This window comes from Nannobrachium achirus (genome assembly GCF_963921795.1).
Source record: "Nannobrachium achirus genome assembly, chromosome: 3".
In the NCBI taxonomy this organism is placed as follows: domain Eukaryota; kingdom Metazoa; phylum Chordata; class Actinopteri; order Myctophiformes; family Myctophidae; genus Nannobrachium; species Nannobrachium achirus.
In genome coordinates, this window is record NC_137812.1 from 30,347,657 (window position 1) to 30,491,835 (window position 144,179).

Here is a 144,179-nt window from a genome sequence, read left to right on the forward strand (position 1 = left end):
TTTCACAAAGCCCTGCTTCATCATACAAGGCCGTCGCACAAAAGTAGAGAAAACAGCAGATCTACAAGCACACAACGCCTCGCGATGCGAGGAGTTGTGTGCTTGTAGATCGGCTGTTTTCACTAGTTTAAATCATTTTTTTAAATGATAAATACAAAACAAACGGTTTTGGACATACAAGGTTTCCACCCGACAACGACGAAATATAACTCATGTAATTGGCCCACTGGCTTGTCACTTGTCATGATCTGAAATGGCAAATCTTTGAGTAGCAGAAGCACTATGGAGAGAGATCTCTCTCTATAGCGCGCAATGAGGGCCTCTCCAACTCTTTTTCCCGGGCTGAATCAGGGGCCCAGCACGTCCCTGTTGAGTTGCTATCAGATTCTTCACTGCAGTTGAGGCTGAGAGTGACTTCCAGATTAAGGATGTGTGAGAGAATGAATGGGATGTGAGGTGAGGTGAGGTGCTGGTGGGGTTGCAGTATTTGTAGAGCTTCATTAACTGCTGTGCTGCTGGTGCTGGAGTTGTAGTATTTATGGAGCTTCATTAAGTGAGGGCGGCTCCGGCTTTTGGCCCAAAATTCTCCTGATTCAGCTAATACCAACTATGTGCTGCCTTGCCTTTTCGCTTGTTCTTTTTCTATCGCGCAGGCACACACGCATACACACACGCACACACACACACACACACACACACACACACATAAACACACATGCACGCACATAATGCACACATAGTTCGAGAGGAAGAGAGAGAGCGGGGGGGGGGGGAGATACAACAACATCATCTGTCTTCAGACTATCAGCTTACAGCACACAATAAGGTTCAATGGGTATGTGCCAGACTGGAGCCTCAAACTCACAACTCCTGCTCCTAATGAGCATGCAGAAGGAAATACCTACACAACAGTGACGCCTGCTGGCCGTAAACAACATCTGGGAGAGTTTGGAGAATGTGAGACAGAAACTGCTGAGCTGCTTGGACAACTGGGGATGACTGTCTGGCTATCACCAAATATCACCGCTTGATGTGAAGATGAAGGATGCACAGGACATCAATTCGTGATTTAAAAAGGCTGGAATTTACAGTGTGACATCTGTAGACAACTACACATGTGGTGGAAGGACAAGGGGCATTATTTGGGATCCCAGGGGATAGCAATTGCCACACCCTATAGCATTCACATTTAACCTACATTTCAGTTATTGTAATTTTCTCTAACTCTGGAACAAACATTTGCAGATGAATGTGACTTTAAATTGGCAGTTCATCTCAATCCACACCCCAATACGGTTAGACATGTTTTGTTGTCTGCAATCATTCATTAACCACTTTCAACCTGGCATCTCTAATATTTTGGGCATGTCATTATAGCAAACTTTTACCTAATTTGTCATGCCATAAAAAGGTGCCAGTCAGACGTGCTGCTAAACAAATCTTCAGATCCACTGCCCACAACAATACGCCGAACTGGGAAATAAAACGGCAGCAGTCAGTCAGTCCAACAGCAGTTGGTCTAGCCCTTCAACGCGACGCATTCTGAGCTTGTAGATCTGCTATTTTCAGAGCACAACACCCAAGCACAACTGGGTTGATCTCTTTTCCACTAGTCCCTCCCTGTCTTTCTTGAAGTTCAAAAAGCAATTAAATTGCTCTTTTTCTTCATTAAGGAGTACAGTACAGTATTATCAAAGCTCATACTATCATAGTGGTATACATATAATGAAGGGGGGAAAATAGACAATATATTCGTCAATCGCGATTATGTTGTATGACAATTAATCGTCTCCAGAAATTCCTAATCCCGACAGCCCTATATGACATGGAAAAGGGGCATTTGCATTTCTTTCACCATAGTAAAAACTGCATTCATGGTCTGGAGAGGGCACTTTTTACAGGCGGGTAAAAGGGCAGGGGCTCAAGCCCCTTTTGATGTCTATGCGTGCACGTGCACTGGTTTGAGAACCACTGCAGTAGAGAAAGGATGTGGGCACAACGTACTGTAACCTTGCAGGTAACCTTGGTTTCATAAAGCTCGCCAAAAGCTTATGGTGAATAAAAAATCACAGAAACCCTGTGTCTTCCATGCTTGCTTCCTTTGTGTCCTTGACGGAGTGAATGTGACTCCCACTAGCTTTTGTGCTGAGCGGCTCATTTCACCAGCCCTCATCCCTTTTATCAGCCCTTCCACCTAAATCAGCAAATTTAGTTGTATCGACTGATGCAACAGACCGGCTTACCATTAAAGGAAATACCTCCATGGGATTTAAAGGCCTCAACATCTTCCCTTTATTGTCATACAAAAAAGGAAAACGTGTATTAGTAGGCTACAAAGTAAGTACTCGCGACTGACTGTTTTCGAACCAAATCTGTGACCGTTCCTGAGACCAAATCAAGATCAAATACTATGTGAACTTCCAGTCAAAGTAAAAAACTGCTATAATGCAAGGATAGAAAGGTCTATTTTTCATACTTTCATGCTACTTCCAAGAGAAATTTCACAAAGAAGACCAAAAGATCTTTACATACTAGCCGATCAGCAAGTATCTAATTCCTGGGAGCTTGCCAACATGACATATCCCATCTGTATCCTCAGGGAAGCACACACCTAGACTGGAAGAAAAATATCTTAAAGGTTTTGGGTTCATCTTCTGACTTCAGGTGAATCACATCACATTCACTATGTCAGTGCAGTCCTGTGAACAATTCTCTTTTCTCCTGCCCATTGTTGTGTCTTTCTCTCTTGCTTTGCTTCAATGTTCTTTCATGCTGGCTGGCCTCTGCCAGCATGGCACCCTGCCTGCCTGCCTGTGTTTTGTCTGTCATTGTGTCTGTTAGCCTGCGTAGCCTTTGTGATTTCTCCAGCCTATTTCCTTCCAGCTCTATTCCTCAACAGGTTCTTTAAATCGCAACCCCGCGAGTAAAGTACACGGCTGCAGTGGGATACACTGTGCCAGGGGTGAATGGAGGTTCCTATTGTTACAATTCACGCACATGCACACAAACGTCAGCGTGCATGACAATGGGACCATGTCAACAATGACTGCAGGAGCGTAAATGCCAGGTCCCCTGTGTGGGATTTGTATACTGGGTATTCCTGTTAAAGGAAGCCCACAGCTGCCTTACACTATGAAGCCTCTCGGCGTAAACACATTCTCTCGATCGATATGTCTAAGAGACAGAGACTGCTTGCGCACGTGCAAGCTTCAGTGCTTGGCCCAGGGGTCAGAAAACAAAATGCTATCACAACGCTGTAACATTCACAGCGTTTCTCAAGCCTATGTTTTGATGTATGCTTGTGGGTGCATGGCATGACATTTGTGCATGTATTGTGCATGCATGACCTAATGACCTATACCTTTTAAATATGTTTATTGTTAAATGTCAAGGAGCCATACATGTGAACATGTGTTAAATCCATTAGTTACACATGCTTTCCATTGCTTTCTCCTTAGTTGTTTGGATTGATATTGATTTCCTGATGGAGTGGCTACTCACTATAAACAATGCAGGGATGAAAGAGGAAGTACACATTCGTAACATATGGTAAACATATATACATAGCAGTACTGTTGTCTTACTACAATCCTTTTCAAATCTTTTTTATTGAAATACAGTGAGGCAGGTATACATAGTGATAACACCCCAAATCTCATTCCGATCACAGTAATTATTGGCACAGAATAGCATGAGATCTGAGGGCTATCATATAGTACATAGAAGTCTAGTATAGAAAGAAGAAAAAACCTGCCCATAAAAGGTAATAAAAGAAAATCATTTTTCTCCCCTCCATATTCCCAATTTTGTGTTAAGCCAATTCCCCATGCCCTAGTACTCTACGCTAGATCTATCCCTGCTAATCCCCATAGTAGTCTTTGGGAGAGTGAAGACAGCAACAGGTCTCCTCCGGTACCCGAGCCACCATGCCACCATCTTCTACAAAGTGCAATCCTGATTGTTTATTTAATTCTGAGACTGCACATAATGTAACCAAATGGACTCATAAGGGTCAGGAACTGTTGATTGTAATGATTCGTTTTTGTAAGCGCCCCCCGGAATACTTTTTTGAATGGCGGAGCACCAAACTATATCCACGCAGTGTGATATTATCTGTGATGCTAACATGGTGGAGCTTGTCAGCCTTTCATTTCAAAATCCTTTTTTAAAGCCATATGAAAAGATGCAATCACTGTTTCAATAACAACATTTTGTGCTTCACAAAATGATCACTGGTTATGTATAGAGGAATCCAACTATTCATCTACTTTACGTTCAGGATGAATGAGTAGCGCTTCTTATTCAATTCATGACTAAAATGGTCTTCAAATGCAAAAGAAAAAAAGAAGAAAAGTTGAAAAGGTGAACAATTTACAACATGAAAAGCAAGGAAGCTGGCAAGAGACGTCATGAAGTCAAATGTCAGAGGTAGAGAGGAATGCAGAGAGTGAAAGACAGTGAGAGAGATAGAGAGAAGAGAGAGAGAGAAGAGAGTCAGAGAGAGAGCTGTTCTGTCCAATTTGAAGGTGCAGAGGACCGCAGGTAGACATGAATATTGGATGAACGCTGACATTCTGGGCACCGAAATCCTTTACAGACAGGAAGCAGGGACCGCGCCGTCACTGCAGGTCATATATAATAGGTCCTGTCTCTAGGGATGACCGCACAGGAAGCCATATGCAGAGGGAGAGGAGAGGATGTGGCCTTCACTTTTCATGAGGTAGGGTCATCATGGCAACCTGACAAGATCTACACAGCCTCAGTCCATCAACTACCCCAGTAAAGTCTTAGGATTCAACATGGATGGGCGACCAACATTGTTGTGGAAAAGTTTTGAGGTACTTTACTGGATTATTTACAATTTCCAATATTTTTACTTCTACTCCACTACATCTCAATTAAAAGGCAAATATTGTATTTATACTCCACTATAATGTTTATTTGAACATTTTAGTTACTAGTTACTTTGTATATTTTTATTATTATTACAAAATATACATAAACCACTTCAGCCCTATATCTTTCAGCCATTTGAAAATAGACGATCTACAAGCTCACAAAGTGTCGCGATGTGACGTATTGTGAGCTTATAGATCTGCTATTTTCAAAAGATTGTTATACATATGAAAATTTGTGAATTGGGACTTTCTGCATAACAAGCACTTTTACTTTTGGTGCTTGAAGTACATTTTGATGCCAATACTTTCGTACTTTTACTCAAGTACATTCTGAATTCTGGACTTTTTACAGAGTATTTCTACATTGCAGTATTGATACTTGTACTTAAAGATGCAGTGCCATGATTTATTTCCCCCCTAAAACATGATTATCAGGTATTATGATTATACCAGGAGGAGGATTTGTTCCAAAAGAGTGTACAGAAAGAGTTAAAATTAGGTTTTTATGTAGCCACACCCACCAGTTCATCAAGGTGCTTATTAGGAATGACAATAAAGACAAAGGATAAAGTGTTCTAGTCCATCCTAGTACTTAAAAAGAAAACATTAAGATCAGTTAAACAGACTAAGCCCGGAGCTGTGGTTAATACTAGAAATTTGCATTGACTTGTACTTCTGCGCAGGCCCCTCCTCATAACTATCCTCGCGTAGCCAGGCTTACTCATCTGCGAAGAGAAAAGCCTGGTTACGACCATAGGCTGATACGGCATTGAACGGTGCTACTTCTGCTGGGAGAATTTCACCGGATGTTATTGTTTTTTCACAGTGTGTTGTATTCCCCGCTGGTGGAAAAAAATGTTCTACTTCTCCCGACCCTTCGGTTGCACTCGTAATAAACACTATTCAAACAAAAACATGGATTCTGACAAAGGACACCTATTAAGAGCTACAATGTATTTAGGTTTGTTTCGCTGGCGTATGTAAACAGACTGCAACGCATGACGTAACTTCCGTTAACCGCAGCACTTCCGCCACTTCCGGTGTCTACAGGTTCATTCACATCGCATATTGTGCCTCATAACAAAGCAAAAATCTAAATCTCTTTCAATGGAGCAATTTAATTAGCTTATTGGCGAGCAGTTGAGACGAGAAAAGCTAAGAATGACCCAGAGGAGCATCACTACTGCTTTATCGCCCTTGACAATGATGCAGTGTTATATGTGTAGAGTTGCTCTATTAACTGTAAGAGATAAATGAAATGCTTAATCTTTCTCTCTGGGATGCGGTGAGAGAGGACATGCAGGTGGCAGGAGTCACCGAAGAAGATGCAGAAAACGGAACCAGATGGAAACTGATGATCCGCTGTGACGACCCTGACAGAAATTGTGTTTGCAAGTTACACAGAATGATACATGATGTACAATATGAAGTGTGAAGTTTTTTCAGCAAAGAAGTATGATATTCTGGGGCGCCCGCTGGCCTAGTGGTCAAGGCGCATACCACATACTAGGCTATAATGCCTGCTGGCGTCGCCGGATCGATTCCCGATCCGGAAGACCTTTGCCACATGTCATTCCCCATCTCTCTCCCCATTTCCTGTCACTACTATCCTATCAAAATAAAGGCAAAAATTCACCTCTTCTGCCGCTCGTGGAGTTCGACTTTGGTGAACTTTGACCGGGCTTCAACCAAAAGCAAAGTTGTTGTGTTTTGTTGACCCCGCTTGGTTGTCACTGGCTGTGGTCTTCTTGGTGAGCGCTCATGTGTGACAAACAACCACATCCACTCTAACAGACTACAAACCAGCAAACTGATTTGCATGTGTGTCACATCCAAAATATGAATTTGTCCTCAGCAGGCGTCGCGCATGTGCGCACAAATACACACACACAAACACACACACACAAACACACACACGCGCGCGCGCACACACACACACACACACACACACACACACACACACACACACACACACACACACACACACGCACACACGCACACACGCACACATGCACACCCACACACGTTACATTTGTATGTTAAAGAGAGCTCAATAAATCAAACACAGTCTAGTGAATACAGAATTGTTATTAGTGTGGTTGCCCAACAGGGCAACACATTATAGTCCTGGGGAAACTTTATTTATTACTAGGGTAACTTTTCCGCTGACATTGGTAATTGACAGACAGACAGACTTCTGTCCAGGATAGGGAATCAATAGGCTCTATGCATATACGCCATTTTGTTCTACTTCCGGGTGTCTTTCGACTTCCTTCACAAGTGTTACTGATGATACTAATGAAGGGTCTGTTTGATTTATTGTACAGTGGTTCTTTAATTTCAAGGACCTCCATAACTCTGTACAAATGGAATCAACAAATGGAGGCAAATGGACCCTTGCGCCATTTGTACTGTCAGAGTTACACACCTGTATGGGGACATTTGGAATCTACTCAAGGACACTTTGAGACCCACTGGTGTAGCAGAGTGTTTCCAGTGAGCCAACATACACAATATCAGCACCCTGACTCTGTTTGACCAGAATGGAACAGACCCTTCATTAGTATCATTGGTAACACCTGTGAAGGAAGTGGAAAGACACCCGGAAGTAGAACAAAATTGGTCGAGCTTCACATGACAGTTAGCTTACTGTAGAATATAGTCACGTCAGCAACCATCAGCAACCACACTTCTAGTTTTACTTTACCATAGAGAATTCACACACTTACAGGCTACTTCTGTTGCAGGGCATGTACAGAATGTATTAGCTATCATCCTGAGACTTAAAAGTAATTGTTAATTCAGTTCACATGCAACCAGTGGAAGGAAGCAGCAGAATGTGATTCAAACAAAATGCCTCCTCCTGTCTCTGACTCTGTTAAGCCACAAGGGGACCTACACGAACGCGTCAATGGAAACGTTACACAGTTCATTTGGTGTTGATCACATGGTTGGTACTTGGTCTGACAATAAAAGACATTCCAGACCCGATTTCCTAGATGAAGAGCTCACTGAGTACGAGAGCACACCACATGAATAAGGCAATCAGTCCTTCTCGCAGCTGAGCCCCCGGTTCCAGTCTGATCCAACCTAGACTGAGGCGCTTTACTACATGTCATCTGCTCTCTCTCCCAACCAGGGTTCATTTTGTTGACTAAGAATAAGACAAAAATACTATGTTTTTTGAAGCGGTGAAAGCCGCTTCCAATGAGTGGCTTTGTGTGTCCCACGCCCATATATGGTCATTTCAGAATGAACAGGTTTTTTCAAAAATAAAATGTGTGTTTCATTTCCATGTATGGTCATCCCAGTCCAGAATGAACAGGTTTTATCAAAAACAAAATGTCTTTCACCTCATGTCCATATATGGTCATTCCAGTCCAGAATGAACAGGTTTTATCTGTCCCGTACGTCCAGAATATCAGTCCAGAACATAGAGTTATAATAAGAATAGGGAGGACACAGGATATCCCCCCCGTCCACTTGCATTGAGTTGCTCACTCAGCGCATGAAGCGTACTTCCGCGTTTGAAACGCCTCTGAAACGTGACGTAGTGGGGCTTCTATTTTGCTTCTGTGACGCGTTTTGCGTATAGTTTGTGTTCATGGACGCGCTGGGGCTCTAATTCATGAACGAGCACTTCCGGTATGAACGCGCGTCAACACAAAGAAGCCTAGATGCACGTTCATGATTAGAAGGCAATAGAAGCCCCAACTGTAGAACCTCAAACGGCCACCATGTCCATTTTGCTTCAAAGCTCCCCCTCGGTCCTGGGGGCTTGGTCCAGAATGAATAGGGTTTTTTTTAAAACAAAATGTGTGTCCCATGTCCATATATGGTCATATCAGTCCAGAATGAACAGGTATTATCTGTCCCGTCCGTCCGTACGTCCGTACGTCCGTACGTACGTACGTACGTACGTACGTACGTATGTGTGTAGTGTCCGTCCCGGTCTGATGATTGGATACTTTGAGGATTGGTCAAGCTTCACATGACAATTCGGCCCTCCAGATAAAATCATTAATTCATTCAGAATATAAAGAATGTATAGATCACAGAGTTCATAACTCTAGAACACATAGAATAAAAGTTCACCGCTTCACTTCGAACCGAGGTTTGATTTTTTATATTTAGTTTAAGATTAAACTGTATTAAACTGTATTTTGATTGTCTTAAAGGAGCTATAGTCAACTTTTTCTTGAAAAACGGACGCTAAATAAAGATATTTCAAAAATATTTTATAAAAAAGATTAAGCTTCATATATGTGTTTCTATTAAAAAATGACCACAAAAAATGCATATAAAAGAATAGAATAGCTCCTTTAAGTACCAGCCAGCTCTTATGCCTTAACTTAAAGGCCTGTCCATACTGTCTCCGACCACCAAACTTTTCGTCTGAGAGTTCTGACTTTCTGACGTGCAGCTTTCCGAACTCTAATTCGGGGTAATGCTTTTCAGAAGATGAGCGCAACGTCATTTTGTAGTTGAACCGCACCTTTCCGACGAAAGGTTTGGTGGTCGGAGACAGTATGGACAGGCCTTTAAGTTAAGGCATAAGGCTGGTACATAAGACAATCAAAATAGAGCCCTAAGACTAAATATTTGACACTGCATTAAGACTAAGACTAAAGGGCTAAGCTTTTGATATTTAGTCCTAAGACTAAATCAGAATGTGCTGTCAAAATTAACACTGCTCCCACCTTTCCTGTCTCTGTTTACTGTCCTGTGGAAACTAAAAATCGCACCAGTGCGTAGTGAGCAGTGCTCACTTCGCATGCATGGCATGAGATAGATAGATAGATAGATACCTTTATTATCCCAAGGGGGAAATTCAGTTGTCCAGTTGTAGCATAGTAGTATACAGTTATTTACAAAGTTACAGAGAAGTAAGAAAAAAGATAGATAAGAGGAAAAAAAAGAGCAGTACAGTACCAATAAAGAGAAGGTGCATCAATAGAGGGGGCGAATAATATATAAGTATATATACATAAAGTGTCTTACAAAAAGAGACCGTAACAGTCAATGCTAGTTACTGACCTTGTTAAACAAACTACCAACACAATTACCTAATAGTGCAAAGTCAAAAATCAGTGCGAAAAAACAAACAAAAAAAGCAGCTCAGAGAAGAAGAAACTAGGGAGCGTGTCACCGCAAGACACACATGAGCACTCTCCCTGGAAGGTCCTTAGGGGTCAAAGTCAATACAGCAATAGTTCCGTCAGTCTAGGTTAGTATGGCTGTTAGTATGGGCTGTGACGTTAGTTATCTCCATACATGGAGTTCCGCGCTCATATGGACACTCATACAGACACACAAAGCAAGTCATATAGGAGCGGTTAGTACCGCTCAAAAATAATGTGTGTGTATATAGGTGTAAAGCTCATTTGGCTCTGTTGGACCCAGATGATGGGTCGAGGGATTAAGTGAGAAGTGGAGGCAAGACAGTAGGTTGGTGGAATAAGGCATATGAATAGGTGGATGAATGTAAATATGACAGAGACAAATTACAGTATTTTCCGGACTATAAGGCGCACCGGACTATAAGGCGCACTGTCAATGAATGGTCTATTTTCGAACTGTTTTCATATATAAGGCGCACCGGACTATAAGGCGCACATAATAGACGCTACCATTGTGTTATGCATCCAACAGATGGAGCTGTGCTAAAGGGAATGTCAATGTCAATGAATGATCCATATATAAGGCGCACTGGACTATAAGGCGCACTGTAGTTTTTTGAGAAAATTAAAGGCTTTTAAGTGCGCCTTATAATCCGGAAAATACGGTAAATACAAATGGGTGAATTACACTAATGGGGATTAATTGTGGTTTTCTTCTGTTCACTGATAATTTTCGGAGGGGAGGAGTGACACCCCATTTCCCGTTATGCATTAAAACAGGCACGCCCGCACTTTTTACAGGAAACAAGATAAAAATGTTAAGCAGCAAGCACAGCGGAAGTTTTGAACACCCAGGAGTACATGTTTATCTAAGGGTTCTGGCCACAGGTCAATAATATACAGTACATGTGACGTGAAGGAAAGCCAAGAAATGGCTTGGAGGTTGATATCTTTATTCTCACAGTAAGACCTTAATCTCCACCACTTCCCCCTGCCGTCAGGCTGCTAGCGTAGAGCAGCTCTATCTCCGGCTCCACCTGTCAAAATGCCCTTGAGCAAGACACTGATCCCTCTAAACCACATGTCAAACTCAAGGCCCACGGGCCAAATCAGGCCTGTGAATGAATTATCTTTGGCCCGCGGGATGATATATAATTACTATTAGAACTGGCCCCCTCTCTCTAAAAATGGCTAAATGAAAGGTGGACTCTGAAAACAGGGGTTTTCAAGCCAGGTGGGATGCAGAGTACATGTTCACGGATGTAAAGGGCATAGAAATTAATGGAACTGATTTGATTTAGGCTACTTTCTCATTTTACTATATGAAAGCAGTGATTGGTGAGGATTATAGAGCATCAAACTGAGCTTTAATAATGCTGTTTCATTTTTGCATTTATCTTGTAATTAAGGGACATTTGATTTTTGAAGGAAAATAACGTTTTTGCTGTTTGCCTGTTAAAAAAACATTTTCACTTGAAATTACTGACAAGGCCTTAAGAAAATATTGCAACTGATTTTATTTATGCTTTACTTAATTAATTTAATGAGTTCATTATGTGCAATCATTTCAATACGTTTTTAATAAACCAGTTGAACCAGTTCGGCCAGTTTGACATTCCTACTCTAAACTGCTAAGTGCTAGCCCTAAGAACATCTAAAGAGCAGGTTGGTGCCAAACACACCGTCTCGTCGGTGTATGGACTACTGTAAATATATAAAGACAATTTACCAAAACGTCCATTTCCATGTAAGCATTTCACATGGACACATTCTATTTACCTGCTACATCCTAGTAGATAATTGATGACCATGCTACATTTCTAATATTGAGTTGTAGCCTTATTGCTTTAACAACACAATTCTGTTCCAGGGGAGGAGTTGAAAAATCTCTTCGATTTCCTTCTGGCTAACAGCAGGGAGTGTATTTTCTTCATCCTCTCCAAGCCACCGGCACTGCCTGTCTGCCACCTAATTGGTGTTTTTCTGAATAATGGTGTGAACTTTATCTTTACTGCCACCAGGCCAAAGGCCTCCAGAAAGCGCTAGTGTGTATGGTCAGAGATAAACAAGCGACGCCAAAGCCAAAACGTGAATATCATGGGTAGTAATGAGTAATGACCAAGGGCCAGAGGTGTGGGTGTGCATGAGCAGGCAGGTGTATGCCCTTATATCTGTAAGTGAACACACATGCACGCACGCACACACACACACACAGACGTGCAGCTACTGTATATGCTCACGTAAGCAAAGCATGTACTCAGGGTTCAGGAAAGCAAGAATCAAAATAGCCTATACTACATGCATGATAACACACTGCCGTAGGTTTGATTATTAAACATTTCTGGATGTACTGTTATAGAGGTTAAGAACCACATGCTTACACATGGCTTAGGAACAAATCCACCTCTCCTTTCATTTCCCCTAGTCTGTCTCACGTTTAGCTTTACTTTGTCAGAGAGGGAAACTTATGTAGTGAACTGACTTTGTGGAATATATATATACTGTATATATAGCCTGGAATTAGCCAGACTGATAATGTGGATTCACTCACACGTTCCTCCACGGTATCCACAATGTCTGGACTTTGGCCCATAGGCAGAGAGTATGAGAAATCAGAAAATGACCGGTCCAATCAGTGACTGCATTTCTACTAAACAGTGTAACCCAGTAAACTCGTGTAGCCAGGCTTACTCATCTGTGAAGAGAAATGCCTACCACGACATAAGGCAGAGCGTGTTTAGAAAGGTGGGACTTCCGCTGTGTGAATGTCCCAGAAGTTGTCTTTTTTCACAGTGCGGTGTTCCTGTAAATGTATTCCCCGCTGGAAAAAAAATATGTTCTACTTCTCCAGCTCCTTCGTTTGTGCACGTGATAAACAATATTCAAACAAAACATGGATTCTGACAAAGTTACACCTATTAAGAGCGAGTTAAAAGGGGCGCCCGCTGGCCTACTGGTCCAGGCGCATACCACTTAGGCATTGCCACATAGGCATGGATGCCTGGCACAGCTGCCGGGTCGATTCCCGATCTGGATGACCTTTACAGCGTGTCACTCCCCATCTCTCACCCCATTTCCTGTCAGTCTACTGTCCGTGACCGCGGTTTTCCCGGTGAACCTGAGCGCAACGGTGGGGGCGCGGGAGTGTGGGGATTTGGGGAACACACAACTGACTATTGCCGATGATGGAGAGGTTATATAGCTTCATGTATTGAGAGGAACTCTTTCCAATTTCGTAAGAGACTCGTCGCCAATTGTAAGATATTTAAAAGTTATTTGGGGCCATGATGATTGATAACCCCTTCTTCCCACTACTAGACTAATAAGGATTTACTGTATATTGTCTGTGTTATTGTTTACAACCACAATTAGTCACGTGTGGCAATATTGCAATTCTAGTTTTATATCGTCATCTTGCGCTAATGTACGCAACTGTTTTCGCCAGGTTTTAAGGTCGTATTTTTGTTGTTTCTCATAAGCTTGCGACCCTCCTTGCCCATCGGCCCCCACCGTTGCGCTTAAGTTCACCGGAAAAACCGCGGTCGCCTACTGTCCTATCAATAAAGACCAAAAACAAATCATTAAAAAAAAAATACAATCTATTTTTGATTGTTTCACTGGGGGCACCACGTAACTTCCATTAAATGCAGAACTTCCGTCAAATTCGAGCACTTCCGTTAAGACAACCCACAACGCAGGGTGGTAACGCTGGCCCAGTCATTTCTGATTTCTCATACTCGCTCCAGACTGATACCATGGAGGAACGTGTGAGTGAATCCAGGCTTAATTATACTGTACTGTATATCCATCAACTCTGGAGATGCCCATCTGCCAGGCGCATGTCAGGTTCTACAGCCCACCTTGGGACAAGGATATTTATCAAACAATTTGTTACATGATTCTGGGCCTTTATTTTTGTCTGGTCCACTTCCAGAGTGAGTTTGTGGTCCAGTGTGCGTACCTTAGAGAGAATTCTTGTTTGTTGTGAACTTGTAGATCTGCTATTTGACGCAGCCACACGATCAGACTTAGGTTGGATGTGGACATATTGGGGAGTAGCTCAAGTTAAAGGACAACTTTGTTTTTTTACAACAAGGGTTCATATTTTAGATTGCAATTAGAGAAAAGAAAAAGTGAGTGTTAAAATGTTTTCATTTGCTTCGTTCTATTGTTTTATCACGTTTACCATGCTAAAATGTGGGGCATGCGTACGCATGGGGGCATGTGTACAAGTGGCTAAAATAATATAGTCTTTTTAGACACAATAAGCCTGCAATTTCTTTGTTGCTATTTACAGTAACGCTTCTAGCCTCCTTAAGTCACATCCAACCATGAAAGGTTGCATTGTATCTTGGGAATGGGCTTATTCTGTGTAAAATGACATATTTAGCCACTTGTATGCATGCCCCCAACCACTGAAATAAGACTCTCTAAAACAATAGAAAGAAGTAAATTCTTTAATTACAATCTAAAATATGAACCCTTGTTGTAAAAAACTAAAGTTGTCCTTTAAGTGAGGACATGGAAATTGCTGACAGTGCAAACCGGGTTTGACAAGAGTTGGATTGCGTTGATACACTGAATCAATCTGAGGGCTATCACTGTCCTTAAAACAGATATAATAAAATCTCTTTTTGTCACACTTGAGGGAACATAGAGGCTGACATATTTTTACTGCTATCTGGCTTATTCACTCCATCCAGTGCAGATCTAATTATGTGCCAATCGCATCAGAAGGTGGATAAGCCAATAAATTCACAAGTGGACATGGTTTGAAATTGCTATTTGTGTTTGATTTAATCAAAGTGGGGAGAGAGACAGCAGCGATGGAGTATACGCAAAACAATGAATGTGAAAGATGGCGTGAAGGTTGATTTGATACTTTAATAAACTGGCAGTGTGCAACCTTGAAATGCCCCACTGATGTTCATAAAAATCATTCATCGATTCTTAGGTTATGCTCCAAAGACTATTTCTATTTCCATTTTTATTCCATCTTGGTGCGTACGCCAGCCCTGAAAATGAGGTGAGGAGTTCACAGAGTGAGGTTTTGATTGACCTGATGCTGAAGCAATGACTTGTTTCAGCCAGCCGTATTAATGCCTGTGGTGTGTGAAAGCAATTATGACGGCTAGAACTTTCTCTGCGATGCAACACATTTGATTGAAATCTCTCTGCATCCTTAAAGTTGTGAAAGGCATAAATTAGTACTGAAAAACATTAGTACTGAAAAACGTGTTGTGGAGACTGAACCCAAACCAAGGCACAAGAGAGCAAAGACAGGGTTGCCAACTCGGGCATTTATTGAACAGTTCTTATTTTACAACAGCATTGTAATGCAACGTAGCATGAATGAACAACATAAATGTGAATAACTGAAATTGTCTTTTAATAAATCAACACAAGGTTTTCCCGGGACGGGGCTGTCGTTTCTCCTCTTCGTGGGGCGGCCAGGGGGGGGTAGGTAAGAGTTACTTTAAAGGGGTTTCCCTCCACAGGAAACAGGCGAGTATAATTCCATTGTATAGTCTCTCTTCCCCACCGGCGCTAGGTGAGTATAGTTCCTCTCTACAGGTGACAGGTAAAGTATTTCTTTCCCATAGGTAATAGGTGAGTATAGTTCTTTTCCACAGGTGACAGGTAATAGGTGAGTAGGTGCCCGCTCTTACACAAATCCGTCTAATTCTCTATCTTCTAAATAAAATGAACACGGGGTATAATGGGCCTGGGGCCAGAGAATTTCCGGATACTAGTAAGGTTTTAAGGGAAGTGAGATATACTCAACAAAATAGGAATAGGGGTGGCTCGCTGGGGGTCCGGAAGGTAAGGCTGTGGTCTCCTTTTCCAGGTCCTTCTCCTCAGCTCGCCGAGTACACACTCTCCAGTGATAGGTACACACTCCACAGTGAGTCAGGTTTGCGCTCCTCATTGATCCAGGTACACACTCCTCAGTGTCAGTCCGCTCCCAGTCCATGCCTAGAAGTAATGAGTAGAAGGAACATTACTATAATGCACTTTACACAGTAACATGCGGTGGAGAGGGAAATATGGTGGCTCTTACCGCCTGTCTGCCCATGATCAGCTTGTCAGAGACTCCCAGCACAGACTGAAGGGGAGAGCGAGCTCAGTACTTATGCACCCCTGTGTTGGGTGGGGCCCACAGGTGCATACGCTTGTGCCTGATGAAGCGTGTGGGCCGGCAGGTAACGCCCGTCAATCACTTGGCCCACACAGTGTGTTGGTCTGCTAGGGCTCGCTCTCCCATCCAGGGTGCGCTTCTTTGACATGCAGGGCCTACCTGGCGGGCGGTGTCCGAACGAACCACCACACATCCCCCCCCTTAAGTTTGCTACTGGTTCGCAAACTTGCCGCTCTTCCTCATAGAGCCTGGACAGGGCATCGGCATGGGGAATATCCTTCCCTGGTTTATGCTCCACCTCAAAGTTGTAATCCTGCAACTCCAGAAACCAACGTGTTATTCTCTTATTAGTGTCCTTACTTTTAGCCATCCATTTCAATGGTGCGTGGTCCGTTATGAGAGTGAAACGCCTTCCCCACAAATAATAGCGTAGGTGGTGTATGGCCCACTTAATAGCAAGAGCCTCTTTCTCTATCGTTGCATAATTAAGTTCATGCTTTAAGAGCTTTCTGCTAATGAAGACTATTGGGTGCTCTTCGTCATCAATGACTTGCGAGAGCACGGCCCCGAGGCCTGTGTTCGAGGCGTCGGTGTGGAGTAGAAAATTCTTACCGAAGTCCGGGGTTTTTAGGACCGGCTCATCGCAGAGCTCCAGTTTGAGGCCTCGGAACACGGCCTCGGTCTCCTCTGTCCAGCGCAGCATATTGGGCCGACTTTGTCGGGTCATCTCGTACAAGGGAGCTGCAAGGGTAGCATAGTTATTTATGAACTTGTTATAGTAGGACATGATTCCCAAGAATGACTTTAACTGCTTCTTGCTGACGGGTTTGGGCCATTCGCGTATACGCTCCACTTTGCGTAATTGGGGTTTTACGCACCCGCGCCCAATAGTGAAACCCAAATATTCGGCCTCATACAGACCTATTCGGCACTTCTTGGCGTTGGCGGTCAGACCCGCTCGTCGGAGAGCTCCCAGGACTGCTTCGATGTGATGGAGGTGATTCTCCCAGGTGCTGCTGTGGATCACAATGTCATCTAAATATGCGGCGGCATAGAGATGATGGGGCCTTAATACTCGGTCCATGAGTCTCTGAAATGTTGCGGGGGCACCGTGTACCCCGAACGGTAAGACAGTATATTGGAACAGCCCTTCAGGGGTAGAGAAGGCTGTTTTCTCTTTGGTTTCTTTTGTAAGGGGCACTTGCCAATAGCCTTTTGTCAAATCGAGGGTGCTTACAAATCGAGCGGGGCCCAGCCGCTCGATTAATTCATCTACCCGGGGCATGGGGTAAGCATCAAAATTTGAAATCTCATTTAATTTACGGAAATCATTGCAGAACCGGATTGTGCCGTCCGGCTTGGGGACCAGCACAATGGGACTCGACCAGGCACTGTGTGACTCCTCTATAATTCCCAGTTGTAGCATATTTGTTACCTCCTCTTTTACAGCTCCTCGCCGGGCCTCTGGGATACGGTACGGACGTTGTCTCACTATTTTCCCCGGGGTTGTTTGGATGTCGTGCGCAATAGCGTGGGTACGGCCCGGCAGTTCTGAGAACCGGTCCGCATTCCTGCTCAGAAGCTCACGTATATCTTGCGCCTGAGCTGGGGACAGTTCCTCTCCAATAGGGACTGGAGGCGGGTTCTGAGAGGAGAGAGTGGTTAGTAGGGCCGGGAGAGCGACAGGAGGCACAACGTGCCACTTTTTCAGCAGATTAATATGGTAAATTTGCATAGTTTTCCGCCGCCCTATTTGACGCACGCGGTAGTTGACCGGGCCCAGTTTCTCCATAATTTCGTATGGCCCTTGCCATTTTGCGAGAAATTTACATTCGCTCGTGGGAATGAGCACCAGCACTTTTTCGCCCACCTCAAAGCTCCGCAGCGTGGCGCCTCGGTTGTACACCCTGCACTGGGCGCGCTGCGCTTGTTCCATGTGTTCACGAACGAGCGGCCAGATCTTCTTGGCTCTCTCCTGTAATTGTTCAACATGGTCAATGACAGAACGATGTGGGGAAGGTTGGCTTTCCCATGTTTCCTTTGCTATATCCAACAGCCCCCGTGGCTGCCGTCCATATAGCAATTCAAACGGGGAGTACCCCGTAGACGCTTGAGGCACCTCCCGTATGGCGAACAACACCAGCGGAATCAAGCGATCCCAATCTTTGCCATCTATATCTATCAACTTTTTTAACATCTGCTTTAAACTTTTATTAAAGCGTTCCACTAATCCGTCCGATTGCGGGTGAAAGATAGAGGTCTTTATTTTATCTATTTTAAGCCATTTATAGAGTTCGGTGATGACGCGAGACATGAAACATGTGCCTTGATCCGATAAAATGGCATCGGCTATTCCGACCCGGCTGAATAGCATGAAGAGCTCGTGCGCCACGGCTCTGGCTGTAGCGGCTCTCAGGGGTATTGCCTCGGGGTACCGAGTTGCATAGTCTAGTATTACCAATATATATTTGTGTCCCCGAGCCGATTTGGGGAGGGGGCCGACTATATCCATACCAATGCGGCTGAATGGGGTGGAAATGATAGGCATAGGTATGAGAGGGTTACGTTGGAAAGGACGGGGTGCGGTGAGCTGGCATACACCGCAGCCTTTGCAGAAGTCCTCTACTGCTCGTTTTATGCCTGGCCAATAAAACCGTGCATTGATGCGATCGGTGGTTTTCTTCACGCCCAGGTGCGCCCCCAGCTGGTGCGTGTGGGCCAAATACAATACTCTGGTGACATATTCTTTTGGCACGAGCAGCTGTTCTATCACGTCCCCAGTGTTGTTCCGCCACCCTCTATACAGTAAATCCCTCCGCACAAAGAAATAGGGGGAAATTAATTCACTCACCCCTTCACATAGTTTCCCATTAATCGCGCTGACGTTCCTCCGAGCATTTTCCAGGTTCGGATCGTTCCACTGTTGTGTGGCGAAGTCCCCTCTGAGCGGAGAGCTCTCATCCTCCTCTTCGGGGAAGTCAGGCCACGCCACCGGCTCTGGCTCTTCTGACGAGGTGCCCCGCGGCGCTTCCTCCGCCTCGGGTGCATCTCCCTGCAGCTCCTCGTCTGGAGAGGGTTCGCTCTCTGGTCCCTCTGAGTCGGCGCGGAAGACCGGGCACGCGGGCAATGAGTTCCTCCAATGGGGGCCCGGCCGGATCTTTCTTCTTCGCCGCGGCCGCGGCGGTCCTCTGCCCCCCGGGTTCCAATGTCTCTCAAACAGCACACAGTCCGTGCCGATGAGCAGTGGGACCGGTAGGTTAGGTACAATTCCAGCTTCCACTTCGACATCTCCTTTGGTGGATTGGACGCGTATCAGCGTCGTTGGGTAGGAGCGCACATCCCCATGCACACAGCTGACCGGCATACGGCTGGAGGTGGGACGCCCGGCATGCTCAGCGTGTACCAGCGTGACGACGCTCCCCGAGTCGAGAAGAGCCTGGGTGTCCACTCCGTCAATTCTCACCGGCAGGTTGGAGTGGCGCCGCCGCTGGCTCCCGGAGTGAAGGCAGGGGCGTCGGCCGTCGGAGGCGGCGGTGGCGGATGGCATGGATACGTCCCGGTCTCGGTCCGGGCAGGACCATGCGATATGATCCGCTTTCCCGCAGACGTAGCACCGGCGTGATGTCTGCGGTTGGCTTCGGGCAGTCCGCTCTGTGGCGGCTCGTCTCGTAGTAGTAGGCGACAGGGGAGTAGCCGGAGGCCGCGAGCGGTCCCGGTTGTAACGTGCCTCCCCCGTCCCTCTGGGAATCTCTGACTTTGTGCTTCTCATCATCTCTGTACTCACTTGGTGATTTTCCAGGAGCGCAACCAGGGCCTCCACGGAATTTGGGCTCACCTGTGAGGCATAGCGGCGGGCATCAGGCGGCAGGGAACGTATACATTTGTCTATGACAATTCTCTCAATCAGTGGCGGGTCACCGGCCGTAGTCAGCCACCCATGAGTTAGGCGGAGGAGAGCGGCTATTTGGGGCCGAGGCGGCAGCGCCGCTTGCATGTTCCACCCATGGAAGCGCTGGGCTCGGGCCGGCATACTATAACCTTGACTAGCCAAGATAGCTGCTTTCAGGCGCCTATATTCACGGGCCTCTGCCAGGGGTAGGTCACGGCACACACGTTGGGCTTCTCCTGAGAGGAAAGGAGCGATGATGCTGCCCCAGTCGGGGACGGGCCATCGTTCCCGGGCAGCGGTGCGCTCGAACACCTCCAGGAAGGCTTCAATATCATCATCGGGGGACAGTTTCGTTAACACTTCTCCAGGCGAACGTGTGGGATTAACGTTTTGGTCAATTTGGATTTTCTCTATTAATTTAGTCACCGCTTGCTGTAATTCGGCCTGGCTCTGTAACAGAGCGTCTAGGGCCGGTGTGGTTGTCATATTGCGTCTAGGTGAGGTTCAGTACCCGTATTCTGCACACCATGTGTGGAGACTGAACCCAAACCAAGGCACAAGAGAGCAAAGACAGGGTTGCCAACTCGGGCATTTATTGAACAGTTCTTATTTTACAACAGCATTGTAATGCAACGTAGCATGAATGAACAACATAAATGTGAATAACTGAAATTGTCTTTTAATAAATCAACACAAGGTTTTCCCGGGACGGGGCTGTCGTTTCTCCTCTTCGTGGGGCGGCCAGGGGGGGGTAGGTAAGAGTTACTTTAAAGGGGTTTCCCTCCACAGGAAACAGGCGAGTATAATTCCATTGTATAGTCTCTCTTCCCCACCGGCGCTAGGTGAGTATAGTTCCTCTCTACAGGTGACAGGTAAAGTATTTCTTTCCCATAGGTAATAGGTGAGTATAGTTCTTTTCCACAGGTGACAGGTAATAGGTGAGTAGGTGCCCGCTCTTACACAAATCCGTCTAATTCTCTATCTTCTAAATAAAATGAACACGGGGTATAATGGGCCTGGGGCCAGAGAATTTCCGGATACTAGTAAGGTTTTAAGGGAAGTGAGATATACTCAACAAAATAGGAATAGGGGTGGCTCGCTGGGGGTCCGGAAGGTAAGGCTGTGGTCTCCTTTTCCAGGTCCTTCTCCTCAGCTCGCCGAGTACACACTCTCCAGTGATAGGTACACACTCCACAGTGAGTCAGGTTTGCGCTCCTCATTGATCCAGGTACACACTCCTCAGTGTCAGTCCGCTCCCAGTCCATGCCTAGAAGTAATGAGTAGAAGGAACATTACTATAATGCACTTTACACAGTAACATGCGGTGGAGAGGGAAATATGGTGGCTCTTACCGCCTGTCTGCCCATGATCAGCTTGTCAGAGACTCCCAGCACAGACTGAAGGGGAGAGCGAGCTCAGTACTTATGCACCCCTGTGTTGGGTGGGGCCCACAGGTGCATACGCTTGTGCCTGATGAAGCGTGTGGGCCGGCAGGTAACGCCCGTCAATCACTTGGCCCACACAGTGTGTTGGTCTGCTAGGGCTCGCTCTCCCATCCAGGGTGCGCTTCTTTGACATGCAGGGCCTACCTGGCGGGCGGTGTCCGAACGAACCACCACAGTGTCTTTAAGTTGAAGAAAAGCATAAATTACCAAGTATATTACAAAGAGACATTGCTAATTCTTTTCCATTTTGATCCAAGGGATTAGCACAATCTAAACCCATCTACCTGTATATATTCATTCATGCATGTTGGGGGTCAATCATTTACAAGAGTTCAGTTGACGTTGCTGGCAGATAGAGATCACCATTGAATGGGAAAGACAGTCTAATAATGTGTATTGAACCCAATACAGATTTGCTATAGATACATTGCTCCCACTTCTCCATGTTTACATCATCAATCTAGATTTTCTGATGATGCGGAGGTACAGCTAACAAGTCTAACAAGACCTGGGCATTATCTTGTCTTCCACCTGCTATTTGGATCTCGTCTTTACGTGATAGGCCCACAGAAACATTCGGAGGCACAAGGACATTTGTCTGACTTGTCTGAATGAAGGTACATTTATCTACAGTATGCATTTTGACCTTACACTGAAAGCACACCATTGCCATTCCACAAAGTATAATTTGAGCCCTTTTAAGAGTACATCACTTGTGGTTTCCTCAAGGTATCATCATGCGAGGTATGCATATCGCAAGAGATGGCATTTATCGAGGTAAATGGCATATAATATTATGTCTGAGCAGTCCCATCTATAACGCAAATCAAGTTAAGCACAGCATGCTCCCCCCGCACCTCTCACAACTACTACCTTGCGTCAACAAGCTTCCACACACAGACACACCCACGTCCCACTCTCTCGCCTTGGATAGACTGGAATGCTCATCAATGCTACAGCTACATGGAACCTTGCTGCTGTAATCTCCAATTGACCAAACTGTGTTCGGGTGTCCAACTGAACGTTTTATGTTGATATCCCAGTAATCCCTCATGAAACTACCTTCTCCCCAAAAGGACAATTTTATTTCCATCCTGAATGATTATTGAATTAAGGCAACTAAAATCAGAGTTCATAGGCAATATATTGCCTTTTGTTAGGCTAGATATTTGTTTTAATTTCTTGAATTAATACATCTTAAGTTTGCAAAACATAACCTGAAGCAAAATTACATAAGAAATATATACTGCATTTTTTTGTACTTATCTTGAGTCATATTGTTAGGTATTCAACAATGTTATCGAATATCGAAGGTTTTCCTAATATCGTGCAGCCTTACATTAAATCACCCTGGACTAAGAGCATCAGATGAATTTAAATGAAAACTGGATTCAGTATCAATATTCTGAAACAAATTTATTTAAAATGATTTACAACACACAGACTGGCACCACTTAAGTTAAATGGTATTTTCCTGTAACTCTTTGAACAATTTCTTTTTGTATATACATACAAACAAAACGTCTCTCTTCAAAAAATAAAATCATGCACTATTAGCAAGTTATTTAGAAAACAAAATGAAAAAAGAAAATACAAATCCTGGCAGTTCACTGTGTTCATATCCATCATAAATTCTGACACGAGTATGCAGCTGCCCCAAAGACACTGAGCTCAAACAGTTTTAAGATTGATCAGCTCACGTTCATGAACAGGTGAGTATGATCAGAGATCAGTGCTACAGGGTAACTAGCCGTTGAAGGCATGAGAACAATCCTTAACACTATTTCACCCTCAAAATATTACCCAGAGGGAGGGGGGCTTGAAACAACCCGATAAAACCATACAATTATCATTAGAAAATAATTTCAACGCCTTAACATCGCTTTCGTGACTGGGTGGGTATCGTAGTATCCCAGATGAGTTTGAAGCCTTTCCACTTGTCTGTTAGCTTAGAGGTGTGCTACACACCAAACTGTGATGATCACACAGAAACAGGGACAGAAACTCACTTTTCTATCCATCAGTCACAGTAGCTTCTGGGAGTGCAAACCAGCCATTTTACAAACCAAATAGGATTTATTTGAAAATGAATGGAGCCTCCAGAAACCGCTTTAATGGCTGCCAGTGTAGAAACACTTACCACCTTAATTAAGATTAGGCCAGCATTTGGTGAATGGTTGGGATTTATTTCCCTACCCACCTTTGAGGTGCTGAAACATTTCAGGGTTAGATGGGAGTGAATTCCAACTTAAAGGGCTCCATCTTGAGCTCAGTGCTATGCCATAGCACTACCTACTGCCCGTTAATTACACAGCTGGCACTGTCCCTAAACGGTATCTTATGGCTGCGCTACCCGCTATACATTATGCCGACTCAGTTATTTGAGGCTGGAGGTGTGGCCATGGGCGTGTTGTTGCGCTCTTCGTAAAATTGATATCTTGCCCACACGTTTGGGGAAGCACATAGCGGGTTTTCACTAAGACCACCCACTATGCTACCAAAGTCTGTTTGGTGGAGCACGCCGGCAATGGAAATGTAGGGAGTCAGACCGGGAGCACAACATCAAGGTCTCCCTCACTCCTAATTCTCAACAAATCTCTGTGATTCAAATTTACCTATAATCAGCAGAATAAGATGTTATACTATTCAAAGACAATGGTTTGTGCTGTGCAATGCCATTCTCTCCAAACAACATACTTAAGTTTGATTTAGTCTATCTATTGCACAGGAAATAAAAGAACGGCTTACAATAATATAATATTCTCTATAATCAGTAACATGTGGGTGATACTTGTGTATTAAAAACGTTGGGATGTGTCCAACAATGCGTATGGTTCCTCTGTGCAGCTGCAGTTATTGAACACTGCGGCACTTCTGAATTAAGTGATTGTAGATGTGATTGTCATTACAATTTTACTGTAATCCACAAAAGTGTGACACTCAATTAATTTTGCCAATAAGACAAAATGAATGCCTCTTTGCTCTTCCATGGGCAGGGAGGGAGAGAGTGTAGCACTGCACAGCATGCTCTCTGGCACGGTGATTGGTTTTATTAATGTAACGCCCAAACCACACCTATGCATAATGTAACAAGTAGCGCAGGTGCCACAAGATAGCAACTTGGCCATGCACGGGAACGCCCCTTGCACGATACTAAATCCCCAAATAGTGGGTAGGCACGGCTTGGGCGCAAAATAGGGCTCAAAGAGTGGCTCCGAAATGTTGATGGTGGCAGTGTTGGATCATAGTAGAGAACTTTGCTGTCACGTCTGAGTCTCTTGCTTGACAGAATTTACTTTGTCCCTGTTAACGGAGTCCAGTTGTGTGAGTTCCCATCGAGTCGTTCTGTATTGGTCAACGTCAAAGCTAAACTACGATTTACACATGTCTTATATTTGTACAATTTACAAACTAAGACAATTCCTGTGTGGGGACTGATGGGGACAAATGACTTCACTTTTTTTTTTTTTGCTTCTTTGCTACAAAGTCAGTTTGGGTCAACAGGTTATCATTAAATAAAATGTAAAATTAAAATGTTAATCTTTATCCATTTTCACTAGCAAGCTGGCTTTTTCAGACAGGTATACTTCAAAAGATGGTTTGTTACCTGCCCTTAATCAAGACACTTCTCACACTGGTTAAAAGCTGTACCAAAGCTATAAAAAAAAATGTAATGTTCTAAACAGAGCTGCCTCTTTGCCACTTAGGTTTTGGTTGTCAGTCAGAGATGTTCATACCCCCCATTGTTGGAATATATACGGTAAATACACTTTCACTTCAAGTCTAAATTCCAGCCACCATTTACACGACTGTCAAGTCTAACATTACTCTCTCAATCGCTGCTTTAGAGTCTCAATGTATACATCAAAATCCTGAGTTTTCATTTAACTCTTGAAGTGTCCAAGGGGCAGGATTTTGCAGTGTATGAAACTTTAAAGGCAAAAAGAGTTTTGTACTTTTGAGGAAAATCCACTTCTAAAATTGACTGAAATTAAAGTGAACAGTAAGATATGGAAGAGAGGAGGAAGTGAAACGATTAAAAGGGTATGGGAAGTACAGTGAGGAAACAGACAACTAGCACACCCCACTGGCTGCATTAATTCCTGAGAATCCCTATTCTTTTCCCTCCAAATAACAAACACAATTCCTTGTGACTATGCTGAATGAATCATGAATTTTTAGATGAGGGCAACAGGCACAGCAAATTGCCTTCTCTCTTATGTGGTTACAGGGAATCAAAAAACCCTCACCCATAAAGTTAAGTGGTTAAGGATATCTAGACCATTCAGATGTGGACTTTAAAAACACCTTCTAAATCCTAACCCTTTTAAGAAAAACAAAGAAAATCCATGCTGCTATACTGTATAGATAGCAACAAATAAGAAATACGCCACAATACTTTTTTCTTTGAAGTTTGAATCAGGTATTTTAACAGGCCAATTTGAACACACACAAAAAACAAAAGTAATTTGTTTACAATATGACTTATCTTTGAATGATAAATGAAAGTCTTCCTTTCATATCAATTTGTCAAGAGGGGGGAAAAAACAAGGGTTTCTCAATGAGCTTTGAAGGCAACCAGAGGACGACGGCTGTTCTTTCCTTCCCTGTCACGGAAATCAGAGCTGAAGCTGAAGCTGGAGGCGGAGGGGATGGGGATGGGAGGGAGGGGGGTGAAATAGATTATTTTCCTGGATGTGGAGGTGGTGGTGGTGTTTTTAGGCAGTGCCGGCTCCTCCTGCAGCCACAGCCGTAGCGGTGGGAGCAGCGTTCAGGGCTTTCCCTCTGTGCCGCTGGCCTCCTCTCCTGCGTCCTCCGCCTCCAGACTTGGGCTGTTGCACATGAAAGGAAACACCACAGTGTCAGTGGGGGGGAAAACACCAGAGGATCAGCTCAGGGGTGGGGCGGGGGTGGGGAAGCAAAAGCTCCCCAAAAAATCGTCATACAGGAGCAATAATGTGCTTTAAAGCAGCGCGGCACAAAGTGACGCGCTGTGAGCTGGTAGATCTGCAATTTTTTAATAGCCAATGTATAAAAAAGTGGTTAGAATGATTATGATGCTATATTAACAAAACGCCGGCTGCCATAGCCTGTCGTTTTATTTTGAAGAGCCCCGGAATTCACGTGCTTGTGCATGTGTGTGTAATCAGACGAAAACAGGAAGGAGATCAGTTTGTTCGCAAAACTAAAATCCTAACCGGGGCCGACCATCACGATTGAGTGTAGCCTTGAAAAAGAGCGTCTCTTTAGACAAGCACTCGCAGCAAGCATCCGTTTACATGGTTACCATGGCAACGCTAACCCGGCTCTAGCCGGGTTAGGTGGCGGAAGTGTTAACTCAGTTTGCTGGGGACCCCCTGAAACCCTCCTCCCCACCCAATGACCCCTGGGGGTCCCCGAACCCCACTTTGAGAACCACTGCTTTAAAGAGCAACATGACTCTCAGCTTCAGAACGTTGCTTAGCTTCAAGTTTCGAGCAGAGGTGGTGGGGGAAGTCGAAAATCTATCATCTAAATACATGTCATCAAATCACTCAAGTGTGTGAGAAGGTAAAGTCGCACACACACACACACACACACACACACACACACACACACACACACACACACACACACACACACACACACACACACACACACACACACACACACACACACACACACACACACAGTTGTCGTTGTCTTTTTAAGTCTCTGTATCTACAATAAAATCATTGGCATCGGTAGCTACAGGTGTGCACAACTTGCACACTTGTAGCTACTATCTTAGTTGACCATGGTTCGTGTAAAGCATTTTTTACTTTGTTTGCAACATGTAACAAAATAAACAACATGTAAAAAAACAATCCCACAAGTGGCTACTTAAATTGTTTGCTTACATTATTGACTGAGTTACTTCAGAAATGCTCATTTCACTTCACAACAGTTAAGCCAAGCAACTCATCAATTCTTGTTTCAATATCAGTTATTGGAAAACAAACAAAAACAAACTGCATGCAGTTTACAGGTCTGATTTAGCCTCCGTTAAAAGTTATAATCCGAGACAAATCTTAATGAATAAAATATTATTTTAACCAGTCTGTGTAGAGTACGTTGAGATAAAATAATAGCACATCTGATGTTTTTGGAAGTCATCTCCCTACTCCACTGAGATTTTGACCCTGGTTATCGTGTAGGACAGTGACTGGTTGACATTGTCAATAAAGTAATTCAAAGCAGCGCACCGAAATGTAACACTACATGCTAGGGCATTGACCAAAAAGTCGACAAGTCGACTTCATTACACAAGTCGACTCCCGCCAGGGAAAGCTGAAAGTTGAGGGAAAAAAAACGTCGTATTTTTGCTCAATGTGTGCGTGTGTACAGCATTCAAACAGTAGGATTGCTTATTGTCAAGGACAGGATTCTCTCATTTTCCAACTATGTTTTGTCAATGGAATGAAGCACATTAGCACAGGGGGTTTTCACACAGCCATTAATTAAATACTCTATATTCTTGACATCAAAACCTTATAGCCTTAAGGAGAAAGGATCGCTTTAGGCTATTCTATTAAGTCCAGAGGTACGTAATTTTTCGGGTTTTGTCCCTCGTTCCCCCCCAACGTCATCAAACGATAACGTTGACAAAGTCGAGTCGACTCGCAAAAATCACAAGTCGTTAATGCCCTACTAGATGCAGCATCGCCATCTTTATTGCCGTACCGATGTTGTTGCAATTACCACTCTGCGTCGGGGGAGACACAGAACTTACGGATTATAGCTTTAAACGATGGAAGACTTACAGCTTTAACTATGGAAGACCAGTTTTACCTTGTTCTCTTTGTTGCCATCGCTACATAGCGTCTCCTCCTCTGCCGTTGTCTAACGCAGCACAGCCCAGAAAGGGTAGAAATGCAAAAGCGGGACGGCGGCAGAAAGCCATGTTAACATGCAGGGAGGTTTAGATGTTAACATAAGAGATGGGTGAGGGAAGGACAAATGATGTACGGGAGCGGTAGAATCACATTGGCAGACAGGGGGAATAATATATGTTATAGGAGAGATAATCGGTTTAAGGGCAGAGGATGTTGGGAATAAGACGGAAAGACACGGGAGGATGACAAATCAAAAGGGAGGAGACAGAGGGAGGAGAGAGCAAGGAAAGGAAAGATAAATTAGTTGGTGCACAGCAAGAGAGACAGAGAGGAAGAGAAGAGCAGTGCAAAAACAGATGCCTTCCCATAATAACATTTATCAATAGTATGCCGTGTGACTGTGGATGTTGGCTATCTACATCTATCTATGCTGCTGAGAATGAAAATCCTAGTTTGCATTCAAAGGTCATGTTTTGTTCTACGACAAAGCATAACCAACATAAATTGCACCCGATAATATCTCATACCGTTCAGTTCAAAAGTCGCAAAGTGTGTCGACTTGTGGAGATTATCTTGTTGAACAAATCATAAACCTGAATATTATAAACCTGTGTTTGCTACAGAGTGTATTTTTACTATTTTCTTAATCTGTCTATAAATTCACACAGCCTGTGTGTCGTGTCTCGGGCATAAATCGGACACTGTCGGACCGAAGTACAACAGGTATTGTGGGTGGGACATGCATTCCAAACTTGCATTGTTCCCGAGTAAGTGCCCATTTATAAATCAACCAATGACTGTAATATCCAACTTTATTAGTACCGTCTGTGGTAGCGGTTACATCACTGGGCAGTGGGCACTCTTAACGGGTAGTGCAAGTACTCTGATAACAAGTACAACAGGTATTGCATAACTGGCTGAGGGCATGCATTCACAACTCGCATTGTTCCCGACTTGCGTGGTCTCCAAATATGGGCACTGGCTGAATGAATTCAAAACCCAATGCAAAAACTCCATCATAGGAAGGAACTTCCAGGTTAGCCTACATAAGACTAGAAGTCACACTTGGAGGGAAAAAAAGCTTATGCACGCCTTCTTCTTGTAGATTTCATCTCAGCGTTTAATACAATACAGCCACATCTCTTAATTAAGAGGTTAAGCCGGGACCTTAATGTCCATCCCCTTATTATCAGGTGGTATTATTCCTTTTTAACTGAACGCACACAAAGGGTCAGTGTGAATGGTATTTTGTCAGAGCCCAGGACCATAAGTACTGGAGCACCTCAGGGCTGCGTTAGCTCACCTGTCCTTTTTACTTTGTACACAAATGAGTGTAGAAGTGATAACCCGAATAATTACATTATTAAATTCTCAGATGATACTGCTATCTTAGCACTACTGGATGAGGATAAGGATTGACAATTCACTAACTTGGAATACACATGTGGACAGTCTCTGTAGTAAACTACAGCAAAGACTACACTTCCTCCGCCGTCTGAGGGTTCACGGTGTAGACCAAAAGTTTATGTTAGTGTTCTATCGGGCAGTCTTGGAGAGCCTGGTTAGATTTGGCATTACAGTTTGGTTCGGTAATCTCTCAGTGCAACTGAGGTCCAAATTGTTGAGATTGGTTCAGACTGCAGGGAAGATTATAGGAGTAAGACAACTCCCCTCTCTGCAGTCTATTTACGAGCAGGCGGCACTAAGGCAGGCTACCCATGTGTTACATGGGAAGTTCGTACTTCTACCTAAGTGGAAGTACATCAGGTTTAAAAAATCATTTGTACCCGTGTCCACTAAATTGTTGAACGAGGCTCTGAAACAGCACTGACTGAGAGTATTGATCAATCACTGTGCACTTGTGTAATGTTGTGTCCCCGTTGTGTCATGTATTTCTACTATGTATTGTCACTGATGTTTTGTGTGTGGCTGTAGCAGGGGTTAAAGCCCAAGACAAATTTCCCTTGTGGACAAATAAAGTTTACCTTGACCTTGAAGTCATCACTAGAGGTCTACATACAATTCTCAAGGTATTTCTTAAGTTTGTATGTGATGTTTTGCTTATCCTCCATTTCAGACATTCATACTTTGGCATTAAAGCTTGAGCTCACCGGTAGTTGAGCTGAATTGGGGCTTGACGGTCGCATGCTGGAGCAAGATTCCTCATTGGCTGCGGTGCCTTCCTTAAAAGCCTTCTTATTGGCCAGCATCTTGGCTTGATTCTTGGCTGCCTGGGTGCTTACCGATTGGAGCAACTGAAAAAAGAATCACATGACAAGGTTCAGACATTATTCATTTAATGTCATTATGCTGTACTTTCATCTGAAAATAACTTTAAGTGACGAATACATTTCATAATGCACCTCACAAAACATTCGGGCAATATATCGTTTTAAATGTGAAAACTGAGCCAAATGAAGGTCAAAGAATTGGTAGATAACTGGACAATGTGGATATAATATTTTCTTAACTTGACTTTCCAAGTAACCTACATTTTGTTTTCATTTCTGACTTTAGTGATGCTACCCACAGGTCAGGTGTGTCCCTAAAAGCAAAGTCAGTCTGCCTTTTAGAGTCACATCTTGCCCTAGACATATAAGTCTCCATGAATCTTATTGCTTTGTTGACGGTGTCCATAGCCTTGATGTGTCCGTCCCTCAGCACCAGTCTGAGGTCACTTTGCAGATACCAAGCCATTTGGTTTATAACCACATAACACTTTTAACTACATTCCATTATCAACCCTTATAGTCATATAGTAGCTCGGCAACCAAGTCTGCAGCATACTCACATATTATAGCAGGATAGACTAGATTTATGAGTCCGTTTTAACAGAAAAAATGCAATCACAATATTTCAACTTTAATGATCATATTCATAACCTATATTCGGCCTCCATAATAGGGCCACATGATGGAACAAAAGAAGGCAGTGCACTGATTGTTTAGTACTGTGTGCCGAATTTCTTTCCAATTATACAACAGGTTGTTTCCGAGTTCTAACCAAGCAATCTGATTGGGGTCTCTACCCGTGCTCAAACGAGCACACCTAGCTCAAATATTAAACTGATCAAAATATAAAAATTAGCTGTTCTGATCAGTGGCTAGGCAAGCATGGGAAGTGCAGACAGTAGCTATTTTATTTTCTTTTTTTCTTTTTAGATGCTTCCGGAACTCGGCTCTCACTGTCGTGCAAATAATCATGGTAACTCACACCCCCTTGTGTAATATTGCTTAATTAAACACCCTGATAACCCTTTAAACAGCCATGCATAAAGTTATACCGTTGGGATTTATTTAGAATATTTACACTACATATGCAGCCACATCCCATAACATCCAGTACCTTGGTGATAGTGCCCACAGCTTTACATCCCATAACATCCAGTACCTTGGTGATAGTGCCCACAGCTTTACATCCCATAACATCCAGTACCTTGGTGATAGTGCCCACAGCTTTACATCCCATAACATCCAGTACCTTGGTGATAGTGCCCACAGCTTTACATCCCATAACATCCAGTACCTTGGTGATAGTGCCCACAGCTTTACATCCCATAACATCCAGTACCTTGGTGATAGTGCCCACAGCTTTCGTACGTCCCTCCCTGAACACCAGCCTCTGGTCACAGTGGAGGTACTCGGGGGTCTTGATGAAGCGGAAGTGGACACTGGCCTTGTCTCCTGTCCGTAAACAGTCTCTGTTCATGGTCAGGATGGTCGCCGTCTGCCGGATGCTGCCACAGTGGACTGAGGCAAACACACAGGCAGAACGTTGACATTTAGAAACCGTTTCTAATTTGAAAATCAGTGGTTCTTAACCTGTGGAATTGGGACCTTCCAGAGGGATACATAGTATATATGACGCTGTTCAATGTTTGATGGAATATGAAAACACACATAAGTAATGTTTGTGGTAGGATGTGCTTCATGTTTACATTGAGAATGCATACTGTACAATTGTGCCCACCTTTCCATGCTGCTTTGAGAGCATCAGAGGACACATTATCAGCCACACAAGGTGTATCCATTTGTTTTGAGCCATTAAATAATTTTCACAGCATAGCTCATAGCGGCTGAGCCGTTTAGAGTGGAGTTGCCTTTGAGTGAGTGCGAGTGCGTGTGTGTGAGGGAATGAGTTGCCACTAACTAACCCATGGCCTGGTATCTTGGCGATATCGTGGTGGGGTGGTGAAGGACCAGGATCTCAGCCTCAAACTCCCAGGTGGCCTGTGGCGTTAGCTTGGGGGAGATCATCACCATGCCTTTCCTTATGGATGAACGTTTGATCTGAGAGAGGGACCATCCAAAGAAGATCGATGAGAAGGTTAAGTCGAGAACGAACGAGGGCATAAGGACTAGGAGTAAGAGAAGAAATAAACACACACTTACAGACCACCAACTTCCTCTGTTCTTATCCCTAGGCTTTGTGAAGAAGTATTTTATAAGGCTGCGCTTAATGTTATAACAGCAGAGTATCTGTGTTGTTGAAGCACATCCGATAGCCTTCTACGGCACCTCTTGCTTTAGCTAGGTTTATCAAATATTTTACCTGGCAAGTCGACTGATATCATTTACAATAGCCTGAGGAACCCCTTCAGTCGATGTATAAAAGACAGTAAATGAGTTGAGATGTTATCAACCAACAAACCTTTTTGAGGGCGAAAGAGGCGGTCTGACCTCCACGGACCTCTCTAACAGGCATCCTCTTGCGATGGATGGATTTCACAGCGATGGGGATGAAGATGCCCAGAGGGTCTGGACCTAACAGCAGTGTATCATTGAGCCGGATTAACCCACGTAACGTCGTCCCCGACACTACTGTGCCCACGCCCTGCAGACAGCACAGAACATATGACACGTCCTCAACATTTATGGTGTAATGCCGATTTTTGGTGCTCAATAAAGTGCATAAGATGCTAACCTAACTTTATGTCACTGCGACAAAATCACCCTAAAACTAAAATAAATCCCTGTGAATGTACACTGTAGTGACATTCCATGTGCTGCTAAGACGGAAACTGAGTCACAAAAGTACACATGCTTTTTAGGAGAAAGAAAGTGATGAGAATGACTGGTTGCTTGGAAAAGATTAGAGGGAAAAGACCATTACTTAGTGTAGGTGCATATCCACGTGCTTGTGGTTCAGCGTACATGCCCTGTACATAGGTGTGTGTTTGTGCGTGTGTGCAAGAGTCGTACAGGTACAGAGTATGTGTCATCTATCTGGAACTCAGCAGGCTCCTCATCGCTGTAAGAGGTCCGGGAGGAGAGAAGATTGAGGAACATCTTCAACAGGTCCATGTTCTCCCCCGTCACATTGGAGATCTGAAAGATTGGACACATCCTGCAGAGAGAAGGACCGAGGAGCGGAGGGGAATATTTATTACACCATTTCAGTTACTTTCTCTCTTCCAGTCCTTTAGTTTACACTCTTTGCTTTCCATTTTCTCTCCTTCTTTTTTTCTCTGGCTTCAATTATTTTCACTCTGTAATCAAGTCTTTTCAACTCTCCTCCCTTCCATCGATTGAATACCTATTAACAGTACAGAGGTACAGTTATACAATAATGCTAAAAGGATAACAAAATCCCTGAGGACTTGTTTCCATTATGTATTCAATTCACCAAGATCCACCTCGTTTTAAATTAATTCAATTAAGTCTCTCTCTCTTCTATCCGTTTCTGTCCTCATTTTAAATTCCCCAACTCTTAAATTTCTCTATCTTCGGTCGACGTTTCCGAGATGCTTTCTATGTGTTCTCACTTCCTCTCACCTCTCAGAGCTGAAGTTGGAGGCTGTGACGATGACATCGTCGTGGTTCTGGACAAGCACAGGAATTTTTCTGCAACCCGGCGACTTTAATAACCTCTGTAATAACTTCAGTGTCTCTGCATACGCACACGCACACACACACACACACACACACACACACACACACACACACACACACACACACACACACACAATGAATGTCTGCCACTAAACCAACAGTTAAGAGTTGCCTTCATCCGCAAAGGCTGGGTTTAAGAAATTAGCCACATTACTATTGAGTCTTATTTATAGTGCTGATATTCGTTTATTGGAGAGCTCATTAAAAAAGGTAATGCAAGATGTTGCAAACATTCTAAATATTGGATTAATTCAGTGACATCTCCATTTATCTACAACTTGGCGTACACCATTAAACGGGAGAAAAATACCCTTGAATAGTTCCCACTGTACTACAACTTCACTGTACAATTGCACTTTCACCAGATACAGTATATTGTGTAAAGTATTATTAATTTAGAAGTGGTATAAAGGTTTCACATGATCTTAAATGATACAACTGCATGAAGCTTTAATGTTAGGCTTATAGGGGCAAAACTATGAATGGCCATTATATATAGGAGGGCCATTAGACACTCAATACTATTGTAGCTTGGCGAGTAAGAGCATTACACCACAGCTTACAACTTAAACAGCACCAATAAGCAAATATGTCAGGACATTGAAGTGTGTATCTTACCTTGTAAGATGTTGGCTGGACACATGTCTATTTTAGTGACCACTACAAACACGGGCACGTTGAGGGCAAGTGCCAGGCCAAGGTGCTCTTTGGTCATGCCAACGATGCCAGCGTTGCTGCCGACCTGAGAGAAGGGTTGGTGGGATGGTGGAGACAAACAGAAAAGAGGGTGAGATACGAAGTAGTTAATTTAACTAATTTAACGGTTACCTGTAGACACTTTAATTTTAAATTGTGTTACAATGTTGCAAACAACATGATTGCTACCTTATAGACTGAGGGGAAATGGTTAAGCTTATGCAACAGGTGCTGACAAGTGCAACATCTAGTGGCTGAATGTTGTCTATTGCCCCTTTAATAGATTTTCAATGAGATGTCTGCGGGCAATATCAACTATTAAGTCAGAGGGACAAGCGGGCACAATCCTGTGAAACTGTCACGATCGTGCTCGTCTCACGTACACGCCTGCCATAGAGATCCAATTATCTTTAACTTTTTTCTACATGATGTACAGTACATCAGTGAATGAACGACCCGATTCTTGCCGTTCGTGTTACCTGAAATAAGCGGAATAACCTTTTTCTTTGTACCTTTTATTAAACAGTTATTGGGACATAAAACAGGAGGGCTTTAAATATGTTCTAGGAATGTTATATACAGAAACAAGTTGTACCAGCACAGGCTGGTGAAAACTAGAAATATGTCGTTTCCGTGGCTACCACACATGGAGCGCCTGTTGTTCTTGCTCTTCTGCCTGTCTTTTCAAATGAGGAGCGCAGTTTGAGACCCTGCAGAGTGCAGACATGAATTCCATGTGGGGCTGACCCAACACTGACCCCCCTGCCCACTTCCCATTCATCTGCTCTCACCATTAGCATGCAGAAGTCAGGCAGGTGCCCCGTCATGCCAAAGACAGTCGTCTTGAGGTATTTCTCGTGGCCGGCTAGGTCGATGAAGGTTATGACCTTGGAGGACTTCTCGCAGATCTTTGTCCAGTCCAGGCTGCCCCCGTGGCTGTCCGGCTTGTTCACCACCTGAAGGGGGCAGCAGACAGGCCTTGTGGTTACAGAACATGCATACTGACATGACCATCAACGGCCTTTAGCAAGAAGATGGAATCCCACTCTGCTCAGCGACTCGCTATGTGTGATTGTATGGCAAAAACAAAACCCACAAAGAAGAAATCAGACAATCAGACAGAATAAGTCTAGAGGAAGTAGAATGATTTTCTAAAGATGGAAACTGACAATCAGAGAGAAAGATAAGAGCAGACATGCAAACAGCCCCAAGGTGAAAAAGGTGACACATTTTCATGGGGATAAAATGTGAAATTTTTGACCTTTCTTTACTGAATTTGCACGTTTCTAACTCGGTTAAACAGTGACTTACTCATGCATATCATACATATGCAGCAAAATTGGACTTGTTGCCTACCACCAATTGTTCTAGATATAATAAAGAAAATTAAATCTACAATAATATAGCCTACAGATATACCGGTAGTTATAGGAATATCCTAATATTTAGGGACTTGTCTTTAATAAACAGGCATAGTGACAATGTGCACTGTGAGCTTGTAGATCGGCTATTTTAACTACTTCTTAATTAGGCCTATTTGTTTTCTAAGATCATTTCTTAGATCATTTTGTATTTTATTTATTCATGAAATTAGAAAAGTAATTTACTTTTTTTTTTAAATCATGAAATGTTTAGCTTTTTGGGGGAGGGAATGTTTTTTGAAAATGTTTTGAAATAATTAAAAACTAAATGTAGGAAACCAAAAATGAAGGGACCCATAAAAATGTGTCCACGACCCACACATGGGTCCCGACCCAGTGTTTGGGAAACAGTTGTAAATCACAGATGATTCATTTAGTGGATTCTCCTGGCTGACTTGCAATCTAGCTAGCCATCATCGTCAAAGAAAAGGTCGATCCTTTTCACTTGTAACTCGAGCTCAGTTAGTCCGTTCTTAAGTTGAGAGACCAGACTTTTTGTGACATGTCTCAGTCTCCTTCTGTAGGAAGAGGTCACGGCGACTCTTTAGCGTTAGCATGTGGCTAAGCTAGCGAATCATCGTAAAATCAACAAGGCTATAACCGATAATATCGCATCACACATCGATGCAGAATAGCGCACGACCGCGATGCAAGCGAATCAAACAGCCAACAGTCCACAGTCACACCACAACTACGGCAACTTTGCAAGTAGGCGTGGGGCGGTATCGACATTTTGTTACCGCGATTACCGTCTTCCCATTTACCGTCGGTATTGCGGTAATTACCGCACCCCCGTATCTATTAATAAAAGGTTCGGCGATAAGCCAAAATATTGCAATCGTCTTCCCAAAAGTCGCCTCTCCACAGCCTGACTGCCCGAGTTATACTTCCCCGTACAGCACAGCAGGTTTGGCTTTGAAAGGAGCAGATCTACAAGCTCACAACACGTCGCATCCGCGAGGCGTTCTGAGCTTTTAGATCTGCACTGTCGGCCAGTGTCGGGTTACCATAGTAACGGTAGCTACTTGGGCTTTTAAGACACAGACTGCTGTGTGAACAAACCAGAAGAGACGGAGACGGGTAATCAGATCGTGTACAGTGATTAAACTCACGTGCACGTCTGAAATCGCAGCGATTGAGTGCTGATATATACAGGTTTTAGTGACAAGACTTGACAGAAAAGGTTATAAAATCGGCGACGGGGCACAACGGGCGAGTCGGCGCGACGCAGTGGGAAAAGTAAAAGATAGTTTCATTTTCGCTTTTAGTCCACACGGTCCGCGCTCCGCCTGTAATCCGTATGAATAAAAAACAAAATGCCACAAGGTACTACTGCCACAACACAAGGTATGTATTAACATACCGTACTTGTGTTGTGTGGATTACAGTCAGAGAAATACGCTTCTCCGTGCTCCCTACTACGAGGCTGCTGCTGTGTCTGTGTAGACTCGAGTGACGTATGTGGCTTCCAAACCATAGACGTTCCAAACCTGTGGTACGCGGCCCAGAGCAGAGCGGCATGGAGCGCATGCGGTCCTCGCCTCTCCCCCGTTTTAAAACTCGCTTGTTTTCAATAAAAAATAGACTATTTTGACCGCGGTAAGGACCCTGACACCGCGGTAGGCCTCGGTATACCGCGGTACGGCGGTACAGCGGTTACCGCCCCCAACCCTATTTGCAAGCCTTGAGACCGCTCTGCTCTCCTCTGTCTGTGGCTCGCAGCGCACTGAGTGAGTGCAGTCAGTGTTGACTTTGAGCGCTGCCAGCTGACGACGACGTCACATGCAAGAGAAGGGACTCAGGGAGCGCTTGATTTGTTAAAAAATAAAACGACCCACTTCCCCATCCACCTTCAACACCATTGTACTGACAAAACGGACGGCGCCGAGAATAAGAAATAAACGCTCCTCTTCTCACTGCTGCTCTGACGACACGACACCCCCCCACCCCCTAAACAATTTTTTAACGAATCTGCACGATTCACACAAATGACCAATTTGGATTCAAAACGGCGATTTTCGCCGAAAAGCTACACGTTTGCATGCCTGTAAGAGGATACTTTAAAGAGAAAGAGACAGACAAATCACGATTCACATAATCAAAAGTAGCAGGGTCAAACTGGGAAGAATGTCTGAAAACAGCTCATTGATATGGACAGTGCGTACACAGTTTTTGTGCAAAGCTCTGTTAGAAGAAGCTACTACTATTACAATTCCAGTAAAATATTTTTGAATACAGCAAGTTTCTTGATGTCGTGTGTCATGTCGTGACTGCTCAAACAGCAGGTAAACTAAAAATCCATCAGCCATCGTCTCCAGAGGACAAAAAGGCAAATCTCCACCTAGTCCTGGTTAAGGTGGGTTGAGATGCCAGACACAACATACACAACTACAACAAGCATTATGGAGTAGTATAATGGCACAAGTGCAAAGCATTATGGAGTAGTATATGGCAACAAACAGTGATATTTATCGAATATCAGCCGAAGACCAGCCGTCTCCCTTACCTGCCCCTCTTGGTCAAAGCCCAGGATGTCATTGCCTACACTGCTGGTCCTGCCACTCTCCATCTCGTGTTTGTGTCTGAAGAGCTTTTGCCGGGCAAAGCCCCTGCCGTTGTCCAACTCGCCATGGGTCAACACTCCCAGGAGTGTGCTCTTACCGGCGTCCACATTCCCAACCACCGCTACCCTGGTGGAAGTAAAGGGACAAGGAGTTGGGAGAAGAAAAGCACACAGGGTAAGAGACGGGATGATTATCTGTTGCTAGCGTGTTCCTTCCTGTGTTCCATAAACCTCCACTCTGTGTCACTTTGTTTCCCCTCAGATGAGATTGTACCTGTCTATGGGCACATGGGACCTCAACCCAAGTCAGTTTTATTTTTCCTTGCTGTGCCTGGTGGCTCAGCCAGTATAGGTGCACGGAGCATTATGCTCCAGAACCCAGGTACGAATCTGACCCCTGTCTTACATGTTTGTCTTCTCCCTGCCTGTGATTTCCCATTTTTCTAGGAGTGTCAAACTACATTTTAGGTTGTGTGGCCAGATTGGTCAAAATGTTTTTATTATCAATTCCCAACACTGAAAAGCAGAAATATTGCTGTAATATTCTGTAACATTAAACAAAATATGACGAGTAGGCAGTCTTAACTTATTTTCCTTTACCTCAAATCACCTAGCGGGCCGGTAGTGTAGTGTGACACCCCTGCTAATACACATCCTCAATAAAGAAAGAAAATGCCAAAAATAAATCTAAAAAAAAAAAACAGTTCCACTTCATTGCAAAAGATTATGTTCCATTGGTCTTCTCTGTAGCTAGGGTAACTGGAGAATTGGAGAATTGGATTCTGCTGAGGGAACTTACAAGATAGTGATACAGTACCATCAAAATGCTGTCTTGATGCAATTCTATACCAGTTACAGAGAACACACAAACATGCTGCCTTGACCTCTGAAGGCCCCAACTGTGACTTTATTTAGCCAAGTAATCTTATTGCTGAATACTTTAGCATTGTTTTTATGTTTGTTATTTACATATTTCTTACATTATTTACTATATATATATATGTGGAAGCCCGATTCCCCCCAAAAAAGGTTATTATCGGAAAGGCACCAAAAATGTCAACCTTCACAAGTGGAACTATCTTGATTTGCTGTATTCAAATCCCAATACAGCTTGCCAATTATTGCAGGTACAAAACAGGTGACTTGCCATTGAGTATCCCAGTTCAACAACAGCTTTGTGAAGCCCTCGTCTTCTACAATAGAGATCGGCTGCCCGTTCATGGTGATCATTTTGCTTAAGAACCTGGCCAAATTCTGTCGCACTTTTTTTGAAAGTCCTTATTGATGTTTTCTGTTGTGAAGTTAAGTAGTTGGTTGTTAACGGATATCGCCGCTGCTAGCATCACTTGATGTCACTGTCGCGTGATTATGGATCCCACTGGGAAAGATGGATAACCACGCCCCGGACTCATTTTTGAAGCTTGTGATTGGCTGAACCGGACGTAGGGAGCGCTCCGTTGTAGTCTCTTGGACCGCGCGAGGTGCACCAAACCCCAATTATCATTGCGTTTATCGTGCGCTTGCCCAGGCCTTACGGCCTGGGCATAAATAGAACGATTGCATTCACCACGGCTTCGTAACTCGCGCGGCCGGCCCTGGCCCGCTCTTCGCCCCCGAGCGCCGCCGCTGGCCTTCGCGCCGCTTGCAGTGTCGTGGACAATAACTGTGAAAACGAGCGCTCTATGCCGTTTCCATCAATCTTTCCCAGTGGGATCCATAATCACGCGTCACTGTCGAGTGTTTAAATCTTCCAGTGCTGTGGGAGTAAACCAACTCATTAACGCAAAGTTACATACACCTACAGTCCTTTTTCCTCCATTTAAAATAATTACAGCTTCTTTTCCCTAAATATTTAATACCATTTTAGTTCATCTTTAGCATTTCAATGTTAAGCAATCACATCTTTATCACAAATGCATTATTATATATAACTGATTAGGCTACATTGTCAAAGCGCAACAGTTTATACTTACAGTAGGTCCTATGCTATGGTTAACACAATATATGCAAGCACTGATATCATTGACTGCGTACTGATTGCACTAGATAATAAGATACTGTCTTGCATGGAACTTTTATATCCACCACCTATATGTACAATAATGTGTCATGGCTGCCGTCACAACTGAATGACCCCCACCCCCCTGTTCAATCTAATCTAATCTTTAGTGTAAACTGTGAAACTCATGTTTTGTTTACAAAGACGTGGTCGTTCAGCTTGATTGCTCCCACTCTGAATTGAATCATCTGATCGTTTGATACAATGATACAATGACAAAGATTATATGGGGTTCAGGGGTTTAAAAAGTTTGTTTAACATTGTAATGTGACAAATCACAAGTGTAACAAAAACGCACTTGCAAGATATGTTGAGTTGAGAAAATAACAAAAACAAAACTCAAACGTCAAACTATTCTGGATAATATCGGGACTCCCTCTTTCCCAGGTGTTTCGTCCAGGTGGGCGACTGGGTGTGGTTATATGCCTGACCTTAACCTTAACCTCAGTAAAACAACGCCTAAATCTAACAATAACCCTAACCTCACAAACACTAGTATGCCTAACCCTAACAGAAATTATCCTTAAACCCAACCTCAAAACCACGCCCACCTGGGCGAAAAACCCTGGAAAGAAGGAATCTCGGTTAGTATCCCCATTCTGGAGCTTCCTGGTTTCATTATATTAGAATTTTTATAGTTGTAACCATTTTCTGCCCTATAAGTCACTCGTGGTGACCCACTACTAAACTGCCCAGTTTTATATAAAGGTGGGTCACAAATGATGTCGCCTGATAAACCCAAACTGTGGCCAAAATATTGTACCATGAATTCATTTTAAAATAAACTAAACACTTAGGAGCAATGCCGTTTTGCTGACTTTTATTCTTTTGAACTGTCACTTTGTGTTCAGCACCAGCAACTAACTGGATGTGCGCAACCCACTGTTTTTGAACTACACTCTAAAGAAGACACTAATCCCCTCTCTCTTGAATTTATTAACCTTTACTTAACAAGGGACGGTTTGCTAAGCACACACAACTCCACCCATCTTCCCATTCATAAAACTATGCACAAGCAAACACCGCAACTGCTCAGTACAACCAACAACTCCCTATCTGTGGTCACTAGAGCAGCCACACTGGAGCATCTGGAAGGATTCAGTGCTCGCTCAAGGCCACATGACCCGAGACATTGCGAAACATCCGCCATTGAGCTTTCTTTAAGCTATTTAAACGGGAAACTCATATCCGTGTCACCACATTAACCATTATTTTATGCTTTAACTATTACAAAATAGCAGATATACAAGCTCACTGCTATTTTTGAAAAAATAAAATAAAATGAGTGCAAATCTTTGAATTTATACATTTTTTAAAGCAGACATTTGTAACAATTTGTGACTAATATGGAACAAAAATCTTTGGAAATATGGAACAAAATATTTTCAGATGGGGGTCCGTGGTCAAATACATATAATTCTAGGGGGTCCTTGACATGAAAAGGTTGAGCACCACTGGTATAGAAACATAGGTTTTTCAGAAAACTGTTAGGATTTAGAAGGTTTTTCAGAAAACTGTTAGGATTTGGAAGAAAATGTTTAGGTATTTTTCAGGCCTAAATGGGTTAATGTACAGTACCTGACTTCCAGGAAATCCTCTTCCCCCACTCGCCGGCGGATCAGGTAGTCCCGTACCCTTCCCCCGCTGTCTGTCCTCTCCCTCAGGAGGATCAGGTCGGCACCAATCTGCTCGCACAGCGAGTGCACCGTGGCCACCGACGCCTCCATGTCCTTGTCATCCAGACCATAGTCACCACCGTCTGTGGACGGGCAAGAGAGAATGTTAGAGCAGTGATTTTCAATCTGAAATTCATTTCATATCAAACTGGGGTTTGATATGCATTAGGCCACGGACCCCTATTCGATACCATTTCTTCTATCGTCTCTGGGACGACCCCAATCTTCTACGCTGTAAAATCCTCAGAGTTACAGACTGGCAAGCGTCGATTTGGAGAACAGGAGAGGAAGGGAAGAATGGATGAGTGAGGACACAAAAGGTTGGTCAGGAAAATGTGGCATGAAAGAGGGGCAAAGGACAAATGATGGGAGCATGATGGGAGATGGAAAAAGGAGGTACAATAATTAGGGATGTGAAATAAAATCGATTTTCGACTAGATTTTGGACTCGTGCTCATCGCTAGTCACCCGTTTCCACCCATAAATGTTTTAATCGCTTGTTCAAAAACATTATAAGCGTTGATGTTTTCCAAATGTGAGAGGAACGGTGTGTGTGTGTGTCTGTGTCTGTGTCGGGAGTGCATGTCTGTGTTAGTGCATGTACATGCATGCATGCATGCGCTAGTCAGGTCCGCCGTCTGCTGGTTGAGAAACACTGCTGGTCTGATTGTGTGCGCACGTCATAGCGGTGCGCGCCGACTGGATTTGTTTGTTGTGCTTGTCATTGTGATACGTGGCAGAAAGGATCACAGCCATGATGATATCCAAAGATATTATGCCTTGATGGTACTATTGTGTTGTCGAAAGGAAACTGGAGCCTTGTTTTGTGATGAGCAGCGCATTTTGCCCTCTTATCCCATCAAAAAAAGGAAGACAAATAAAATATTAAAGAATCCCTTGATACATCGACTTGAAAATGATGAGTCATTTAACATCACTAGTAGCAATATGAAACATATGAACAGAATGGAGAGAGGATGAGTGAAGGGGATGGTAGGAATAAGAGTCTATAAAGGAGAAAAGGGGAGCGGATGTGGGCAAGAAGTCAGTACACACACTATACAGTGTAAACCGCGTGTGCCTATACCTATAACCTATACATGAGTGAGCTCTCGGCCCCGCACGCGGTCCAAGCAAACACAACGGAGCGCTCCCTACCTCCGGTTCAGCCAATCACAAGCTTCCACTGCTGGAAGCGGGATGTTGTTTTGATACACGCATTTAAACCACAGAGCCTCTCCAAAATTATGGGATAAAAACCAGTTAACCCTGTAGCAACTCATAATGTAATAACGGCTCATAATGTAATAAGGGCTCATAATGTAATAAGAAAAATGTAATAAAAACTCATAATGTAATAATCAGCTCATAATGTAATAAAAAAACGAGCGCATAACGTAATAATGGATTTTTCAATAATGTAATAATGTAATAATGTGTTACATTAAGAACCTCCACATAGGAGGCTCATAATGTAATACAACTTCATAATGTAATAATGTCTTTTTTATTACATTATGAGCTGATTATTACATTTTTAGTTTTTATTACATGTTTTTATTACATTATGAGCCCTTATTACATTATGAGTTGCTACACACCCTGCCAACTTTGTTGATGAAGAATGGAGCAATTATCTGCTAAACATGCAGCAAATGAATGTGAAATATGGGGATCATTTAGCTGTACAAAGAGCATCCACAATGTTCAACATACAGTTCGTGATTGTATCGACACTGGGTGTTGATGCAAATCGATAATATCCCCATGTGGTCATTATGACGACAGTCTGCCATTGCTAGTTCTGGGCCACTTTGCCGAAGGTCATGGGGACCATTATGTAAGCCTTGATGGACCAGTCACATACTTGATTCAAAGAGCGCACCACTTTGATCTGTCCAGACCTAGGGCCAGAGTGAGGTACCGGGTCAGGGCCAGAGTGAGGGCCTTACTGCGAGAGTGAGGGCCAGAGCAGGGCAGGATTTACCCTTCATGGTGCCCTGTGCTTGGACCTAGTTTGAAAGTTTTCAATCAATCAATCAATCAATCAATCAATCAATCAGGGATAGATAGCACCTTAACTCTGCAGCCGCACTGAGGCGCTCCAACACAATAGTGCACCAGTTCTTTTAGAGTTGTGCATACTAGTATCCACCTAACGTTTCTTCAAAACCCTTAAGTGTAACCAGTCATTACAGACAGCAACGTTAGGTTAGCTTAGCTTAGCTTAGCTCATGTGAATATCTTTTTTTTACAGTTGATCCTCCGGTGCCCCCCTGTGGTTGTTGATGCCCTGTGCAGTGCCGGTTCTAGGACTCAGGTGGCCCTATGCAAGATTATTTTAGGTGTCCCCCAACTAAAATAAACAGATTATTATTATTATATTATATTTGGCATGGCACCACCCCTCTCCACCCCACTCGACCCGACCCCACACACTTGTGCCAGTTATTCCACTACAAGGAACTGGGTAGAGTGGTGTGACAGTGGTACAAAACGTGGTAGTATAAAGTTTGCCTGGCTCCAGCCAATAGACCTGCCCACTCTCTGAGTGGACTGCTTCTCTTGGTCTGGTTTTGTCATATGACGCATCTCTTTCTATCGGTGTCTTGGCGCACCGACCAATGAAATCAATGCAAGACGGAGGAGGGGTGTGTCTAACTTTTGAAAATCAATAGAAACAGTGGAGGGAGGGGTGCTCCCTTTGAACTTCAAAGGGGTTCTGAACTGCAGTCATTGATTGAGCCATACAAGTGTAAATAGCTTGTTAGTGCTTCTCTCTAATCAATGAAACATCAAAGACAACAACTTGATTCCTGTCATACAGGGGGAGGGGGAATGTTTTGTGTACACAAGTCAAACACAACCCCTCCCACCAGATCTCTTGTGATTGGGAATTTCAAATTTTAAATCCCCTCCCCTTTTAAATCAAATAGAATAGGGACAACTTCAGACTCAAGCTCCAGCGCAGAGTCTGAAATCAGGCTAGTATAAAGTATCCACTCTAGAGTAGGTCCGAGCAAAGCAATGACGTATAACGCTGCTGCGGCAGACGCTGCTGTGGTCAGTAGTAACATTACCAGGGGTCATCAGTGACTTATATTCATTAATACTGAAAAGGTCAAACATCTGTGCCTGGGTAGCTCAGTCGGTAGAGCTCTCGCCTTTGTACCGCAAGGTCATGGGTTCGATTCCGGGCACCGCCAACTCAGCGTATGAGTAGCACGGCTTGGCAAGTCGTGCGGCAAGTACTGGGAGCTGATGGTAGGTGTGGCGCTCCACCTCAGCAATCCATCTCCCAGGGGTCTAGCGCATTGTAACGGGGACAGACTCCCGCGTGTTACCGGCTGATACCGACAATAAGCCACTCCCGACCTACTTGCCCGACCTACTTGCAAACATCTCATCCATTCTACTTCTTCTTCATGCAAACCTCCAGTGATGCAATCTATTCTACTTCTTCTTATTCCCAGTGATGCAAACTATTTGAAATCTGGCAATTCTCATTTGAGATACTATTAACTACAGAGTGCTTTGTTTTGAACGAACAGTACCTTCCTTCCTTGAGTTTTCTTCAAGTGTCGAAGTTGTTTAACGCAGAGATCTTCATACATTTTAAATTAGACGTATAAACGAGCAGCGACTAGTAAAAACTTCAGCTGTACTTTTAATGAAAGCACCAACAAGCAGTGGGAGAAAAAAACTAACAAGAATAAATATTTCAGGGACCACAATGGAAATAAGTCGCAAGACTATGTTGTGTTTGTATCCTTGACGCTTCTCAGATGAACATGATGTAACTTGAGTTTTTTCCTGTATGACGTCTAATAAATCAAGGATACATATTGTGATCTTCTGAATATGATGACAGCTTGGTGAGTTGATAAGAACACATTGTTACGTGTGTATCACGCTACGATGTCATCATTATGGCATGGGCTGTTCCCTTCTCCCCTCTCTATAGTTAAAAAAACAACTCCAGAACAAAAACAAAGTGTCTGAGCACAGGTGAATTGAGAAAGTAATGCCTGTCTGTCCGATAGCAGCAGGGACATGGCCCCATCTTCTCCCTGTGATGTGGCCCCCTTAGTGGTTGTGGCCCTAAGCGACAGCTTATATTGCTTATGCCAGGAACCGGCCCTGGCCTGTGCTTCAGCACGTCAAGCCCTATTATAAATCCGGCCCTGGGCCAGAGCGAGGGACTGAGTCAGGGCCAGAGTGAGGTACGGAGTCAGGGCCAGAGTGAGGTACCGAGTCAAGGCCAGAGTGAGGGCTAGACTTAGGAACAGAGTGAAGGACAGATCGAAGTGGTGCGCTCTCCTCTGCTTCCTGGACTCTTTGAATCAAGCGTGTGACTGGTCCATCAAGGCTTACATAATGGTCCCCATGACCTGCGGCAAAGTGGCCCAGAACTAGCAATGGCAGACTGTCGTCATACTGACCACATGGGGATATTATCGATGTTGCATCAACACCCAGTGTCGATACAACCACGAACTGTATGTTGAACATTGTGGATGCTCTTTGTACAGCTAAATGATCCCCATATTTCACATTCATTTGCTGCATGTTTAGCAGCTAATTGCTCCATTGCTCCATCAACAAAGTTGGCAGGGTGTGTAGCAACTCATAATGTAATAATCAGCTCATAATGTAATAAAAAACAAGTGCATAATGTAATAATTAAAATGTAATAAAAGCTCATAATGTAAGAATCAGCTCATAATGTAATAAAAAAGACATTATTACATTATGAAGTTGTATTACATTATGAGCCTCCTATGTGGAGGTTCTTAATGTAACACATTATTACATTATTACATTATTGAAAAATCCATTATTACGTTATGCGCTCGTTTTTTTATTACATTATGAGCTGATTATTACATTATGAGTTTTTATTACATTTTAATTATTACATTATGAGCCCTTATTACATTATGAGACGTTATTACATTATGAGTTGCTACAAACCCTTTACTCAGTATTTAAGTCTATCTCACTAAATGTCTTTAGAAGTAATCATAGTGGGTAGTGTGACTCTATAACGTATCACATTTTCACCCTTTATATATTGTTATATGATGGTGTCATGCAGCTAGCTACTCTAGAAACTCACAGTGTGTCACTTGTAGATTACAAACTCACAATGTGTCGCTTGTAGATTAGCACTTTTCAAAATGTGACAATTTTTTTTTTCTTTTTTACATTTTACCTATAATGGCATGCCCAAAACAGGGACGCCAGGCTGAAAGTGGTTAACTTAAAAAGGTACAAATGCCCCAGACAGGCCCAGGATTTAATTAGGTACGAGTATGGAACTTTACTTCGAAGAACCCTTTCCCATTTCTCTCACAATAAGCAATTTCTGATTCAGGGTACACAGAGAGTCACTCACTAACCAATGTAGATAAAATGCTGAAAAAGCATTTTTCATTTCATACAAATATAATCCAGTCATAATAATTCGATATTGGTCCCTAAATGTTGCCTAAACATGAGTCAGCCGTCAAGCAAACCTAACCATGTCCCCTGATAAAAATAATAACAATAATAACCTTCTTGACACAACATTATATCCATAAGATATCCCCTAATTCCAAACCAGTGCATTTAGTCCCGTCTATGGGCTGGAAGCACCATTTGTTCCCAACTAGTCCCACCCAACTAAATCGAAATTAATGTATCTGACCTACTATGTTTTGCTAGCTAGTGAGTAGTGACAGTCCCAATGCAGAGATAGTGACAGTCTGTCCCTGTGGAGAGCTGTGTAAGACAAGACCCCTTTCACGCATGCCCTTTGACCCTCAACAGGCCACATGGGTCAGACATGTTGCTGTGGTGGGCAGAAAATTGCCACCTGTTGACCAACAAAGCCCTGGTGTGTGTGTGTGTGTGTGTGTGTGTGTGTGTGTGTGTGTGTGTGTGTGTGTGTGCGTGCGTGCGTGCGTGCGTGCGTGCGTGCGTGCGTGCGTGCGTGCGTGCGTGCGTGCGTGCGTGCGTGTGTGTGTACGCTTTGTGGGAGTCAGAATAGACACTAAACAGCAGACAAATGGGGTCAGCTCAGCTGTCAGGGAGGACACATTGGGCCTACACTGACCGGTAGAGATGCGCGGATAGCGGTTTTAGCCGCGGTGGACCGCGGTGATCCGCGGTGCAGTCGGATTTGGATCAATCAAATATAATTATTAATTAATTTCGGATATCCGCGGATGAAATAATGCAGGAAATACATTATGGCCTAATATATCTATCAATAAAAAGCGAAATCTAGGTATGCTTGAGTCTGTGTTAGTGTGTGTTATTTTGTATAATTTGTAAAGTAACCATCATTTTTCATGAGGCAATGTGCAGTCCACGATAAAACTAAACAGCTGCGTCCACTTAAACGGCATCACGGCATGCATCGTCGCACTCATTAGTCATTACCTCTGGTCGCTGCGCTAAAAAGTGAATCTGTCATAGCTCCATAGTCCATATTGTAAAGTACTGTACAGTAGGTAAGTTAAACTTCCCACTAAGTTGTGTTTGTTCCTCTCTTTCGCTCTCTCCCTCGCTCTCTCGTGTGTCTGACTCTGTCTGCCTGCCTGCATGTCTGTCTGCATCGACGCGCAGCACCGACTCCCAAAAAAAAAAAAAAAAGAAAGAAAAAAAGACGAACGGAGACATTCCGTAGGCTAGATCAATGCATTTCTGTGATCGCACAACTAAACTAACAGGGAATAGCCTACCAGAAAATAATATTAGCCTAATAATAAGTGTAATAATAATAATAATACTTTTGAAGTTGCGGATGAGGATGGTGCGGATTTATAAATTGGATGATATAATTAATGCGGTTGGATAATGGGCGGATAATGAATTTGCGCGGATGGATTCGGATGACTTCAGAAGCCTATCCGCGCATCACTACTGACCGGCAAAGAATTGGGTTTTCTACAACACATTTTTGAGCATCAAATTGCATGACATTTACCCCATGGGATCCGACATAAAGTAACAATTACACAGCACAGCCATTATATTTGCAAGTGTATACAGTACAGTATCTATTCTATTCTTTCTGGATAGCAGATTTATATAACTAGCTGTGGCTGAAACCCTTTTCCACAAGCCATCGCTGAGGTGCTGTGGTAAACATCATTTGACTGTTCATTTGCATTGTACCGTTTAATCCATCAGAATATGCTTAAATAGCCTTTTGCCACACTGACTGGTAGATGACACAATGGTAACATGTCATACTCTAGCAGCAATGCACATCCATTAGTGGTCGTGTTACTGTTTTGAGCTTGTAGATATCCGACGTTTGACACTTTTGTGTGACGCTGTAGTTAGTATGATGATCAAGTGGGGAATTCATTTACGAAAAACACAAAAAGTTAAAACATGGCGATATTAGAGGTTTCGTTCTGACAGCAACAATATATAGCAACAGCTGATGTGACAGAGGTGTTCACGGCTTGAAAGGTATAATGACGTATAGGTGCTCCTGGCCTGGATTTGCTCACCTGAGCCCACTCCCACCACATAGATTGTCTCGCCACAGCCTTCATCCATCCGCTCCCTTAGTTGCCGTAGTAACGAGTCATACTGTTCTCCTGTTGGGCTGACCAGAACCAGCTAAAAGATGAGGAGGACAAGAGAGAGAGAGAGAGAGAGAGAGAGAGAGAGAGAGAGAGAGAGAGAGAGAGAGAGAGAGAGAGAATACTCAAGGGGATGAATGTTACATTTACATTCAAGAATATTAGTGTAGGCTCCGGGGTAGCACGTTGGTCACTCTCCAACGTGCCTGTCACTTTGGCTGACTGGTTAACGTACGCGCCCTGTAAAGTAGCAGCCCGGGTTCGCCTCCCGGTTGTTGCCGTGGTCACGCTACATTTAGCATTATGAATTTTAGATGACGTGTTCTGTGACTCTGTTGACAGTTGACACATGTTGATGTTTTCTTTTTTTTTTTCTTTTTACATGATGCTTTTATTATTTCTGTGCTAGGTCTGTCACAAGTGTTACATAATCGGTTTATCGTTGAATTACAATTATTTGACATAATCGCCATTATTTTTGTCATAATCGTTTCCATGTTCAGAAATGTTCATATATTTTCAAAGAAATAGTGAAAATAGCAGATCTACGAATAGATGGGCTATTTCCACTATCAATGTTCTTTTATACACACATATATAAGTATAATGTTGTCAAATGTGTTTGTATATTATTTAGGTTATGTGTCATATCTGCCATCTGCAACTTCATGTAAAATGTCATAATCGTGACAGCCCTAATTTAGTCCGATTCTGTTCTCAAGGTGGCTTTGTTTGTGAGCTGCCAGCTGGCCAGTGGTCACCGTTGCAGGCAGCGACATACGTGTCATGGCTTTGATGTTTGATGCATGCAGACATCACAAAAATGCAACGTGTCCAATCCTTGCAGAAACAACACTACATTCGTTTGCACATCACAAATCCGCATAAGTGCACCCTCAGGGAAACAACCAGGCAGTGCTGGAAAAAGTACTCAAATGTTTTATTTAGAGTAAAAGTATCAATACTGCAGTGTAGAAATACCCCTCAAAACAACTCAAGTAAATCTACTTAGTTACTTTACACCTCTGGAAACAACTCTAGTCTAAACTTTGTTGCAGCGAGCCCCCCTGGCCTACCTTGCTGCTGAAGTCTAGATGATCCGCGGACTCGCCGTTGGTGCCCTCGCCGTCCTCGAAGCCCTCTCCGCCGGACGGCTCGTTCATCCCACACCCGTGGTCCGGTGCGAACATGCAAGCTGGCACTATGGACTCCGTTGTTGCACCAGGGACTAGCCCCAGGTCTGTGTCCGTTAACGACGCCATTTCCCCCCAAACCTTAAGGAAAAACAAGTTACGAAAATGCAAGAAAATAAACAAAACAAAAACACCTTGCTTGGCTTTATCGGCTAGTTATTACCACTTGAGGCAGCTAGCCTGGTTGGTGTTGGTGAACAACACCGAGCTTACAAACTAACCCAGAGTGGAACATTAACGTACCAACTATATTTTCTACTTCTATTATGTCTGAGCTTTCATTTCGGCTTAATTTGTTAACGAAAGTCCATAAGTAAACTTTGCATACCAGAAGTAAACTGGCGAGCTAACGTTGTAGCCGCTGTTAGCTTCGATTTGTGTACGTTGAAAGTACGGCACGCCCACTGGGAAATACAAACAGGGGATTGGCTCATGATTGGCTACAGTACTTTAAACCCCGCCCTGTCATGTAGATCCGTGACCTTGTAGGCAAAGTAGGTGGCTTACTTTTCTTAGACTAAATGAATTACAACCACTACCACATAATTACTTTAATAAGTGGTATAATGTCAGTATTTCTGTTCTGATTTACTATCACCATACATTTCATTACTTCATTATCAGATTTACACTGGCCTGGTTTGAAAGAGTGGATAGGTGGGCACAAAGGAGTACAGGATAGGTGGGCATGAAGGAAGAGTTGGGCGCCTCTGTGTTAAATTGGATTTTTTTCCCCCTCCAAATTGTTAAAAAATAAATTATTTGGAAAATGTTCTTAAAGGAGCTATAGTCAACTTTTTCTTGAAAAACGGATGCTAAATAAAAAATAAAAAATATGCTACAAATATGTGTTTCTGTTCAAAAATGTCCACAAAAAGCGTAAAATAATGATAAAATAATCATTTTCGCAATTGTCAGGCTGACACTTTGTTTACATCCTATCATCCATATAAAAGAATAGACTAGGATGTAAACAAAGTGTCAGCCTGACAATTGCCAAAATGATTATTTTATAATTATTTTACGCTTTTTATGGACATTTTTGAACAGAAACACATTTTTTAGTAAACTATTTTCGAAACATTATTTTTATTTTAGCATCTGTTTTTCAAGAAAAAGTTGACTATAGTTCCTTTAAGTAAAGTGAATATGCTTCAACATTCTACCATTGCTACAAATTGCTACGAAACCTGTATATCCAGTCATTTGGAGGCATAAACAAGAAGTTGAAGTATAAAATGGTCTGATAATTATGTGCTATGCATGTTCACTTCACATCATGTATAGCCTACTTTACATTACATAAGACCATTTTTCAAATATTCAACATTTTGGGAAAAATAGCCATTTTATATCAAGGTGCCCACAGCCCAGATGTCCCTAGTGCCCACCTATCCTGTAGGCCTATCTATCCCATGCAATTATTCTGTGCAAGATTCTTAAGAATTGCAGTTTAAGGCTTAGTTATGAAGAATAGCCTACAAGTAAGAGGAAAACATATGCATATGTGTATACAAGTTTGAAAGACAGGACAAGATAAAAATGAACCTTTATTGGTCTCCATGGGAAATTCAGGCAGCAACCAAAAGCAGTAAGAATGAAACAGAAAGTACAGGGAGTCCAACCCAAAATCTGATTCTTGCACTATAGATATGATTCTGCACCAGGTCTCCAAATGAATGATGAAATGTCCAGTGATTCTATGAATAAATATATACTGTGAATATATATACTGTGAATATATTAATCGCCAATGAATATGAATGAACCCAACATTATTAAACAATATATTTATTGAGTTTTCTTTTTTTGTTTAACAGAGAACATCAAACATATTTTTTACAAACATAAAACAAAAACAATCCCGTAACAAAACCACAACACAATATAAAGAAAAACAACACAATTACAAAAAAAAAAACCAATAATAACAATTTACATATTTTCTTTTGACATACAGAGCACACATACCAACAACACCCAGATTCCCATGCCACAAGGCCGTATAATTGGCTGCAGAGGGAAAACGTCTACCCCACTCCCGGTTCCTCCATCAAATGCGAAAGATCGTTGCCCTTGACATAATGAATAAAATTCCCCCATATTTTCTCAAATAACTCTTGTTTGTTTTTGAGAGTGTATGTGATTCTTTCCAAGGGAAGGCACAAAGATGAATGAACCCAACATAACTAAAAACATAATCCACCAAGGAATACTATGTGTAACAACAGTGGATAGGCCTATATACTGTATGAACAATTTATATCTTTGGGTTAAGAATTTCCTTTTGCATCCAGCTCCATGTCAACTGTGTCTGATTGGAGTATTGAACTCTTTGTGTGGACATCACATCAGACAGGAAGACGTGCATAATAAACATGTTTTAACAAGGGTGGCAATGGAACATTTTAGCATTTCTTAAATATATATATACTTACACCGCTTGGACTTCTCAGGACTTAAGATATGTATTTATGAGAATAGGACATTTGAAATAGTTTATGTTATAATGTGTATGGGGTCATGTTGTATAGTATATTGCATGTATTTTTATAATGAAACTTTATATTGGTAGTTTGATCCAACTTATATACATAGTGAATGAGAAGAGTGGGAATAATGTGTTTTTTTGTTGCTTTATTCATTCATTCATTCATTCATTTGATTGACAGACTGATCAGCTGGTTGCCTGCCTTTCTCAACTTTCTTGTTGAAATTTGAGGAATACTGTAATTTCATTTCCCAGACTCATTTGTTTCCAGTTCACTGGCACCCCTGCAGCCTGCACTCATTTTCTGCCCTGTAGCATGAAATCAATGGCAAACTTAAATAATGAGACATTCATGCTGGCATATTCCTAAATCTGATTGGCCATGGCTTTACAACACTGTCATTATTGTCTCCACCAGCGAAAGGCATGGGAGAGACTGTTTTTGCCCCTATTATTCCTTGAGATTTAATCCCAAAATCACATTGCCGTTAAAAGGCCAAAGAAGACATGGCACCCTTTTCACATTTAGCGCCACCAGGACCTACCTGACCTGGTGGAGACCTGTGCATGGAAGAGCACTGCTTCTAGTTGGATATACTTTCTGCTCAATATTGGCTCACATGGTGTAAAACACAGAGTCCTATAAGACCTCCTAGGCCCTCTCATTGGCCTACTCAATGCTGTAATTATTCTGATTGGCTAGGATTTTTACAACCCATCCCATATTGGTTGCTCACTGCTCTCCTCTGCTGTCAGTCAATATAAACCATTCACCTGGCTACATAGTTACCACTGAGGGGTCTCCCACTGAAGACAGCAAAGATGGTAAGTGGAATGATAAGGGAACTGTGTGCCATAGGATCAAACAACTCGCTTACTGTGACAGGCTCAATGATAGGACAGATGACAGCCATTAAAGTAGATCAAAGTACTTTATAGCAACACAAAGCTTGCCTAATTGACTGTACCATAGTTAGCCACGTTTATAAGAATATAAACAATTTAGCATGATGGCCTCTGTCTCTCTGAATGTGTGTTTGGGGATGGCTGATTTGTCAATGCTTAACAGGTGTGTAGTCACACCCAAGCTATCAGTCTAATTCATTTGACTCAACCTCAGGTTTAGGGGTAAAGGGTCCAGTCAAACAACAAGGCCTGCTTGCATTCCACTTTGTGTGAAATGCATCTGTGTTTGCTAATGTTTTAGATAATTTGCAGAAATTGTTTCAGAGTTGTCTGTTAGACAGACTGAAGAACGTTGCTTTGCTTTCATGTTTGGGTATGACAATTAGAGTATAGGTTTTCTATAAACTAATATTCAGCAACACAAATATCTATTACTTACTTATACACATGTTCAATGTGTGTCTTGTTAAGAGGAACCTGGACTCAGACAGATTGGATGATAATTGTATTGAAGGTGATGATTTGAAGCTAGTGATACATGTTTGAGTGTACAAAGGTAACCAAGTGGTCCTATGGGTCCATTTGGTTACAATCCCTTATGGGACCATTTAGTTACATTTGCACACTTTCAGTGTTGAATTGAAACAGGACTGTATAGTATGCTGAACACACAATGTTGTAACAACCAAGATCCCTTCAACCATTGATCTCCCTGGCTGTCATTTCAGCACTGATTGTGACATTATTGTTACACTAAAGGGCTGCCCACACCCAGCACTATATTGTTCACCACTGTCATCATAGACTCTGCCAGCCACCTGCGTTAGAATGCTTTTGAAAACAATATCATGGTCTTCTGTGTGGACAGCCCATTATTGTGAGAACTAATTATTTTGACCACTATCCTTATTATAAATTGTAATCTGGATATGCTTCTCTCATACACACACACACACACACACACACACACACACACACACACACACACACACACACACACACACACACACACACACACACACACACACTTTCCCTCATTCTCTGTAATGAGTCTCAAAATACAAATGAATGGAACATTGTCCTCCAGTGCAAGGCTCTATATGGTCAATGATAAACCAGTATTGATGCGAGATATGAGCAGGCTGGTGTGTAGTTCTGGGTGTGGTACCTTTAGAGATGGAAGTCTGGCTGGCACTGCAGCTGTCAGGTGATGCCATCACCTATCCTGACGGGGAGGGCAATTTACAGCTAATCAACAGTTCTAGTAGTCAATGTGGTTGTAATTTGTTTAAAATTTACATTTACAACGGACACACACAAAAATCAAACTGTCATTTTACAATAACTTTCTTTTCTTTTTTTTCTCTCTCCTTGCCCTGTAAACTGTTCTTACTGCTGAACTGTCTTTGGCGCCTGAATTTCCCCTGCAGGCTCATTAAAGATCTTATCTTAATGTCATAAAATAGCAACTATAATGATGACGAATATTACTGCATAATGATAATGTAGTTTCAGTAGGTATATTTACAGTAGATAACGATGATTTCAAATCTTAGCATTATAGTTCTATGGGAGAATAGAGTAATATCATTAAAGTCATAAAACTATTGATCCCAAAACTAACATGTGCATTTGTGTGTGCTCACATAGCAACTTCTCCATTTAATAGATTTTCCCATGGCCCACTGCAGGTTGACCAGTTCCTATTCTTGGGGGGAAGTGGCCTAGTAGCCCTGCTGACCCCTGCCGTTCAACAAAAGTTTAGGATTGAAGTGGTTAACCACAAACCATTAACTGTCCCCTTCCTTTTTCCCCTCTACACCAAACCCTTTTGCCAATAATTGCATGCCGATCTTCAAGCTCGCCACGTGCCATGTTGTGACTTGTTGTGAGCTTGTAAATCTGATACTTTTGTCGAACATTTGCGTATTAAGACTTGACCAGAATGGGGAAGCTAGGATTCACGTTATACAGGAACATTCTATCTATATAAAGGCGTGGCATGACACATGATGTATTGTCTTGCAGTCTGTCATGGCAGAATATTCCAGAATGACCCATACTTTTATGCTTTTACTATCTACTCGTGATGACTGCGCGTCGGTGACCAAACATCTCTCCTTCCGCTTTTGTGGTTTTTATAGCCCCCATTACACTGCCCCACCCTGGTTGATCATCTACAAGGCAAGATAATAAGCAACCTATTTAACGTCCCACATCGTTGTCACCATTGTTTCAACACCTAAATCCCTCCCATGACCACCTACACTTCATATAAATCTTGTTTCTTTCTAAATTCCCACCCTGTTATAATTAAACCATAAAATATCATGGGAGGAATGAGTTACACAATTATGGCAAAACTTAGCTATCTTTTCTATTAACAACACAGTTGTATTGCATTTTTGTATGCAAACAACTGTATCCATTAAAGCAGTGGTTCTTAAACATACATACATAACAATATTCCAAAATGTGTCTTTGAAAATATCAGATCTACAAGCTCACAAAGCATCACGGCACAAGTTTGTAGATCAGCTATTCTCGAATAGCCAAGTATAAAATCGAGTTAAGGTGGGTAAACTAATTTGTCTTAATTGACGGATCAGGGGACCCCCAGACCACTTTGAGAATGGCATTAACCAATCCATACCGCTGGTTTTAATACGGTATACAGTACATGCTGGTGCTATCTTAAGCCAGACTAGTCCACCTATTCAGTCTCTTATCACTTATCTGTAAACCATAGGTTTGCACCTGCGTCTTTCACAGAAGTGGCTTTTGTGTATTTTAGAGTCCTATAAAACCCTAGCCCACTCAGACGTTTAGTAGACTTAAGATGCCAAAGTCCAAGATTGGCAAACAAAAGTGTTAATGCCAAGACAAAGTGTCATAAATGGTGCATTATTATTTACTAGAAGCTCGGGCGCCCGACAGGCCCCCTGACCTCTTGGCGTTGATTCAATTCCCTGAAAAATGTATTGGTTGATTTGGCTATGGTTTGATTGTCCATCCATGTTTTTATAATGATTATGGTACAGTTATGTTTTCTTTTTAATTGACAGAAAGTCACCAACATGACATTCAAGGAGGGGCAGGAATTTAAGATCAGAGTGAAGCCCAAGGATGACTGTGAATCGTAAGTATTCTACATCATATAAAGGCAATTAAAACTCAGATCTCAGTCACTATTTAATCCAAGACAATTTAAACTAAATATGTTTGTGTGCATAAAGCCCTTTCTCTGTTGTCTGAATGCCTTACCACTAGTTTTGCCATCAACATCGGTCATGATGAGGACAACATCGCGCTGCACTTCAACCCCCGTTTTGATTTGGGCGGCGATTCCAACGTCATCATCTGCAACTCTGCATCTGGTGGATGCTGGATGGACGAGCAGCGTGATGAAAACTTCCCTTTCTCACGTGGGGAGGAGCAAAAGGTATTTCCAATTTTGTGACTGCATTTGTGAAATATCTTTTGGATTAACAATCTAGGGGTAAAGTGATAACATATTGTGAAAGGGTGATAAGATGTCATTTAACTTTAGCTTGACAGTAAATGTGTGCACTGTAAAATCTAATTAGTTGACTTACTTGCATGTTAAAAGCATGTATGGCAATTGTCTTAAACATTAAATTGGCTTAAAAAAGTAAAGTGGAATAGGAATTGTACATTTACATTTAGGCTATTAAGTATTATCACTGTGACACAGTTGCAATGATTAAATTATAGATATTCTATTTGTCCTTTATTTTTCCTGGAGTCACATACTATAACGGCTGGCTGCACTGGTGGTGAAGTGAATATGCCAAAGTGCAAAGTATACCTACCTTATTATTAATAGTATAAATTACAAAACAAATGTGATAGCTTCTGTACTATTGTTCCCATAATTAGTACAATGATACTACATAAATTAAGCTTAAACGATGAAAGGGCAGACATTAGAAATATTATGCCTGTGCTTTGCTATGGCATTTTTAGGACACTGCCCTCTGCCCCGCTGTCCACATGTTACACTGATGATGCCATCTATCATAACTATATGGAGGATATGAGGGGTTTTATTGGCTCATAAAATGTCATCGGTAGCTGACGGACCCAAATGACAGTCTAGCTCTGCTTGGTGTCAAAGTGGAAGTGCTGAAAATTATGCCCTTGATTGACACTAAACTTTGAACACGATGACTAACAGAAGATTATATTTTATGGCGCCGAAGACCAAATGGTGTCTGTATCTTCTGTAGAACTGACTATCTGTCCCATCAAACAATCACAGCACACACCGAGTATCATGTAAAAGAAAAAATAAACTGAACCATGTATAAACGAGCGCAGCATAAACCGCCTGCATAACCAGGAATTGTGGTGAAGTGAAATTTGTGAAAATGAAAAATGTATAAGGTATAAAATTGTTCTTTAGATGCATCAAAATTGTTCTTATGAAGCACTTTTGTAGTTAAAGTATTGCAATTTAGCCAAAGGAGATGGGCTGTCACCACACTAGTCGACATGCCCACAGTTTGTCAGTTTCATCCATCCATCACAGCTTTGTCCTGTGTGGCTTCAACACTGAACATTGCATAGTGTGCACATTCGCTCCCCAATTGTACATAATAGTAACTTAGGCCTACTATCAATGGCCGCCAAATATTGGACAGGGAGAGGGAGGCCTCACCATTATTATTTATTCTCTCTCTCTGTCCCTTCCCACAGTTCTACATCAACTTCACCTCGGACACATTTTACATCAAACTTCCTGATGACAGCATGATGCACTTCCCCAATCGTCTCGGTGATGTCAAGTACAAGCATTTCACGGTCACCGGCGGCGCCAAGATCGTTGGCATCAAGATCAAGTAGAAGTTCACCTCTTCCTGACTCCCGTACCTCATAGAGAAAAAGACCCAACTGTGAAATATTTGTAAAATGTCTTTAACAGCACTCTGAGGTCAACCTGACTGTTCAGCCATTGTTTTTCTCTCTGAAACTAGTTAATAACAGAATGTATAAAAATCTAGACCAGTGTTTCTCAAACTTTTACATTTCAAGGTCTCCCCTTAACTCTGACAGTATACAAATGGAACCAAATGTATGCTGTTAGAGTTACAGACATGTATGGGTCCATTTAGACCCTCATAAAGGAACCCACAGTCCCTGGAATCCACTTTGAGAACCACTGATCTAGACATCCAATACATGTAGTGACAGGAAATGGCCTCAAGAGGACACCAAATTAAAGCTAACCTCAATGCATTTCACTAACATTCTAGTCTGTGTAAGCCTCTTTGAAACATTCATAAAAAATACTGTGAAAACAACAAGTAGCATTTTGTTTATTGCTATATTGTTCTGCTATATGTTAAGTTTTAATTGCAATGTTCTTTGCAATATATTGGTTGGTTGCGCCACCACTGTCGCTCTTAAACAAAAGCCTACGCACGCACGCACGCACGCACGCACGCAAACAAACACACACACACACACACACACACACAATCTCCTATTCACATTGCAGCTACAGACCAATATCATGACATCATTCAGATATGATATATGGCTGTTTATTGGACTGGAGTGCTTGTGTTAATTCTTTCACTACAATGATTGTCTACTCTTACAAGTTCCCCATGTACTGGCTGGCATGGTCTACTGTATATAAGTTTAAGCCCATACCCAACAGCACCCTGTTAGACTGGTTGCAGAGCAGTTGTTAATGGAGAAAAATAATTGCTCCTTTGTCTGTGAACAGTCATCAAACTATAAAGCATTCAATTAGACTAGATTCATAGCTAGAATGGGACGGGGGCAAACATATTCATCTTAATGGGAATGATTTATGGCTGTGGTGAGATGAAGAACATTCCTGCAGGCACAATTTGCAGATGGACTCAAAGAGAGCCGTGGCCCAGGGCTGAGGAATGTAGCACGATGGGAACACATTCCCCGGAAGAAGATGAAATGCATGAGTGTCGGTGTGTGCTCATTTGTGCAGTGGTGGAAAGTAATTAAGTACATATACTCTAGTACTGTACTTAAGTAAAATTTTGAGGTACTTTTACTTTACTGAGTATTTCAAAATGTCACTATTGATAAAAACAAAACACACATTAACCACTTCAGCCTAGCCTGGTTCCAGCCCATAGATAGACCCACCCACTCTCAGAGCTGAGTCTGAAATCAGACTAACTTCAGCCCTATATACATTTCGGCCATTTGAGAATAGCCGATCTACAATGCATCGTGATGCATTGTGAGCTTAGATTTGCAATTTTTATACATTTGAAAACTTATGGAATGGGACCCTCTGCTATACTTAATGAGTACTTTTACTTTTGATACTTTAAGTACATTTTTATACCAATACTTTTTGTACTTTTACTCAAGTACATTTTGATTACCTGGACCTTTACTTGTCAGAGTATTCATACATTGCGGTATTTATACCTTTACTTAAGAAAGAATTTGATTACTTTTTCCACCACTGCATTTGTGCTCTTTCTGTCTTTGTGGCGCGCTTGTTAGGATACACTGAGAGGTTAAATGAGGTTCGGAAGAATAGGATGGTTACTTTTGACAGTGGATTGTGTTATCCACCTATTGGAGTGGCAGGACCTGTTCCAAAACCAAATAATTTCAGTCCATGTTCAAACACCCAATGGTCAAATCTCCAGGGCTGTCAGGTGGTCACTCAAATTGTAAGCGTTGAATAGAGAAAGTCCATGGAAATTCATACAGACATAGTCAGGGTTGATAGTGATTAGTGATCAATAGTCACACTGTGAACAGTACTGTAATATATTTTGGGACTGACACCTTTAGTTTAACATTTAGATTTTGTTAAACAACAGTCAAACCACAGTGGTTAAGACATTAATAATTCAGCCTATTCATTTACATAATAATAGACAGTACAGTCAGTGCATGTCAAACGTAAGACACCCTATTATCCTACTGTGCATGAATCAGAAACAGAATAAGATGTTCCTTTTAATGATGCATCATAAGCAATGTTATGTAAAACTATAATGAGGACATTTAGACGCATGTTTAGACAGGTTTTCACTGCTAACAAAGTGGCAAACTGATAAACAGTGCACCTTCTTTCTAATACTCCACTCAACCCAACATGTTGGACACAAAGAACCGCCTGAAGGCACACATTCAAGAAAAAAGGTAAACGTGTGTGGATGGGGGATCACGTCATCGGTGAAGTTCAACTTTGCCAAGTATGAATATTTTACCCTGGTGTCCAGGGTAAAAAGTTCAACTTTGCCAAGTATGCATACTGTATTTTACCCTGGTGTCCAGGGCCCCTGTCCATCTCCGGGCCCCTTGAATCCTTCAGCGCCCCCCCCCCCCCCCCCCCCCTCACCCTTATGGCAGTGGTTCTCTAAAGGCTGTGAACCCCCCAAAATAATCATACAGGTATTTACTGATAAGCACTTGGGATTGTAGGAGTTGAGGCATTACATTTAGTTTGACTCAGTTCCACATACATATTGTGAAAATAGCAGATCTATAAGCTCACAATGCCTTGCGTGCTTGTAGATGGTCTATTTTCAAAATGTTTGTTTCTTATTTGACAATTTGGCTAATGTTTGACCATTTTATAGTATAGTTTGTGGATGACTTTTGAAGCAGTAATGGCCTTTTTGACTAGCAGAAATAACTTGTGTACAGGTGGTTTCATGGAGACAGACTGGCAGAAATAACTTGTGTCCATGAATATCCTACTTATCACCCTCAACATTGTTAATATTTCACATAACTGTGTATAAATTCAATGTCCGATCCGAAATGTCCATGGTCTACAGCAGTGTTTTTCAACATTGGTCAGGGGACCACCCAGGGTTCCAAATGGAACTTATGGGTCTGAGGAGCCCAGGCAAATACATTTCACCCTTCTTTACTGTAAAGTATTATTTAAGGTGTGACAAAAGTCTTTCTGATTCTGGGTCTGAGTGTACAAATTGAACCAAATGGACAAATAAGGGTCCATTTGTACACTCTTGGAGTTACATAGTTAAATGAACACTAAGAATTTTAAAGTGTAGATTGGGGTCCCATAGATGAAGAATTGTATCAAATGGGGGTTCTTGGCCACATGCATATTAAAATGGGGGTCCTTGTAATGAAAATGTTTGAAAACCATTGCTCTCCACTACAGGTCTTGCATTGGTGTAGTTACAGCTGACGCTGGGTCAGCTCTGCTTGACGCCATGGACTGACTTTTCTGAGCGAGATAGTCTTTGTAGTTCCGGGTCAGCAAAGTGTAGAGTAATGGATTTATACAACTGTTCCCGTAAGTCAGACACGTGACAAAGAAATTCACGTAATTGTGCGTGGCCGGAGACAGTGCCCTGAGGGACTCCGGAGAGAACAGTTTCGCCATTTGCCACCCCCAGAAAGGCAGAAAACAGGCCCAATAGGCCACGACAATGCTAAAGATCATTGACACCACTCTCTGCTTGAGGCCTTTTCTCCGGGCAGAGCGGCTGCTGCGGCTACCCACCAAGCTGGCCTGGGCCGCCCAGTAGTGCTTGGCCAGACCTGCGTACAGCCCAACAATGACCAGTCCGGGGACCAAAACGCTGGTGACAAACAGGACGGTGATGTAAGCCTTGTAGGCCTCCTGGGTCCACGTCGGGAAGCACATCCTCTTCACCAGGCCGGCGGCGTTGGGCTTGCCCTCCCTCAGCCGGATCATCACCATCATGGGTAGAGTCAGGACCAGCGCCGTCCCCCAGATGACCACCGCCGCCAGCCTGCGCCGGCGGGCGGAGGACCGCCGGGCGCTGAAGGGCTTGGCCACGGCGCGGTAGCGCTCCAGGCTCATGGCGACCAGCACGAAGACGCTGGCGTGCATGGTGAGGATGTCGAGGCTCAGGAGGATGCGGCAGCCCGCCTCGCCGAACAGCCAGTCGTGGGCAAAGTAGGTGCACACCACGAACGGGATGGTGGAGAGGTAGAGCAGGTCGGCCGTGGCCAGGTTGAGGATGTACACGTACATGGAGCCCGCGCGGTGCAGCGCGGCCGAGCGCGTGATGACGAGCGTGTACACGTTGCCCGCCACCCCCAGGGCACACATGGTGAGCAAGGTGGTGCCGAGGACGGATGTCACCCATACGCCATTTCCCCCTCCTCCTCCACCTCCTCCTCCGCCACTCTCCCCAGACCCGCTTGCACCGCTAACGCCACCCCCGGCCCCGGGGCTGAGGAGGACCGGGCCAAGTTGTGGGGTGATGGTGACATTAAGCGTGCAGTTCATGATGCTCACTGGAGCACACAGCACAGTATCCCAGAAATAAGAGGATATACTATGTGTTTTCTTTTTCTTTGTTCTCTCTCTCTTTTTTTTAAATCGAATAAATTATAGGTATGCACTCATATTCTCATAAGGGCTGGATCCCATATGGGATCATACAGGGGTTTCTAGTCCGTATACCTTCCATACTGTACGACAGAGGATAAATAGAGGTTTTAAGATCTGACATGTGCTGTAAAATCAAAATGAGCTATCCACTGAAAGCAATAGAAAGAAAATCTTAAAGCCTTTATGTGCTATGCAATCCTTAAGACCTTTGTCGCACTCTTTAAAATTCTACAGGTAAATGCAAGACACAACGGTGCAGGTAATCTGTGCGAGAGGCATGTGATCTCAGTGAGACACTGACCCATGATAATCCACAGAGAAGCTGTAAGGTGACCACTGACGTGGCTGACAGGTCAGGCATTGCCGTCATCTCTCGCTTCTTGGAGAGCATGTGCTGTCGGGCAAAGGAAACCGTAGTCCTGGATGGAATTAAAATGCTAAAAAAGCTCCAGAGGTGAGATCCCCATTTGTCACAAAGCAGAGATCTGTCTGCCGAGCTTCATTCTCTGGACTGAAAAACTACAGATTATGGCTCAAGGTGAAATCACTGCTGTTAACACCGTCTCCCGTAAGATCTTGACTACAGTAGATGTTGCAGTATTTCCTGGAGCGTCCTCATTCGACTCTGGATCCATGCTGTACCACCCGTATCCAGTCAAAAATCGCAATATTTACAGTTGTTCAAGTGCTCTATCGTAGGTGTTCCCTCGCAGCTCTTCTGTGCCTCAGCAGGTGGGTGCCGATGGCGGATGGACCTGGGTTAATGGGTTCTTCAGCGCCCTCGTGTCTCTGTTTTGATAGACAACATGACACAACTGCTGTTTGTTGGAATCCCTACACTGTACAAGTCTCTCTCTCTCTCTCTCTCTCTCTCTCTCATTCCAACCCTACTCTGTCCTTCCTCTTTCTCACCAGAGTGAAAACCTAGCAGGGGTCTATAGATTTACGACGTAATCACTTCGGCCCCCTGCCTCCATGTGCACTAGGAGGTACACTGTAAAATCCTCCCGTGTTGTCTCAGCAAGTGTGAAAATGGACCTAAATTGTCAGATTTTACACTCTCAAGTTAAACGCAGAGGATTTTACTGTTGTAGCTTTAGGCACCCACCGACTGCTGGCATACGGTAGCCGAAGGTGTGCAGTCAGGGGACACAAATGTGTCTGCAGACTCTGCACACATACAGTGCACAGATAGATTATGGAATAATATAGGCCTGCATGTACAGTAAACCATCCTCACTACCACACCGGCATGCCTGCACACAAGGGTGTGTGAAGGCAGGCAGTAGGCACATTTACAAACATACAGTACAGTACACCAGGGGTCTTCCAACGTTTTTCAGGCCTAGGACCCCCTAGCTGAGAGAGATGAAGCAGGGACCCCCCACTACATATTGTATACAGTGTTGCAGATGACAACTTTTTCATAGATTTCATGCTTGTTTGACAGTATTTACAGACATTTAACCACTTAAACCGTCAATACTTAGTAAACCTGACCTTTGACTCTGTACTCTGTTCTACTCCTTTTTCCCTCTACACCATACATATTTGCCAAAAATAGCTGATCTTCTATTTATGGCTAAATTCTACCACAAAAAGATTTGGCGGCCCCCCTGTAGTAACTCTGAGGACCCCAATAGGGGTCCCAGACCCCCTGTTGAAGACCCCTGCACACACATGTGTTGCAACAACAAGCAGGCAACATAGACACAGCCAGACACACATAGACTCACAAAAATAACTGATATACAAGCTAAAACTGCACTGCAGTCAAACTAAAAGAAAGGGGAAACATATCAGATATGCCCACAGATAGTTTTATTACAAATGCTGGAATCAGTCATGTCAGTTTAATATCAAATGTCTTAGAGATTATGCAAATTGATATGTTATGGTACAAAATGTTGAGCTTTCTTCGTTAACATAAAGTCCAAAAATAATGTTTTTCTGCTATGTATTATCTGTAAATGGTCCAACAAAATGTGAATGGTTATTGCTGTATCTGAAAAATGCCACAAGGAGGTGCTGTTACACCATCATTTCCATTACATTACTTTTATAGTAGTATTTGAAAATCTCCACAGTATAAACTCCATTATGAATATGTCACAATGTTAGGGAAAACAACAACAACACAAAAGTCTTTCCATCTGCCCTTTAAAGAAACCACATACATACTGAGATGTAATTGAATGTAATGCAGGCTAATGGAGCAATTCATATAATACATGTAGTGTTTCAGAAGCTAAGGATAATAGAGTTGTATCAAAACAAGTTGTATAAAAAAAAAGTTAATATAAAATACCTTCGGGGCGACCTCTTGAAATCCTTGGAGCTTTTGGAAAATCTTTGGTTTTGAGAATATTGTCATGATTCCAGATATGCTTGTTTTTCTTTTTTTCCCTAGTTCATTCGTATGAGATAAAACAACATTAAAATAATAATATATGACACTAGTCATTGATTATATGTTTCACCAACTAGAACAAGACAGCACTTGATTGACGAGAAATGTATTTCGGCTGTTACATTTTGGATAAGACTGGCAATTACTGGCTATTTAATCAAGACTTGTTAACTCATTAAGACTTGTTTTGGTAATGTCTTCAGTAGATACACAAGACATTTTATTTAAAAGTAAAGACTTCCCAGGGCCTTCTTTTTTTTTTTAGATTCCACTAAAAAGCACCTTGCAATTCGTTCTCATAATATTTCCGTTCATGTCTAAAAAATTGTTGTCTCCTCTTTTGAGATCCAGCTGTAGGATCCAAACTAGAAACCCATATTCCGTCACATTTTGACAACACAACCACAAATATTGAGGAGAGGGGCTCATGGTAAAATAATTGCGATTTGCCAGAGAGGGCCTGGGTTAAGAAGGAAGAGGTTGTTGGTCCATTAATGTCTGTGTTTGAAGAGAGCTTCCACTGGAAAACACAAACAAAACACACTCTTAGTAAAATGGTCTAAACTCAAGGTATATAAGCTTTCATACAAGTGATATAAGTACCAGGGGTATCACAAGGGGGAGAAAGTGGGACTGAGTTGCTGGGCCCAAGGTTGAGGGGCCTTAATTATTTTATACTTTAGCTATTGAAAAAAATAGCAGATATACAAGCTCACAGCGCGGCACTGAGTGCCGGGGCAGCACTGTATCCAGTGTCTAAACCACATGATAATCCACACCTTGAATCAGTTTATATCAAACCCAGGTGTGTAATTTCTTTCCACAGCGTTGTAAAGCTGAACTAGAGAAGGGAGCACTTGATTTTCTCTCAAATCCTGCGTGCCGGGCTTACCACCCTCGCACATAGGACGGTAACTGAGTGACTCCGGGCGGGGCTTGTAAAAACAGCAAGCGCCCCCTATTCACCATTCTGATTGCAAGTAACAGGTGTGTTGTTTCTGCAGCCTGGCCGGGAACTACTTTCTTGTAGGGCTGTTTGATTTGGCCTAAAAATAAAATCCAGATTTATTTTTCAGAAAAGTCGATTTTCGATTTCGATTTAAATTTTTGGGTAAAAAAGAACAAATTGTTTAAAAAATGTTGTTTTAATTAAAAAATACAAACATTGGGAATATTGGGAATAAATTCCAAACTGTAGACAAAGACAGATCAATTTGGGGATTAATAAAGTGACAGCTTTTGCAATATGTTGGACTTTTGGCCCCGTGCAGGGCTCTATGATCTAGATCCGTACCAGAATTACCCTAATTAAAGTGAAAATCTATTTGTCGATTTATTTCTTTTTTTAAATCTTCCAAACAAAAAAAATCAGATTTCGATTAAAAATCGATTAATTGCCAAGCCCTACTTTCTTGTAGCTGGGAACTACTTTCTGAGAACCGTTTTAATTGGTACATGTGTCAATGATATTTCGTGTTGCCATATTGTAACCGTTTTAGAAAAGCAATAAGCCAACCAAGGCCCCTGGTTACCTGTATTTTATAGCGGCTGAGAGGGTTGGAGAGGTTGGCTTCGCCTCGTGTCTCACCACGCCTCTCAGCCATTATAAAATACAAGGTAACCAGAGGCCTCTTGTGGCTTATTGCTTCCATGTAGAGCTCACATAAAAGGGACTCAGGCAAACAGACAGATATGGAGATCTCCTTATAGACGGTTACAACAGGTACTCTGACAACAGGTATTGCATGATGTTGTCATGTCATGGTATCTGTGGCAGTATTCATGTGAAGTGTGAGTTGCTTATAAAAAGAAAAAAATATATATATATCTTACTGGTGTAGTCCTGTGGCGACATCTGAGAGCTCATGACATCGTTGAAGTGTCTCAGCCAATCCTGCTGTTCGCTCTCCGTCTCGCAGGTAAACAAGAAGGAGCGGTCGGGTGTTTCTATGGTGATGCCGTGTTGCCAGGCGCCATTGCAGTAGGTACTAGCGGGCAGGCCAGGAGCAGCACTGTATCCATGGTCTCTGTGCCCCAGAAATACCTCACCCTTGGCAAAGGCGTCCTTCACAAAGGGCAGAGGTGAAGATGAAGTGAGAGAGCATTAAAACCTTTACTTAAAGTTGTACTATGTAACTTTTTTTATAAAACAAATCTTAAAATTCTCCTAACTATTAAATCACAAAAGTTTTAGAAGATCCGCGCCGTGAATTTCAGCCTGTAAAGCCTTCTCTATATGTAAACTGAGATCCTTGCCGTGGACCGGATCTCGCGCCAAAATTGCGTCATCACACTACCGGCCAATCACAGCGAGGGTTATACAACTGCCGGCCAATCACAGCGCATCTTGAAGTGGGGTCGCTATGGCAGCCATATTTGTTGTCGCCCGTTTGTACCATCCCTTCTCTAGGTAATTTCGCCTACCAGGCAGGGTGAAGGAGTCCGTATCTCTGGAATTACTGAACGCACAGGAACAAGGGACCCCTTAAAAGATAGATCTCAGCGAGGTGGAGGCAGACGCGGGGGTCTGAAGGTACGAAAAACGGACGAAAGACGCGGACGCGACCGCGGTTTGCTATAGGGCTAATGACCACTAGTTGGGCAACTTACACAGTATGGCTTTAAATATAGATCAAAATGTATACTCCATCATACAACGGTGTCACATGTCGAACATAGCAGATCAACAAGCTCTCGCAATGCAGTCGCCTACTCTAGGTGCACAACGGCATTGTTCGCCACAAATAACTGATTTAAAATAGATATCACTCACTGCCACAGGCGGAGTGATAAAAATGATAAGCAAGTGTAGGGGTTAATCGTCTGTAGAAAAAGTGCAAAGTCATTCAAGGCCTAGTGGTATGGTTCTCACAGGCAGTTCCTGACGGCCTGGAGACAAAATGGCTCTAAGCATACAGTACAGCCCATCAGTAAGAGGCAGAGTCAGTGGAATTTCCCCAACTCTCCAGGACTTGAGGTAACAGATACTCAGGGCTCTATGGGGGTTGTGGTAGCATGGTTGGGCATCCACGTATCTTTCAGAGAACCGGACAAGACTGGCTACACAGTAGGGGGTGCACGTAGAGCATTCCGAGGGGTCAGATAAGGGAACGATGGGCGTTGGATGAAATGACATCGGAAAAACATCACTGACCAATAATAATGCACTTTAGAGTGGTCGACACCTAACAATATCCAATAATATGACATTAAGGGAAGACCAACTGTTAGTATAAAACGTGGTGTTTGAGACAAAGAAGGGTTGTTGGAGAGCGGCAGAGAGGAGCGTAGTAGACCTTGCTAGAGCTTAGCACTTGCATCTTGCAAACTTGCTGTAATTCTATTAACCTGCAATAAAGCAGAGTTATCTTTTACAATCTCATATTCAACGTCTCTTGAGTTTTATTATACACCATATACGAAAAACCAGACCTAAGGAAGAAAGCCCACAACACAAGCTTGTTTTTATGGTTGCTTTTCAAGACATCACGATAATGTATACATTTATATTCTTGGGTTGTTTTAGGGGAGTTATTTACACACAATAGTTCTACAGTATATAGAATTTGTCAGGACAAGTGAACTTTTTTTTTTTTTACATATTCTGAATGGGTGTTACCTGAAATGAAAGAAACATAGAGAGGTTAAAGCTGGTTGCACACTGCTGCGTTTTTCGGGCCGAATATCGGACTGAATTTCGGAGCACGCAAATAAAAAAATCAACCTCACGTTATGTCAGTCACGTTTGCACACTGCCGCCCGTTTCGCGCACCACTCGGTCCCTTGCTCTCTCTATCTCTCTCTCTCTCCTTGCCCTGAAAAACGCATTTCGCAACGAAAAACGCAGCAGTGTGCAACCACCTTAAGAGCCTTGAATCAGGAACTACAGTACCCATCCATGACTGAATTCTGCCAGAGCTTAGAACTGTTTGTCCTCTTCTCTGTCTCGCTCTCAGCACTCACGTTTCTTTAAAGAAAGGTGATCCAAACATGACATCGTTAATCTAATTCAAACAGAGGTTAGTGGAAAGTGAAGTACACTGGATTGAACCCGGGTCTCCTGCACTCCCGCTGAATTTAACTCTAAGCTAACAGAGCCTTCCTGGTTGCTCTAAGGAGAAAGGGAGGTTTGACCTTCAGGTCAAAATTTGATTCAAACCAAAGACAGGGTTGTGTCAAAGGTTGTGTCCAACCTAGACACATGACACAACATTTTAATCACTAAACAAAATGACATAATAGAGCTTTAAGATCTGCAGTGGTGTAAAGTATATTTACTTAAGTATTGTACTTAAAGTACAGTTTTGAGGTATTTGTACTTTACTATTATTTCCAATAATTTTACTTCTACTCTCGGATCCAAATATTGTAATTTAACTCCACTACATTTATTTGAAAACTTTAGTTACTAGTTACTTTTTCTATATAAATTATAATATTATAAAACAATATTATAAAACATACATGAACCCCATTTTAGTTTTTACACCTAGGCTATTTGAAAATAGCTGATCTACAAGCTCAACACGCTGCGACGCGTTTTGAGCTTGTAGATCTGCTATTTTCAAACATTTTGTACTTTTACTTTTGGTACTTTAAGTACATTTTGATGCCAATACTTTCGTACTTTAACTCAAGTACATTTTGAATTCCGGACTTTTACTTGTAACAAAGTATTTCCATATTGCAGTATTGATACTTTTACTCTCAAGTAAAGAATGTGATTACTTTTTCCATCACTGAAGATAAGTATAATCCATGACTCATAATACCCAAAACGAGTCCAGTCCTCTAGTTCACACTGCTACTGTCTGGCAAATGACACCACTGATCCAGCAGGCTCAAAGGCAGTTTCTATCCTCAGGCTATAACACTTCCTAAGTCACAACCTCCCCAGCATTCACCCACACACTTTTTCACACAGTCAAGAAAAGTTTGGAGAACAAGATTTGAACTGCCTGGCTGCATTGTTGCTGTGAGTGTCCCCTTCTCTCTCAGCTTTTACAATTTCTCGAAATAAATGTTATTCTGTTATCCAAACATTACATTGTTAATCTAATTCAAACAGTAGTTAATCATGGAAGGGGAAGTTAAGGTCTGGTATAGGCCATGCGAGTCATGACTCATAATACCAAAAACAGCACCACAAGCACCACAGACTGCAAGGTTCTGACTTATGATATTGCATATGATGTTGCATGACACCAATTACGGTACATAAAATCCATTACAGTAGGGGTGTAACGGTACACATATTCGTATTGAACCATTCAATACAAGGCTTTCGGTTCGACATGCACAACAAACTGAACGAAACTCTCTTTTTTATCAGCCTCTGTGCTCCACCAGACAAGCTGAAAGACAGCCCTCTCTCTGCCCCAAAAAACCCAGACGTAATCAACAGGCAAGTTTCAACGTGCTGCCCACCCATTCCACACACTACTCCAGTGAGACATGCTGAGAGGCACGCTACGCTATAACAGTATGGAGAGACGAGAAACAGCATGTCAGCAGGTCTGGTGTTCCCCCAATCTGGGAAGCCCTCGTCAAATGAAAAACAGCGCCCTCTCTGTTTTGTTCCGTTTCGGCATCAGAGAATCTGTCTTGAGAGATTAGGTGTTCCCTGTGAATCATTAGGGTGATGGTAAGAGAGTGCTGGATAAAACAACAAGGTTATGTTGCATCTGTTCTGCTACATGAGAGTGTGTTACATAAGTGGGAATACTTCAAACATCACCCCAGCAGGGGGTGGCAGTGGATCAGGAGTTAGAGCGGCTAGTTGGGAAGTGGAAGGTTGCCGGTACAATCCCCACCTCCCCAGTGGGTTAGTACCGAAGTGTCCTTGAGCAAAGAGACACAGAACTCTAAAGCCCCTTTTCGACTGCAGCTTTAGCACCACACTACACGACACTACACCGCACCACACCACACCGCAACACATAAAAATATCTACATTTTCCATTACACAAAAGTACCCCTGTCGGAAAGAACAAATTGACCCTTTTAACTGTGATTATAATACAATATACATTTGTATTACAACTGTCCTAAATTATAATAAACTATAATGGATTATAACTGTGATTATAATACACTATAAAGTATTAATGTATTACTATGATAATTATAATACACTATAATAGATTATAATAGACATTGGTTATAACACAATAGAATAGATTATCATGTATTACAACTATAACCTGATGGTCTAAATGAAAAGTCAGTGAGTGGTCATTATTATGAAGTGTTTGGTCCCGTTTGGCCTAGCTCAGACCTACTCTAGATTGGATACTTTTCACGTTTAGTACGGCTTTCACACCACTCTACCCAGGTCCTTGTAGTGTAAAACCTGGCACAAGTGGGCGGTGTGGAGTGGTGTGGTGTTGGGCCATGCCATTGGAAAAGGGGCTTAACTGCGCCTGATGAGTAGGTTGATGTCTTGCATGGTTTTCCTCTGCCATCGGTGTGTGAATGTGTGAATAAATGAGGGAATGTAACACACCCTGGAAAGCACTTTGGAGAAAGGCGCTATAAAAATGCACCATGTACTATTTACCCCAGTGTGTGAAGAACACACAGAGCAACACACACACACACACACTACAAACTTTCTCTACAGGAGTTAGGCCAGCCATTCACACATGATTCAAAGTAGATCACCATGACAATTGCTACATTTATTGCCCCAGATATGACAAATTATTTTGTATTGCAAAATGCATGATTTACCATCATGCTTAAAGGCAAAAGAGCCCTGTTACTTTGTTCCTTGAAAAGAAATGGGTTACAAAATTGCGGCATAACATTTTTAGAAAAAAAAATTTATAATAATAAAAATAAAAGAGAAAATACTGTTCATGTAAGAGAAATAATTTAAAAAAAATACATTTGTGTTTAAAAACAATCATGAAAAATCTAATGAATGGTTCCATGTCTACGGAGGATCACTTAATGATCCAGCAGGGTAAGGCCAGTTTCTATCCTCTGCCCATAAGACTCATACTGTAACTGAGAAGCCAACGTCCCCATGATGCACCACACACTTTTTCACACCGTTGAGGAGAGTTTGGAGAACAAGAATTTCACTGCTTGCAATGTTGCTAGTGGCTCTGCGTGTGTGTGTGTGTGTGTGTGTGTGTGTGTGTGTGTGTGTGTGTGTGTGTGTGTGTGTGTGTGTGTGTGTGTGTGTGTGTGTGCGTGCGTGCGTGTGTGTGTGTGTGTGTGTGTGCTTGTGAAAATAAAATTAAGTCAAACCAGTTTTAATTTACATTTTTTTTGTACGTTGTCCGATCATGTTGTGCTTGTTAAGCACTTTCCCATAAAAAAAAAACCCAATTTGCATCTCTCTAAGGAGCTACTGCATCAGAAATAACAATAAGGTAATTTGCCAGAGTGCATGAACGGTAACTGTTTGTGTGTGTGTGTGTGTGTGTGTGTGTGTGTGTGTGTGTGTGTGTGTGTGTGTGTGTGTGTGTGTGTGTGTGTGTGTGTGTGTGTGTGCGCGCGCGTGCGTGCGTGCGCACATATGTTGTTGGGCTGGTGTCTAAGCTTGTAAACGTATCTTACAAAGCGTTGTGTGGTGGTGCATGTGCATGCATGCCTATATAAATCTGTGTGTGTGTGTGTGTGTTTGTGTGTGTGTGTGTGTGTGTGTGTGTGTGTGTGTGTGTGTGTGTGTGTGTGTGTGTGTGTGTGTGTGTGTGTGTGTGTGTGTGTGTGTGTGTGTGCGTGCGTGCGTGCGCGTGCGTGCGTGTGTGTGTGTGTGTTCATTGAGTTTAGATGCATGTCACGAAACATATCAGTAGGTAGGTAGAGATCTCTGATCATCTCGCTATGTTATAGCTATAGGTATACTAAGTTATAACCTTAATTACTAATGTACTTACGTACATTTGGAAACAAAGAATGATGCATGCATGCGTGTGTGTGTGTGTGTGTGTGTGTGTGTGTGTGTGTATACCAGGGGATCTTTGAAGTACATAAGCCGTCTACGGTCTAGCGTGAACCATCTTTTCTTGAAGCCTTCCGTTTGCTGCGAGAGAGAGAGAGAGAGAGAGAGAGAGAGAGAGACAGACAGACAGACAGACAGACAGACAGACAGACAGACAGACAGACAGACAGACAGACAGTTAGAACCTTCAGAAATGTTATCAGTCCGTTGTTACAGGCAGCTGTTGCTAGCGGACCCCCTATCACAGTGTTTTGTATCCTTACAGTCCCACAAATAGTTATGTTATGTAATCTACATAACAAGACTAAGAGTGTAAAAGCCCCGCTAGCAACCCCTTTTGGCTGTGATGTTCCTTACAACCAAACAGATCCTAGTGGTTAAAAATGACAGTCATCCTCCTACTGTATCTCTATTCTTCCCCCCCTTCAATGAAAACTGTTGTTTGGAAGGGAATGTGAAAAGACAAAGGTTCTACTCCACTGGATTTATTTCCCCTAACACACCTAACTTTATTAAGTGAATGTTATACATCTCCAGATCCACCAGTTTTTCTTGTTCCTTACATTCTCACTTCTTTTTACTGTAGTGTAGACCAGGGATGTGACAAAGCGTAATTGCTGTGATTCAGATCAGATTGAAATGATTAAATCACAGCAATTAAAGACGCAGTGAAAATATGTGAAATACGTTTTTCACAGAGCATATCTGTAGTGATAATATGGCCATACCTAACACTAGATGCCAAAAGGTGAACATTTCCTGTGTTTGTTTATTATAACAAAACAATTACAGACCAGATTTTTTCATGTAATCAGCTTTCTGCACACCTTCTTCAAAATGGCTGCCAAAATGGCTGCCATCAACATGCTGTTTATGTTTGTGTGTGTTAATCAAAAAATTGATTTTTCTTGGGGTTGATTATATTTTTCTGCCAACTGCAAGGGAACAATGGACATCTTCTGAGAGCTTTTTTTTTTTTTATATTTTTTTATTTTGTGTTATTCTTATTTTAATTTTTTTAAATAATCCTGACATTTCTTAGATGGGGGTGTGGCTTAACCCTTGGCAGGGAATGTGTTAATAATTCATGAGGTCAGAATGATTGACAGGCGCCTGTGTCAACCAACTTCAACTACTTCACTGTTCACTGCGCTGGATCGCGTGGCTCCCCTTCCCCCGCCTTCCCGCTCGTCCTCTCCGCACAGCTGAGCGATGGCCTACCTCCGGTTCAGCCAATCACAAGACGCAGTCGATGTCTCAGTCTATGGGAGCGCTGCTACAGAAAAGCTGTGATACTCAGCGTCGATCATCATCGTAGGCCTGCCTATCTTTTGACCGTCAAATCACATTCCTCCCAGCGCTATGTCCTGCCTTCCTGGTCCGTTTCACTAGGAAATGGGTACCCATACGGAAGTGTAACAAGTGGAGCACTTCCGTTGCAGTGCAACTTTACTCTTCCAATGTTTAAATAATAGGACTTGAAAGAAATCAAATGATCTTGTATCGTTAATTACTGAAAACTGCAATATTGTTTAGGCAATTCCCACAATGTAATCATAAAGATGGGGAAAACAAATACATCCAAGTTTCATCATGTCAAGTTTCACAAAATAATATTGGTGTTTTCAAATCCACAGTGAAAACATAGAATATCATTGAATACACTGTAAGGTGTTATAATTGCAGAATGGGTGACCTTTTATCACAGTCTGATAAAAAAAAACTCACCTCCTGGCACAGTTAATTTCTTGTTTCTTATTTAGATTGATGCTATTCTGATGTACTTGTACAGTGTACAGTAACAAGTTCACATAATGCTATTGTACATGTTTTAGATAAAGTGCTCTGTGTGCTCTGTATGAACGAACGAACGAACAAACAAACAAATGAACATCTTATTTTCGTGTCTGGCTGCCTTTCACAGCCCATCCCTTACGGGATTAATTCAGACACAATTTAAAGAACATTGTTTTTCCAGTGCCAAAATGCTGACACAATGTATGCTTGTCCACAAATGGCAAGAATTATTTAGAAAGAAGTGACAGTAATTTGTATCACATTCTTGTTCACCTAAACACTTACAGTGTTATTTGATTAGGGTTCATTCCCCTTTCTCTGATCTAACTCTGGATAGCAGCATTTGCTAAATGCCAAAATTGTAAATTGTACAAGAGCCTTTTTTTTCTGTGTCTGTATCATTGTTATTATTATTACTTTTTTTTTAAAAACAGCTACGGTTTAAATGACGAGGATATGTGCCGACGGCTGGCAAATTGTTCTCGTAAAAATGTTTAATATTCTTGTTGTGTCAGTTTGACGACTGCCCTCCGTTCTCTTTTCATTTTGGGCACGACACCGTCTGCAAACATATCTCAAATATGATAGGGAAATGAATTATGGCATCCATTTAGCAAATCATTCCAACATAGCGGGTTTGTGCTTCCTTTCATCTCTCACTCTGACAGACAGAGAGTACTACGATCAGAGCTTGTGTGTGTGTGTGTGTGTGTGTGTGTGTGTGTGTGTGTGTGTGTGTGTGTGTGTGTGTGTGTGTGTGTGTGTGTGTGTGTGCGCGTGTGCGTGCTGTACATTTGCAGACATGGCTGTGTGTGTGTCTACTGTCAACACTTTTTTTGTACCAGCCTGAATGCATGTCTTGTTTCTGTGTGTGCTTACACGCCTACCACAGCATGCCTGTGTTCGTGCTAACATACCCACTTATACACTGTGTGTGTGTGCGTGCGCCACCCAGACACCTAAGGATTAAGCCTATCCTGTGCTGGAAGCCTTTGATTCCACCTGAGACAGACAGCCATCCAGGTCCTCCTAGCTGCCAGTCAAATGAGTGGTGCTGACAGGAAGTGGTGGACGGCGGCCATGTTGACAGCTTTAGTTGGCTAGCGCCTTAGCTTGACTCCTAATTCATTAGAGGCAGACGCTCGAGAGCTCGTAAGCCCGAGGAGTGGGATCTGGGATGGGTGGTTAGCTGAGGGAAATTGTATTCTACTTGTTACAGGAGTAACAAGTAGAATAGGACTAACCCTTCTTCCCATTGAAACTGACCTCATATCTGACTGGGGTTTATGTTTGAAAGAGTATTTTGCGACAAAAAATAATTAAAAAGAAGAAGTAGTAAAGCAAAACAATGTCGCTGTTTGTTTGGGCTTGGAAGTGTCTTAGTGTAAATAGTGTAATCCAATGCAGCCTGGATGACTAACATATTTATGTATTTATGGCACCTAACCAGGTGGTATGAGCAATGTCTACAACCAACGAATTCACAATGATCTCCGGATAAATTCCAAATTACATTAATGTACAGTACCTCTGTTGTGTTCTCTCTGCAATCTGTGTCATATGTATGTTTAAAAGACCTTGGTGGAACGGCCAAAAAGGTTGTCTTCATTTATTTTGTGCAAATGATATTTTCAATACCAGCTCAGATTCACATATAAATGAAATACAAAAGGCAGCAGATATTGAGTTAGGCTTGGGCAAAATATAATATTGCAAAATTTGCAATGTAGTCCCACTATCATTTTTTAATTGTGATAATGGATAGTGTGTGTGTGTGTGTGTGTGTGTGTGTGTGTGTGTGTGTGTGTGTGTGTGTGTGTGTGTGTGTGTGTGTGTGTGTGTGTGTGTGCGCGCGCGTGTGTGCGTGCGTTGACTTTACCCTGGGGCCTGTCTTTTCCATGTAACCTTCCTTCAGAAAGTTCCGTGTCAATTTGGGCATGAGCTAAAACAAAAGAAGCAAACAAGAAAGCTCACACAGAATCTTAAAGGAATACTTTAGGCACATACAGTATATAGTTGTGCACAAAATACATATTGTCTGCGTGCGTGCGTGCGTGCGTGCGTGCGTGCGTGCGTGCGTGCGTGCGTGCGTGCGTGCGTGCGAGCACCAACCTCTGCGTCTGTAGCTCCGGGGAAGGCCACCTTTAGATAGTGAAGCTGGACAGCCCGAATGGAATTAAACCAGTCTACTATCTCCTAATAGAGAGGGAGATTGACAGGGAAGAGACAGGTAGACAGAGAGAGATCATGTTGGGTATTAAGTATCGACAGCACACTGTCCTCCCATGACCACTCTCTCTGTCACACACACACACACACACACACACACACACACACACACACACACACACACACACACACACACACACACACACACACACACACACACACACACACAGCAGGACGGAATTCGCACAGGACGGAAATTCATTTGCAAGTGTGATTTGAGTTGGGATTGGTTGTTTAAGTTGGACAACATATGGATTATGGACAAAGTATTTTCCCAAATATGGATATGACTGACTGCATACAAGGGACAAGGACGGAATGTGATGTCACAATGTGATGTCGCAACAATGTGATGTCATAGGTCAGCTATAGACATTGAGGTGTTACCCTCTGACAGGCATTACTGACAAGATGTGGCGGTTTTTCATAGTTAACTATAAAACATTAATCCACTTTAGCCCTATTTTATACAGGCTACTTGAAAATAGCGATCTACAAACTCAAAACGCAGTGCATCACTTTTGGTACTTTAAGTATATTTTGATGACAATATGTTCGTACTTTTATCCAAGCACATTTTGAATTCCAGACTGAGTATTTCCGTATTGCAGTGTTGATACTTTTACTTAAGTAAAACATTTGAGTTATTTTTTCCACCACTGACACACACACAGTGCAGACCTTGCCACTCTCATGGTAGAGGAACATGTTCCTGGTGCTGTAGTCTTTGATGTAGGTTATCTGCAGGCCATTGGGGTTTCCAATCTTCTCCGGCTGGAAGGTAGCATTGACTGAGTCCACTTTGATCACTGCCTTAGGCTCCTTAGCCTGAGGGAGAGAGGATGGGAGAAGATAAGTGTGTGTGTGTGTGTGTGTGTGTGTGTGTGTGTGTGTGTGTGCGTGCGTGCGTGCGTGCGTGCGTGCGTGCGTGCGTGCGTGCGTGCGTGCGTGCGTGCGTGCGTGCGTGTGTGTGTGTGTGTGTGCCCGCGTGTGCGTGCACGCATGGCCATTTCTAGCTTTTATGCCGCCCTAGGCGAACACTTCATTCAGCCCCCCCATCCACCAACACAAGTTATGCTGTTATGCTTTTGAAATACAGCATGACACAAAAATTACAAACTATCTGCATTATATAGATGTATTTTAAATTAGACCACAGCATTGCTGAACTCAGGACTTAATCCATACAATTAGAGAAACCCTTTTAGGATGTCACCTAAATGAAAGTTAACCAAATCAATAATGTGTCATTTGGGTTGTAATTAGTTCCACTACCTCTAGTAGGAGACCTTCTCAGGCAACAGACCAACAAGGTTAATTGATCAAAACGGCAATGTCGATAACATGCAAATGAGCGATAGTAAACTCATCACGCAAATGTCAACATTTGGAATCCCCCCCCCCCCCGCCAAAAAAAGACCCCTAAAAAAAGAAGACTTAGATTATTGCAACGCACCGTAATGTGATTTTTTGTACGACAAAGTAGGCCTACACAGTAAATTAAGCATTTACCATGTATCAATTATTATTGTCCTATAAGGTCTACAATATTCTCAGCTGTATTCTTTGTGCATGTTATGTATTCATCTAAAACAGTGGTTCTCAAAGTGGGGTCCAGGGACCCTCAGGGTTCCTTTAAGGGGTTCTAAATGGACCCTGTAACTCTGAAAGTTATGCGGGGCTCCTTGAAATTAAACAGTTTGAGAACCACTGATTTAAGCCACAGACTTTAATTTAAATTGAAGTGAAAACTGAATCCCAGTAGATGTGGTCATGAATAAACATCTTGAGAGGGACATAAATTGGTGCAGAGCTCTTGAGCTGAGGCGTCCCCAGGAGTTACACCTGGATACTTTATGCCTCTGGGATTCTTTTGCAAAAGCAACCCAATTTAACGGCTTAAGAATAACTTACTTGTAATAGCAAACAACTCTTTTTTCAAGTTCTGCTTGATTGCATACGTATTAAGTAGATATAGCTCACTCCAAAGCCACCTACAGTAGAAAAACACTATATACGTATATATACAGATATACAAGACATATACTGTACATACTTACAATACACTAGGGATGGGACGAAATGAAAATGTCATGTCACGATTATTGTGACCAAAAGAATTGCGATTTACGATATAATCAAAATATCCCCAAGATCCATTATCCTGGGGGCGGAACATTTGTCAAAAAATAGCAGATCTACAAGCGTCGCGTTGTGAGCTTGTAAATCGGCTATTTTTTGGCAAAGAAATTTGGTAGAGAGAAAATACTTTATCAAGTTCGTTCTTTACAGGTCAGTTTTACCAATTCTAGAGGGTTTAAGTGGTCTCCACAATCTCCACGATACGATTAGTGTGAGTGTTTTTTAATCACGATAAACGATAATCGTGCCATCCCTACAATACACACGTCTGTTACAACATGCATTAAAACAGAAACACATGCATGAAACACACATACAAAAGAGATACATTCAAGTCACGCACACACATGCATGCTTAAATAAACAAACCTAATGTTATGGAGACCATCTCAGAGGACGCCTTCTGAGAAGATCCACAACTCATCCAACACTGTCAGCTAGTTACTAGAGTCCCGCTAGATGCTAAATCAACCGCGTTACACCTCCACCTCATTGAGGTGTACCGCCCTGACCAGCGGAGTTTGGAAAACCTTCTACCAGCACTCCAAATTACTTGGAAGTAAATATATTAGTTCTCCCCAACACGTAGAGATACTGCTATACTGCTATCTTTAGACTGATTTTGAATCGACTACTTTCATTCCCTAGCCTAACCCTAACGCTAAACATAACCATCACGGCTACATGTCTAATCTTAAACTTAACCCGTCCCTAACCTCCACCAAATTTTTATTCTAACCTTAAACGCACATACTAAACCTGAAAAGGTCTCTTGCTACATTGGGGCCAGCAATTATGTCCTCACTTTCCACATTCATCTTCATCTTTCCGTCCCTGTGAAGACATTTGGTTCTAACAAAGATAGCAGTAGCACACACACACACACACACACACACACACACACACACACACACACACACACACACACACACACACACACACACACACACACACACACGCATGTGCATCTGTTTTCTATCTGTGTTCCCGTCTGCATGTGCATTGAAGGGTGTATATATTGACAGGAGAGGAAGACGATTAAAGTTAAATGTGTAAGGGACGTATAGTTACTTGTGCACTGTGATTATAAGGTTTCAAGTGTGTGTGTGTGTGTGTGTGTGTGTGTGTGTGTGTGTGTGTGTGTGTGTGTGTGTGTGTGTGTGTGTGTTAAACACCTCAGAGTGCAGGGTGTTGTCCACATTTTGTAATTAACTCATACAGTGCCATCCGGCCACAAGGGGTGCTAGAGTGCCAGAAATTTATCCATAGACCTTCTTTATAGCTTTCGTCGACCCTCTCCCAACTGGCTTGTGTTTTCACTCCGGTCAATCCTATGGGTGTCAAGAGGAGGAAGCTAGCTGACACGTAGCCAAAATGCTAACCCATTTAGAAGCCCGATCTGAAGCTATTTCAGCCGCAAAAAACTTTCTCTTTGGGTCTGGGGACACAATCCGGAGAAAATCCTGTCTAAAGATGTGATTTATTATTGGAGTGGGCGGCGCGATTCGGCCGTTAGCGCGAATACGGCCCGTGGATGGCCGAGTCTAAGTCCCGGCCAAGGATGGACGTCTAGACCGGGGCTTCGTTGAGGCCTCCGATAAAATAATTCATTTTATTAAATATCCCGGACATGTTCGGGATAGGCACCCTGGAATACGTCGCGCCGCCTACAATGAACATTTGGTGAACATTGGGGGGGGTCTAAACTTTATTTTAAACCATTTTCAATGGAATAAATCGTCGGAGCATCTAGCGTATCTCGTTGGTGAGCGCTGGGCGAGCCGGGACCACCCACGTTGCTCCAAGCAGCTCGGGGTAAGTAAAATAGCAAATAAAAAATTGTTTTTGATCCCGAATATCCCGAACATGTTCGGGATAGGCACTAAAAGGGTTAAGGTACAGGCTGCGTGTGTGCGTGCGTGCGTGCGTGCGTGCGTGCGTGCGTGCGTGCGTGCGTGCGATGAGGAGGCGTTGGCCACATGCTGAAGGTACAGTACCATAGTCTACTGTATATAAACTACTGAAGCTTGGACTCGGGAATCTAAAGGCTGACTCATTCTTACTTAATAATAATAGCCAACTAATGTACAAGCTCACAGTCACAACATGTTGCATGTCGCTGGACCCGCATGTCGGTGTGTGTGTGTGTGTGTGTGTGTGTGTGTGTGTGTGTGTGTGTGTGTGTAGGGACCTACGTCATATTTGGTGAAATACTTCAGAGTGCCCTCCCGCTCCGAGAGGACAAATCGTCTGCTGAGGAACTGGCCGTTGTCCCGCCCCCTTTTCATCAGCATGTCATCTTTCATTCCTGTAGGGAATCATAAAAGTCAACACAGAATTGTGTGGTGTGTATGTGTGCGTATGAGTGTGTATGCGTGTGTGCGCGCGTGTGCGTGTGTGTGTGTGTGTGTGCGTGCGTGTGTGCCGCACCCACCTTCCTCGTATACTAGTTTCTTCCCAGGGTCGGTAAATTCTTTCCTCTCGTACTTTGCCTTTATCCACTGCTCTTTCAACACCCTGTTTACACACACACACACACACACACACACACACACACACACACACACACACACACACACACACACACACACACACACACACACACACACACACACACACACACACACACAGAAAGAGAGAAAAGTCAATATTGCTCATAGCTCAGAAAACCTTGTAGCCTCAGACAAAGAAATCTATACCAGTATGTATGATCCTGCTGCTATTTTGTCCGACTCACTATATATAAAAAGTGAACTATTGAACCCTACAAAATGCCAAGCAGTCCAAGTACTACTGTTTTCTTTTCCTCGCATACGGCTTCCGTTTTGCTCCATGAGTTATTTTCACACTTGCAAAAGTCATTTGGCCGTCAAAGGGAAGTCAGTATTATGCTGACATGAAATCTGTCAATGGAAGACGATCATAATGCGTTTTACAGTCCTGAATATTGCGGATGCTGTGCCAATTGTCTTGTGTACGTCCGTGGAAATCACTGACTATGCTTCTTTTTTTTTTTTTTTGCTGTCAACCCCCAGAGGCCAAGTAGTCAATGTTATACCAGCTTACAAGAAGTACTGAACCAATCCATTATATTTAGAGAGTGATACTTAATTTAAATGTCTGAAAACACATATTTAACCTGAATCCAATATATAGTGGGGTCCCTGCTTCATCTCTCTCTCAGCTAAGGGGACTTTGGGGAAATCTCGCTTTTGCGAACGCCCATCATTTCGACCGGAGGGTTAGCGACTCACTCCACGGAGGTTAAGGTTAGGGTGAGGGTTAGAGTCGGGTGTCGAAAAGATGACATGTAGTAACAGCGACACGCCCCCGGGACTTTGACCTGAAGAACATTGAACTTTAAATCAGGGGTGTTTTTTTTTTTATCCCACGATTTTGTAAACCATTTTTCACCTAGTGCCAATTGCCTAAACTGTAATCCTGGGCACTGCTCTCCCTCTGCCAACCTGGGGAGAGCCCTGAACTGAGCTCATGCTTCCTTCAGTGCATGAGGAGTGAGCGAGCCGCTTCTTATCAGCTGACAGGGGGGAGCTTCCCCTGTTGGACGTAGCGCATGGAAGGAACACTTTTTATTCCAACCAGTTCCTTTTTCCTCCATCAGGCGCCCTGGCTGAGGCATTATAGAGACCAGGATTACTGCATGTTCTTTGCACCCCGTCGGAAAGCGAACCCAGGACCTTCTAGCTGTGATGCGACAGCGCTACCAACTGCACCACCATGCCTCCAGGTGATTTAAAGTAAATCACCCCCCGCAGTTTAAAGTTTAAGTGTGTGTGTGGTTGTTTTCAATAACCAATTGACCTCTACACCCAATTCTGGGGACCAGCGAGCCCTGCAGAGGGTGGTGCGGTCAGCATGAGCACACCAGGGTTACCTCACTCCCCTGCAGTGCAAGACTCTTAATGTTGTCAGATGTTCTTGAGCAGAGCTAGACAAATTATGAAGAGACTAGTACAGTAGGTATTGACAGTTCAAGTGGTTAAATATATGAAAATACACTGTAACACATTAATCCAACCTACACAGATGATAGGGCTGTCAAGTCTAAATTGTATAAGAAATAATCCATGTACATGTTTAATCTGCAGCTATACAATATGTAGTGGGGGTCCCTGCTTCATCTCTCTCAGAGCTAATGGGTCCTTGGCCTGAAAACGTTGAAGACCCCTGCTGTATATGTTTGGTTGCATATGTATTCAGTCCATTCCATTTATATTCTCAATCTTAGCTTGTTTTATCTTCTTTTTTTTCTCGGGAATCTAGTAGTATGGTCATCCACTACAGACTACATGACCAATGTATACAGATGCAGTTATGTTGTACACTTATTAGCTTTACTTACTGTAGATGTTTTACACTTCATTGTTTATTGCTTATTACTAATTAGTGCCTTACTTTCCATAGTATTTCCATACTTGTATTACTCTTATTAATACTCGTATTACTTGTATCATATATGTTGGACATTGTTAGCACTGTATGGCTAATGGTGGAGTCGCTGCACATGCTGTACATACAATGGGTTTGAATCTTCACTTTAGTGGACCTGATTAAAATGCATATAATTAATATCCCCATATAGGGAACACACACTGCGAAAGGGAGCTACGACTGCAGGCAGTTTGTGTGTGCGTGTGTGTGACAGATTGTGTATGTGAGACAGGGAATCTTACTAAGAGTTTCCTAATTGGTCTCTTACAGAAGACAGACTAGCTGTGAGGGGCTCTAACAAGCACTGTCTGTTCCTCTCTGAGAGGACAGAGAGGTCGGAAGTCATCTCCAGCAATCTCCACACTCTCTCTGTTTCTTAATGTGCTCATCTCATAAGCTCCCCCTGCCACTATGTATCATTCCTTCACTTCTCTCTCTTTTTTTTACCTTTTTATCTTCCTCTATTCCTCTCTCTCTATTATTTCTCTCTCTCCTTTCTCTTCGAGCAGTGGTTCTCCAACTCTTTCTTGTCAACGACTGCCAATACAAATTAATTTGTATTTTACCCCATCTGAATTGTGCGTGAGGAGCACACATACAATGTGTGTTGTTGTTGTTTTATTTTATTGTATAGTGATCTACAAGCTCATGTTATGAGCTTGTAGATCTGCTACTTTCAAATATGTGATATTACAGTATATAGGGTTAAAGTGGTTAAACCGATTGTAATGCTATTAACTCATTTTGCGGCAGCTAATGGTCAAAACTGACAAAGCACACACTCACACACACAGCACACACACACACACACACACACACACACACACACACACACACACACACACACACACACACACACACACACACACACACACACACAGTGTGTTTGTGTGCATGTGAGAGATGATTCATTATGTCATCAGGAAGATATATGGAGGTGATTATCAGCAATGTTGAGCTGTCAGAGATAAATCCAACACACACACACACACACACACACACACACACACACAGAGATCGGCTATTCCTCGTAAAGAAATCTCGTAGAGGAAAAATAAACAACCTCTATTCAATGAATAACTATGTAAAGAATGGTTTTAAAACCTAATACATGGGCAACGGTGTGTCAGCAGAGGGCGCCATACTGCAATTGCAGGCCTTGACAATAGGCACGTTTGTATATACACAATCATAACTCTAATCACAATATCTCTGACGGTGGCATTGACATAGTCCTAATTCATACCCGAGCGGCTGAAAGTTACAGGTAAGTTACAGGTAAAGTGAAAAGTTACAGGTAAGTTGAGTGCGATATGAAACGTAAGCTTACCATAATCACAGTAATCCTTAATCATTTTCAATCATATTCAAGGGATTTTGGAGAAATGAGACAGACACAGAGCCCTGCAGAGGGGAGGTGATTGTGTCAGACTCTGTGTCCAGCTGGCAGCTGATGCCAATAAGTAGTAACGGCCCCTTATTATAATGGATCAAAGGAAGGCAATTATGTCTCTCTGCACTGTCAACTAGCTGCTACAGATGCATACTTTAAGCAGACTGGTTACTTGGTTCTTAACTTATTTTGTTTCAACTTTAAGGAGTGCATTGCTCATAATAATAATAATAATGGTGGTATAAGAGCAGCAACAACACTAGTTACTAGTGTCAACCTTTTCTCAACCTTTTTTCTGCCAGGGCTCACATTGCCAAAAGATCCCAGCTTGCTAATGCTAAGTTGTTATTTGCCAATGTCATGTTCATACTCCCCTTGCTGGTGAGAACTGTACGCTAACTTATACAATTTATGGATTGTGTGGTTGCCTGTGGGTTGTGTAGTTATCATTTATGTTGTTCTGTAAAAGTTGCGGTATTAAGAGCTTGTGTATTTGTATGTGCCTCGACCGGATGAGTCGGTAGAGTAGCCTATCTGCGCGCGCGCTGGTTGTGGGGGCTGGTCTGGGCTAAGATGCCAGGGCTGAATTTTAGTCCCAGTCCGTCCCTGACCCAATACCTTGCGTTTCCCAGCCACCCGACACTACTGTTCACGCTACAGGATCCATGACAGAGGTTAGGGTTAGGGTTAGGGTTTGGGTTAGGTTTAGGCATATCTTTACTGAGGTTAGGGTTAGGGTTAGGTTTAGGCATAAGGTCTTAAGATAAAAGCACAAAAAAAGGGAGTTTGGTCAGCTGCTTGGTAGCTCAGTGAGTAGAGCAGGGTGATTACTATCACCAAGGCCCGGGTTCGCTTCCCATTGAGGGGAGATAATAAATATTAACACTCTGACCGACTCAGTGGGCAGAGCATGGCCCTCCTGGCCCATTACAATGGGCAGGTAATCGCCCATGCAATGGGATGATAACGGCAGAAACGGCTGGAATTACACAGCAATCGGACGCTGCGTTCATGATTTGAGGCATCACTCCTGCAAACTTTGGAAGCCAATCTTGGGCAATCAGAATGGAATATGACTATTAGATAATGTGTACCGATTTGCATGATGTTTAGACAAAATCTGTTGGAGTAATATAAAAGATCGGCCTCCTGGTGATCTATAGCAGGCTGAAACATTTCGGGCGAGGTTCTGCTATGACCTCCAGGTACAGAGAGAGAGAGAGATGAGGTGATGATGGGACATCGTCGACAGAAAGTCAGACAGATAGATAAGATTAGAGCTCGACCAATACATGCACACCCACCCACACACTCACTCACAAACACAATCATACACAATACACAATCATCTTCGTTGATTAATGTACATTTTCCGTGTGTGTGAGTGAGTTTGTGCCCAGACTGCCCACCCATTGTGCTTAATGTGTGTGGTCGTGTTGCCATGGTCACTTACTGGCAGTCTCTGTGGGTAGGTTTGTAGTAGTAGACAGGGACCGCTGCTTCGTATATATTCTTCATCAAGTTGTTTCCATTCTCTGCCATGAACTGACATGCATAAACACACACAGAGAGAGAGAGAGAGAGAGAGAGAGAGAGAGAGAGAGAGAGAGAGAGAGAGAGAGAGAGAGAGAGAGAGAGAGAGAGAGAAAGATGAACGTAGATGAATGGAGAGAAAAGGTCAAAGTAAGATAAATGTCAGGTAGACTCACAGTGACATTAGGTGAGATATCAAATATCATCCATGTAATAACACATTAGCTACAGTAAGCACAACAGAAGGACTAGCTTAAATTCTGCAAATATCAGCAATCAGTAATGAGGCGAGCCTGATACAGCCCCTAGAAAAGATAAACTTCTAAATACTTTTTCATTTCAAGGATTTCAAGGTAATAATATGCCTGACTTTTTCATCTTTATTTTATTACATTTTGTACTTGTGTGTTGACTATTCTAATCCGATGTCTGTCCTCTTATGCCCATGATTCTATGCATATTCTGTTTTTGCATTTGAATTGTGAAGTATTTGAATTCTGTCATGCATGTGAAGCACTTTGAACTGTCTGAACGCCCTGTATAAAAGGTGCTATAGAAATAAAGTTTATCATTATTATCATTATCATTATATTTGTGTACACTCTCAGAATTACAGACCTTTAAGGGTCCATTTGGAACCCCCTCAAGAAACCCTGAGGGCCCCACTTTGAGAACCACTGCTTTATTGTAAGAGAAGTGCAAATTTAACATACTAGGCAAGAAGAGCAAGATATATTAGAGGATGGTAAAGGTGCAGGTTCCAGCTATCACTTTTACATTGGAGAAAAGATAAGAAACTGTAAGCTAAAATGAAAGGTATTAAGTCCCTCAGGGACAGTACAGCTGTCAGTCCTAGGATACAGATAAGAATGCCTGGAGGTCAAATATAGGATGTATTGAGACAAAACTAGGACAACAAAACATGTTCACAATTTAAGCATTCTTATTCATATTTCTAACAACTATATTGTTAGTTGCATATTAAAATTAATATGCATATCAGTAACCAATCGGCTACAAATTATGAATGAAAAATGCATTATAGCAGCGTAAGAGGTTTTTAAATGGCACAAATGAAACCTAATGTTTATTTTTTTGCTGATTACCACCTGGAATGCATTATTACTTTAACCATTATTTTATGCTTTAACTAATAAAAAAGAGGATATATACAAGCTCACAATGCGGCACCGAGGGCCATGCTGTGAGCTGCGCTGTGAGCTTGTAGATCTACCATTTTTGAAAAATCATGAAACTTTGTGCAAGACTTTTAATATTTATGACCCAATTCCATAAGTGTCTCTTCTAAATTGGAAAAAAACGCATGTTCCTATGTCAGTGGTTCTCAAACCTTTTCATGTGAACCTCTAACTCAAAATATTATGTATCATGGACTTTTTAATAGTCAAAGCATAAATAATGGTTAAAGTGGTGAAAATCTAGAGTGACACGGATGCAGGTGGGTTAAGGCAGTAAGGCACGTTCCTCCATGGTCTCACCTCCACCTCGTGGTCTTCCCAGCGGGACAGGCTCAGGGACTTGACCTTGCCAATGTCAGGGATATTCCGGTGGATCCCGGAGCACGCCAGACAGATGAACACCCCCAGGGAGCAGGACCCCCACTCTGGATCTGAGAGAGGACAGTGATGGAAGATGGACTGAGTGAGTGGTGGCAGGAGGAGTGGAGGATGGGGATTTGAGACAGGTTATACAGGGATAATAGGGGAAGACAGCCGGGAGTCATGGAGGGAGCTGAGCAAGGACGGAGGTGTATGAGGTGTAGAGCTAAGGATGGAGGAAAGTGTGTGAGAACTGAGAGAGGAAGGGACGAATGAATGAATGAACGAACGAATGAATGAATAGTTTTATTTTGGTCATAAGCAATGTACAGTTAGTCACAACAAACATTACACAAGGAGGGAGGTGAGGTGCAGAAATAAGGAAAAGGAAAGTGTGTGAGAAGTGTCCAAAAATGTGTTATGTGTGTTTGAAACGGCCTGATGGTGGCGCAGTTAAACTGTCAAATGCTATGCTTTATTTAATTAATTTTCCTTAAAAACAAACACACACACACACACACACACACACACACACACACACACACACACACACACACACACACACACACACACACACAACACATAACACAACACAATATTGGAAATAATTATAATCTGTCTGGAATTAAGTGTTTTGAGTGCTGTATACATACTCTCCTGTAAATGGTAGGAAAGACAGAAATCTGCATGTTCACTAGGTACTAAGTAGAAGGTTGCACAAAACAAGCACAGACAGAGTGAGTCCAAATCTGTGAAGTCGACTGCCTCTAACATAGTCTACATTCCTCCAACTCTTAACCCGAGAACTATTTTCTTTGGCTTGACCACACCTGTCTGTCTTATCTCTGACGTGCACCTCCGCCCGCGCACATTCTGCCTCTGTGTGTGTGTGTGTGTGTGTGTGTGTGTGTGTGTGTGTGTGTGTGTGTGTGTGTGTGTGTGTGTGTGTGTGCGTGCGTGCGTGCGTGCGTGCGTGCGTGCGTGTGTGTATGTGTGTGTGTGTGTGTGTGTGTGTGTGTGTGTGTGTATCTATAATAAATATCTAGAATGTCAGATATGAATTAATGTAAGAGAAACATAGTGTTCTATGCTTTTGGATCAATGCATATAGAGTAGGCAATAGGCCTAGTGTTGAATAGTTTAATCCCTGTGCTTCAGATTCACTGGATTATTGGCATTTCTGATGCATTGCAGGGTGATTCACCTATAGCATCACCTTTGCACAAGCACGCACGGCACAAGCACGCACGCACGCACAAACACACACACACACACACACACACACACACACACAGGTGCTGACTGCCATACAATATAGGACAACAACGATAACTTCATCCTGTATGTACAAAATTGAAAATGTATAGCCTTGGCTTAAATGAAATCTAGCACTTGACAGCTAGTCAGCTACACACAATGTAACAAAACAATAGCCTACAAAATTGGACCTGATTTGAACAGGGATTTCGACAGTTCTGCTACAAAAGTTATTTGGGGTGGGAGTTAGCAGTGGGGGCACTGCATGCATGTCAAGACTTGCTGAGAAGGCAATTGCTCCCCTTGGGGGTTTTTAATGGTTTACATACATCACAATTAACTTCTAAGGAGGCTTCGCTTTGGCCTAATGTATGTAGGCATATATCTCGTCGTACGACCGTGCCGAAAATACATTCCAAAATATCTGCAAATAAAACTTAACGCATGAATTCTTCGTTGACGGCACGAGAATCGCATGAAAGCGAAGCCTGAGTGACAAGCCAGGCCAGCCGATCACCACCTGAGCGAGCGACGTGTAGCCTACGCTCGTGCAACGAAGCATAGGCCTTCTGTAACTGTAACTGGCGCTTTGATTGAGAGCCGTATAACTTTAAAACAACTTACCAGGAGCACCACAGTCCGCGCAAGCGTCATTGCCGGGATGGTGGAGGATCTCTCTGAGCACGCGAGTTGACCTGTCGCTTCCAGACATTTCACTTTGTGTTTTGCCGAAGAGGAGGAGGAGGAGGATGACCGTACCGTACCGTACGGCTGCAGCAGAGGCAGGCCTGTAAAGGTGTGTCTGCTCTGGAACTTCTTTGACTGTCTGACTCCCCCCCACTGACGGCTTGTGGGCAAGTCAACACAGGTAAGCGCAGACAGACAGGCTCTCGCAACTAAAGCAACAAAAGTAAAGCCTGCCTGGTCAAAAGGTCTTCATAGAAATGTCCATCCTCGCTCGTTTTCCGTGCCCTGTCCCCCGTATGAGCCGAACATCCACCTACAGTATAATCGACGTCTTCCCGAGACCGAGAGCTTTGTCCGAATCAGAATCACCTTGCAAGTTGCAACTTGCAACACCCCGACTGGGTGGGTGTTAGCTCTGGGAGGAGTTCACCTTAACGCTATGTCACGGCTGATCCCTTGCGCCGCAGGAAAGGCTGCGCACCCTCTCTTCTGTAGTAAAAATACAAAATACAGTTTCGCTACTCACCAAAACAAAGACGGCTTTAGGGAGTTGAAGCCTACTTTCCTTAGTGGGAACACTCTGAGCCCCCCACCTCACGTCTAAAATACACCTTTTGGCCAGAAAAGAAAATATTTCACAGGAAGGCAAAATCTGGTCAATGGAGTTTTCTATTGACAAGATCTGTAGAGGGCGGTGTGGAGTAGCTACAACTTGGTGAAATGTATGTTCTTTTCGGGACAAAAACGTGTATTTTAGACGTGAGGTGGAGGAATCCGAGTCTTCCCAATGTGGAAAGTACACTTTCAACATCTTAGAACAGTCTTTGTTTTGGTGAGTAGGGAATCTGTATTATTATTTGTTTTACTACAGACAGGGTGCGCAGCATTTCCTGCCGTCGCAAGGGATCATCGGTGACAGCGTTAAGGAGAACTCATTCTAATCTAACGCTATGGACCAGAGCTAGGTGGGTGTGTAGGCTATGTGGGACTGAAACCCTACACTCGGAAGTAACAAGCAGCAGTTGTTGGAACTTGCTTTTCCGCATAATTGTGGGTTTAGGCTGCTCCGCTCGGCTAGCTCTCATCTCCCACCAATGAATAGCAACCTTTAAAATAGTTAGGCTATTTTATGTCAAACGTTAACTTTGGAAATGCCATAATTTGTTTTCTACTTCAGATTGAACGCATTAGAGTTGGCCTCTATATCAATTAGGCCTACTGTCAGTGTGAGAGAATCAAGTTAGTTTGAAGAATAAGCTTAATAGGCCCACTGTAGCCTAGGCTAGGCCTAATGTGTGTGGTGTTAACATGTAAAATGTTATAACATGTTAGGTAATAGGTTAGTTACATCTTAGTAAACATGAAGGCTACACATGCATGTGATGCTAACATTCTAAATATCATATACTTTCCCGTACAGTATCTATCTGTAGCTTTGTGTACATTATTATTATTATTACACTTATATTACACTTATTATTATTATTTGTTTGTTTATTTGTTCTATTTAACCTGTTTTATATCTTTGTTTGTCCCTTTGCTCTCACTATATTCGTCTATCCTCTCAGGAAATAGCCTACTACAAAACGGAGCGCGCACGAACTAGAGTGACATGACATTCTGATTCTGGGCTACTATCACATTTGGTCGGTAGGGGACAGTATTTCCTTATGGCAGTTGCTTTAGAAAGGTTCATCAGTCTTGTGTTGTGTGTTCTAAAGCCCCCAGTTGAAACAAAAGTAGCCTACTGGTTAAATGTGTTCAGAGTGCCCTCCCTCCTGATGGGCATTATTGCAACTCTCCATGGTGCTGAATTCACAGCCCCTCCTTTAGCAACCTCCCTCCCAAATGTAGGGACGTCTCTCGCCTCTACAGGTGGCTCGCTCTGATCTGCAGCCTTCCACAACATGACCTGGAGATGAGCATGCAGTATACTGTATGGAGCATCATATTCTTCTGCCCAAACATTGTAAGGAAGAACTCTGTACCGTGTAGTGTACCAGCAGTATCTTTCAAGTCACTCTGTGAGTGGCATGAAGTTCCCCAAGCATTGTATTGAGACGACTATAGGCATGGTACTTTCTAGGAGTACTTTAAGCGCATACCTTTCCGGGGGTAGGAGACATGTGCCACATTCTGACAGGTACTTGGACAGCCACAAGCATCCGATATGCGCTCAGTGCATTTGTCCAGGATTTGCATTGAGAATGATTGCGATTCTACCAAACAAACATTTTATTTACTTGCCATGGGCAGTCGGGCAACCGTTAGTGTCAATCCTTGACAAATTGTACAGCAGATAATAAGAACAATCATTCATTGTGTTAGACACTTAAATCTCCTTTTTAATTTAACGTGAAGCAAAATCAAAGCCAGTTTTTGGTCATTAATTAGCTAAATATTTTGGATGCCCTGCATAATTATGCAAATATGCCTATAATTGAACCGCACTATTAATTTGTATTTCTGTTAAGTATTTTCCAATTTCCTATAACCTTTTAGAAAGCCTTCTTTCCTTCATGTGATTTGCATACTTTCTTTCTGGTGAGTTGCTAAAACTGTAACAGCTTGAGCTTACAACAACATGTAATTGACTGCAAGGGAACAAAGAAGGAAGTAGGCCTGCTATTAATACTTTACTTACTTACGCCTATCGCCCAACCTTGGGCATAGGCCACGAAAAAGAGCTCTCCAGGCATCCCGGTCCTGGGCCAGGTTCTCCAGCTGTCCCCATGTGTAGCCAGACCTCTTCACATCTGCATCAAGGTCACGTCGCCAGGTGTTTCTTGGTCTGCCCCTCTTCCTTTTCCCTTGTGGGTTCCAGAATAGGGCGTATCTTGTGATACTTGTTGCAGGTTTGCGAAGAGTGTGGCCAATCCATCGCCAGCGTCGTTGGAGGATTTCTTTCTCTACAGGGTGCTGTCCTGTTCGCTGCCACAGCTCCAGGTTACTGATTTTGTTTGGCCACCGGATTCGGAGGATTCTTCGAAGGCAGGTGTTGATAAAGGTCTGGATTCTGTTCTTGGTGCAAACCGTTCTTCTCCAGGTTTCTGCTCCATACAGCAGAACAGGTTTCACCATTGAATTGAAGATCCTGATCTTGGTGTTTGAGGGCAAATCTGAGGATCCCCAGACAATTTTCAGCTGATGGAAAGCTACCCTTGCCTTGCCAATCCTCACTTTTACGTCGGCATCTGTCCCGCCCAGTTTGTCAACAATACTTCCCAGATAGGTGAAGCTCTCCACCTCCTCTAGTGCTTCACCTTCTAGGGTGATGGGAGTAACGCTGTCTGTTTTTATTTTGAGGACCTTGCTCTTTCCTCTGTGAATCGTGAGGCCAAGGCGTGTTGAGTTTTCTGAGACTGTATTAGTTTTTTCTTGCATTTTCTCTGCTATTAACTCACTTAGCGCCGAGCGACTTTCGGGGCGACTAACTAATGATGGCGTTTAGTGCCGAGCGACTCGGAGCGACTTTTATATAAAAGCATTGTTTAAGCTTTTAATTTGGGTTGATAGACGGAGCGGAACGGTTAGCTTACCTTCGACTAGCATACAGATGAAAACCGTGAAAAAAAAGGATACGATTATGACGTCACCTTTAAGCCATAGCTTCCTGTTTACGTAGGCCTCTGTTAGCCGCTAGGCTCAATGCAAACCATCCGACCCTCACGTAGCTTCACTAGGTCGGATTTTGATTCGGAAACTTTCTGTGTGGCATCTATATACGTTCCGATGCCCATACCAATGGTGGTTTGAGACGATCAAGCACGAATTGAGCAGTATTGAGCTCAAATGGCGGCCGGCGGCCTGTCCATTGAATGTCAATGGAGAGCATGTCATTGTACCATCCTGTTATCTCATGAACCTTGTTTTTTATTCTGACTTAACATGGGACCATGGAAAGTCAATGGGCTATGGCTCACTCTAGTGGTCATCTTGTGGCATTCGCAGGCACGTGTACCTGTTTATGTAATGTGATTTTGGGGATTCAATATAGCTATTTCCTGGCGTTATAAGCGCAGATTCATATTGAAATCTGGCTCGCTCGGCGCTAAGTGAGTTAATACATGTAATCAAATTGCCCAACATGCAACTTTTAGCATTCAAGCTTAATCTCATTTGCTAAGCCTACATATGACATTTTAATCATTAAAGTTCATAGGAAACAACATGGGTTTAACATGGGCCTATGGGGGTTTCCAGCTTGTTGCCCTCATTAAGTACACTGCATGATCCATCACAGCAAAGCAGCTCTGTGCTTTGTCATTCACACTGGTAAACGTTAGCTTATGGTCATTGACAGGCATGGTGTGATGTTAGGCTACGTAGTATTGCAGGCACACATTATTTGAATTCTTCCTTGGTTTAGTATTATGTATACTTTTCAAATGGGTTTCTATGAGAGTGAGAGAGTTACTATGAAAAGCTCCACAGGCTGTCTGTCCATCTGTCTGTCTGTCCGTCACGTCACACTTTTGCCCTTTGCCCATATTCCCTCCTGATTGGCTACGATTGCCTTCTAAAGTCTGTGTATGCGACCTGACAGTCGGTTATCTCCTGATTAGGGAGTCTTACTGGTTTAACTCTGCAGTGACTGTATGGCAGAATGGCAGGAATTACAGCATGGCAGATAAGGGTGTCGTAGTTGGCAATGGAAAGATCTCGCAGGAGGCAAGAAGACCAGTAGGCTCTATAGTGGTATAATGGTTATAGCTATAGTTAGAAAACAACATGTCATCTTCTGAAATTGTGATGCAGATACTTCCCTTTAAAGTTTATTTTTTATAATGACCACTATTTAGGAGTTGTTGTTCGTTTTTAGTTTTTATGAAGCTTTACACACGCGCACGCACACACACACGCACGCACGCACGCACGCACGCACGCACGCACGCACGCACGCACGCACGCACGCACGCACGCACGCACGCACGCACGCACGCACGCACGCACGCACGCACGCACGCACGCACGCACGCACGCACACACACACACACACACACACACACACACACACACACACACACACACACACACACACACACACACACACACATTTACAATTCAATTTGGAGCACCCACCCTTCTGATGTCAAATACATTCCAGTTAATCCTATTTATCAGAAAATATCTTAAACACTTGACAGTAGTTTTCCTTCACAGAGGATTACCTCCTTTAGGTACTCCCAGAGTACTTGAGATTAAGATTTATGCATTTCATGGATGAAATTCCAAACATTTTGTTCTGGGAACAGTTTCCACGCCCAAACCCCATTACAGGGGCTAAACGTTTCATCTTAAACAATGCTAGAAACGCTACAGCACGGCAGCACAATTTAGTTGGCTAAGTGAGACAGATTATGTATTTAACGGTCGGGTAAGCGTGGTTTGATGTGAGTTTGTTTCACCGGTGACAGCTGAGGCTAATGTTGCCCAGTGCCCTCATTAATGAGCTCATTTGTCAACACCAGCTCACCAAGCAGTGGTTTGTCTTTCTCCAATAGTTCTCAGATCTTCTTATCCTCTGTACCAGTTTTGGCCCTTGAACATCAATGCTGTCAAGCTGTGGCTTGGTGACCTTATCTTGATTGGTGTTAAAGTTCTACTTTAGGCTATCTCCGTGTGTGTGACAGAAAAAGAAAGTAAGAGAGAGAAAGCTGCATCTTGACAGAGGGAGACCAAATTCCTCTCCCAGACACTGTGTGTGTGTGTGTGTGTGTGTGTGTGTGTGTGTGTGTGTGTGTGTGTGTGTGTGTGTGTGTGTGTGTGTGTGTGTGTGTGTGTGTGTGTGTGTGTGTGTGTGTGTGTGTGTGTGTGTGCGCGCGTGTGCGCGTGTGTGTGCGCGTGCTTGCGTGCGTGCGTGTATTGCGCATATGGTGCACATCTAGGGAATTATTTTTAGAAAAGGAGATAGATTACATGCAAATACAAAATAGATAAGGAGTCATGACAGCATTATAGCTCATCAGCTATTGGCTGCTGTAACCCCCTGCTCTATCCTTGGCATGATTTATATGCAAATAGCTGATGGCATTTTGAAGCTTGCTGCATATGACAGAGACTAAATGGGTGGTATATGGTATGTGTTTAACCAGGGTGTTCTGGAAAATTGTGTCTCCTCCAGCTAGCAATTCTCTTTAATGTGCCTTTCCCAAGAAAACAAAATCAATATGTGGGACAGCTATATAAAGAAGTGACTACACCACCCTCACATATAGGAGTGAGGGATCCTATGAACACATTAACCATACTGTAGGTGTATACTGGACAATAAAACTGAAGCCGAGTGTCCCCAATTAGGCACAGTCTCAGAATGACCGGAACCGGATGCCGACGTGTCAAGAGTGTCAAGTTTATTCAACAATTTTCCATTAAAACCACAGAAGCAGTATAAAATTGGATGCACCAATAAGTGGGATTAAAATACTGTAAACAGGAAGCCTGGGCCGCTGGCACAGCGGTCTAGGTAATAATAATAGTTACCTACTCCTCCCACGAGGGAAATTCAGTATTTGCAGCCCAACCCAGCTGCTTCGCAGCCCACAAGGAGCGCATGAGCAATTAGGGGTTAAGAGTCTTGCTCAGGGACACATAAACACATCGACATTGCTATCCTGGCCGGGAATCGAACCAGGGACAACCCCAGGCAGGCTCCCTAACCATTCAGCTATACCTATCCACAACTTTCCAACATCCCATCGTGCATTGCGCAGAAGTTGTAAGGAGCTTCCGGCGCCGCAGCCGAGTGTGATCTACAAGCTCACAACGGCTTGTATGTCTGCTGTTAACCGAAAGTGTGGTGCAAAAAATTCTCCAGTAAATTCCCGTGGAAAGAAGTGGATAGGCTCAGTGTAGCCTGACAGCATGTCACAGGTTCGAGCCCCGATCCCGGCAGCCTTTGCTATATGTCATTCTCAATCTCTCTCCGCCATTTCCGGTCAGTCTACTGTCTATCCCTATCAATAAAAGCCCCCCCCCCTCCCCCCCCCAAAAAAAAGGAAAGAAAAGGCAATGGGTCGTAAAAGGCTTCAGGCCCTACTACAGGGGCCTTAACATAAACCTACAGCAAACAAAAAGGAAAAGACTAGAAGAGCTCTACCCTGTAGTTGTGATGTCGCGGTGCCGCTTGACACCGCAGTTATGATGGACGCTCTGTGGATTTGAGTATATATCAGCTGAACACAGTAAACACAGAAAACACAAAATTCAAACCATGCGAAAGTAATTAATAATGGCCCAGCATACCTATTGCCTTAGGCTTAGTCCTACCATGGCCCAACATAAAATCATTGACACAACCCAATCACTAATATAATATACTGATGGGAAAAACATTGAACGGATAGTTGTCCTCCTTCCTACAATAAAACCATAAAACAAGAAACTGGTTACGCTTCAACATACCCTGTCAACATTTAGGCCAACATCCACCCATAACTGCCCACATGATTCTATGCTGCTCAGCTAACCATTGGACGGACCTGAAGGCTCTGGAAACACAGAAAATACATTTAGCCTAAGCAGGCCTAACAAATATAGTAAAAACCCATCTCCATAACCTTTACCACTTCCCAGTGTCCCTGCTCCCCCTCATAAACTGCCACACTTTCCGTACTCTGTAAAGATTATATAGAATACCACTTGTTAAAACAAGTCACCTTATTACCAAAAATGAATTACCAAAGGATTAAAATTGGTTCACAATTTTCCTTACCCAGTATTAGGATGAATAGCCTCAAGCCTCCAAGGCTCAAAGTTCAACTTTAAACTCCGGAGCGGCTGAAGGCGAAGGATTATGTACTCACTCATGTGAGTCTGACCTCTACCCCAAAATCTTTCAATCGGCCTCATGGTGGTGATATAACAGGTGATTCACGCTTTGGCCTATAACTCTTGAACAATAGGTTGTACAATCAAAAAAATAATTATAATATGCAACTGCCCACATACTTTCTCTACCCTCCGCCCCTCCGACTGTACGGAAGGGCCAGCAGCAATCTGAGTAATTGACCGTTACTGTACAAGATTCATCTCTCCCGCGTAGATGACTCAGAAACTGAAGGTCTGCATGCTAATAATGCCTCCATACTTTGTGATCGCCATCACATTACACAATAGCATTGTTCCAGTTAGTGCTATTGATTTCAGGCTCACGCCTGTCTCCTTTCTCACTGCATTGTTTATGAGTCACGGAATGCTGTGATATGCCAGATTCCATGCCAGAGCTCAAATGAGTAATCTGTTATGGCAGCTATCGAACGAGGGCTTTTGTACAGTAGAGAAATACGGATAGAAAGAAAAAGTGACTGAGTGAGAAGGTTTGAGGGGAGAGAGAGACAGACACACAAAGATAAAGAGAGAGAGAGAAAGAAGAGAAAGAGACAGACAGAAAGACAGAATAAGAACTAAACGAGTGAGGGGACAATGAGACAAGGGAGAGGTGATGATGGGGAAAGACAAACCATAAGGAGAGAAAGAAAGATGATGAAAGAAAAGAGACAGCTGGGGCAGAGGGAGATCATATTAACGTGAGGCAACCTCCGAGTTAATAGGGTTTTGCCTCGTCGTAGCAGCCTATTGACTTTTGAACCGTGCCCTTTGCATACAGAAAGATTATTAATTCTCCACTCCACCTCCTCCTAGGCTCTACCTTCTCCTTTTTTGTATTATTCATCCAGCCAAGGCCCGTGAAGCACATATGCTCTTAAACAGCTCACTTCACATTCATATTAAGTACTTTCACGGCCGCATGGCCAACACTTTCTCACCTCACAGCTCGTCACACATGACGCACTGGGTAGTGGGTACCCCATAGGATCCTTTTCCTACATGCTGGGTTGTCCAAGTTAAGAAACATTGAAAAGAAGGCATGGGTGAACCGGCAGAAGGGGGCTTGAGCCCTGTGAGGTGGGCCGAAGCGAGGCGCCAGCCGAGCGAGTGCCTGCACTGAATTATACGAAGCCTGCTTCTGCCGAGCCATCCTGGTTATCAGTTATGATCATCCGATCCTTCCATTGCCGTTAAACACGGTACACTTGCATGCATAAGAGGTCCCTGGCTAAGTGTCTTAATGTTGGGAGCGAGAATGTGTTGGCATGGACGCCCTGTGGTGTAAAGAAAACAAGCAAGGCTCCGGTGGGGGCCGAGTGGCTTGCTTAAAGACACCTTGATGAGTCTGAGATTTCTTTTGTTTAATTATTAGATCTAAAAGAATAAGACTCTGCCTCTTGGGTTACTGTGAAAACCGATTCCCTTTCTTGTTTTAACATTGCATTGCTATTATTGTAATTGATAAATGTTAATTGATAAATGTTAATTTATCAATCTTGTCTTCAGACATGGGATCAGAAACACGCTCTGGATGGACTGGGATATGTCTTTGTAAGCTACAGTATATGCACTTTCCACTTTGACTTCATCATGTCAGATTAGCCATAATATGATGCAGTGCATCATTTGTTCATTTGATGCATGGTGACCAGACTTGTTTTTCTCCATCACCGCTAAAGTAAATTAGATTACCAGCATCACAGACAACCGATGTTGAGGTTAGACTGAGGCATAGGATGCAAGGCCTGGGCTGATCTTAGGCCAAGCTGTAGTGGCCAGTATGGACAGAGGGAAAATATGCTGTCTAATTGTCTGGAAGAATAGACTTTATAGTGAAAGGAGAGATATATTGGGAGAAGGAGAGACAGGGATCCAGGGAGGTACTAGGTATCATTAATCCACACTCCACCACACTGACCTCATTCTATTGCCTTCACATGGCCAGAGGAGAAAGACACCGGTTGATAAGAGGTGTGCGCAGTGCCGCAGCCAGGGCAAATGTATAAATGAGGTCCGCAGAGACGGATGTGGGTAGGGGATATTCTGTCGTTTCTGTGCAGTGCTTTTAAAAAGACTAACAAGCCATAATAATAAGGCATTAGCACTGTACACAGTAACTTTGCAGGGTAGATGTTCTTATTGGTTCTTGCAGCATTAACATGTACACCTACATACCTGTAAAATGTACTTTTCCTGAAACTGAATGATTATTTAACTATGCAGTGACTGTATGGCAGCATGGCAGGAATTTCAGAAAAGGGTGTTGTGGTGGGGGGCAATAATTCCCAGGGAAGCAGAGCTTAAGTGGTGGGAAGACGTCCACTGAGAGATGTCAGCAAGGCACACAGAGATGCGCTCTTCAACCTGTGTGGCTGAAGGGAATGAAGGAGAAAAACAGTTTGGGGTCATCCAGCAGAGACTGGAGAACTTGTGCTGAGGAGCTATGACAGAGCCCAGGGATCCGGAATAGAGCCAGAAGAGGAGGGGACAAAGAAGACAAGGTCAGAACAACAGAGGATGAGAATGAGACAGGTTGACAAAGAAAGACTGACAGGGATAAGTGTGGTGGTGCAAAGGGAGAAAGAAAGACTGAGGGAGATACAGCAATATAAAATACTCCTCTTCCTTACATGATACACGATTGGGAGTAGCTTACACATAAATCCTTATTCATCACTTCCTTAGTAGCAACTACAGGTATACGGCAAACAGCAGATAGGAGCTTCCGTCGGCTCCCAAACACTATCATTTTACACTGAAGAAACATGAACATCGACATCACCTTCACCTGTGCTTTATTTACATTGGCTTTTTCACGCTATAATGCCTGTCCTTCTTATTTTCCCTATGCGTCTCCGGCCATGTATAAACAAGGCGGCAAATTCATCATTGATCCTGGCATGTTTGCGCAGTGCGTTCGGTGGATTACATGTGTTAGCCGTGTTCCCCCGTGATGGAATAATGCATGGGTTTCATTTGCCAAAGGATGGGTAAATACGCATTTCATTATGCACCTGGTGCGGCGATCGCAATGCTCGAGATAACGTCACGTAGGGACTATCTGCAGTGCTGACACGTAGGTATATAGGCTGAATGCGATGCTTAAGAATTGTGTCGGTCACGCTACTATATGTAAATGATTTGCATAATGGGCCAAATGAATAGAACGCATTTATGATATCTCAGCATAATATGTCACATGGTTAAACAAAGATGAAGTGAATAAAAAAATATTTTAACCAATCTGCATTGGTTGAACAGTGGTTCCCAACCTGGGGAGCGGGTCCCCCAAAGATCACAGAGATCTCTTGTCCATTTGGATGTAATCCAACATTTCAAATATGTTGCACAGAATCTTGCTTTCAACCTGACATCACTATTTTTTTTTCTTTTTGAAAATAGTAGATCTAAAAGCTCACAGTGCGTTGCACCACGACTCATGAGCTTATCGATCTGCTATTTTCACAAATTCCTTGTACGAGAAGTATATAGTGTGCTTGAGCCTGAGTGCATGCTTGCATGTTTGGGGGTCCCAGCTTTTGTCAGATGTCAGTATAGGGGGCTCCAAAGAAAGAAATACTGGAACCATTGTGGTAGAGGATGTTAATGCACTAACACTACTGCCATGGTCGGAGTTATTTGTCTCCCTGCTCTTCTATTGCTGCTGTGTTCACGTAGGACCACTACTGGTTGAAAAGAGGTATTGCATGAAACTCCAGATAAAAATGCCTTGCCTTCCCAAACAGACTCTCTGTTATTGCTCAATATTAGACATGTTGGGGCTTGTGCTGGGGAGCCAGGTTCGTATCCTGACCTGGGCAGGACATGCAGGCTATACCTCACAGACTGTATCTTTAAGTCTAAAAGACTAAAATACAGTACGCGTCAGATGCCACAAAGACGAAGGTGGAAAACTAAGAGGGATACTGCATCTCGAGCCCGATCTGTTATACAAAGACTGTCTTCTTTCATTCTAGAGCTATACCTGACCTTCCCTCAGTGACATTGCTATCTATCAGAGTCAGCTGAAAGCATTGTGGTCTTCCGTCTAAGTCAGTGGTTCTCAAACTCTTTCAAGTAAAGGACCTCCAAATTGATATGTAATTCGAACAGACTTGGCTAGTCTGGGGTGGCGCGGGGTAGAAGATTAAGTTAAAATGGAATTGGTATTTAAGATGGTCAAAGGGGCAGTGCCCTCAATACCCTCATACCTGCCTAACTACTTCTCCAAAGTGAGTGACACCCTCAGCCACAACACCAGAGGGAGCGACCACGATCTGGTACTACCTAAACATAGAACAAACATGGGAAAAAATCTCATTCTACTACTCTACCACCATCCATTGCCCTGACACCATCCATTAAAAGATGGGAATCACTGGTTTCTTTCAAAACTGGCCTGTAAAATCATCCATCAGGAGACCACAATGGGAGGTAAATGAAAATTCCCATAGAAAGGAGGTGTCATTCTCTACAGCCGTTTAGCGTTTTCCCCTTTCTCCATGTAGCTATATTTCCTCCATGCCTTACCCCTTATCCCTAAACTTCTTTGACTTTTTTTTTTACTATTTTGAAAAACACTTAAAATAGCATGTTGAGAGCCTGTAGATCAGCTACAGTGGTTCACAGAAAATTGAGTCGCCTCAGGTATCTGTAGGTACCTCTGGACACCCACCGGTCTCTCTGGAGATGGGAGTGTCTAAAAATAGGAGGCCGTCCTTTCAGCTTATCTTCTGCAATACAGTCAAGTGACACTAGATGGCATAGCAGAGCAATTAGTTTAACTATTTTGCTGGGGATTGAAATGAATTGAAATGAACCACAGAAGAGACTACTGTAGATACTAGAGAGTAATTATACTTTAAATGGTGTAAAAATACATTTTGGCATAGGACTTTTTCATTAAATGTTAATTAAATGTCTCATTTGTATTTGTAAGGGTCCATTTAAAACTGGCTATGGGACTAAAACGGATAATTATAAAGTTAACAGTTCACATGACAATGAGCTTATTACCAGCACTTAATAACAGTTCCACTGTTTCAGAGAGAGCATGTTTCATTATGGAAAAGCTCTGCTGTTCGCTTGTCTGTCTTTGTTTCCTTGTTGGTTTGAAAACATGTGTCTACCCATGTTTTTCTTAGATTAGCCAACTAATTCTACTATTTCTTTGCATTTGATGTAATTGGTGGGGCGGCATAGCTCAGGGGTAGAGAAACTGGTATTAGAGCACGAAGGGTATAAATCCCGAAGGGTTCCCAGTTCGAATCCGGGCTCCCCCTGAGTTAATGTCGAAGGGTCCTTGGGCAAGACTCTGAACCCCTAATTGCCTCCGGTGAGTAGGTTGGTGCCTTGCATGGCTTCCTCCGCCACCGGTGTATGAATGTGTGTGTGAATGGGTGAATGTAATGCACAATCTATGTAAAGCGCTTTGGATTAAAAGCGCTATATAAATGCACCATTTACCATTTACCATTGGTGTTGGTGTAATGATGTATTACCTAAGTTCTAAGAATTACTTGAGTTCAATGTTGAGGTATTTGTATTTTACTTTAGTATTTACAAATTCAATTTGGTGGTCATTACTTCACAGTGTCTATATATCATTGATTACTGCACCTCTCAGTTCTCAATTATAAACATTTATAATCATGTAGTCCAGGGGGCGCCTGAGGGATTGAGCATACAGTTATGAGAGCACTGGCCAAACTGCATTCCTGGCACTCAGCCGATATCACACGTCGGCTTTGTCCCTTTCAATGTGAGCAGGGCGTCACCCAGCGTCAAAGCCCGCCTCCACATCCTGGCTGTCTGCAAAGGCTGTATGTCTACTCGTGATGTAGCTCTACTGTAGCCTATACAGTATTCTACCCCCACCTCCAAAATAATAAAAAAAAATCTCAACTGAACTGTGTCATGTTCCCAGCCTACATAGGCCTATACTGTGTATTTACCCTTCAACTATAAAATATATATTGTTTTTAATGAGACATGCTTTGTAATTAGGCTATGCTCCCAAATCCATATTATTATCGTCTGTTCGCATATTTCAATGAGTCCCGCAAAAGGAGGTTTTTAGCGAGGTGAAGTGAAACACCAACAAAAGTCACCTGGAAGATGAAGGTCGGAACATTTATAGCCTATGGAGCATATTTCTGGACATTATCTACGGGGATGGGCTATTTCTCTATCAAAATAACAACTTTTCTAGTGTTATTTCTTATCCTGGTAAACATCATGGGTCTGTCTGACAGACAGCGTTCCTTGTTCGGCCATGTCAGATATATGCGCTTTCTCTAATTATCCAACAGAAGAGAGAGAGAGAGAGAGAAATGGTCAAGCCTATAATATATTCAATAGAAATATATTTGTTATGCCAAATTACAAAACCAAACCCGAGTGGCCCCGTAATGGTCTTGTCCAGTTCCGTCCCGTTCGGATTCTTTTTTTGTTTTTTTTAGACCTGTGACATTGTCCTGAAATCCGTTTATTTCCGAGGTTCAGAGAGACCCGAGCATTTAGCTTATGATTAGGCTATTAAAAGTCCATGCGTGCCTCTGCCTTTCATGTGGTGAGGTCTACTCAATCTAACATACTGCAGCTGTGTGAACTGATTGACAGGCACTGTCAGAAGTCAGAGCGGTGTAAACTTTATCATGTAATGTAGACTTTATTGTCCAATGCTGCTGGTTGGTTGCCTAGGAATCTAAATCTATAATATTAACATTGAAACAAAAGCCAGGGAGAAAGGAATGCTTTTAAACAAATGTCAAGTTTAGGCTACTGAGTCTGATGTTGATTAGCAAATACATTTGTTTAATTTCGCTGTTTTAATATTTAAATGGTATGATGATGATGAAAGCAACATGCGTGCCTTAAGAGGAGGCTGGACGCACTGGAGAAAAAAAGCGAAATAGCCGATCTGCAAGCTCATAATGGACATGATTTATTTCAGTCTAACAGTGGACTGACACTGGACTGTTTATTCTGTCTGTCTGTCTGTCTGTCTGTCTGTCTGTCTGTCTGTCTGTCTGTCTGTCTGTCTTGTTTTGTCTATAAACCAATAAATGTTTTATAGCCAATATGCTATAGACATTTTTAAAAGGCTTTCATATACTCCTGACATTTTTCAAATGAGGTTTGGGCTAATAGATCACTATGTGTTCAGTTTAGGCTATTTTCTGGGTTTCAATTAGGCCTACAACAACACAAATAATAGCTAATAATAATACATTTTCGGTTAGTCTGACAGACTGCACTGTTATGCAGCAGGGGAGGGGGTGCTATGACATCCAGCAGCCAGCGGCCAGCGGTGGACAGTAACTGAGTAAATGTACTTGAGTACTTTTACTTTTATTTGTACTTCAAGTAGCTTAAAAGCATGTACCGGTATGTCCTCTTGAATACGTTTATTTAAAAGCAAGTACTGTTTTACTCTTTTTAAGAAGTCCTCCACTCCATCAGTGTTTCAACTGTAAACCTTTGCTTTGTCCCAAACAGCGTCAAAGCCCTCCCCCACATTCCTGGCTGTCTGTGATGCAGCTATGCTGCTCCCCCTCCAACCGTCCTACTGTATATGTTCCATGTTCTCCCTTATAGACTGTTTTTATTTAATTTTTTGACACTTGCTTTGGCAATGTAAACGTATGTTTTCTCACAAAATGTCATGATTACCGAAAAGTATTGTCACATCTTCTTCTGAGACGTTGACATTTACCAGAAGAGGAGGAATGGAGAAGGATTTCTACAGGCATTAGGCCTACATTTATGACCATGATGGCATTACATTATTATTATTAAACCACAATCAAATGGTTGTCCAGGTGTCTGGGACAACTAATAATTATTTATGAACAACTTTATGAGGCTATTGGAAAAATGTTGCCTACTGCCTTGTTTCCAAATAAAGAACAATTTCAATTGAACATGTGAACAAAAGTTGTGTCTTTTTCGTTTCCTTATATTTAGCTTATTATTATTATGTCACGTTTGTGTTGTTTTGGGACAGTGTGTGAACCAATTATTTTGTAATTGTTTGTGAGTAATGACGATTGGCTGGTGACTCTTGAGGTAACTTCTTTATATACAAACCAGGAACTTTCAAATGTAAATGTCACAATAGTCTACTTGTTATCCTGCTGTTCTTATTTCAATATTAATTATTAGTGAAAGTTAGATGAAGTTAGAACTCAACTGCTCTGCTGCTGAGTGAGCAAGCCGATCGAGGCGCGATCGTCTATGGGCGGGATCAGCAAGGCCGTCAGTGATGAAAAAAAGTACTCACATGTTTTCCTTAAGTAAAAGTAGAAATACTCTTTTAGAAATCCCATGTTCAAAATATAAGCCTTAATTGGCTTGAGTAATGACGTTTTGGTATCAAAATGTAGGCTGTATAAAGAAAACGGAGCCTATAGTCTAGTCATTTCACAAATGTAGCCTACCATTTGTAGATTATACAAATATTTGAGCAGATTAAGCAATATTGTGAGCTTGTATTTTCAAATGGCCTAAATGTAGGGCTGAAGTGGTTGTATGCCTTTATAGCCTAATAATCGAAATTTGCAAAGTATCTAACTGTTTTCAAAAGATTGTAGTGGAATAAAAATAGCCTACTCGAGTAAATGTACTCAGTACACCAATGAAGCCTGCGTGTGCCGTCAATTCAACACGGGCGGACAATAGAACTGGTTCAACATGTTTGGCACAGATACTTGTGTATTGGAAGCAATTAGCTTGTCTAGAGGGTCGCCTATATGGTCAGCTGCTCCCCCTCCAACCGTCCTACTGTATATGTTCCATGTGATGTTCTCCCTTATAGACTGTTTTTATTTAATTTTTTGACACTTGCTTTGGCAATGTAAACGTATGTTTTCTCACAAAATGTCATGATTACCGAAAAGTATTGAAAAACAGTGTGGTAAATAATAGTTTGACATTTTAACTTGACCTTTCACTCTGTAATTAGAAAGGGACCCTTTCACAAAAGCAAAAGCGATTGGTCATGTCAGAGGCTTGGTTCTCAAAAACCTCCTCGCTGTCACATCTTCTTCTGAGACGTTGACATTTACCAGAAGAGGAGGAATGGAGAAGGATTTCTACAGGCATTAGGCCTACATTTATGACCATGATGGCATTACATTATTATTATTAAACCACAATCAAATGTTTGTCCAGGTGTCTGGGACAACTAATACATCTTTATGAACAACTTTATGAGGCTATTGGAAAAATGTTGCCTACTGCCTTGTTTCCAAATAAAGAACAATTTCAATTGAACATGTGAACAAAAGTTGTGTCTTTTTCGTTTCCTTATATTTAGCTTATTATTATTATGTCACGTTTATGTTGTTTTGGGACAGTGTGTGAACCAATTATTTTGTAATTGTTTGTGTCACAACGTTCTGTCATTTGATGACTTCTCCGCCTCTCTCTCTCTCTCTCTCTCTCTCTCTCTCTCTCTCTCTCTCTCTCTCTCTCTCTCTCTCTCTCTCTCTCCCAGCCCTAGAATATATATATACATACAGTATATAGTATCAAAATCAGCTTACAGTTTTTTTTCGATTGCTAAAACACATTTTTTTTAAATTTGGCACAATTTTCACAACCTTTACTTCTGTCCCCAATCGCTTGACTCAATTTGTTACTACTTTAGATTTCCTTATCATATTAGACTCTGACTTTCCTTCTTTACACTCTGATGTAAATTTCACATCACCTTGTTGTCAAAACACAAGACACACTTTTCAGGTTTGCACACACTTCTCACATAAAATCTCATAGCATCAATCCACAACACACAAATATTCAAATCTCTAAACTTTCGGGTCAGGCGAGCAATTCAGAGCCAGGTCCCACTGCTTCAGGCCATGGAGGAGGCTTATGGAGATGTGGGCTTTGAGGCCTGTCAGGGCTTCATGCGGCACTCTAGGCCAGGGGTTTTCAAAGTGGGTGATGGGGCACCCTGGGGTGCCACGACGGCAGTCCAGGGGTGCCGCGAGATCATTTGATAATATTTTGAATTTATTTGGACACTTGAAAAAATATTATTTATTATATAAAGTACAAAGTTATTTTCAGTCAGTTCTAACCAAAATGGCTATTATGTAATGGCTCAACGTTTTCCTCGCAACATAATCACTAAAATATCGTCACTGTCGGGCAGAAAACTTGTATCTCCAAGTTTCAAATGTGTACGGCTTTTGGTAAAGAAAAGCCATGCTACATCATACAAGACTGTCGCACAAAACTATTGAAAACAGCCGATCTACAAGCACACAACGCGTTGTGGGCTTGTTTGGAGTGTTTGGGGGTAAACGTTTAGACCTACAGTCAATAAAATGTTTTGTCTGCATATTTGTGTGCTGTTTTATGTTTGTCTATGAGAGAAGTGGGCATACACTGGGTCATTTTACAAAAAGGGAATTGGTTCATTTACCAGAGTAATTGACATTCATTCAGTGTGTTCCATTTCGACAATTGTGTTTTCAATTTTGCTCTTCAGTGTTCTGTTCATGCTTGGTAGTGTTCAGCCAAAAGCTAGTTGTGTTTATTCAATGAATGCATGTGTGTGTCATGTGAAAATATGGCTGTGTTTACCAAATGAAAACACGAGTTCCATTTTGTGAACATGTTAAGAGATTTGATGGCAAAGAGTTGTTTTGCAAAGGGATCTTCAACGTTTTCAGATCAAGGACCCCTTAGTTGAGAGAGAGATGAAGCAGGGACCCCCACAACCCTTTGTACCTCAACCTCTGTGCTTACTGCTTAGTATGCTCTTTTTTCCCCTCCACACCTAAAGTATTTGCCGAAAATAGCCAATCTGCAAGCTCACAACACTTTGCAGTGTGAGGTGTTGTGAGCTTGTAGATCTGCTATTTTTGAAAAATTGTGAAAATGAGTGCAAGTCTTTGAATATCTTTGACCCGATCTTTGACCCGACTTCTAAATCCTTCCTCTAAAATCGAAATCATGCTGTTCTCAAACCTTTTCATGTGAAGGACCCCCAAAATTACAGGTATTTGGCCACGGACCCCCCATCTCAAAATATGTTATTCCAGGGACCCCCCAGAAGCAAATATTTGAGTTACAAATGTTCGCTTTTAAGTAGATATATTCAAAGACTTGCAAAAAAAACATGATTTAAAAAAAATAGCAGATCTACATGTGCTTGTATATTTGCTATTTTTCAATAGTTAAAGCAGTCAATAATCCTAGGCCTAAATGGGTTAAACAAATAATTACAATTTGAGTGCAAAAATAACTTGAAAAGAAACTATTTACAAGCTCACAATGCAGGTAGAGATAACAAGTAACCAACAAGTAATAGACTCGAATAGTCGACTCATATTGAAGAATCGCCACCCCGTGGCTGAACAGCCACACTACACGTTGCAATAAAATATCACATTTCTAGGGGGCGCGGCTAAGAATTTGGAGGCGTGTTTGACAGAGGTACCTCTAGGCACCTCTTGACACCTCTAGGTGTCATTTTAGACTTGGCGACGCTAAATGTTGTAACCCACTGTATTTGAAATATTTGAAAATGTTTTTCAAAATAGTAAAACATTACAAAAGAGTTTAGGGATAAGAGGTAAGGCATGGATGAAAATAGAGCCCATCGTGTTTTCACTTTGTTGATGACATTTATCGTGTTATTTTTATGCTAAATTGATTAATTTAATAAAGGACCACAATGGAAACAAGAACCCAGGAAGTTTTTGTGTTATCCTTTTAGACCTTAATATCTGACTGTACCACGTAATGTCTGACTAATAATTTAAAGTAATCAATCAATCAAAGTGCCTGGGAGGACATGAAGCGCACCGGGGGAGGCTTTGATTGATTGATTGAAGAATTTATTAGAAGTTTGCAATAGAAAAAAGTACAGTTTCATGACAGTACAAATCACTGGTACAAGGTCAACTAAAAGGAGATCCTAGAAAGCCGAGGCTTATTTCCACAGGAACCACACTTTAAGTATCTCATATAACATTGAAAGACAGACGGATAGAACATAGTACTTTATCTAGGATAATATCAGTTTCAAAAGCATAACATCAAATACAAAGGCAGAAAAAAGAATAATAAAAGGGGGGGGGGGGGGGCATGGGGGCTTAGTCTATTTACAAGTCACGGGTAGCAGCTGTCTGAAGGTGACTTTTCATACCAATTTTGAAGGAGGCTAGGGATTTGCTCTCCTTTAGGGCTTGAGGAAGGGCGTTCCACATGTTGATGGTGTAGCAGGAGAACGAGTTAGAGCCTTGTTTAGTGTTAAATCTACGTTGATGATGATTAGTGGAGCTGCCTCTGGTGTTGTGGTCGTGAACATCCTTGACCTTTAAGAAGTAGTTTGTCAGGTACATGGGAATCTTGGAGGTGTAGTGTATCTTGTACACCAGGCCCATTGCAAGATGCTGTACTCTGTCAGCTGTACTCTGTCACTCTGTACAGCCATCCCACGCTTTCGTGGTGATGATCGGTAAGGTGGGTCAGAGGAGGGAGACCAAGCACAACCCTAATTAGTTTGTTTTGGGCTGTTTGAAGCTTTAACTTTAAGGCGGCTGGGGCGTCGCGATACCAGACAAGGACTCCGTAATCAATGAGGGACCCAATAAGAGCTCCTCCTAGTGTCTTTCGGGATTTAGTATTGATCAGCGGGGCAACCCTTTGCAAGAAGCGAATTCGTTGGTTGACTTTATTGATTACCTTGGTGGTCATTTTTTCACTGGATAGGTTAGCCTCCAGGATGCAACCCAGGTAGGCGACATCCAGGTAGGCGACATCTAGTATGTAATTATAATGTTAAGTTAACAAGTCGGGCTTAGCAGGGTGCACTTGGAGGGACGCCCATATACTTACTGTATGCACGTGTGCACACACACACACACACACACACACACACACACGCATGTTTGTATGCATCCATTACGGGGACCAACTGCAGGGTCATCATGTATGGGGACACCACTTTCCTGTGGTCCCACAGGCCTGGAAAAAATCAGGCAAGTTCAGAAAAAAATCCTTAACAAGACTATCACCTCAGATTCTAGATTGGATGAAGTATTATCACAGACTTGTCCTGAACGTGCATCTTGGGGACTTATATGAATCCATGGTTCATGGGGACTTAATTTGCATACACACAGATCTGTGCATGAAGTCATGGTTCATGGGTACCTCATTAACATATCATTTAAATAACACACACACCTGTTTTTTTACACCAAAATGGGGACTCAATGTCCTGGGTACATTTAATATTGATGAATTGTATGCAGGAAGCTTTGTGTACAGATACAGACTTCCAGAAAGCAAGTCAGAATTCAGAGTGGGCCCTGTAACCTAACCCTGAACTTGTCTGAGGCTGTCTCACAGGAGACTAGAGAGGACAGCGGGGAACACACAAGGACACTGGATGCTTTAAGGAAAGGGCATACAATATAAATGCTTATTACATGGCTTGGTTGAATGCTTGATTCTGATTGGTCAGTCGCTGAATTAATCGGTCAGTTATTTCTGGATAATGACTCTATATCAGACCTCTGCCTAATCAAACCCTCTCAGCACTGCGGCTGCGCCCTGCTGATTTGCTGCTGTTTCCAACATGACAGCCATGTAAACACACACACACACACACACTGTGACACACATTGTCATTTACAGCTAAACATTGTCTCAAAAATGTTTTTGAAAACATTTGAGCAAGAAATCACGAAGCAGTGCCCGAAAATGGATTCTATTTGATCAACTCACTTCCTTGTTTTCCAACAGTGCAGATGGGCTGCATGCAGCTGGGCTGACGCGGCCAGCGTGAAACTTAAGGAATACTTTTTTTTTATGTGTTTTGGGTCAATTTATTAATTTATGTTAGGTAGCCATGTAATAAGCGGGATAATATCTGGCTTCAGGAAGGTTTAACCGCCTCGGTGGTTGAACTCCCTGTCGGTGAATTATCTGCCGACAATGACCGGAGATATTATCCCTTACATACTGTATGTTCACTACATTTTACTTGAGTTTGATACTTTACATTCTCTTTACAATATTTTAATAATTTAGTTGCATACCAAATACAGATCAAATGTAGATCATTTTTCCATGAAAAAAAAAAAAAAAAGCTTGATTCAAGAATGATTCTCAGTTCAAAATAGCAATATTTATTAGGCAATATCAAACAAAACTGTTTTCAGGAACTGTAAACATTCAGGAACTGTAAACATTACAGCGAATCATTTCAAGGAGCCGCAGTTTTACATGCATTTAGGCTGCGGACCTCCCATTTAACCTGCCAGGGTCCATTTGGTACTATTTGTACACTCTCTATACCGACCCATGAGGGCATTATTTAGCTAGGTACCCCCTGGAACTCCTGAAACCTGAAAACATGAACACATGAACCAAGGTTCATGTTTTAGGTTATTAGAGAAAGTAAAAGGTGAGTGTTCATTATTTTGCATTTGGTGCCTTCTTTTGTTTTAGGGATTTTAGCCACACACACACACCTACTGTGTCCTCATCAGGACTGGCAGGTACAGTATGCTCAGGTGTTTTCTTATGGCTATGGTAACAACATAATGGGGGGAAGAAGGAATATAAGTTATAAAACAAGTTAAACAACACAACTAACAAATTAAAAACAAGTAACAGAAAAGCATAATTCTGTGAATGATTCGTAATCCATTTCATATACAGGCCACAGAGCTGCCAAACAGAAGAGGCCGTGGGAGACCAAAGAAATCGAAGCAGTGGAGAGGCACTTGATTAGATTCATCAACTCCTTACGTGTCCCAGGAAAGATGGAGTGTGTCCAATGCTTAAAAGCTGAGCCATTGGCTCTTAAAAACAGAGATTGGCAGTCTGTGAAATTCTTTGTCTACAACCGCATTCTAAAGATAAAGAAAAATATCTAGATTTGCACAAAAATATCTAGTTTGTTGAACTAGTTGCACTAAAATGTTCCACAAAAATATCTAGTTTGCAAAGTTGAACTAGTTGCACTAAAATGTTCCACAAGTTGCACTAAGTGTTGAGAATTTATAGTTTTACTTAAAGGACAACTTTATTTTTTATTTTTATTTTTTTAACATTTTTTAGGTTATAAGAGAAAGTTAAAGGCGAGTTTTTTTTTGTTTTTGTTTTTTTCCCATTTGCTGCTTTCTTTCGTTTTAGGGATTTTAGCTGCTTTTGACAGAGGGCGGGGGCATTCAAACAGGGGCCTACATATGTATTTCTTTACAAAATGTAAAGAAATACAAGAAGTGATCGTCTTGGCAGTGACTGGATCTTGCCGTGGTGCTGTGATGGAGCCATGCGTGTCTGTGTCTGTGGGGCAGTTGCCATCACCTGCTGCACACACGTCATTCAATGTCTGTGAAGAATAAGATTCATTAAATATTTAAAAGTCAAAAGGTAGGCATGTCAAAATCACCGTGTGACCCGGTCTGGAGTGGATGATATTGCTACGTCATGTTGTAGTATTGTTTTGTAGTCAGACAGACCGGAACATTCAATCGATACAATGGGGGAAAGGAGGAAGGAAGTAAGTATGGAAGGAATGTTCCTGTCTGTCTGACTACACAACGACACTACAACATGATGTAGCGATATCATCCGCTTCCGACCTGATAACAAACCTGAAACTGAATGCTGCCCAGGCTAGTTGGACAGTAGGTATTTCAAACACATTTGGTGTGCGGTCTATGAGTATGTGGTCTATGAGTACTTTTTAAATGTACACCTTATTATGAAATCCCCATTTAAGCAAATATAAGATAAACAATCAGATGTGAGATCAGATAATGTTCTCACTGGTACAGTAGATTATAATCAACAACCAAAATGCACTTTACAATACCTACATAGCCATAAGACAACACTGGAGAGAAAGTCTAGGGATGTGATCAGTGTGGACAACGCTTCTCTAAAATGAATAGCCTTAAAATGGATCAGATAATTGATGCATTCCGTAAACTTACACACACATACACACACACACACACACACACATCAGTTTTGGGGAACCCTGTGGTAATGTGCATCATGGGGACACGTCTTCTGAAATTTCAGTTCTTCTGGAACATACTTGCTTAAATACACACACACACACACATTTTAAAAACATGGGTTTTGGGGACCCAGTGTCAATGTGCATCATGGGGACATACAGGACTTCTGAAGATTGAATTATTCTGGCTACAACCTTGCATAACACACACACACACACCTAAAAACATGTGTCTTGGGGACCCCGTGAGGCCTACCTTTTAAAGTGATATACTAGACATTAGGAAATGATACACTAAAAATAATTTTAAGGTGTGCTCTCCACATTTACCTTTTCAACGGAAGTGGACGTCTTGGCAGTGACTGGATCTTGCCGTGGTGCTGTGATGGAGCCATGCGTGTCTGTGTCTGTGGGGCAGTCGCCATCATCTGCTACACACATGTCATTGAACATCTGTGAAGAATAAGATTCATTAAATATTTAAAAGTCAAAAGGTAGGCATGTCAAAGTTGTACACTTGACAGATGTTAAGTTCACATGGTAAGTTTAATATCACTAGTATGTCAACATCCTTATGTAGCCCAATACACCATTCTGTTGGACAGTAACCTCGCGTCACCAGGCTTCCCACCCACCTCGGAGGAAAGCCTGGTCTCTGTTTCAAAATCACTGTGTGACCCGGTCTGGAGTGGAAGATATTGCTACGTCATGTTGTAGTATTGTTTTGTAGTCAGACAGACCGGAACATTCAATCGATACAATGGGGGAAAGGAGGAAGGAAGTAAGTATGGAAGGAATGTTCCTGTCTGTCTGACTACAAAACGACACTACAACATGATGTAGCGATATCATCCGCTTCTGAACTGATAACAAACCTGAAACGGAATGCTGCCCAGGCTAGTTGGACAGTAGGTATTTCAAACACATTTGGTGTGCGGTCTATGAGTATGTGGTCTATGAGTACTTTTTAAATGTACACCTTATTATGAAATCCCCATTTAAGCAAATAGAAGATAAACAATCAGATGTGAGATCAGATAATGTTCTCACTGGTACAGTAGATTATACTTAACAACCAAAATGCACTTTACAATACCTACATAGCCATAAGACAACACTGGAGAGAAAGTCTAGGGATGTGATAAGTGTGGACAACGCTTCTCTAGAATGAATAACCTTAAAATGGATCAGATAATTGATGCATTAGGTAAACACACACACACACACATCAGTTTTGGGGACCCTGTGGTAATGTGCATCATGGGGACACGTCTTATGAAATTTCAGTTCTTCTGGAACATACTTGCTTAAATACACACACACACACACACACACACACACACATCTTAAAAACATGGGTTTTGGGGACCCAGTGTCAATGTGCATCATGGGGACATACATGACTTCTGAAGATTGAATTATTCCAGCTACAACCTTGCATAACACACACACACCTAAAAACATGTGTCTTGGGGACCCTGTGAGGCCTACCCTTTAAAGTGATATACTAGACATTAGGAAATGAAAATAAACTAAAAATCATTGTAAGGTGTGCTCTCCACATTTACCTTTTCAACGGAAGTGATCGTCTTGGCAGTGACTGGATCTTGCCGTGGTGCTGTGATGGAGCCATGCGTGTCTGTGTCTGTGGGGCAGTCGCCATCACCTGCTGCACACACGTCATTCAACGTCTGTGAAGAATAAGATTCATTAAATATTTAAAAGTCAAAAGGTAGGCATGTCAAAATCGCTGTGTGACCCGGTCTGGAGTGGATGATATTGCTACGTCATGTTGTAGTATTGTTTTGTAGTCAGACAGACCGGAACATTCAATCGATACAATGGGGGAAAGGAAGTAAGTATGGAAGGAATGTTCCTGTCTGTCTGACTACACAACAACACTACAACATGATGTAGCGATATCATCCGCTTCCGACCTGATAACAAACCTGAAACTGAATGCTGCCCAGGCTAGTTGGACAGTAGGTATTTCAAACACATTTGGTGTGCGGTCTATGAGTACTTTTTAAATGTAAACCTTATTATGAAATCCCCATTTAAGCAAATATAAGATAAACAATCAGATGTGAGATCAGATAATGTTCTCACTGGTACAGTAGATTATAATCAACAACCAAAATGCACTTTACAATACCTACATAGCCATAAGACAACACTGGAGAGAAAGTCTAGGGATGTGATCAGTGTGGACAACGCTTCTCTAAAATGAATAGCCTTGAAATGGATCAGATAATTGATGCATTCCGTAAACTTACACACACATACACACACACACACACACATCAGTTTTGGGGACCCTGTGGTAATGTGCATCATGGGGACACGTCTTCTGAAATTTCAGTTCTTCTGGAACATACTTGCTTAAATACACACACACACACACACACACACACACACACACACACACATTTTAAAAACATGGGTTTTGGGGACCCAGTGTCAATGTGCATCATGGGGACATACATGACTTCTGAAGATTGAATTATTCTGGCTACAACCTTGCATAACACACACACCTAAAAACATGTGTCTTGGGGACCCCTTGAGGCCTACCCTTTAAAGTGATACACTAGACATTAGGAAATGAAATAAACTAAAAATCATTGTAAGGTGTGCTCTCCACATTTACCTTTTCAACGGAAGTGATCGTCTTGGCAGTGACTGGATCTTGCCGTGGTGCTGTGATGGAGCCATGCGTGTCTGTGTCTGTGGGGCAGTCGCCATCACCTGCTGCACACACGTCATTCAACGTCTGTGAAGAATAAGATTCATTAAATATTTAAAAGTCAAAAGGTAGGCATGTCAAAATCACCGTGTGACCCAGTCTGGAGTGGATGATATTGCTACGTCATGTTGTAGTATTGTTTTGTAGTCAGACAGACCGGAACATTCAATCGAAATGAAACTAAACTAAAAATCATTGTAAGGTGTGCTCTCCACATTTACCTTTTCAACGGAAGTGATCGTCTTGGCAGTGACTGGATCTTGCCATGGTGCTGTGATGGAGCCATGCGTGTCTGTGTCTGTGGGGCAGTCGCCATCACCTGCTGCACACACGTCATTCAACGTCTGTGAAGAATAAGATTCATTAAATATTTAAAAGTCAAAAGGTAGGCATGTCAAAATCGCTGTGTGACCCGGTCTGGAGTGGATGATATTGCTACGTCATGTTGTAGTATTGTTTTGTAGTCAGACAGACCGGAACATTCAATCGATACAATGGGGGAAAGGAGGAAGGAAGTAAGTATGGAAGGAATGTTCCTGTCTGTCTGACTACACAACGACACTACAACATGATGTAGCGATATCATCCGCTTCCGACCTGATAACAAACCTGAAACTGAATGCTGCCCAGGCTAGTTGGACAGTAGGTATTTCAAACACATTTGGTGTGCGGTCTATGAGTATGTGGTCTATGAGTACTTTTTAAAAGTACACCTTATTATGAAATCCCCATTTAAGCAAATAGAAGATAAACAATCAGATGTGAGATCAGATAATGTTCTCACTGGTACAGTAGATTATAATCAACAACCAAAATGCACTTTACAATACCTACATAGCCATAAGACAACACTGGAGAGAAAGTCTAGGGATGTGATCAGTGTGGACAACGCTTCTCTAAAATGAATAGCCTTAAAATGGATCAGATAATTGATGCATTCCGTAAACTTACACACACATACACACACACACACACACACACATCAGTTTTGGGGAACCCTGTGGTAATGTGCATCATGGGGACACGTCTTCTGAAATTTCAGTTCTTCTGGAACATACTTGCTTAAATACACACACACACACACATTTTAAAAACATGGGTTTTGGGGACCCAGTGTCAATGTGCATCATGGGGACATACAGGACTTCTGAAGATTGAATTATTCTGGCTACAACCTTGCATAACACACACACACACACCTAAAAACATGTGTCTTGGGGACCCCGTGAGGCCTACCTTTTAAAGTGATATACTAGACATTAGGAAATGATACACTAAAAATAATTTTAAGGTGTGCTCTCCACATTTACCTTTTCAACGGAAGTGGACGTCTTGGCAGTGACTGGATCTTGCCGTGGTGCTGTGATGGAGCCATGCGTGTCTGTGTCTGTGGGGCAGTCGCCATCATCTGCTACACACATGTCATTGAACATCTGTGAAGAATAAGATTCATTAAATATTTAAAAGTCAAAAGGTAGGCATGTCAAAGTTGTACACTTGACAGATGTTAAGTTCACATGGTAAGTTTAATATCACTAGTATGTCAACATCCTTATGTAGCCCAATACACCATTCTGTTGGACAGTAACCTCGCGTCACCAGGCTTCCCACCCACCTCGGAGGAAAGCCTGGTCTCTGTTTCAAAATCACTGTGTGACCCGGTCTGGAGTGGAAGATATTGCTACGTCATGTTGTAGTATTGTTTTGTAGTCAGACAGACCGGAACATTCAATCGATACAATGGGGGAAAGGAGGAAGGAAGTAAGTATGGAAGGAATGTTCCTGTCTGTCTGACTACAAAACGACACTACAACATGATGTAGCGATATCATCCGCTTCTGAACTGATAACAAACCTGAAACGGAATGCTGCCCAGGCTAGTTGGACAGTAGGTATTTCAAACACATTTGGTGTGCGGTCTATGAGTATGTGGTCTATGAGTACTTTTTAAATGTACACCTTATTATGAAATCCCCATTTAAGCAAATAGAAGATAAACAATCAGATGTGAGATCAGATAATGTTCTCACTGGTACAGTAGATTATACTTAACAACTAGGCCTGGGGCGGTATCGACATTTTGTTACCGCGATTACCGTCTTCCCATTTACCGACGGTACTGCGGTAATTACCGCACCCCCGTATCTATTAATTAAGGTTCGGCGATAAGCCAAAATATTGCAATCATCTTCCCTAAAGTCGCCTCTCCACAGTGGAGAGGCGACACAGCCTGACCGCCCGAGTTATACTTCTCCGTACAGCACAGCGGGTATGGCTTTGAAAGGAGCAGATCTACAAGCTCACAACACATTGCATCCGCGACGCGTTCTGAGCTTTTAGATCTGCACTGTCGGGTTACCATAGTAACGTAGGCTAGCTAGTAGGCTTTTCAGACACAAACAGCTGTGTGAACAAACCAGAAGAGGACGGGTAGTCAGATCGTGTACAGTGATTCTGTAAACTCACGTCACGTCTCAACTCTCAAATCCCAGTGATTGAGTGCTGCTATACAGGTTTTAGTTACAAGACTTGACAGAAAAGGTTATAAAATCTCCGACGCGCCGCCGAACGGGCACAACGTGCGACGCGATGGAAAGAGTAAAATAGTTTCATTTTCGGTTTTAGTCCACGCGGCCCGCGCTCCGCGCTCCGCCAGTAATCCGTATGAATAAAAAAAGATATGCCACAACACAAGGTATATATTAACATCCTTGTGTCGTGTGGATTACAAAGAAAGTTTACGCTGCTCTGTACTCCTCTACGCAGGCAGCAGCAGTGACTGTCTGTGTCTCTGAAAAAAACAAAAAAAAACTAGTGACCTCCTCTAGACCTACCACCTGTGCCCTGGATCCAATCCCTTCTCCACTCTTCCAGACGATCGCACCTGACCTACTCCCCTTCATAACCGCCATCATCAACAGTTCTGTAACCTCAGGATGTGTCCCAGCTGCCTTCAAGGCAGCCAGAGTATCTCCTCTCCTCAAAAAACCAACTCTTGACCCTTCGGACGTCAAGAACTACAGACCGGTATCCCTCCTCTCATTTCTTTCAAAAACCCTTGAACGTGTGGTCTCTAACCAGCTTTCTCTCCATCTCTCACAGAACAACCTGCTGGATCCCAACCAGTCAGGTTTTAAACCGGCCCATTCTACAGAAACGGCACTCCTAGCAGTCTCAGAAGCACTCCATGCTGCCCAAGCTGCCGCCCACTCTGCTGTCCTGATTCTTCTGGATCTATCAGCGGCATTCGACACAGTGAACCATCAGCTGCTCCTGGACACCCTTGCTGACCTAGGCATCACCGGAATGGCACTAAAGTGGTTCGCCTCCTACCTGTCGGACCGGACCTACCAGGTCTCATGGAAAGGTTTGCTTTCATCCCCCCGAACCCTCCAAACGGGAGTCCCCCAGGGATCTGTACTTGGCCCTCTGCTTTTCTCCCTGTACACCAAATCCCTTGGTGCTGTAATCTCTGCTCACAATCTATCCTATCACTGCTATGCTGATGACACTCAACTGTTTTTGTCCTTCCCCCCTTCTGCCATACAGGTAGAAGAACGCATTGCTGCATGTCTGGCCGACATCTCTCAGTGGATGTCAGCCCACCACCTTAAGCTGAACCCGGACAAGACGGAGCTACTCTTCTTCCCAGCTAAGTCTTGCCCCGTGCAAGATCTCACTATTTCCATAGATAATGCATTGGTGACTTCAGTTCCTACTGCTAGAAACCTTGGTGTGGTCCTGGACAGCCAGCTATCATTCAAGGCACACATTGCATCAGTCACCCGGTCCTGTAGGTTCACACTCTATAACATCCGTAAAATCAGACCGTTCCTCACCCAGGAGGCAGCGCAGCTCCTCATTCAGACATCTGTCATTTCAAAACTTGACTATTGTAACTCTCTCCTCACTGGTCTCCCGGCATGTGCACTTAAACCTCTCCAACTGATCCAAAATGCCGCGGCACGACTGGTCTTCAACCAGCCTAAGTTCTCACATGTCTCTCCCCTTCTCCGCAGCCTCCACTGGCTCCCGGTTGCGGCCCGCACTGAATACAAAACACTGATGCTGACCTTCAAAGCAGCCAAAGGTATGGCTCCTCCATACCTCCAAAACCTGATCAACCCCTACACCCCCACCCGTTCACTTAGATCAGCCAACACAGGGATGCTGACAGAACCCTCGCTAAAAACTCCAGGGCAAAAATCCACTCGTCCGAGACAGTTTGCCCTCCTGGCCCCCAAGTTGTGGAATAGACTCCCTGTCGCACTTAGAACAACGGACTCACTCGCTAGCTTTCGCCGTGGACTGAAGACTCACCTTTTCAGACTCCACCTAAACCCTTAGCACTACAGAAAATCATTGACCATACATGAAGCTAGTTAGCATTTGCTTTTGTTTTTAGAACTTTGATTATATTGTGTTTTTCTAGATAGATATTCACTTGCATTTGTTATCTTGTTGATGATGTATTGACATATTATCTTGTTTATTATTGTGATGTTATTTGCTTATTGTAAGTCGCTTTGGATTAAAAGCGTCTGCTAAATGCCTAAACTGTAACTGTAAACTCTGAGAGTGAGAGTGACGTATGTGGCTTCCAAACTGTGGTACACGGCCCAGAGCAGAGCGGCATGGAGCGCATGCGGTCCTCGCTTCTCCCCTGTTTTAAAACTCGCTTGTTTTCCAATAAAAAATAGACTTTTTTTTGTCTTTTTTTACCGCGGTAAGCACACTGACACCGCGGTAGACCTCGGTTTACCGCGGTACGGCGGTACGGCGGTTACCATGTCCAACCCTATTAACAACCAAAATGCACTTTACAATACCTACATAGCCATAAGACAACACTGGAGAGAAAGTCTAGGGATGTGATAAGTGTGGACAACGCTTCTCTAGAATGAATAGCCTTAAAATGGATCAGATAATTGATGCATTTGGTAAACACACACACACACACATCAGTTTTGGGGACCCTGTGGTAATGTGCATCATGGGGACACGTCTTATGAAATTTCAGTTCTTCTGGAACATACTTGCTTAAATACACACACACACACACACACACACATCTTAAAAACATGGGTTTTGGGGACCCAGTGTCAATGTGCATCATGGGGACATACATGACTTCTGAAGATTGAATTATTCCAGCTACAACCTTGCATAACACACACACACCTAAAAACATGTGTCTTGGGGACCCCGTGAGGCCTACCCTTTAAAGTGATATACTAGACATTAGGAAATGAAAATAAACTAAAAATCATTGTAAGGTGTGCTCTCCACATTTACCTTTTCAACGGAAGTGATCCTCTTGGCAGTGACTGGATCTTGCCGTGGTGCTGTGATGGAGCCATGCGTGTCTGTGTCTGTGGGGCAGTCGCCATCACCTGCTGCACACACGTCATTCAACGTCTGTGAAGAATAAGATTCATTAAATATTTAAAAGTCAAAAGGTAGGCATGTCAAAATCACCGTGTGACCCGGTCTGGAGTGGATGATATTGCTACGTCATGTTGTAGTATTGTTTTGTAGTCAGACAGACCGGAACATTCAATCGATACAATGGGGGAAAGGAGGAAGGAAGTAAGTATGGAAGGAATGTTCCTGTCTGACTACACAACGACACTACAACATGATGTAGCGATATCATCCGCTTCCGACCTGATAACAAACCTGAAACTGAATGCTGCCCAGGCTAGTTGGACAGTAGGTATTTCAAACACATTTGGTGTGCGGTCTATGAGTATGTGGTCTATGAGTACTTTTTAAATGTACACCTTATTATGAAATCCCCATTTAAGCAAATATAAGATAAACAATCAGATGTGAGATCAGATAATGTTCTCACTGGTACAGTAGATTATAATCAACAACCAAAATGCACTTTACAATACCTACATAGCCATAAGACAACACTGGAGAGAAAGTCTAGGGATGTGATCAGTGTGGACAACGCTTCTCTAAAATGAATAGCCTTAAAATGGATCAGATAATTGATGCATTCCGTAAACTTACACACACATACACACACACACACACACACACATCAGTTTTGGGGACCCTGTGGTAATGTGCATCATGGGGACACGTCTTCTGAAATTTCAGTTCTTCTGGAACATACTTGCTTAAATACACACACACACACATTTTAAAAACATGGGTTTTGGGGACCCAGTGTCAATGTGCATCATGGGGACATACATGACTTCTGAAGATTGAATTATTCTGGCTACAACCTTGCATAACACACACACCTAAAAACATGTGTCTTGGGGACCCCGTGAGGCCTACATTTAAAGTGATACACTAGACATTAGGAAATGAAAATAAACTAAAAATCATTTGTAAGGTGTGCTCTCCACATTTACCTTTTCAACGGAAGTGGACGTCTTGGCAGTGACTGGATCTTGCCGTGGTGCTGTGATGGAGCCATGCGTGTCTGTGGGGCAGTCGCCATCACCTGCTGCACACATGTCATTCAACGTCTGTGAAGAATAAGTAATTGAATATGGATAAGATAAGAGGTATGCATAACATGTCGGTAGTACATCTGGGGTGCAAGTGCATGCTGTGTTGCTGTCCTCTCATCACAAACGTGACTGTCTGAGAACAACAAGGATTTGTATTTCATTTTCATGTCCTTACTACAACCTGCTTCTGTTGTAGAGCCCTGCAAGCCCGACGGGACCCGACCAGGGCCCGGCCCGGCCCGCCAAAACGGGCCGGGCTCGGGCTCGTTTAGAAACTCACCAACGGGCCTAGGGCCGGGCCCGGGCTCAGAACCATGCTCGGAACATTTCGCGCTGTGAATTTCACACATGACGTCTCTGTGTGTGCGCTTAGAATGGAGTGTGGTGTGTGTGCGTGAGTGAGTGCTGCCTCAGCCTGCCTGCCTCCCATAGCCTTCTAGGCTAATAGCCTTCTAGGCTATGGGCTCTATCCGTATCTATAGCAACACGGCTCTTGATTGGTCGTGACATGAGTACATTAGCCAATGGAGAGCCGGGAGAGCCGCAACGAGCCGAGGGCGACGGGCACACAAGTCTACTCTGCGACTCTGCGTGTACATACACAGCGAGACTATAACATTAGGAGCACTACTGTAGTTTCACCCATTTCACCGTCATTTCTCAAATAAATCGCCCTGTAATGATTCCCCGACCTCCCGAGTCCCGTATCAGTTACGGGATGCGTGCGTGCGTCTTTACTCTTTAGTACTGGACGATACTCTGTATTTTACGATGGCTTGAAACCACGGGCGGCAAGCCGACAATAATATCAATATCTAATTGCAGTGAAGATATACAGTAACATAACAAACGGTGGGTGGAGGAAGATTTCTTGCGTTGTGAATGATGTGTGTGTAATTACTTGCTGTGCTGTTGTGTTGTGTTGACTTCTTTCTTTTAATCAGAGCGCAAGACGAGCACAGCTATAGTATAGAGGGCTGTACACGTCTCTCAGTCTCCGTCCTCTCCGACCATAGTTTTCGTCGGAAAGTTTCGACTTTCTGACGTGCGTGCAGCTTTCCGAACTCAAATTATGAGTAATCCTTTTCAGAAGTTGCAAGAGATGTCATTTTGTAGTTGAACTGGACCTTTCCGACGCAAATTTCGGTGGGCTGTGACAGTATGGACTCCCCTTGAGAGTGCAGCTGCAGCGCACAGCAGTGAAAGCCACGCACACAAATAATTAATTAATAATAAGGCGACGGGCTTCGGGCCGGGCTCGGGCTTTAAATAGCGGCACCAAACGGGCCACGGGCCGGGCCTGGACTGAAGTCCACGGGCCAGGGCCGGGCCCGGGCCCACATTTTAGGCCCGTGCAGGGCTCTATTCTGTTGACATTAGACTACATCTCACTTTGAACCTACATATGCAAGTCAGGCATAAATGTTTAAGTATGTGTCCTCACCTTAGTCCGCCATGGCCAGTTCGATTTTCCGTAGTTGTAGTTCAATTCTTCACCTGGTAAGATGTCTCTCGCAGCAAACAGACAGAGGTGAGGTTTTCCCTCTAGGGCAATGACTCTCAATTTACAGTTGGGAGTCCGGTGCTCGTCATTCACAAGCCTCCCAAGTGAATTATCCTCTTTAGACGCATCAACACTAAAAATGTAGGAATAGAAAAACAATTCAGGTCTTTAGCATTAAATGTAGTCATGGCAGCCCTACATTTTGGGGAACAGTAAAGCACCTTTCAGATGGGCAGTGATTAACACGCCTAATAGTAGCACATGCAGAGAAGTCGAGGTGCAATAAAGCAGTTGTGACTGACTAGACCTGGATTGTGTTTAGTTTTTATTTTGTAGCGGCCCTCATGAGCAGACCTGGAACAGACCTGTGTTAATTGATGCCCATCTGAAAGTACCTTAATGAATAAGGTCAGCAAACAACTACTTGGCATAAAAATATATTTTAATAATAACTTACCACCAATACTTTCCATTCCACTGCAAATCAAACAGGAATACAGAGGCTGCCTTGGACAGTTTCCTGGCATGAGACTCAGCTTGTGTTATAAGTTCACCACGATACTCCACCACAAACTCTCCTTTAGAAATGTCTTTGGTAGCAAAAACGCCTCGCCCTTTTGGGGAAAAATAAATAAACACGTCATGAACTAGTATAAAACATTTGGTTAATTGTTTTTGCAAACAATTCAAGGTAGAGGTAATTTGAAATCTTGCCTATAGGGCTTAATTTGACTCATACCAAGGTAACGTGAATAGTCTGATACTCTAATATGTGGGGAAGTAGAGCCCTGCAGTCTATAAATAACATGAGTGGCCTATAGTGCAGGGGTTTTCAAAGTGGGTGACGGGGCACCCTGGGGTGCCGCGACGGCAGTCCAGGGGTGCCGCGAGACAATTTGATAAGATTTGGAATTTATTTGGACACTTGAAAAAATATTTAGTAACATTTTAAACTTGAAGTACAAAGTAATTTTTTCTTTTGGTAAAGCAAAGCCCTGCTTCATCATACAAGACTGTCGCACAAAACTAGTGAAAACAGCCGATCTACAACACCTCGCGACGCGAGGCGTTGTGTGCTTGTAGATCTGCTGTTTTCACTAGTTTAGTACATTTTATAGATTATAAATACAAAACGAACGGTTTTGGACATACAAGGTTTCCACCCGACAACGATGATATGCTATAAATATAAGGTGCTGGGAGTGAAAGTTATAATGTATTTATATTTATGGGGTGCCCTGAGACAAAAAAGTTTGGGAACCCCTGCTATAGTGGACGCCAAAGCGCTGAGTTCTCTGCATTAGTTGAACAGCAGCATCAAACATGTTCTATAAATTGCTCACCTTTGTATGTACTGATGAACCGTTCTTCAAGTCCAGGTTTGTCAGTTCCAGACTTGATGTAATTTAGAGCATCTGTCTCTGGAGAAACTCGTCTCCTTGCAGTTCTTCCCATGTTTATTATCTGCCACCTAATCAAATGTATTCAAGTTATTTGCAAATAACATACAAGAATAACGAGTAACAATCACCCATGCAAGGTATACCGTCCATAATGAAAACCAATTGCTTTTAGCTTGTTAACCAGTATGGAGTGGTTCACAGTGTCTTGCCAGCATCCACCTCGTGCTTGATGTGGTCGACTCAAATAGAGGAGGCATGTGTCAGTCGAGTGGAATGTTCTGAAGCCAGACTGGAATTTGTATATATATATTTTTTTCCTGGCAATATACTTTTCAACCTGTTCATAGACTATTCTTTCCATCACCTTCGAGATGGAACTTAGTATAGAAATAGGGCGGTAGTTTCCAGGGTCTAATTTGCTCCCTTTCTGACATCAGTCTTCTCCTCTTTTTTCTACCGGGGCAGGGGGAGCTAGGCAGGACCAGTAGAGACTTACTACCGAGAGGGACAGCCACTCTTGACCCTCAAACATGACAGTAAAATCTATATTTATATAGGCCTACGTACATTTCCTATTCAAATGAGTGCCTAAATACATATAGCCTTCAAGTAAGACCCCATTACTGAATGTCAAGTCTACAGGTTTTTTCAGAATATGTATGACAGGGGTTTTCAAAGTGGGTGACGGAGCACCCTGGGGTGACGGAGCACCCTGGGGTGCCGCGACGGCAGTCCAGGGGTGCCGCGAGATCATTTGATAATATTTGGAATTTATTTGGACACTTGAAAAAATATTTAGTATAATTTTAAACTTGAAGTACACAGTTATTTTCAGTCTCGCATCGCGAGGCGTTGTGTGCTTGTAGATCTGCTGTTTTCACTAGTTTAGTACATTTTATAGATGATAAATATAAAATGAACGGTTTTGAACATACAAGGGTTCCACCCGACAACAACGATATGCAATAAATATGAGGTGCTGGGAGTGAAAATTATAATGTAGGGGTGCCTCGGATTTAAAAAAAATATTCACGGGGTGCCCTGAGACAAAAAAGTTTGGGAACCCCTGATGTACGACACTATAGCTATAGCATAACAGGAGGAGTCCAACTAGTAGTGGTTCTCAAATGTATTATTTGCAATGACCCCCTTAACTCTGTAAGTGAACAATGCAGGTAGTCTATGAGTACATACTCAAATGTATATTACATGGGTGGCATGAGAAAACAAATATAAAATCAATAAACACTGTGGAATGAGAGCATTTGGGGTGTGCATTCCACAGGGTTTGGGGCAGCAATTTTTGTCTGTACCTCTTATTTGCATCACAAGCGGAAACACCCTGAAGAGGTCTCTGGAGAAACTTGTTTCCTTGCAGATGTTCCCATGTTTATTATCTGCCACCTAATCAAATGTATTCAAGTTATTTGCAAATAACATACAAGAATAACCAGTAACAATCATCCATGCAAGGACTACCATCTCTAATGAAAACCAATTGCTTAAACCAATTGCTTTTAGCTTGTTGGAGTCGGGCTAACATTATCCCCATATGGCAATGGTTCCCAAAGTGGGGTCTGGGGACCTCAGGACTACTTGAGGGGAATACATGAAAGGTCGACCTAAAACAAAGTCAACCCAAACTCGTTTCCCAACGGGTCTGTGGCCTTAAGCTAGATGCAGAATAGACCGAAATCTAATCTTTGCTTCTGGGGGTCCCTGGAACAAAATATTTTGCAATAGGGGTCCATCCGTGGAACAAAATATTTTGAGATGGGGGTCCGCGGCCAAAAACAACATTTTGGGGGTCCTTAACCACTGATAGGCACATTCTACAAATGTCTTCTAAATCCTAACAGTTTTCCTGAAAAAACTTATGTTGCTATCATTGTTTTTCAAACTCTGTCATGTCAAGGACCCCCAGAATGATATGTATTTGGCCACGGACCCCCATCGCAAAATATTTAGTTCCAGGGACCCCCAGAAGTAAAGATTAGATTTTTGTCTTTTCTGCATCTAGCTTAAGGCCAAACAAAGTCGACCCAAACTCGTTTCCCAAAGGGTCTGTGGCCTTAACCTAGATGCAGAATAGACTGAAATCTAATCTTTGCTTCTGGGGGTCCCTGGAACAAAATATTTTGCTATATATATATATATATATATATATATATATATATATATATATATATATATATATATATATATATATATATATATAGCAAAATTGCGTATATATATATATATATATATATATATATATATATATATATATATATATATATATATATATATATATATATATATATATATATATATATATAATATGCCGGGTAGTGTGTCCTCTTTTTGGGTTTTCAGAATATGGTCACCCTATACTCCACTAGGCCTACATTTATTTCAAAACTTTAGTTATTGCTTTGTAGATTTTGATTTAGGCCTAGAAAACATACATTTGAATAGCTCACATACTTCTTATTTTATTTACATATCTACTGCATAGTACTGTGTTCTATTCGTCTGTCATTCAATGTTATATGAGATACTTAAATGGTTTCCAGTGGAAATAAGCTTAGTCTTTTCATGGATCTCCTTTTAGTAGACCTTGTACCAGTGAACTGTACCGTCATGAAACTGTACCTTTTCCTATGCAAACTTCTAATAAAGTCTTCAATCAATCAATCAATTCTACTTGTAACAGAGTAGTGCAGTAGGCTACTGATACACAGTTCTATAGGGCACCGTTTTCGTCTAGTACACGTTGCTTGCGCTTCTATATACGTGCGCAACACCAGAATGCGTGCCCTATTGAAATGGGTTCCCCGAGCTTAGCTAACTGTAACATCATGTGTTTGTGGTATATTATCAGGGTCAGATTATCCTTCTGACTAAAGTTACACAATCTACACTTAACCGCCTCGCACTGTGAGCTTGTAGATGTTTGGCAATCATAGATAGATAGAGCAAAAATAGAGTTGGGTCGCGTTTTATTCCAGATGTGTATACATTGCCTCTGTTAGCCTGCAGCGCTAGCATTAGCCGCTAAGCTAACGGCGTTAGCCGCTAAGCTAACGGCCGTCAATTGTGGTGTAACAAGCTGTTTTTCATGGCTTCTTTTAGCTTCAATAGGTAGTTTCTATTGACATGCAGCATATGATTGGAATGGAAATTAGCTGCTGAAACCTAAAAATGCAAACCCCGAGACTCTAAAACATTCCCTCGAGCTACAGCCGCCAAATGTATATTATTTATTATGATATTATTATTTTTACATGTATATATACAGAGCTACAGCCGCCAAATGTCGGCAAAAATAGCTGTTCTACAAGCCCGGTGTTTTTTTTACATGTATATATACGGACACAACCGTAAATAATATTAATAACCACATTGCTTACCAGTTTAGAGGGTCTTTGAAAGTCCTTGAAAGAAAGTCCACCATATGTGCTGACTTGAAGCCAACGTCATTGTATGCAAATATCTGACCTGTGATTGGCTAGTAGTGTGTGAAGCTCTCATTCTCCCATTCTCTCACACACTCACACACAAACTGCAGTACCAACTATCGTCTGATGGGGGCTGTCCCCACTGTGTTAACACACCTGTCATATGACATGAAAACGCGAATTGAGGGACTTGCTTAAAAAAAACAACCAGACACTTCAGCAACCTCTCCCCTATCTTCCTGAATGATAATAACTATGGGGACCTACGATTTTGTCCCCACTGTGTCAGACGTCCCCTGCGCGTGACTGTGTGAACATGCGGTTGGTCCCCATAGGTATAGCTAGACAAACACACACACACACACACACACACACACACACACACACACACACACACACACACACACACACACACACACACTAGCAGGAGAAAGTTGTGCAGCATGTGATTTGTCTCTCTGCATGTCTCTGTTGTCTGCGTGAAGACAGTTATCAGCGTCACAATATTACATTGCAAGCTGGGGGTCCACAGGGACGTGCATGCGTGCGTGCGTGCGAGGTATTTTTACTTTACTACAATTTGCAATACTATTACTTCTAGCCTAGGCTACTTTTACATCTCAGAGACAAATATTTTACTTTTACTCCACTACAATTATTTGAAAACTTTACCAGTTACTTTGTAGATTGAGATTATTATTACAAAACAGACATGAACCACTTCAGCCCTATGCACATTTTGTCCATTTGAAAATAGCCAATCTACAAGTTCGTAAATCTGCTATTTTCAAATTTCTTTTATACATTTCTTACATTTGAAAACTTGTGAAACGGGACATTCTGCATAATAAGTACTTTCTACTTTTGGTACATTTTGTTACCGATACTTTTTTACATCATTCTCTTCTTATGGAGATAAACAAAAATAAATGTAAAGTATTTTTGGAGCTGTGTGGAACACAAGCTCCCTATACGTGGCCGTGTGTGTGGGTCTGTCTGTCTGTCTGTCTCCGTCCGTGTCTGTATGTAGCCTAAACTTCGGCACGTAACTAGTGCCGCACCATTTACGCCACTCGCGCAATATATACATCAAAATGTGCGGCTCGTCCGGGAATGGTGTTCTATTACCTTTCGTTCCGATCCGCCTTACCATGCCGACGTAATCGGCAAAAAACGACGCTTAATTGTCCCCATTGACTTATAATGGGACAATGCAAGAAATCACTTTCAAGTATTTTTCTCTCGTAAACCATAGGAGCTACAGTTTCAAACCTCGGAGAGGAGATTCATAATGATTTTAAGAATGAATCGAAAAATAATTACATCACTCGGCCTCATGGTGGCGCTATAACGGCCCACTTTACGTTTTGCCCCGTAACTCTTGAACCGTAGATCGGAAAATTAAAATTCTTTTTTCCCTGGATTCCTTGGGCCAAGACGCATCTCCCCATATAGGCCACGCCCATTTGCGCCAGGATAGATTTTCCGCCATCTTGAATTTTCTCCAAAACACACTTTTTGCACCTTTTCCTACATATTTTCTTCAAATGTCACAAAAATCGGTACACATGATCCTGGGTGACCAGAGAGGTGCTGTTGAGTCTAGCCTGCCCTGAGCATCAACTGCAATACACACACACACACACACACACACACACACACACACACACACACACACACACACACACACACACGCACACACACACACACACACACACACACACACACACACAGCTCCACTTCGAACAGAGGTTCGATTTTTTTCTTCTTTTTTCATTTATCTCGTATCTTTGAGGTTGAAAAAGCACAGAATTCCAAAGCTAAACCCCCTGGGGTTAAATAAATCCAGCAGGGATGCCTGGATCCCTTTAGGGGTTTTGTGGCCCCTGTGCTTTTACCCAATCTCAAGAAAATAGGCCCGGACGGCTGGGCTAGCGGCCCGGGAACCTAGGCTGCACATTTCAGAAGCAAATGCATTATAAAATTAGATTTTTCCAAAGCACTTGTATACATTCACCCATTCACACAATTAGGAGGTGGGGGTGAAGGAAAGGTACAGCTGCTCATCGGGAGCGGTTAGGGATTCAGTGTTGCTCAAGGACACTTCAAGACTAAACCAGAGGATCGAGCCAGGCAGGGACGGACCAAAGGGAAGGGAAGATAGGCCCTGTGCGACCATATCGCAAAGGCCCCCCTACCAACCTCCATGCCGCCCACGTCCCGCACCGGACCGCTTGTGTCCCGTACCGGCCCGCGTACCGTGGCGCTCGGCAGCGGCTAGCGGAGTCCCGAGTCGAGCACTGCTCGGACACGGGCACCCCAACAGGCCAACACACAATGTCCGCACAACACAACCATATCAGACCAAAGATCCGCAACCAGCAGCTACCAATATTTACAGGCAAGCAAGCGTCTATAACTCTCGCGCACGCGCGCGCGCACACACACACACACACACACACACACACACACACACACACACACACACACACACACACACACACACACACACACACACACACACACACACACACACACACACACACACACACACACACACACGCGCGCGCGTGCGGAGGAGGAGAAAACAGGCTGGCTAACTCCACTGTGAACAGTTAGTTAAATAAAGCCATGTCTTACCTTTAGAAAATGACAAGAAAATATCCAATTTTATATTGAGGTGCCCAGATGTCCTATAGAAAGTGCTATTGGAGGCACACAACACAACGTGTCATTCAGCTTCTTTGAACAGCGCCGAAAACCTTTGTTCACGTATGGTAAATGTAAAAGCTATCCACATGTCCTATGGATGTCTGTAGTTAATAACCCCAGTTAGCATATTCCTATTGGCTCGGGGCCCTGTGCACGTGCACATACTGCACAAGCCATAATCCGTGCCTGGAGCCAGGGATCGAAACAGGGAACCTTCTTTTTAAAGATTTGCATGGTTCAGAGACATTTATGGTCTGTCTCGCCTCTGCTCCGGTGCTGTGTCCTGTGGTAGGATCCACTCCTATTTAAAGGAGGCTGCAGAGACAGTGAGGTTAACTAGGTGTGGGCAGTAGCACAAAGAACAACCTTGAAGGGGAACTACAGGGCCTTGTTGTGATCAAGGTGTTTGCTGAAGAGAGTTCTTAACCTGTTGGGATTTGTTTTATTGGTGTTTGCCTGAGTGTTTATTTATTATTCTGCATTTCTCACTTTTTGTATTTTTGGCCAGTCTTATTTTTGCAACTAGAAATTCACTGTTAACTGCACTTATGCTTGATGGAGAAGGCTTTGGGACAAATAAAACCCTTAAAAGATATCTTGGACTGTTTTTGGAGCCTTGGCCGCTCGGGCAACTTTACAGAACCTATATCTTGAATATAAATAGAAACAACATGTTTTGTTATATTATGGGGTCACTTTCTATTTTACCTTGGCTCACAAAGCCAACATTTACTGAACTAACCTGCTGTCTGAGGCAATGTAATATATGCTATACGATTAACAAGGCTCTATACTGTAGACGATTCCACAGAGCCGCAATCATAACTGCTGTGACAAGCGGCACTGCTTGCCACCGTGACACAGCTAGGGCAGCGCTCTGTGGATTCATCTATATTTACAAGCCAGTTAATGTCTGGCATTCTAGATATGGGCCAAGTTATGTAACTGATAAAAAAGCAAGGCGCACTCCTTTGAGGTCAAATAGTATTTTTTATAAGAACCATAGTTATAAAAGTATACAGTAGGCCATAACCACCTTACTTGCATGTTCAGTAGGTGCTTTGCTGGGGATCTGATGGTAATGCTAATTGCAATTTGTTGAGGAGGGATGAGTAAGCAAAATCAAATAACAGTAAATGCATCCTCCTTGCTAAAGCACAATTAAACTTTGGAAGAGGTTTGTGTTGTCTAGTTATCTTGCCATGATTGTAATTGCAAATATTGGTGAGATAAACAAAATGTATGCTGGCGGCATGCACTTACCAAAGTAGTAATGTGGAAGCAACATAAGTAGCCCAAATAATAAAGCTATGCCTGAGTAAGGAGAGTACCTTATGACCCATTCTGGCTACCCAGAGAAGTACAGTGATGATCAGTGAACAGAATCTGGTTATAAACTCCAAAACAACGCACTAAACGATAGAAATAAAGTCTTGGGTCATTTCCCCTGCATGCTCCTGCAATATTAGCTAAATATTAACTGTCAGCAATTACTGTATGAGCAACACTCGAGGGGACACTTGACACTAGGTCAAAATTACACCCCCTTCTGGGATGGCTATAGGCACTGTTTAGCAAATCAGATTACACAACTATTCAGCTACTCCACACCTATACAAGCAGAGACAGAAACAGGAGCCAGTCACTGTGAGGCAGATTCAGTGCTGGTCTGAACAATCAGATCCTATACAAGACTGCTTTGATCACATGGACTGGGAGATGTTCTGGCACTCCTCTGGGAATAATAATGTTAAGGGGGTGAACCTCCGTGAAGCTGCAGGGCATCCTGGGTCGCGTCCTCAAGAGCATGTCATCAGGGGTGTCACCAAATTCTGGGCCCTGGGTACAAGGATTCACTGCGGCCACCCCCATGAATGTTCTTCATAGGGGGAGGGGGTTTAACCCATTTAACCCATTTAGAAAAAATAGCAGATCTACAAGCTCACTGCGAGCTTGTAGATCTGCTATTTTTCAAAAATATTATTTGAATATTTCAAATACTTATATTTCTATGTCAGTGGTGCTCAAACATTTTCATGTAAAGGACCCCCAAAATGATATGTATTTTGGCCACGGACCCCCTATTCAAAATATTTAGTTCCAGGGACCCCCCAGAAGCAAAATTTGAGTTACAAATGTTAAAAAAGATTTGCACACATTTTCACGACTTTTCAAAAATAGCAGATCTACAAGCTCACAGCGCTGCACTCGGTGCCGCGCTGTGAGCTTGTATATCTGCTATTTTTCAATAGCTAAAGTATAAAATAATTAAGGCCCCTCCACCTTGGGCCCTAGTAACTCAGTCCCACTTTTCCCCCCCTTGTGACGCCCCTGCATGTCAACACCAGTTGGCAGGAGTGTGTGAGCAGGTATTTTCAACCTCTCCCTCTCTCAGGCTGTTGTTCCCATGGGCTTCGTGTCCATCCACCTCAATTATCAGCAAATGCTTCGAGAGCTTGGTGAATAGCATCATCTGTCCAATGCCCATGGACCTGTGGCAATTTGCATACCATCAAAACAGATAGTACTGACGATGCAATTGCCAAGGCTTTCTCACCAGCTGGAGGGGAGTAACTGTTGTGTATGAATGCGGTTTGTGGACTACAAACAGTAGTTCAGAATTGAACTCAAGGAAGTTGCTACTGTATGTGTATGTCATTCATAGTTTTAAAAACAAGAATGAATTTAAAATCAATTATTTGTTTGACTGGTGGTCTGGGAGTGAGTTAAGAGAAGTTAAGATAAGCGTTATCTGGAGTTAAACCCCTTCTTGGAGATATTAGATGTGTGTTTCTGGAAGTTAAGATCAGCATCCAATATCACAACAGTTCTGTTCACAAGCTTTTATTGACAGTGGAGATAACAACGTGAATAATCTGGTGCCTCAAAGCTTTGGGACTCAAAAGATATCTCTGTTTGGAATATCTTGATGAATTTACTGTATGTACAGTACAGTCTCTCCACAGTTATACTTTCATACTAATACGATACAGTTATACTTTTATACATTGAGGCATTCCTTAATGTCCATCAATGTGAATCCTTTTGTAGTCCATTTGCAAGTGCACTGATTAATACTGAGTCAGTAGTTAAAAGTCAAAAGTCACTGACAGACAGCTTTTCCCAGTGACACCAAACGCCTGCTCCCACATTCTCAATTAGGAGTCAGGGGGTCTCCATCATTCATCAAGCCACCGGCAGAGCCTTGCACATTAATTACGTGGACTGCTCTCTTTTTAGCCCTGCTGTCATCCTCCTTCTGTATCTCTCTTTCTCTCTGGTGTCATCTGCTTACCTTCCTCTCTCTCATCTATCGCTTACTCATGTATTGCAGGCAGCCCTCGGCCTCATCAGCTGGGTGTGTGTGTGCGTGCGTGTGTGTGTGTGTGTGTGTGTGTGTGTGTGTGTTTACGATGTAATTGCGCGAGCGCACATGTGTTTGTGTTTGTGTGTGCAGTGATGTGATGTGTTAGACAGGGCGATAGTTTACTTGTGGAAGCATGGGAGGCGTCTGTCTAATCAGTTTGGAGATTAGATGACATGGGATGGGAGTTGCTATTTATTGCTTCGCCCCCCACCACCACCTCTCTTTTCATCTCACTCTTTCCGTGTCACCTCCATCCTTCCACCCCCATTTTACTCATTCTCAGGTCTCGACTCTTTCTCTCTTTCCACCTTGTCTCCTCTCCTCTGCCCCCACAGCAACAGCCACTGTTGGACGGGCCCCCCTCCCCCAACACTAATTGCCATCAGAAAAATAATTATCCCAGTGACACGTAGGTTTTCTTTTTTGCGGGGGTGGCGGTAATTGATTAGATCAAAGCCACGCAGTCAAGCTCCATCAGAGCTTTTTATTTCAACTAACAATAGCTTTCAGTATTGATAACCTTTCAGTGGGAAGTCGACACCACTAAAGCCTGCATAAATCGACAATCAGTCTGTGTTTAATCCAGCATGTGTACATGTGTGTACTGTCCATGTGCGCGTGCATGCGTGTGGTGTGTGCATGTGTCCACTCTTGTGTTTCTGCCACTTTGTGCAACATTGCTGCAATGTAAATATATTTGCCAAGAGACAACTGTATAAAAACAAGAGAAGGAGTGAAATAAGGCATAGAGGAGAAGAAGATGATAGATTGAGAAGTAGAGATGGGAAGCGAGAAGAAGACATGGTAGACTGACCGAATGACCTGCTAATTTGTTACAATTAAAAGCCCTGCATTCAATTCATCTAACAATTTACAATTTAGACACTCTTAAAGTTATACTATCTACAGGATCGGGTGACTGATGCAATGTGTACAGTATGTGTGCATTGAATGAGAGCTAACGGTCTACTCTAGGACTGTGTTGGCTCCCACAGTGTCAGTTTGCTTGCCACTAGTTCCAGGTGCCTGACTCACTGCCATGCCAGCCTCATCCTTCTCTTTTTAGCAATTGTCTGTAAACCGTGGTAGGTCCCTGTAGAGGACCACATTTCTGATGTGGTCCGTCCATGTGACACCTAGACTAGACCTATAGTGCCACTCGTAGCTAGTAACTAAAGCTGTGAAATAAAAGACAGTAAAAATACTATATTTACCTCTGAAATGTAATGGAGTAGAAGTATAAAGTATAAAAGTACTTAGTGTAAGTACAGTACTTAGTTAAATGCACTTAGTTACCATGCCCTGGTTGTGCATGGTCTCCTAAAGGCCTAATTAAGACTTAAGGCCCATTCCCACTGGGCCAGATAACAGATATCTGGAGATATTTCTCCAGATATCTTTCCATGCAAAGTGGATGATAGATACAGATAAAAAAAAATATTTGCCACAGATAAAAGTATCTGTGGCAAATATCTGTGGTAGACCTTTTTTTTATCTGTATCTACCATCCACTTTGCATGGAAAAATATCTGGAGAAATATCTCCAGATATCTGTTATCTGGCCCAGTGGGAATGGGCCTTAAACCTGGGTTTTTCATACACGTTATCCTCTCCCAACAGTTGCGCCCACGGACACTCAGAGAGTATATACTTTTCACTGTCTTTGTGTCTATGTCTATCAGTTTGCAGAAAAAAGCAAGGGAATTTGGTCAGCTTAGAGGTTTGCTAAAAGGATTTAAATCCAAGAAAGCACTATGGCTTGTTTCCATTTGTACTGAATTAATTGAAAAGATACTGATCAATACTGATACTGAACCCCAAATACTCCCGATGAGGTTGGTGCCTTGCATGGTTTCCTCCACTGTCGGTGAGAAGGCACTAATAATGCATGCAAGCTCACAAGCAAAAGAGCTTGAAATGCAAGGGAGCAAGAGCCGTTAGTATGCTTTATTGTAAACTCCTACGTCTAGTTTGTTTTATTGCCTCTTTGTTTTATGAATCCTAGCTTAAGGATTCATGTGTTTAGTTCTCTCTGTCTGTCTGTCTCTCTCTGTCTCTCTGTGTGTGTACAATACATTGTTAAAAAGAGAGATGTCTCCAGATGGTTATATGACATACAGTAGCAGCTGGCTGATGAGATGGCTGTCAGTTATGTATGAGACATAGGATTCTGTATTAAAATCACATGTTGTTGACACTCTAGGTCTAGGAGTACAACGCTTGCTTGGAAAATGTAATGAGGAATATGTAAAGTTAAATTCTCGCATGAGTGAGACGTGTATAAACCCTACTGTATGTACAGATGTTGGTTGGACAGCCTGACAATAACCTGAACACGGAGAAGGACTTCTATTTATTTTATCACCATTATCAGATCACTATCGTGATCAAGTGAGGCACTTTGTATAAAAGGGAAGTTAAATGATCAGCATTATTGAAAAACTAAACCGATTGTCTGCTGTGCCAACAATTGCGTAGATTAGCAACTTTGTCCCAGAAAGGCAGGACATTTTTTAAACGGTTTGTCTGAGTTATATAAAATGGATGGAGAAATTATTGCCCATCATCAACGTCACAGGGGAGGTAGTTGAGTGGCTCGTATAGAGTATTCACCCCCATATGGCTCTGGAATATACGGTATGTATATGGCACTGCATGCATTCTGAAATGATGAGCAGCTCAATGTGACAGCAGAGGTTTATACCTTGTTGCAAATTGCATAATGTGGGAAGAGGGGAGGAAATGGGATCGGTGTGTGTGTATGTGTGTGTGTGTGTGTGTGTGTGTGCGTGCGTGCGTGCGTGCGCGCGCACGCGTGTGTGTGTGCGCGCGTGCGTGCGCGCGTGCACGCGCGTGTGTGTGTGTTCACTTCATAAACACTGGTGCGTTATATCGAGCGTGTGGGTGTTTATGCGTTTGAAGGAGGCCAAATCTGTAAGAAAGCTTAGGAAACATTAGGTATTCATGAAAATGGGGCCACTTGACAGGAGACGATTTCAAGGAGCCCAAAGCGTAAATGATGACACACATGAAGGACCTCACACAACATGGATGCCGTCAACATCCTAGCATGTAAGTGATGGTGTGCTGCTGAGAGAGACCATAATGGAGCCACGTGCCTTGCAGACGTAATGAACTTACACACACTCATCATAGATTTATACTGATGCAGCTTCCACCCACTTGAATTTAAACAAGCACACTTGCCCTCTGGAGCCCCAGTGCTCGTTGTGCTGATTAAAGTAGTGCTAAACCCTAGGGCACTAGGTCTGTGAATTTGCTGCCATCTGAAAGATTAAAAACCGTCAAATGCCTGGGCTGAGCTTGGTACACCATGGTGCTGTATACTTCATAATACTATTGACAAGTAGCATTTGCCATGATCACATTAGCCAAATTCCAAGACCCAAACTTCCTCTGCATTCGGCCCTCCAGCGGGACTTGGAAATCATTTGCGTCCCAAATGTTGATTTGCTTTTGGCGGAGCCGGGAGTGAGGAAAGAGGAGGTTCCCCAAGCCGCTTGGAGCGAGAAGCAGCGAGGATTCATCAAGTGTGTCCTTTATATCTCTATTTCTATTCTTCTTTTTTCTTTTTTTTATGCGTAACTCACAAATTCTCATTCTCCACATGAAAACCCTCCAGTTCTCTGGAGAGGTCCAGCTCTTCAACTGTGTGATAAGTCATAAGATGAGCTTTAAATGAAATGGCAGCAAATTCACAATATTGGCCTAGGTTTAGGTTCCCTTTAAAATCTCTTAGGGCTGTCTATAATTAACAACTTGTAGAGTTTCTGCATTGGAAACAAAATAAAGAAACCACTGGTTCTAATTCCATAAAGTACTGGCTATTCTATGAGTCAGACCTTACAGCAAGTGTGAGTGAGTGACTGATATACGGTAGACTGATTTCCTGAGTGACACCCTGTAGAGCAGGGTCCTCCAATAGGCGACCCACGGGCCATTTGCGGCCCGTGGGGGGGTTTTGTCCGGCCCCCACCAACCGTATTTTCTTTTTTTTTAAACAATATTTTCGGGGACTGGTGAAAGTTACAGGTTTGGCGAGTGCGATATGAAACGTAAGCTTACCATAATCACAGTAATCCTTAATCATCAATCAATATTCAAGGGCTTTTGAAGAAAATGAAACAGACACAGAGAACTGCAAAGGGAAGGTGTGTGTGTGTGTGTCTGTGTCCAACTGATGCCAGTAGTTGATGGCCCCTCGTTAATGGATCAGAGGAAGGCAATTATATGTCTGCACTGTCAACTAGCTGCTGTTATACAGATGCATAATTTTCAAGTAGAATGGTTAATTGGTTCTTAATTTTAACTTATTTTGTTTCAACTTTAAGGAGTGTATTTCTCATAATAATTATATTAATGGTGGTATAAGAGCAACCAAACACTTGTATATCTGAACTGTCGCTGGAGTAGTGGAAACGCCGCCGTCGCCCCCCGCAATGTTGTGGCCCTCAGGTTGGTACCCTAGACATAATTTGGCCCTTGGGGAAAACTAATTGGGGAACCCTGCTCTAGAGGGTACCGCTGCCTTTAGCTGCGGTGCAAACAGTAGTGTAAAGTCACTTGTAGCCTACATTTACTTAAGTACTGTACTTAAGTACAATGTTGATTTGTACTTTACTTGAGTATTTCCCATTTTCAATAACTTTACTCCTACTCCACCTCTAGTTGCAGTTTACTCCGTGGCAATGGTGGCGGCGCTCTCCACAGGGGAGTGCTCAGGAAAACGGTCTATAGTGGTGACGGCCTGGCCCACTCTCTTGCAGTATCATAGGATTAAAGCTTATATCAAGTGAGGTAATGTTGTATAGTAAGTATAAGATGGCATTATTGGAAAATGATTACACCAATATGACACCATGTAAAAGTGCTTGGAGCCTCATAGGATTTTGTATTCTATTTCCTTGCATTTAATGAGAGTTGTGGCTTACCACGATGAAAGTACTGTGTATATACTGCCATCTCAAAATTGTGTTGCCTCAGATGGGTGTTGGGAAGAGAGCGGGCCCTTGTGATTGATTTAAATTGCCACCTTGGAAGTATATACCTGTCTTTATATTTAGGCGTAAAATCTGAATGTCAAGACTGACAAGCAGCTGCAAGTCTGCAAGCTGAGCGAGCAGACATAAAACATAAAAGCCGCAGCAAGAAAATACAAGAGGGAAAAGTACAGGAGGAGAAAGTAGCAAAGCTACCTGATTTCTTTTTTCTTACAATTGTCAGTACTGCAGCAATGTAGCAGTATGGCTGGCATCAGCATAACTGGTGTGGTGTGGCAACAATCATGCGGTATAGGTTTAATGTTTGGATACCAAGATATAATGTTAGTCCTATGTGCACTTTTATTTATTACAAGCAGAAAAGTGTTATTATTTATTAATACTAGAAAGATGCAATTGGAAATTGCAAGTGTGGTTGCCGTGACACGGGTCACATTGCAGTCAATAGAGAAAATTAATTCATGAATAATACATTTATATAAATTAAACTATATAACGTATCTTTTAGTAAAATGCACCCCTGCGTGTCCCGATGAAGCTGATTTGACATATGTGGGAGGAGTAGCGTGGCAAAATAAAGTTTATCTGGCGTGGATGGAAAAATAAAGTCGGACAAGTAGTATAGTATAGTTGCCCTGCAGGGGCAACCAGACTAATTATAACCATCGTCAGCTTGACGATGTGTCAATCAGCGATGCCTTGATCAGTGTGTTCAGGTTTTGGTCATTGCTTGAGTGAAATAGGCCCTCTCTCTCTCTTCCTCCCTCTCTCTCTCTCTCTCTCTCTCTCTCTCTCTCTCTCTCTCTCTCTCTCTCGCTCCCTCTCTGTCTCTCTCTCTCTCTCTCTCTTTATATAGTAGATCCTCGCAGATGCATTGGATAATGTTTGCAACTGCAGAATATTTTCACTTCATCAGTGTGCTACAGACATTTTTCAGCACCGATATGGCGCTATTTCAGCAGCCCCTGGCCAGACAGTATTTTGGTAACAGAACAGCACCATTACTTTTAATAGTTATTAACTCAATTAGCGCCGATCCCGAGAATACTCGTGAAAAATACTCGAGTAGCACATGCTGCCGATCCCGAGTATACTCGTGAAAAGTACTCTATTACTGTAACGGCGGTTCTCCTACCCTGTACTCCGGCGGAAGGTCCTGACACGATCGCACTCGCCGATTCATCATCACGGATCCACGAGCACAAAATAGTAGTCCCATAAAATTGAGGCAGACGGGGAATCTCATCTATAATGTCCATTATCTCGAAACAACACTTTCAAAGGGAGGATGGCAGTAGATTCTCGCTTATATAACACATGTTGAAAAGCACCGATCCGCCATTACACAACAGTATGTTGATGACGAGCGATTCCGGTGAAGGACGTGATGACGTCAAACCGGAAGTGTTTACGCTATGGACTTCTGGCCTTCAAAATAAGACACCGGTCGTGGATGCAGCCTGCGGGAGGCACGCTGGACATTTTAATCTGTTAATTTCTGGAGCACTAAATGAGTTAACACATCGGGTGCCCCTGGATTGCCCCATTTATCCCCTCTCGCTGCCCAGGCCCACCACCATTGTATTGAATCCGGCCCTGCTGCGTCAATGCATGCGTCATGACGTCACTTGGTCACATGAGCGCAGACAGGATGTTATTGTTGCGACCGAAGGTCGCATATACTCTGAAGAACCGTGTCACTTGAGTGTCCTTCCTTCCTTCCGTATCCTCGTGACCGTCCGTATCCTCTGTGATGTCAGTGTGATGTCAGCGAGTTGTGACATCATTTCCTGTACAGGGCGGCTACACGAAATGTGGATAACACTATATATGGAGATAGTCCAGTCCATCATGTCATATGGGACTAACGTCATAGAAAGTAACCATTGTTAGGCCGGAGTCATTGGCTGTCTAAACATGGAGATGTGGATAACACTATATATGGAGATAGTCTAGTCCAATATGTCATATGGGACTACCGTCATAGACAGTAGCCATTGTTAATCCGGAGTCAATGGCTGACTGTCTGTACAGGAAGTGATGTCACATGACATA

The 144,179-nt window shown here is 42.7% G+C and overlaps 4 protein-coding genes across 5 annotated transcripts; 1 reads left to right on the forward strand and 3 right to left on the reverse strand.

Annotated features, from left to right (window-relative positions):
* Positions 1-22,888: 22,888 nt before the first annotated feature.
* Positions 22,889-51,905, reverse strand: LOC308281882 (GTP-binding protein 1-like). 2 transcript variants are annotated; one of them, XM_080722216.1, is made up of 14 exons: positions 51,759-51,905; positions 51,314-51,511; positions 50,163-50,274; positions 42,554-42,734; positions 38,860-39,043; positions 35,724-35,888; positions 34,855-34,978; positions 34,120-34,234; positions 33,547-33,691; positions 32,996-33,178; positions 32,499-32,634; positions 31,916-32,094; positions 30,457-30,600; positions 22,889-26,323 (listed from the first exon to the last, which is right to left on the reverse strand). In XM_080722216.1, the coding sequence occupies exons 2-14, from the start codon at positions 51,497-51,499 to the stop codon at positions 26,210-26,212; spliced, it is 1,968 nt and encodes a 655-aa protein (XP_080578342.1). In that variant the 5' UTR covers positions 51,500-51,511; positions 51,759-51,905; the 3' UTR covers positions 22,889-26,209. The 2 variants fall into 2 exon arrangements, with proteins under 2 accessions (XP_080578342.1, XP_080578343.1); XM_080722217.1 differs by having other exon boundaries at positions 51,674-51,905.
* A 5,967-nt stretch (positions 51,906-57,872) lies between these two features.
* lgals2b (lectin, galactoside-binding, soluble, 2b) lies at positions 57,873-60,039 on the forward strand. Its single transcript, XM_080721622.1, has 3 exons — positions 57,873-57,966; positions 58,098-58,269; positions 59,547-60,039. Exons 1-3 carry the CDS (start codon positions 57,905-57,907, stop codon positions 59,691-59,693), a joined length of 381 nt encoding a protein of 126 aa, XP_080577748.1. The 5' UTR covers positions 57,873-57,904; the 3' UTR covers positions 59,694-60,039.
* Positions 60,040-62,994: 2,955 nt separating this feature from the next.
* On the reverse strand, positions 62,995-64,101 carry uts2r4 (urotensin-2 receptor 4; the record flags this gene model as incomplete). Its single annotated transcript, XM_080722053.1, has 1 exon — positions 62,995-64,101. One exon carries the CDS (start codon positions 64,099-64,101, stop codon positions 62,995-62,997), a length of 1,107 nt encoding a protein of 368 aa, XP_080578179.1.
* Positions 64,102-66,045: 1,944 nt separating this feature from the next.
* LOC308281197 (arf-GAP with dual PH domain-containing protein 1) lies at positions 66,046-91,644 on the reverse strand (the record flags this gene model as incomplete). The annotated part of the gene is made up of 11 exons (XM_080721316.1): positions 66,046-67,136; positions 68,450-68,681; positions 74,580-74,651; positions 78,247-78,309; positions 78,480-78,563; positions 79,278-79,424; positions 82,934-83,046; positions 83,173-83,255; positions 88,037-88,128; positions 89,616-89,746; positions 91,557-91,644. The coding sequence occupies 11 exons, from the start codon at positions 91,642-91,644 to the stop codon at positions 67,108-67,110; spliced, it is 1,134 nt and encodes a 377-aa protein (XP_080577442.1). The 3' UTR covers positions 66,046-67,107.
* Between the last annotated feature and the right edge of the window lie 52,535 nt (positions 91,645-144,179).

Coding starts and splice junctions, on each gene's coding strand:
- LOC308281882 (XM_080722216.1), bottom strand. CDS start 51,499: ATGGCGTCGTTAACGGACACAGACCTGGGGCTAGTCCCTGGTGCAACA. Junction 50,275..51,313: donor ATCTAGACTTCAGCAGCAAG/GTAGGCCAGGGG, acceptor CTCATCTTTTAG/CTGGTTCTGGTCAGCCCAAC. Junction 34,979..35,723: donor CTGACTTCTGCATGCTAATG/GTGAGAGCAGAT, acceptor CCCTTCTCTCAG/GTCGGCAGCAACGCTGGCAT.
- lgals2b (XM_080721622.1), top strand. CDS start 57,905: ATGACATTCAAGGAGGGGCAGGAATTTAAGATCAGAGTGAAGCCCAAG. Junction 57,967..58,097: donor CCCAAGGATGACTGTGAATC/GTAAGTATTCTA, acceptor CCTTACCACTAG/TTTTGCCATCAACATCGGTC. Junction 58,270..59,546: donor CACGTGGGGAGGAGCAAAAG/GTATTTCCAATT, acceptor CCCTTCCCACAG/TTCTACATCAACTTCACCTC.